General features: G+C 52.7%; 10 protein-coding genes and 4 long non-coding RNA genes across 15 annotated transcripts; 1 reads left to right on the top strand and 13 right to left on the bottom strand.

Moving 5' to 3' along the window:
* Positions 1–9,655: 9,655 nt before the first annotated feature.
* Positions 9,656–14,345, bottom strand: LOC139826558 (uncharacterized). The gene is made up of 11 exons (XM_071802691.1): positions 14,301–14,345; positions 13,878–14,046; positions 13,218–13,315; positions 12,629–12,778; positions 12,269–12,423; positions 11,790–11,934; positions 11,533–11,670; positions 11,155–11,331; positions 10,635–10,790; positions 10,357–10,458; positions 9,656–9,976 (listed from the first exon to the last, which is right to left on the bottom strand). Exons 1-11 carry the CDS (start codon positions 14,343–14,345, stop codon positions 9,656–9,658), a joined length of 1,656 nt encoding a protein of 551 aa, XP_071658792.1.
* Positions 14,346–15,090: 745 nt separating this feature from the next.
* Positions 15,091–15,692, bottom strand: LOC139826482 (uncharacterized). Its single transcript, XR_011736573.1, has 3 exons — positions 15,462–15,692; positions 15,240–15,319; positions 15,091–15,125 (listed from the first exon to the last, which is right to left on the bottom strand). It is a non-coding gene; the product is annotated as an uncharacterized lncRNA (long non-coding RNA).
* Positions 15,693–24,697: 9,005 nt separating this feature from the next.
* Positions 24,698–30,121, bottom strand: LOC139826557 (maestro heat-like repeat-containing protein family member 7). The gene is made up of 15 exons (XM_071802690.1): positions 30,013–30,121; positions 29,534–29,613; positions 29,208–29,486; positions 28,986–29,065; positions 28,751–28,871; positions 28,540–28,629; positions 28,047–28,151; positions 27,624–27,792; positions 26,964–27,061; positions 26,375–26,524; positions 26,015–26,169; positions 25,536–25,680; positions 25,279–25,416; positions 24,901–25,077; positions 24,698–24,802 (listed from the first exon to the last, which is right to left on the bottom strand). Exons 1-15 carry the CDS (start codon positions 30,119–30,121, stop codon positions 24,698–24,700), a joined length of 2,001 nt encoding a protein of 666 aa, XP_071658791.1.
* A 6,646-nt stretch (positions 30,122–36,767) lies between these two features.
* LOC139826478 (maestro heat-like repeat-containing protein family member 7) lies at positions 36,768–39,361 on the bottom strand. The gene is made up of 7 exons (XM_071802407.1): positions 39,225–39,361; positions 38,968–39,105; positions 38,590–38,766; positions 38,070–38,225; positions 37,792–37,893; positions 36,991–37,411; positions 36,768–36,903 (listed from the first exon to the last, which is right to left on the bottom strand). The coding sequence occupies exons 1-6, from the start codon at positions 39,342–39,344 to the stop codon at positions 37,091–37,093; spliced, it is 1,014 nt and encodes a 337-aa protein (XP_071658508.1). The 5' UTR covers positions 39,345–39,361; the 3' UTR covers positions 36,768–36,903; positions 36,991–37,090.
* A 7,969-nt stretch (positions 39,362–47,330) lies between these two features.
* LOC139826455 (uncharacterized) lies at positions 47,331–50,911 on the bottom strand. The gene is made up of 3 exons (XR_011736530.1): positions 50,394–50,911; positions 48,520–48,796; positions 47,331–48,021 (listed from the first exon to the last, which is right to left on the bottom strand). It is a non-coding gene; the product is annotated as an uncharacterized lncRNA (long non-coding RNA).
* Positions 50,912–50,977: 66 nt separating this feature from the next.
* On the bottom strand, positions 50,978–54,301 carry LOC139826446 (maestro heat-like repeat-containing protein family member 7). The gene is made up of 7 exons (XM_071802258.1): positions 54,165–54,301; positions 53,908–54,045; positions 53,530–53,706; positions 53,010–53,165; positions 52,732–52,833; positions 51,931–52,351; positions 50,978–51,843 (listed from the first exon to the last, which is right to left on the bottom strand). Exons 1-6 carry the CDS (start codon positions 54,282–54,284, stop codon positions 52,031–52,033), a joined length of 1,014 nt encoding a protein of 337 aa, XP_071658359.1. The 5' UTR covers positions 54,285–54,301; the 3' UTR covers positions 50,978–51,843; positions 51,931–52,030.
* A 66-nt stretch (positions 54,302–54,367) lies between these two features.
* Positions 54,368–58,750, bottom strand: LOC139826556 (maestro heat-like repeat-containing protein family member 7). The gene is made up of 12 exons (XM_071802689.1): positions 58,642–58,750; positions 58,163–58,242; positions 57,837–58,115; positions 57,615–57,694; positions 57,380–57,500; positions 57,169–57,258; positions 56,676–56,780; positions 56,253–56,421; positions 55,593–55,690; positions 55,004–55,153; positions 54,644–54,798; positions 54,368–54,434 (listed from the first exon to the last, which is right to left on the bottom strand). Exons 1-12 carry the CDS (start codon positions 58,748–58,750, stop codon positions 54,368–54,370), a joined length of 1,503 nt encoding a protein of 500 aa, XP_071658790.1.
* A 3,520-nt stretch (positions 58,751–62,270) lies between these two features.
* LOC139826522 (uncharacterized) lies at positions 62,271–65,620 on the bottom strand. The gene is made up of 3 exons (XR_011736633.1): positions 65,332–65,620; positions 63,458–63,734; positions 62,271–62,959 (listed from the first exon to the last, which is right to left on the bottom strand). It is a non-coding gene; the product is annotated as an uncharacterized lncRNA (long non-coding RNA).
* A 60-nt stretch (positions 65,621–65,680) lies between these two features.
* Positions 65,681–69,239, bottom strand: LOC139826520 (maestro heat-like repeat-containing protein family member 7). The gene is made up of 7 exons (XM_071802549.1): positions 69,103–69,239; positions 68,846–68,983; positions 68,468–68,644; positions 67,948–68,103; positions 67,670–67,771; positions 66,869–67,289; positions 65,681–66,781 (listed from the first exon to the last, which is right to left on the bottom strand). Exons 1-6 carry the CDS (start codon positions 69,220–69,222, stop codon positions 66,969–66,971), a joined length of 1,014 nt encoding a protein of 337 aa, XP_071658650.1. The 5' UTR covers positions 69,223–69,239; the 3' UTR covers positions 65,681–66,781; positions 66,869–66,968.
* A 170-nt stretch (positions 69,240–69,409) lies between these two features.
* LOC139826555 (maestro heat-like repeat-containing protein family member 7) lies at positions 69,410–73,688 on the bottom strand. The gene is made up of 11 exons (XM_071802688.1): positions 73,580–73,688; positions 73,101–73,180; positions 72,775–73,053; positions 72,553–72,632; positions 72,318–72,438; positions 72,107–72,196; positions 71,614–71,718; positions 71,191–71,359; positions 70,531–70,628; positions 69,942–70,091; positions 69,410–69,736 (listed from the first exon to the last, which is right to left on the bottom strand). Exons 1-11 carry the CDS (start codon positions 73,686–73,688, stop codon positions 69,410–69,412), a joined length of 1,608 nt encoding a protein of 535 aa, XP_071658789.1.
* Positions 73,689–76,025: 2,337 nt separating this feature from the next.
* LOC139826423 (uncharacterized) lies at positions 76,026–79,691 on the bottom strand. The gene is made up of 3 exons (XR_011736468.1): positions 79,079–79,691; positions 77,210–77,486; positions 76,026–76,711 (listed from the first exon to the last, which is right to left on the bottom strand). It is a non-coding gene; the product is annotated as an uncharacterized lncRNA (long non-coding RNA).
* Positions 79,692–80,400: 709 nt separating this feature from the next.
* On the bottom strand, positions 80,401–84,232 carry LOC139826554 (maestro heat-like repeat-containing protein family member 7). Its single transcript, XM_071802687.1, has 11 exons — positions 84,197–84,232; positions 83,695–83,844; positions 83,335–83,378; positions 82,856–83,000; positions 82,599–82,736; positions 82,221–82,397; positions 81,701–81,856; positions 81,423–81,524; positions 80,940–81,180; positions 80,622–80,681; positions 80,401–80,534 (listed from the first exon to the last, which is right to left on the bottom strand). Exons 1-11 carry the CDS (start codon positions 84,230–84,232, stop codon positions 80,401–80,403), a joined length of 1,383 nt encoding a protein of 460 aa, XP_071658788.1.
* LOC139826519 (uncharacterized) lies at positions 83,200–86,758 on the bottom strand. 2 transcript variants are annotated; one of them, XM_071802537.1, is made up of 7 exons: positions 86,528–86,758; positions 86,306–86,385; positions 86,071–86,191; positions 84,944–85,471; positions 84,284–84,381; positions 83,695–83,844; positions 83,200–83,489 (listed from the first exon to the last, which is right to left on the bottom strand). In XM_071802537.1, exons 1-5 carry the CDS (start codon positions 86,612–86,614, stop codon positions 84,370–84,372), a joined length of 828 nt encoding a protein of 275 aa, XP_071658638.1. In that variant the 5' UTR covers positions 86,615–86,758; the 3' UTR covers positions 83,200–83,489; positions 83,695–83,844; positions 84,284–84,369. The 2 variants fall into 2 exon arrangements, with proteins under 2 accessions (XP_071658638.1, XP_071658637.1); XM_071802536.1 differs by lacking the exons at positions 83,200–83,489; positions 83,695–83,844; positions 84,284–84,381 and having other exon boundaries at positions 84,761–85,471.
* A 7,092-nt stretch (positions 86,759–93,850) lies between these two features.
* On the top strand, positions 93,851–110,381 carry ALDH7A1 (aldehyde dehydrogenase 7 family member A1). The gene is made up of 18 exons (XM_065860694.2): positions 93,851–94,045; positions 94,214–94,267; positions 95,206–95,271; positions 96,939–97,019; positions 99,094–99,217; positions 100,003–100,135; positions 100,733–100,777; positions 101,775–101,852; positions 102,708–102,805; positions 103,693–103,734; positions 105,085–105,179; positions 106,053–106,137; positions 106,429–106,535; positions 107,150–107,266; positions 107,678–107,775; positions 107,937–108,010; positions 109,001–109,076; positions 109,871–110,381. The coding sequence occupies exons 1-18, from the start codon at positions 93,872–93,874 to the stop codon at positions 109,923–109,925; spliced, it is 1,602 nt and encodes a 533-aa protein (XP_065716766.1). The 5' UTR covers positions 93,851–93,871; the 3' UTR covers positions 109,926–110,381.
* The last annotated feature ends 12,914 nt before the right edge of the window (positions 110,382–123,295 follow it).

Below are 123,295 nucleotides of genomic sequence, written 5' to 3'. Positions count from 1 at the left end.
GTCGTACCTGAAGGATGCTCAGGCCAGCTTGCGAGAGGCGGCCGTGAGGTTCATCGGTGGGTCACAGCCCCATGGGTCCCTCTCTTGGCAGCCTGGCCCCAGTCCTCGCCGCTGCCCTGGCAGCAAGGAGCAGCCCTGTGGCTGCCAGAGCCCCAGCTGCCCCGTGCAGGGCGTTGGCTTCCCTCTCCCAGTCCTGCCCATGCAGGCGGCCATGGTTCCCGCCTTGCTCAGTCCCACCAGCTTGGCCCCTGCTCTTCCCTGGGGCCAGCCCTGATGAGGGGAGGGAGCAGGGGCTGACGGAACTCTGTGCCCAGGGCTCGCTGCACGGCACCTGACGAATCCAAGCCAGAGGAAGCTGGCGGAGATCTGCAGCGGTGAGTAGGGAGCATGGTCGAGAGGGAATGCCTGGGGGTCTCTGCAGACGTGGGAGGTCATCTCAACTCTGCTTCTTTCCCTTGCAGCCCTTCAGACCTTGGCAGAAGACAGCGAGCCCTCCATCCGCTCCCTGGTAGTGCAGACTGTCATCATCATCCTGAGCTCTCCGAGGGAGCAGCCAAGGCCGCGATGGACCCTGCAAGCCCTGTGCTGCCGCTGATGCTGAGGCGTGCGGAGGAGCAGCTCTTCTCAGGAGAGTGGCTGGATTTTAATAAAGAGCCCTTCGTGAAGCTGGGTTTGACATCTGCCTTTTCCGCGGACCCCAGAACGCCTCTGAGTGCACTGGCACTTTTGAGAGCACAGCCCAGAATCACAGGCAAGGGTGATGGAGCAGACAGAAGCACTGGCAATGAGCCTGTCCAAGGCAACGGAGATGAAGCTCACTGGGCCCACGGGGTTTGTTCCTCGAGGCACACCTGGAAATAGCAGGCTTCTCTCAGGTGTCCACACCTGAGCTGGCCTCACGGACTCCTTATGCACCCAGGGATGCTCAGAGACAGAGTCTGCCCCTTTTACACACAGAGGCAGGAGTCACAGTGTCTCTCTCACCTGCTGTTGCCACTCCCAGCCCTGCAGTGTGTCACCCTGCCCGCACTCATCTCCGATGTCCCACGTCACGAGGAATGAACACGGGGACCGCAGTCCAAGGAAGCACAACCCAGTACTGCGTTCAGGTGGTTTCCCCCTAACGTGAAGTGACCTCGAGACACTGTCTGTCCCACAGGCCTTCAGGGAACCCCAAGGAACAGCTGATGACATTTGTGGTCTCTCGGGTTCGGCTCATCCCACCTCCCGTACATGATGTGCAGGCTTGCATCTCATCTGTGCCATGCAAACATGGCCTGCTCGTGCTCATGCTCATGCTCATTCACCATCCTTCCTCGGAGGGACAAAGGGCCTCTCCAAGCTGCGCTGAGAGGCCGGGGCTGGAAACGGTGGTTGTGCGGGGCCAGCCCAGGATGATTGTCCTGGGGCAGCTTCCGCAGAGTGTCCAGTGCTCACGGGCACAGCCCAGACCCTGCTCGGCTGGTCCGTCAGGTGTCTGGCAGGAGGCCGGGCTGTGAGAGGACACTGCTGCGTGCCCTCATGCTTCACACTCGCAGTGTTTAGCTCTGTACTGGTGCGTACTGGTGTTTTGACCTGCTGGTCACGTTCTTGGCATGTGCTGGAGAGAAACCTTGGAAGAAGACCTAAACCTTCCGGCATTATCCTCAGGAGATCACCTTTCTTCATGGAAGGCTGTTCTGAGGCCAGCTCTGTCACTGAAGTGTCCACTGTATGTCCCTGCCTGCGGTCACAGCACTGCCACGCAGCAGGACAGTGACCAACCTGCCAGAGCACTTAGGCCTTGCACCAGCACAACGGATGAGAAGGAGAGTGTGGGAGCGGAAAGAGAACAGCTCTGGAAGACCAAGCGCTGCTGCTCCCTGTCAGTGCTGATGTGCTGGGATTGTTCCCCTTCACCCAATTATCCAGGTGAAACTTCAGCCTCCTTTACTATAATAAAAAGTGAGCTTCCGATGAAATTTAATGAGATTTCATTTATTAACTACTTGTTAACCTATGAACTAAGAGTACGCTCTTCTGCTTTGCAATAACAGTATTTTTAAAAGGCATTCTTTCCCAGCCAATTTGAGCTCTGACTGAAGGACAGGGATGTAAATGTTGGCCTTCGCAGCCACGATAACCATTGGGCTTTCCTTGTTCTCTCTTGTGTCTCTGTATCAATTGAAAAGTAGCACAAAATAATCTTCTCATTCCTTACTATTAGGCAAGCTTTGTTGCATGGGGAAGATTTGTTTATTTGTCAGTCTGGTGCAAGGCTGATAATGAAGTGCAGAGTTTGTTGGGTTTTTTTTAAAAAACAATCCCTGAGGTCCTGAGTAAATATCCAGCTGAGCTGACATTGATACTGTAAATTGGCTAATTGAAGAAAGAAACTTCTAAAACCAAAAAAATGCAAGGATGATGCCAAAGCTAATCTGGATTTCATATGTACAGGGGAGGGTGAGGGCAGCAAGATGAGCTGATGTTGTTTCCTTACAGTAAAAGAATAGACAGGGTGAACGACGGCCTGCTGCTGCGCTTTCTAAGATTAGAAGCAGACAGGACTGAGGTACTTTATGGCTCCTTTGCCTCCGTCTTCAGCACAAAGGTCTCCTGGGACACTGTTCCTGAAGGCAGGAGTCTGGAGACCACCTAGGAGTGGATGGGGCTCAGTTCAGGGGTTACCTGATCAAAATCAGACACCTTTACAGAATAGGAGATGGGTCATTTGACCGGCTCCCTGAACACAAGTATCGCTGTGCTGTGGCACCTGAGATTGCCAGGAACACCCACCTCTTGGTTCGGAGGAGTGTGATTGCTCTTGAGGTGTCCTGGACTGTCTCCTCACTCAGCTGGGGCTTCAAGCACCCCCTTTTCTGACATATTGTGTCTGCATCAGGGGATGCTCCAGATCCATAAGAATTGAAGGCTGCTGATATCACCTCTTCTGGAAAGGGGCAGAAGGGAGAGGGGGGAAGGAAACAGAAGAAATGCTGCTTTATTGCTATGTATTACTGAAATGCTCTCTGTTTGGCTGTTCCTGAAATCTCTCTAATCATTCACACCAGGCTTGAAGCCTTTAGGAAAATGCTGCAGAGAGCCTTGGCTTGTAAGGGCGTGTTGGATGTTAATGAGCCGTCTGCTGCCACATTCCCAAACCACAGATCCTGAAACAATGAACAAACCTCCAGCAAAGTAAAAGGCAGAAGCGAACTCAAGTTTCTGAAGGTGCTTGGGATCCCACAAAGCGGGGATCACTGACACAGCTCTGGAGGAAACAACCAGTCCGTGTCGCTAGAGGCTGGTGAAGCAAAAGCCTGCAGACACTGGTCACAGGTGGTAAAGGTGATGTGGAGGTGGTTCTGATGCCATGTCAGCCCTTCATGTGTGTTTATCATCAGAATGGCCGAGCTCTGACCCCCAGGGCCTGGCAAAGGAGACCTTTTCTCTCAAATGTTTCTCAAGGCTCTGCCTGTGGTCGCTGCGAGGGTATTTGTGTTTGCGATTGGGTTCGGTGCCAAGTGCTGTGGTTTTCTGAGGATTTGGCAATGCCTGTGAGGTCCCCAAAGCCCATCCAGCTTCTTTCATAGGCCTGGCAGTGGTCCTCAATCACCTAAGCTGTCCCAGTGCCAAACTTGTTTGAATCCTCAATTTGGATCTGTGCCCCAGCACTGAAATGCACACCTTCCCTCTTCTGCCACCCCAAAATAAAAAAGAGAAGACAATCTATTCCACATTAGCATGACCAGCCCATGCTCCTCAGGTGTTCTTCTTGCCTCTAACACACTTACTGCTACGCATAGACCACTCTCTTCCTGCACTCCCATGTCTCTCACTGATCTTTCACTCTTGTCTTCCAGTAACGGGCCAACACTCCAGGAGGTTCATGCTTCCTCCAGGCTCACGGATGTTTCCTGAGATCCATCCCAGCGTGGGGAGTGTAAGAGAGGAGCAGAGCAGGGTCACCTCATTGGGCATGACTGAGCACAGCCGCCTCCAGCAGCAGCCATTTTGCATCTCCCAGGTACAGCCATGCCCACAAAATGAAAATATCACTGCCATCTATGATTAGCCCAAGAGAGGCCTTTCTTCCTTCCGTATTCCCAAGAAAATCTTCCTCTTATTCCTCCTCTACTTGCGGACATCAACTGCTTTCCATTTCTGGGCTCAGACATTCACTAAATGGAAGGATTCACTAAAGCCATCAGCCATCCCATTACTTCTCCCTGACACGCCCCAACCCTCTCCCTGAGTGCTTGTCTTTTTATGACCATCTGTGCAGCAAGAGTAGTCACAGGAAAGCACCAAATACATAAAAACTGGTGCCGAGCAAAGTGCTGTACAGACCTGATGAGTCGCCTCTGTGGCTGTGTCCTTCCTGGAAGGTGTCTGTCCCGAGAAGGGGATCCAGCTTCTGCCAGGAGAGGCGCATGAGAGTGTCCATGCGCCTGGGCAGGAAAAGGGTGGCTTTTGCCAGACTACCCTTCATCTGAACCACTTAGATATCTACTTCTGGATGGAGACAGGGCAGCAGGGGTTTTTTAGTTTATTGGTGGGTTTGGTTTTTTGTTTTGGTTTTTGTTTGTTTGTTTGTTTGTTTTGGTTTTTTGCGTGTGTGTGGGGGTTCTGGTTTTGTTTTGTTTTGTTTTCTTTTGTATTGTTTTGTTTCGTTTTGTTTTTGTAGACGCAAAAATGTGTCTGTATCTGAGTAGCTGGCGAATGTTTTTCAAGAAGGACTCCTCGTAGACATTATTTGATTGAAATAATTGTATTTATTTTTCAGAGTAGACTAGATTCCCTTTTTAGGAAGCATTATTATTTTTTTTTTTTCTTCACATTACTTCCTTTGAGAGATGGTGTGAATTTTGGGGTTGTCCTGTGCAGGGCCAGGAGTTGGACTCGATGATCCATTTCCTCTTGTCCTATCACTTGCTATCACTTGGGAGAAGAGACCAACACCCTTCCTGCTACAACCTCCTTTCAGGCAGTTGCAAACAGCAATAAGGTCTCCCCTGAGCCTCCTGTTCTCCAGGCTGAACAGCCCCAGCTCCCTCAGCCGCTCCCATCACACTTGTGCTCCAGCCCCTCACCAGCTTCGTCGCCTCCTCTGCACTCTCTACTCCCTCAGTGTCCTTCTGATGAGGAGAGGCCCAAAACTGAACACAGGATTCAAGGTGGGGCCTCACCAGTGCCTGGTACAGAGACACAATCACTTCTCTAGTCCTGCTGGCCACACTATTCCTGATACAAGCCAGGATGCTGGTGGCCTTTTTGGCCACCCGGGCACACGCTGGCTCATGTTCAGCCACTGTCACCAACACAGCCAGGTCCTCTTCCTTTCCAGTCACTCTCCCCTGAGCCTGGAGTGTTCATGGGGTTGTTGTGACCCAAGTGCAGGGCCCGGCACTTGGCCTTGTTAAACCTCACACAGTTGGCCTCAGCCCAACCATCCAGCTGGTCCAGATCCCTCTGTATAGCCATCCAACCCTCCCGCAGATCAACATTCCCACCCAACTTGGTGTCATCTGCAGACTTACTGAGGGTGCACTCAATCCCCTCATCCAGATCATTGATAAAGAGATTAAACAGAGCCGGCCCCAGTACTGAGCCCTGGGGAACAAGGTGGATGGATGATGGCAGAGTGGTGGATGTGGTCTACCTTGACTTCAGTAAAGCCTTTGACACAGTCCCTCACAGCATCCTCACACCTAAATTGAGGAGGTGTGGTCTAGACAATAGAGTAGTGAGGTGGGTTGCAAACTGGCTTAAAGAGAGAAGCCAGAGAGTGGTGGTCAATGGTGCGGAGTCCAGTTGGAGGCCAGTATCTAGTGGAGTGCCTCAGGGGTCAGTACTGGGGCCAATATTATTCAATATATTCATTAATGATTTAGACGAGGGAATTGAGTGTACTATCAGCAAGTTTGCTGATGACACTAAGCTGGGAGGAGTGGCTGACACGCCAGAAGGCTGTGCTGCCATCCAGCGGGACCTGGACAGGCTGGAGAGTTGGGCGGGGGATAACCTGATGGAATTTAACAAGGGAAAGTGTAGAGTCCTGCATCTGGGCAGGAACAATTCCAAGTTCCAGTATAGGTTGGGGCATGACCTATTAGAGAGCAGTGGAGGGGAAAGGGACCTGGGGGTCCTGGTGGACAACAGGATGACCATGAGCCAGCACTGTGCCCTTGTGGCTAGGAAGACTAATGGCATCCTGGGGTATATTACAAGGGGGGTGGTCAGTAGATTGAGAGAGGTCCTCCTTCCCCTCTGCTCCGCCCTGGTGAGACCCCATCTGGAATATTGTGTCCAGTTCTGGGCCCCTCAGTTCAAGAAGGACAGGGAACTGCTGGAGAGGGTCCAGCGTAGGGCAACAAAGATGATTAAGGGAGTGGAGCATCTCCCTTATGAAGAAAGGCTGAGGGAGCTGGGGCTCTTTAGTTTGGAGAAGAGGAGACTGAGGGGTGACCTTATTAATGTTTATAAATATATAAAGGGTGAGTGCCACGAGGATGGAGTCAGGCTCTTCTCAGTGGCAAACAATGATAGGACAAGGGACAATGGGATCAAGCTGGAACACAAGAGGTTCCACTTAAATTTGAGAAAGAACTTCTTCTCAGTGAGGGTAACAGAGCACTGGAACAGGCTACCCAGGGAGGTTGTGGAGTCTCCTTCCCTGGAGAGATTCAAAGCCCGCCTGGACACATTCCTGTGCGACCTCACCTAGGTGTTCCTGCTCCAGCAGGGGGATTGGACTAGATGATCTTTTGAGGTCCCTTCCAATCCCAAACATACTGTGATACTGTGAACAGCCCCTCCTGACCAGCCACCAACTGGATTTGGCTCCGTTCACCACAACTCTTTGGGCCCAGCCCTCCAGCCAATTCTTTATCCATCGCAGAGTCTACCCACCCGGCCCATGAGCTGCAGCTTCTCCAGGAGAATGCTGTGCGTTATGGTGTCCTCATAGATGGCCTCGTTGTACCCTGCAACTGTGTGAACAGAGGAGAACACGACTTGTGCTCCTGGTCCCTTGACCATGTGTCCCAAGGCCCTGAAGTCTCTCTTGATTGTCTTTAGTTTCCCCTTTTCAGCTTCACCATTGCCTGCCTGAAAAATTGTTAGGGGCTAATAGTCCGAGGCCCTAGCCAGGGCAGGGAGATTCCTGTTTACAACTTTAACCCTGGCCCCAGGGAGACAGCAGACAGACTAAGAAGTGGGTCTAGCCTACATATAGGCCCTTCTGTTCCCTTGAGAAGGGAGTCTCCTACAACCACAACCAGCCTCTTTTTCTTTGTGGGGGCTGTGTTGATGTAGAGTGCAGGGTGACTGATTCTCTGCAGCACCTCCAACTCAGTGGAACCGCCTCCCTCAATGTTGTTGTTTGGTTCCACTTGCAAGGCAGTTTCTTCAGTCTCAAGACCCCTTTGTGTGTCTGTGTTTGGCTGTTTCTCTGGTAACTGGTGCACAGAAATTGGCTTCACTGGAGGTAATTGTTCAAAGAGGACGCGGAAGAGTAAAACAGAAAAAGGAAAAACTTATTTGAATAAATGAGGAGTCCCGACACATCTCCCTATTTATTCCAATCTTAGCGGCAGGAGGTCAGCCTCTCCTTTCCCATTGCCTGAGGCTCTTACAGGGTCCAAGCTTTCCAATCTCCCTTTTGTAACCCCAGCAACAACCCTTTTATGTCTGCCCACCGACACTCCTGTGAAATGACTGGATAGACCTCTAAGGCTGTTGCACTCCATTTTGTTAAGACATGGGAGAGCTGCTCCCATAAACTACAAGCCAATCAAGAGTGTGAATCATGACATCACATCTTTCAAAGATGTGATAGCCATTCCTCACCAGTATGGTCTTGGTGCTGGTGTTTTTGGTTGTGATGATGTTGTCATTCCTTTTCTAATTTACTGTCTGCTCTTCTGTCCAGACCACGTGGCTTTGTGAATGAGGAGCCCTGCTCTCTGTGGCTTTTAATGAAATACATGACCTTCTAAGCTTCTTCCTGCAAAACCTTTTGGAGCACCAGGGACAGATCCTGTGATAGGAGGAGGGGAAAAGAATCCATCATGGCAACACAGGCAGGGAGCAGCAGCGCTTGGTCTTCCAGAGCTGTTCTCTTTCCGCTCCCACACTCTCCTTCTCATCCGTTGTGCTGGTGCAAGGCCTAAGTGCTCTGGCAGGTTGGTCACTGTCCTGCTGCGTGGCAGTCCTGTGACCGCAGGCAGGGACATACAGTGGACACTTCAGTGACAGAGCTGGCCTCAGAACAGCCTTCCATGAAGAAAGGTGATCTCCTGAGGATAATGCCGGAAGGTTTAGGTCTTCTTCCAAGGTTTCTCTCCAGCACATGCCAAGAACGTGACCAGCAGGTCAAAACACCAGTACGCACCAGTACAGAGCTAAACACTGCGAGTGTGAAGCATGAGGGCACGCAGCAGTGTCCTCTCACAGCCCGGCCTCCTGCCAGACACCTGACGGACCAGCCGAGCAGGGTCTGGGCTGTGCCCGTGAGCACTGGACACTCTGCGGAAGCTGCCCCAGGACAATCATCCTGGGCTGGCCCCGCACAACCACCGTTTCCAGCCCCGGCCTCTCAGCGCAGCTTGGAGAGGCCCTTTGTCCCTCCGAGGAAGGATGGTGAATGAGCATGAGCATGAGCACGAGCAGGCCATGTTTGCATGGCACAGATGAGATGCAAGCCTGCACATCATGTACGGGAGGTGGGATGAGCCGAACCCGAGAGACCACAAATGTCATCAGCTGTTCCTTGGGGTTCCCTGAAGGCCTGTGGGACAGACGGTGTCTCGAGGTCACTTCACGTTAGGGGGAAACCACCTGAACGCAGTACTGGGTTGTGCTTCCTTGGACTGCGGTCCCCGTGTTCATTCCTCGTGACGTGGGACATCGGAGATGAGTGCGGGCAGGGTGACACACTGCAGGGCTGGGAGTGGCAACAGCAGGTGAGAGAGACACTGTGACTCCTGCCTCTGTGTGTAAAAGGGGCAGACTCTGTCTCTGAGCATCCCTGGGTGCATAAGGAGTCCGTGAGGCCAGCTCAGACGTGGACACCTGAGAGAAGCCTGCTATTTCCAGGTGTGCCTCGAGGAACAAACCCCGTGGGCCCAGTGAGCTTCATCTCTGCTGCCTTGGACAGGCTCATTGCCAGTGCTTCTGTCTGCTCCATCACCCTTGCCTGTGATTCTGGGTTGTGCTCTCAAAAGTGCCAGTGCACTCAGAGGCGTTCTGGGGTCCGCGGAAAAGGCAGATGTCAAACCCAGCTTCACGAAGGGCTCTTTATTAAAATCCGGCCACTCTCCTGAGAAGAGCTGCTCCTCCGCACGCCTCAGCATCAGCGGCAGCACAGGGCTCGCAGGGTCCATCGCGGCCTTGGCTGCTCCCTCGGAGAGCTCAGGATGATGATGACAGTCTGCACTACCAGGGAGCGGATGGAGGGCTCGCTGTCTTCTGCCAAGGTCTGAAGGGCTGCAAGGGAAAGAAGCAGAGTTGAGATGACCTCCCACGTCTGCAGAGACCCCCAGGCATTCCCTCTCGACCATGCTCCCTACTCACCGCTGCAGATCTCCGCCAGCTTCCTCTGGCTTGGATTCGTCAGGTGTCGTGCAGCGAGCCCTGGGCACAGAGTTCCGTCAGCCCCTGCTCCCTCCCCTCATCAGGGCTGGCCCCAGGGAAGAGCAGGGGCCAAGCTGGTGGGACTGAGCAAGGCGGGAACCATGGCCACCTGCATGGGCAGGACTGGGAGAGGGAAGCCAACGCCCTGCACGGGGCAGCTGGGGCTCTGGCAGCCACAGGGCTGCTCCTTGCTGCCAGGGCAGCGGCGAGGACTGGGGCCAGGCTGCCAAGAGAGGGACCCATGGGGCTGTGACCCACCGATGAACCTCACGGCCGCCTCTCGCAAGCTGGCCTGAGCATCCTTCAGGTACGACAGGCTCTGAATCAAGAATTCTTGAGCTCTGCTGCTGTCCTGCTTCAGCTGGAGAGAGCACAAGGGGATGGGCACATCACTGTCCATTCCCAGTTGGCTGGACCAGTCCCTGCTCCCAGACCCAGCCATTCCCCTTCCCGCCCCGGCCATTCCCATGTCCCAGCCAGGAGCCCTGTGGGGCTGAGGCTGAAAGAGAGACACAGGTCAAGGTGCCCAGGGTTGCTGAGAGCTCTCCCTCCCGCTGGGTATGGGGAGGGCAGCGGGGCAGAGAGAAGAGCCCTTGGGGGCTCTGCTCTTGAGGACAGGGCACAAGGGTGCAGGTCCAGGCTGCAGCAGGGCAGGCGAGGCACATGTGCAGAGCCTACAGCCCAGACGTGTAGGGTGGCCCTCGTCCCGCCTGGGCCCTGAGCCTTGGGGGTTGTCCTCACCAAGCTCTCTCCAATCTGCCATGTCTGCTGTGTCCGCACTAGGTGCTTGAGCGGTTTCCACTTGAGGAGCTCTGCGGCAGCAAGAAGGGCTTCCCCAGCAGCCTGCGGAACAGAGGAAGCTGGGAGATGGCACCACGGTCTGGAGCGGGAGACCTTGTGTCTCCCTCCTCTGGACTTTGGTCCTGGGCTGATTCTGCCCTTAGGGAGCTGGGACATGCCCTGGCCCAAACGTCCAGGGCTCTCTTCCCCGCATCAGTGCTGAGCTTTGAAACCTGTACCTTGGCCACGCTCTGCGTTTGGTCACTCATCCGGAAGAAGAGAGGGAGCAGGCCGAGTCGCACCACGTTCTTCATCTCCCTCTTGTCGTTCCCCACCGCCATCTTCATCAGGTCTCTGAAGAGGCTGATGGAGCTCTCTCTCAGCTGGCTCAGCTCCTGGGAGGGAGAAGCACAGTAGAGCTGGAGCACCAGCAGCTCTCTGCCCATGGTGAGCAGAAGCCCCAGCATGGCTGATGTGAGGGGAGATGCTCCAGGGCGGCATTCTGCACGCTGGAGATGTGGGCCAGATCTGCTGTCCTGGGTCCGTGAAAGGCCACTCAAGAGACTTGTTCTGGGAGTGCCTGTTCCTCCAAGTGCCCTCCCAGCCACCCAGCATCCCCCACCAGCTTCGGCAGCCATGGTGGGAAGAGCTCCGGGAGCAGATCTTGGGGAGGAGCTGTGCTGGGCTGCAGAACACGGAAGCCATCCCACAAGAGCCCAGGGCCCACCCGTGGGGCTCAGGCTTCCACATCAGCCTTACGTCATCCAAGAGGGGCAGGAGGAATTCTGCCATCTGCACAGCGACGTGGCTGGCCTCCTTCCTCTCCAGCTGAGCCATGACGGTTCTGAAGACCAGCAGAGCCTTCGTGGTGGTAGCCTTATAGCCAAACAGCAGAACCCTCATGAGGTCTGGCAGGATGATCTTCATTTTTCTTGCCTGTGTGAATAAAAGAGTTTCCCTTTTGGGACCAGGTCCACGCCTGGAAAGCGCCCCAGGCAGCCAGCAGGCCCCACCATGGAAGGGAGGGCCATTGGAGCAGTCACCCCGTTGCCTGACTGCCAGCCAAGGCCAAGCCCTCACCCCCTGCCCCGACCCTCGGCTGCCAACACGGTTCCCCTTGGCGACACCCTTACTCACCATCTCGACTGTCTCTGACAGTGTCATGATGCCCCTGAGCACCAGGGAGAGCATGGCTGGCCTTTCTTCCTTCAGGAACCTGAAGTCTAAGTAGGTTGCAGCAAACGTCCTGTCTCCCAGATCTCTGCTGGCCAGCATCTGAAAGCAGGGCGGCAGTGAGCGACCGGCAGAGCTGCTGGGGCTCCTGGCAGCGTGCAGCTCCTGGTTCCCAGCGCAGCCCAGGCACAGGGCAGCGGGGGCTTTTTCCGGTAACTCACAGCCAAGCGAACGAGGCAGTAGTCCTCCAGGTGTGTGCAGAAGAGCCTGCTCTTCAGGTCCCAGAGCTGGCTGAGCAGCTCCCTCAAAATGCTCCGCACAGTCTGGGGCACGGAGAACATCACCTCCCACAGCGCCAGGGCAGTGCTGCAAGCCAGAGCGCTCTGTCAGCAGGGCAGCCTTGGCCACAGCAGCGTGGCCGCGCTCAGCCCTGCAGGATGGTTGGGATGCCCTGGGCAGCAGCAGAGGGCTGAGCTGGTGCTCCCTGTGGGCTGGGCAGGAGCGCGGGGTGTGCTCAGGCTTGCTTGTTCAGCTTTGCCTGCTGTGGGCCTGGCTGACCCCCTGGGCTGGAACGCATGGTGGGATGGAGGGTCCTGCTCCTCGCGTGTGTCCTGCAGGATTCCTTGGCTCTGGCAGCCAGAGCGTCTCCAGGCCCCTCTCCCCACAGGGAACAAGCCCTCGTGGCGTGTGGGGACAGTACCTGTCTCCTCCTGGAGCGACCTGCAGCAGTGTTGTCACCACCTCCTGAGGGCATTTGTCAGCCATGGGGACCATTAGGGACTCCACGCTCTGCCGGGCTGGGACTGTCTTGATGCATCCCAGGGTTTTGTGGATGCAGCTCGTGATCTTTGGCACCTGGAGGGGACACAGGTGAGGATGGCGCAGCCACTGGAGTGCGGCCATTTCCTCAGCTGCCCTTGCCATCCCTCTGTGCCGCCTTGAGGTGGCTTCAGGTGCCCGAGACACCGGGGTTTGGGAGGAAGAGAGGGATGGAGGGAGGAACAAGGTCTGACAGGGCTGAAGGGCGGGGCAATCCAGCAACAGGCTGTAGGCCACTTACATCCACCAGCCACAAGTCCGGGTTTCCCTTGGCCATGTCCAGCACACTTCTGGCCGCCTCCTTGTCAAAGGTGCTGGAGTCGGTCGTTGCCTCGATGAACACCCGGACAAGGTCTGACCTCTCAGAAGGCTGGAGGTACTCCGCAAAGGACTAAGGGAGGAAGGGAGGCAGCGCAGCCATGTCACACTGAGGGCCCTGAAGCTGCTGCTTAGCTGGGCAGTGCCAGCAGCCCTGCAGAGGCACCCGGCAGTGCTGGCGGCAGTGCCCGCAGCAACGCTGGCAGCAGGGGCAGCAGTGACTGCTGGGGAGGATGAGAAGAGAGGGCCCAGGGTGAGGGAGGAGGGTTGGGGTCATGGGCACAAGGTGTGGACCCTGCTGCCAGCCAGGGCTTGCTGGTGGCCGGGAGGACGGGGGCTGCTGCTGGGACACTGGAGCGCAGCCCTCGCATCGTCCCTGCTCAGGGACAGCAGGAAGCCTCTCAGCAGGGACAGGGAGGCCACGCCAGCCCGCTGATTGTGGACGCCTTCGCTCTCACCATTCCCCTGCTGATGCCACGGCCAAGAGTGCCAGCAAGGGGGGAGCTCGTTACCTCGATAATGTGAGTGGCGCTGGGCGAAGTGCGCAAGGAGGTGGTCTCGGCTTCCAAGTCCCCTTGGAGCTGTGTATTCTCCTCTGTCAGTGTCGCCCCTAAAGAGCAGGGCAAACACAGAAGAGTCGACAAGATGCAGCAGCTTCCCCAATACTGGAAAAAGCTTTGATCTTGGAATGGCCGAGGAGGGAGGTTATGACCCGCCATCAGGGGAGGAGGTGGTGGAGAACGGTGCCACGGAAAGGCTGACCCGCCTCCAGTGTACGTGTGCGAGTGGTTCTGGCCCTGGAAACTCCAAGGTCCTAGAGCTCTGCATGCAGCCCCACAGTTCAGTCCCCGATGCCTGGAATAATGGTGACGTGGGGGACAGCTCGCCTGGCCGGAGTGCCGCGGGGCAGGGATACAGGCTAGCTGGGAGAGACGGGAAGATGCGGCGTGGGGCTGCCTCCCATGCTCCTGTGGAGCAGCTGAGCTACATGGCACCATCAACAGCCTGGGAGAGAGCGTGGGGGTTAGGAGCAGAGGAAGGGCAGTGCTGGTGACAAGGTGGTGCCTCCAGCAAGCAGCACAACTGTCTGTGGCAACCCGTCAGGAAGACGAGCAGAGCTACTGGGTGATGTTGGTGTGCAGGGGAACCCGTCCCACCACAGCTTCTCTTACAGCGTTGCTGATACTTGAATTGGAAGAGGAGACAAAGAGCGTCCAAAGCCAAGCGGCTGGTCTCTTCTTCCTTGAATGAGAGGAGTAGCAGGAGATGTCCCAGCAGCTGTCCAATGATTGGCATTTGCATCCCTGCACAGGAGGCGTGTCTGTCCTCATTGGGATCGGCCTGGGCGAGGGATGAGGAAGAGCAGAGGGCTTGAGGGCACCTGGGGCCAAAGCCCTGAACCCATGTGTGTGCCCAGGGCTGGATCCAGGTGGGTCAGAGGTTTGCATGGCCCTGCGGAACCCGTCTTGCCGAACAGCCCCATGCGGGGAAAGCTGCCAGGCCTGTGCTCCCTCCAGGCTCCTTGGGCAGCCCCAGCCGAAACAGGACTGGGGCAGAGCTGGCTCCTGGCAGAGCGGGGTGTGCCTGGTCGTTACCTTTAGTGAGGAGTAGCTGGCCAGCAGGAAGCTGAGCACCCTCATCCTGCCCACGGCCCTCTCCCGCACAGATGCCCTCTCCGAGGTGGTGAAGGTCAAGAGCATCTGGGGAGAGAGAAGCTGCTGGTGAGCCCTGGGAGCAGCCACCACTCCAGTGCTCAAGTCCTGGGCGGGACTCGCTCAGTCCGTTAAGGCTTCCTCTGATCTGGAGCAAAGCCTCTAGTGGTTTCGTGCCCTGGGGTCCACGGCAGGCTTGGGACAAATGCCCCCGGCCAGCCCTCTAGCCAGGCAGGAAGGCAGATGCCACCCTGTGTGGTCACTGTGCTATGGAAGAGCCTGGTGGGCAGCCCCTGGTTCCCCCAGGGAGGTGGGCACCACCCTGCAGTGCGCTCTCTGCATGGCACGGGGTGGGACTGTCCACTCAGCAGTGGGCACCCTGTCCCCCAGGGTGAAGAACAGCCCTTGTCAAGCCCACTCTTTGCACATGCCAGACCTGGAAGATACTCTGCATCGTCTCGATGACTCCGGAGGTGGGAGAGTTGAGCACCACTGCAACTAGCATGGTGTCCATGCCTTTCATGGTCTGCAAGGGAGACAACGAGTTGTGGCCGTGTTTCCCGCTGTCCCCCTCACCCCCGGGACACTGAGCTGAACTCCCAGCACCAAGGCAGGACTCGTGGGCTGCTTTGTCACCCAGCACTTACTGTGAAGTACAGGAAAGGTTTCAGGTCCTGCATTTCTTCTTTTGGAGGAAGCAGGAAGATGCTGGAGAAGCACGTCCGGAGGAGGCCTATCTCTTTCCCCTCCAGCACCGCCTCCACGAAGCTGCAAAGAGAGAGAGGCCGGTTGGACACTGGTGCGGGGAGCAGTGCCCGGAGGCCTCGTGCAGGTGGACACGGGGCTGTGGGGCAGGAGTCCCCGGGAGGGATGGGCAGGTACCTCATCTCGGCCATGGCAAACATGGCGCTCCGCCGCACCGCTGTGTGCAGCTGGTCCCTGGGCTCTTCTTCCAGCAGCACCTGCAGTGCACAGCCAGGATTGGAGCTGGCAGCTTGCCAGCACCCAGTGCCATCAGCCCCTTGCCCCGCCCAACGCTGTCCTTACAAGCGCTGGTGCTGGGGGCCTTGTCCCCTTCCCCGGAGCCAGCGCCTATCCCCTCACCTTGATATTCTCTGCCAGTTTGTATCTCTGGCAGAACAGATCTAGGCCCTGGGACAAACCGTTGTACGTTGCGGCTCTGAAGAGCATAGCCACGCTTTTAAGGAACTTCAGCTTCCGTTCCTCGTCCTGGCAGCCGGGGGACAGAGAGACAAACAGGGAGCATGAGATGGGGACACACGGCCAGTGGCACTGCAGCGCTGGGGGTGCAGCGCCGGATGGAGACCTGGCAGAAGCAGCTCTGCCCAGCCAGCGCCCTCCAGCAGCCCTGCAGCAGAGCCCCTGTCAGCAGACACCAGCTCAGCCGCCTTCCAAATGGCCACAGTTACCTTTTCCGGGCTGCTGACAAAGGCCGTGATGACATCCACATGTTCTGGTTCCAGGTGGTACACTGGTAACCAGCTGGCATCTAAGAAAGGAGGAGAGCAGGGAGGGCTACAGGGAGGGTGCGCAGGCAGGAAAGAGCAGAGGAAGGAGCTCTGCCCCCCATCCAGCCCTGTGCCGTTTGCCCTGGCACAGTCTTCCCCTGCGTGTCAGTGCTGGAGGGTGCCCGGCAGATGGGCTGCGATGCTGGAGCCAGGCAGGATGCGGGAAGCCCCCAGTGCAGCGGGTGAAGAACTCGCTTCAGCCCGCAGAGGATGAGCTGGGGCTGGCTCCCAGCTCGGAGCAGCCCTGCCATTCAGGCAGCATCACGCCCACCACCCGTGGGACGCCCCTGCCAGCGCGCAGGGAAACGTGATCCTGGCGTTGAACAGGGAGCTCTCACTGGCCCCCCGCTCTTTCCAGAAAATCAGGGCCCCTCACTCACCCATCTCCAGTTGCTGGGCCAGGCATAGCACATGGGACTCCACTGGAGAGCTGCTCTCCTGAGGAGCCCTGTCCTCCTTCAGGGCCATCCTGAGAAGTTTCTCCGCCATCTTTCGGGTTGGAGGAAAGAGGCTGGGCTGGTGAAGGGGGAAGCTTTGGCGCAACGCCACGAGTCTGCCGGGGGCAGTGGGGAAGGACGGGGGTTGTGCTCGAGGAGTCCTCGCCACGAGTCTGCCGGGGGCAGCGGGGAAGGACGTGGGTTGCGCTCGAGGAGTCCTCGCCACGAGTCTGCTGGGGGCAGAGGGGAGTCTGCCGGGGGCAGCTAGAATTGGGATACGGTTGGATTCGATGACCTCAGGGGTCGCTTCCAACCAAAAGAAGTCTCCGATTCTCCAGTTCTCTGAAAGAGGTGGGCTGCGCTCGGGGGCCAGTCGCCGTCTCCGTGCTCGCACACCCTCTCCTGTCACCGTCCTGCCGGACAGTGTGGGCTGGGGCCCGCAGCTGCGCTGAGCACATGCGGTGCAGTGGGCGTCACCAAGTGAGGTCACAACGGGCCCCACTGTGACCCTGCACTTGGGCAGGGAGGGGCAGGGTGTCCCGTTGGCAGGCACAGGCCAGCTTAGCCCTGGGCACCTGGGTGTCCTTGGGGTGCCTCCAGGCCCCCCTTTGCCCTCATTTCTCCTCGGGACCTCCCTGTTGCCCTCCGCTGTGTCCCAGAGCCTGGTGTTCAGCTGGCTGGCTGCTCAGAACAGCAGCGAAGCTGCTCCTTTGGTGGCTCTGTAGAGATTTCTAGGGATTTCTGAGGGTGGGTAGCACAGAGGATGGACTTTGTTTAAGGTGTCTGCTGTCTCACCGCTTACAGAAGCTCTCAGTGGCTTGAGGATAAACTAACCATGTAACCACATGACAAAGCGTTGGAGCTGGCCGAGCACGAAAGGAGAAATCCAGGTGGTGAGGGGGTGAAAAAGGTGGAAAGGCTGAGGTACTAGATGCCGCCTTTGCCTCAGTCTTTAATACTCAGAACAGCTGTGCTCCAGGTACCCAGATCTTGAGTAACATCACTCGCCGCTTACAAGAGAACTGTATCATCAGGCCTAGTCAATATGGGTTTATGAAAGGTTTGACCAACCTGATGTCGCTCTACAAGAAGATGACCCAAGTAGTAGCTGAGGGAAAGGCTGTGGATGTTGTGTACTTAGACTTCAGTAAGGCCTTTGACACCATAACGCACAGCATTCTCCTGGAGAAGCTGCAGCTCATGGGCTGGGTGGGTAGACTCTGCGATGGATAAAGAATTGGCTGGAGGGCTGGGCCCAAAGAGTTGTGGTGAACGGAGCCAAATCCAGTTGGTGGCCGGTCAGGAGGGGCTGTTCCCCAGGGCTCAGTACTTGGGCCGGTTCTGTTTAATCTCTTTATCAATGATCTGGATGAGGGGATTGAGTGCACCCTCAGTAAGTCTGCAGATGACACCAAGTTGGGTGGGAGTGTTGATCTGCGGGAGGGTTGGATGGCTATACAGAGGGATCTGGACCAGCTGGATGGTTGGGCTGAGGCCAACCATGTGAGGTTTAACAGGGCCAAGTGCCGGGCCCTGCACTTGGGTCACAACAACCCCATGAACGCTCCAGGCTCAGGGGAGAGTGGCTGGAAAGGAAGAGGACCTGGCTGTGTTGGTGACAGTGGCTGAACATGAGCCAGCGTGTGCCCAGGTGGCCAAAAAGGCCACCAGCATCCTGGCTTGTATCAGGAATAGTGTGGCCAGCAGGACTAGAGAAGTGATTGTGTCACTGTACCAGGCGCTGGTGAGGCCCCACCTTGAATCCTGTGTTCAGTTTTGGGCCTCTCCTCATCAGAAGGACACTGAGGGAGTAGAGAGTGCAGAGGAGGCGACGAAGCTGGTGAGGGGCTGGAGCACAAGTGTGATGGGAGCGGCTGAGGGAGCTGGGGCTGTTCAGCCTGGAGAACAGGAGGCTCAGGGGAGACCTTATTGCTGTTTGCAACTGCCTGAAAGGAGGTTGTAGCAGGAAGGGTGTTGGTCTCTTCTCCCAAGTGATAGCAAGTGATAGGACAAGAGGAAATGGATCATCGAGTCCAACTCCTGTCCCTGCACAGGACAACCCCAAAATTCACACCATCTCTCAAAGGAAGTAATGTGAAGAAAAAAAAAAAATAATAATGCTTCCTAAAAAGGGAATCTAGTCTACTCTGAAAAATAAATACAATTATTTCAATCAAATAATGTCTACGAGGAGTCCTTCTTGAAAAACATTCGCCAGCTACTCAGATACAGACACATTTTTGCGTCTACAAAAACAAAACGAAACAAAACAATACAAAAGAAAACAAAACAAAACCAGAACCCCCACACACGCACAAAAAACCAAAACAAACAAACAAACAAACAAACAAAAACCAAAACAAAAAACCAAACCCACCAATAAACTAAAAAACCCCTGCTGCCCTGTCTCCATCCAGAAGTAGATATCTAAGTGGTTCAGATGAAGGGTAGTCTGGCAAAAGCCACCCTTTGCCTGCCCAGGCGCATGGACACTCTCATGTGCCTCTCATGGCAGAAGCTGGATCCCCTTCTCGGGACAGACACCTTCCAGGAAGGACACAGCCACAGAGGCGACTCATCAGGTCTGTACAGCACTTTGCTCGGCACCAGTTTTTATGTATTTGGTGCTTTCCTGTGACTACTCTTGCTGCACAGATGGTCATAAAAAGACAAGCACTCAGGGAGAGGGTTGGGGCGTGTCAGGGAGAAGTAATGGGATGGCTGATGGCTTTAGTGAATCCTTCCATTTACTGAATGTCTGAGCCCAGAAATGGAAAGCAGTTGATGTCCGCAAGTAGAGGAGGAATAAGAGGAAGATTTTCTTGGGAATACGGAAGGAAGAAAGGCCTCTCTTGGGCTAATCATAGATGGCAGTGATATTTTCATTTTGTGGGCATGGCTGTACCTGGGAGATGCAAAATGGCTGCTGCTGGAGGCGGCTGTGCTCAGTCATGCCCAATGAGGTGACCCTGCTCTGCTCCTCTCTTACACTCCCCACGCTGGGATGGATCTCAGGAAACATCCGTGAGCCTGGAGGAAGCATGAACCTCCTGGAGTGTTGGCCCGTTACTGGAAGACAAGAGTGAAAGGTCAGTGAGAGACATGGGAGTGCAGGAAGAGAGTGGTCTATGCGTAGCAGTAAGTGTGTTAGAGGCAAGAAGAACACCTGAGGAGCATGGGCTGGTCATGCTAATGTGGAATAGATTGTCTTCTCTTTTTTATTTTGGGGTGTGCATTTCAGTGCTGGGGCACGGATCCAAATTGAGGATTCAAACAAGTTTGGCACTGGGACAGCTTAGGTGATTGAGGACCACTGCCAGGCCTATGAAAGAAGCTGGATGGGCTTTGGGGACCTCACAGGCATTGCCAAATCCTCAGAAAACCACAGCACTTGGCACCGAACCCAATCGCAAACACAAATACCCTCGCAGCGACCACAGGCAGAGCCTTGAGAAACATTTGAGAGAAAAGGTCTCCTTTGCCAGGCCCTGGGGGTCAGAGCTCGGCCATTCTGATGATAAACACACATGAAGGGCTGACATGGCATCAGAACCACCTGCACATCACCTTTACCACCTGTGACCAGTGTCTGCAGGCTTTTGCTTCACCAGCCTCCAGCGACACGGACTGGTTGTTTCCTCCAGAGCTGTGTCAGTGATCCCCGCTTTGTGGGATCCCAAGCACCTTCAGAAATTTGAGTTCGCTTCTGCCTTTTACTTTGCTGGAGGTTTGTTCATTGTTTCAGGATCTGCAGTTTGGGAACGTGGCAGCAGACGGCTCATTAACATCCAACACGCCCTTACAAGCCAAGGCTCTCTGCAGCATTTTCCTAAAGGCTTCAAGCCTGGTGTGAATTGTACTGGTAGTAAATTCGACGAATCCAGACGCCGGCATAAGCTCTTTGATCGAACGGGCGGGCCGGGCGAGAGTAAGGAGTCTAATTCAATGTGAATTTACCATCCGTACTCTTTAATGAACTCTTAAACAACACTGAATATCAATGTCCCCGAGACCACGTTTTTCCAAGCCTTATATACTCTATACCAAAAGGCCATGCGGCAAGTGCAGGCTACAATTGGTTACACTCACAGTCACTCATCCCCCCCCACTATGGTGATTGGCTGCAGGGCACTGTTCACAGACTGTTCATGCGCAGCGGCAACGCCCCTCCTGCAGCCTGGGTCGAGGGCAGAGCAGCTTCTGTTTACTTTCCTTTTGTCTCTGGTGTCTCAGGGAAATCCTTCCGTGTAGCACAGCCGCATCAAGCCCTGGCTTGTTCACAGCACACAGCCAGTAACTCTCCCCAGTGAATGATTAGAGAGATTTCAGGAAGAGCCAAACAGAGAGCATTTCAGTAATAAATAGCAATAAAGCAGCATTTCTTCTGTTTCCTTCCTCCCTCTCCCTTCTGCCCCTTTCCAGAAGAGGTGATATCAGCAGCCTTCAATTCTTATGGATCTGGAGCATCCCCTGATGCAGACACAATATGTCAGAAAAGGGGGTGCTTGAAGCCCCAGCTGAGTGAGGAGACAGTCCAGGACACCTCAAGAGCAATCACACTCCTCCGAACCAAGAGGTGGGTGTTCCTGGCAATCTCAGGTGCCACAGCACAGCGATACTTGTGTTCAGGGAGCCGGTCAAATGACCCATCTCCTATTCTGTAAAGGTGTCTGATTTTGATCAGGTAACCCCTGAACTGAGCCCCATCCACTCCTAGGTGGTCTCCAGACTCCTGCCTTCAGGAACAGTGTCCCAGGAGACCTTTGTGCTGAAGATGGAGGCAAAGGAGCCATAAAGTACCTCAGTCCTGTCTGCTTCTAATCTTAGAAAGCGCAGCAGCAGGCCCTCGTTCACCCTGTCTATTCTTTTACTGTAAGGAAACAACGTCAGCTCATCTTGCTGCCCTCACCCTCCCCTGTACATATGAAATCCAGATTAGCTTTGGCATCATCCTTGCATCTTTTTTTGGTTTTAGAAGTTTCTTTCTTCAATTAGCCAATTTACAGTATCAATGTCAGCTCAGCTGGATATTTACTCAGGACCTCAGGGATTGTTTTTTAAAAAACACCCAACAAACTCTGCACTTCATTATCAGCCTTGCACCAGACTGACAAATAAACAAATCTTCCCCATGCAACAAAGCTTGCTTAATAGTAAGGAATGAGAAGATTATTTTGTGCTATTTTCAATTGATACAGAGACACAAGAGAGAACAAGGAAAGCCCAATGGTTATCGTGGCTGCGAAGGCCAACATTTACATCCCTGTCCTTCAGTCAGAGCTCAAATTGGCTGGGAAAGAATGCCTTTTAAAAATACTGTTATTGCAAAGCAGCAGAGCGTACTCTTAGTTCATAGGTTAACAAGTAGTTAATAAATGAAATCTCATTAAATTTCATCGGAAGCTCACTTTTTATTATAGTAAAGGAGGCTGAAGTTTCACCTGGATAATTGGGTGAAGGGGAACAATCCCAGCACATCAGCACTGACAGGGAGCAGCAGCGCTTGGTCTTCCAGAGCTGTTCTCTTTCCGCTCCCACACTCTCCTTCTCATCCCTTGTGTTGGTGCAAGGCCTAAGTGCTCTGGCAGGTTGGTCACTGTCCTGCTGCGTGGCAGTGCTGTGACCGCAGGCAGGGACATACAGTGGACACTTCAGTGACAGAGCTGGCCTCAGAACAGCCTTCCATGAAGAAAGGTGATCTCCTGAGGATAATGCCGGAAGGTTTAGGTCTTCTTCCAAGGTTTCTCTCCAGCACACGCCAAGAACGTGACCAGCAGGTCAAAACACCAGTACGCACCAGTACAGAGCTAAACACCGCGAGTGTGAAGCATGAGGGCACGCAGCAGTGTCCTCTCACAGCCCGGCCTCCTGCCAGACACCTGACGGACCAGCCGAGCAGGGTCTGGGCTGTGCCCGTGAGCACTGGACACTCTGCGGAAGCTGCCCCAGGACAATCATCCTGGGCTGGCCCCGCACAACCACCGTTTCCAGCCCCGGCCTCTCAGCGCAGCTTGGAGAGGCCCTTTGTCCCTCCGAGGAAGGATGGTGAATGAGCATGAGCATGAGCACGAGCAGGCCATGTTTGCATGGCACAGATGAGATGCAAGCCTGCACATCATGTACGGGAGGTGGGATGAGCCGAACCCGAGAGACCACAAATGTCATCAGCTGTTCCTTGGGGTTCCCTGAAGGCCTGTGGGACAGACGGTGTCTCGAGGTCACTTCACGTTAGGGGGAAACCACCTGAACGCAGTACTGGGTTGTGCTTCCTTGGACTGCGGTCCCCGTGTTCATTCCTCGTGACGTGGGACATCGGAGATGAGTGCGGGCAGGGTGACACACTGCAGGGCTGGGAGTGGCAACAGCAGGTGAGAGAGACACTGTGACTCCTGCCTCTGTGTGTAAAAGGGGCAGACTCTGTCTCTGAGCATCCCTGGGTGCATAAGGAGTCCGTGAGGCCAGCTCAGACGTGGACACCTGAGAGAAGCCTGCTATTTCCAGGTGTGACTCGAGGAACAAACCCCGTGGGCCCAGTGAGCTTCATCTCCGCTGCCTTGGACAGGCTCATTGCCAGTGCTTCTGTCTGCTCCATCACCCTTGCCTGTGATTCTGGGTTGTGCTCTCAAAAGTGCCAGTGCACTCAGAGGCGTTCTGGGGTCCGCGGAAAAGGCAGATGTCAAACCCAGCTTCACGAAGGGCTCTTTATTAAAATCCAGCCACTCTCCTGAGAAGAGCTGCTCCTCCGCACGCCTCAGCATCAGCGGCAGCACAGGGCTCGCAGGGTCCATCGCGGCCTTGGCTGCTCCCTCGGAGAGCTCAGGATGATGATGACAGTCTGCGCTACCAGGGAGCGGATGGAGGGCTCGCTGTCTTCTGCCAAGGTCTGAAGGGCTGCAAGGGAAAGAAGCAGAGTTGAGATGACCTCCCACGTCTGCAGAGGCCCCCAGGCATTCCCTCTCGACCATGCTCCCTACTCACCGCTGCAGATCTCCGCCAGCTTCCTCTGGCTTGGATTCGTCAGGTGCCGTGCAGCGAGCCCTGGGCACAGAGTTCCGTCAGCCCCTGCTCCCTCCCCTCATCAGGGCTGGCCCCAGGGAAGAGCAGGGGCCAAGCTGGTGGGACTGAGCTAGGCGGGAACCATGGCCGCCTGCATGGGCAGGACTGGGAGAGGGAAGCCAACGCCCTGCACGGGGCAGCTGGGGCTCTGGCAGCCACAGGGCTGCTCCTTGCTGCCAGGGCAGCGGCGAGGACTGGGGCCAGGCTGCCAAGAGAGGGACCCATGGGGCTGTGACCCACCGATGAACCTCACGGCCGCCTCTCGCAAGCTGGCCTGAGCATCCTTCAGGTACGACAGGCTCTGAATCAAGAATTCTTGAGCTCTGCTGCTGTCCTGCTTCAGCTGGAGAGAGCACAAGGGGATGGGCACGTCACTGTCCATTCCCAGTTGGCTGGACCAGTCCCTGCTCCCAGACCCAGCCATTCCCCTTCCCGCCCCGGCCATTCCCGTGTCCCAGCCAGGAGCCCTGTGGGGCTGAGGCTGAAAGAGAGACACAGGTCAAGGTGCCCAGGGTTGCTGAGAGCTCTCCCTCCCGCTGGGTATGGGGAGGGCAGCGGGGCAGAGAGAAGAGCCCTTGGGGGCTCTGCTCTTGAGGACAGGGCACAAGGGTGCAGGTCCAGGCTGCAGCAGGGCAGGCGAGGCACATGTGCAGAGCCTACAGCCCAGACGTGTAGGGTGGCCCTCGTCCCGCCTGGGCCCTGAGCCTTGGGGTTTGTCCTCACCAGGCTCTCTCCAATCTGCCATGTCTGCTGTGTCCGCACTAGGTGCTTGAGCGGTTTCCACTTGAGGAGCTCTGCGGCAGCAAGAAGGGCTTCCCCAGCAGCCTGCGGAACAGAGGAAACTGGGAGATGGCACCACAGTCTGGAGCGGGAGACCTTGTGTCTCCCTCCTCTGGACTTTGGTCCTGGGCTGATTCTGCCCTTAGGGAGCTGGGACATGCCCTGGCCCAAACGTCCAGGGCTCTCTTCCCCGCATCAGTGCTGAGCTTTGAAACCTGTACCTTGGCCACGCTCTGCGTTTGGTCACTCATCCGGAAGAAGAGAGGGAGCAGGCCGAGTCGCACCACGTTCTTCATCTCCCTCTTGTCGTTCCCCACCGCCATCTTCATCAGGTCTCTGAAGAGGCTGATGGAGCTCTCTCTCAGCTGGCTCAGCTCCTGGGAGGGAGAAGCACAGTAGAGCTGGAGCACCAGCAGCTCTCTGCCCATGGTGAGCAGAAGCCCCAGCATGGCTGATGTGAGGGGAGATGCTCCAGGGCGGCATTCTGCACGCTGGAGATGTGGGCCAGATCTGCTGTCCTGGGTCCGTGAAAGGCCACTCAAGAGACTTGTTCTGGGAGTGCCTGTTCCTCCAAGTGCCCTCCCAGCCACCCAGCATCCCCCACCAGCTTCGGCAGCCATGGTGGGAAGAGCTGCGGGAGCAGCTGTCGGGGAGGAGCTGTGCTGGGCTGCAGAACACGGAAGCCATCCCACAAGAGCCCAGGGCCCACCCGTGGGGCTCGGGCTTCCACATCAGCCTTACATCATCCAAGAGGGGCAGGAGGAATTCTGCCATCTGCACAGCGACGTGGCTGGCCTCCTTCCTCTCCAGCTGAGCCATGACGGTTCTGAAGACCAGCAGAGCCTTCGTGGTGGCAGCCTTATAGCCAAACAGCAGAACCCTCATGAGGTCTGGCAGGATGATCTTCATTTTTCTTGCCTGTGTGAAGAAAAGTGTTTCCCTTTTGGGACCAGGTCCATGCCTGGAAAGCGCCCCAGGCAGCCAGCAGGCCCCACCATGGAAGGGAGGGCCTTTGGAGCAGTCACCCTGTTGCCTGACTGCCAGCCAAGGCCAAGCCCTCACCCCCTGCCCCGACCCTCGGCTGCCAACACGGTTCCCCTTGGCGACGCCCTTACTCACCATCTCGACTGTCTCTGACAGTGTCATGATGCCCCTGAGCACCAGGGAGAGCATGGCTGGCCTTTCTTCCTTCAGGAACCTGAAGTCTAGGTAGGTTGCAGCAAACGTCCTGTCTCCCAGATCTCTGCTGGCCAGCATCTGAAGGCAGGGCGGCAGTGAGCGACCGGCAGAGCTGCTGGGGCTCCTGGCAGCGTGCAGCTCCTGGTTCCCAGCGCAGCCCAGGCACAGGGCAGCGGGGGCTTTTTCCGGTAACTCACAGCCAAGCGAACGAGGCAGTAGTCCTCCAGGTGTGTGCAGAAGAGCCTGCTCTTCAGGTCCCAGAGCTGGCTGAGCAGCTCCCTCAAAATGCTCCGCACAGTCTGGGGCACGGAGAACATCACCTCCCACAGCGCCAGGGCAGTGCTGCAAGCCAGAGCGCTCTGTCAGCAGGGCAGCCTTGGCCACAGCAGCGTGGCCGCGCTCAGCCCTGCAGGATGGTTGGGATGCCCTGGGCAGCAGCAGAGGGCTGAGCTGGTGCTCCCTGTGGGCTGGGCAGGAGCGCGGGGTGTGCTCAGGCTTGCTTGTTCAGCTTTGCCTGCTGTGGGCCTGGCTGACCCCCTGGGCTGGAACGCATGGTGGGATGGAGGGTCCTGCTCCTCGCGTGTGTCCTGCAGGATTCCTTGGCTCTGGCAGCCAGAGCGTCTCCAGGCCCCTCTCCCCACAGGGAACAAGCCCTCGTGGCGTGTGGGGACAGTACCTGTCTCCTCCTGGAGCGACCTGCAGCAGTGTTGTCACCACCTCCTGAGGGCATTTGTCAGCCATGGGGACCATTAGGGACTCCACGCTCTGCCGGGCTGGGACTGTCTTGATGCATCCCAGGGTTTTGTGGATGCAGCTCGTGATCTTTGGCACCTGGAGGGGACACAGGTGAGGATGGCGCAGCCACTGGAGTGCGGCCATTTCCTCAGCTGCCCTTGCCATCCCTCTGTGCCGCCTTGAGGTGGCTTCAGGTGCCCGAGACACCGGGGTTTGGGCGGAAGAGAGGGATGGAGGGAGGAACAAGGTCTGACAGGGCTGAAGGGCGGGGCAATCCAGCAACAGGCTGTAGGCCACTTACATCCACCAGCCACAAGTCCGGGTTTCCCTTGGCCATGTCCAGCACACTTCTGGCCGCCTCCTTGTCAAAGGTGCTGGAGTCGGTCGTTGCCTCGATGAACACCCGGACAAGGTCTGACCTCTCAGAAGGCTGGAGGTACTCCGCAAAGGACTAAGGGAGGAAGGGAGGCAGCGCAGCCATGTCACACCGAGGGCCCTGAAGCTGCTGCTTAGCTGGGCAGTGCCAGCAGCCCTGCAGAGGCACCCGGCAGTGCTGGCGGCAGTGCCCGCAGCAACGCTGGCAGCAGGGGCAGCAGTGACTGCTGGGGAGGATGAGAAGAGAGGGCCCAGGGTGAGGGAGGAGGGTTGGGGTCATGGGCACAAGGTGTGGACCCTGCTGCCAGCCAGGGCTTGCTGGTGGCCGGGAGGACGGGGGCTGCTGCTGGGACACTGGAGCGCAGCCCTCGCATCGTCCCTGCTCAGGGACAGCAGGAAGCCTCTCAGCAGGGACAGGGAGGCCACGCCAGCCCGCTGATTGTGGACGCCTTCGCTCTCACCATTCCCCTGCTGATGCCACGGCCAAGAGTGCCAGCAAGGGGGGAGCTCGTTACCTCGATAATGTGAGTGGCGCTGGGCGAAGTGCGCAAGGAGGTGGTCTCGGCTTCCAAGTCCCCTTGGAGCTGTGTATTCTCCTCTGTCAGTGTCGCCCCTAAAGAGCAGGGCAAACACAGAAGAGTCGACAAGATGCAGCAGCTTCCCCAATACTGGAAAAAGCTTTGATCTTGGAATGGCCGAGGAGGGAGGTTATGACCCGCCATCAGGGGAGGAGGTGGTGGAGAACGGTGCCACGGAAAGGCTGACCCGCCTCCAGTGTACGTGTGCGAGTGGTTCTGGCCCTGGAAACTCCAAGGTCCTAGAGCTCTGCATGCAGCCCCACAGTTCAGTCCCCGATGCCTGGAATAATGGTGACGTGGGGGACAGCTCGCCTGGCCGGAGTGCCGCGGGGCAGGGATACAGGCTAGCTGGGAGAGACGGGAAGATGCGGCGTGGGGCTGCCTCCCATGCTCCTGTGGAGCAGCTGAGCTACATGGCACCATCAACAGCCTGGGAGAGAGCGTGGGGGTCAGGAGCAGAGGAAGGGCAGTGCTGGTGACAAGGTGGTGCCTCCGGCAAGCAGCACAACTGTCTGTGGCAACCCGTCAGGAAGACGAGCAGAGCTACTGGGTGATGTTGGTGTGCAGGGGAACCCGTCCCACCACAGCTTCTCTTACAGCGTTGCTGATACTTGAATTGGAAGAGGAGACAAAGAGCGTCCAAAGCCAAGCGGCTGGTCTCTTCTTCCTTGAATGAGAGGAGTAGCAGGAGATGTCCCAGCAGCTGTCCAATGATTGGCATTTGCATCCCTGCACAGGAGGCGTGTCTCTCCTCATTGGGATCGGCCTGGACGAGGGATGAGGAAGAGCAGAGGGCTTGAGGGCACCTGGGGCCAAAGCCCTGAACCCATGTGTGTGCCCAGGGCTGGATCCAGGTGGGTCAGAGGTTTGCATGGCCCTGCGGAACCCGTCTTGCCGAACAGCCCCATGCGGGGAAAGCTGCCAGGCCTGTGCTCCCTCCAGGCTCCTTGGGCAGCCCCAGCCGAAACAGGACTGGGGCAGAGCTGGCTCCTGGCAGAGCGGGGTGTGCCTGGTCGTTACCTTTAGTGAGGAGTAGTTGGCCAGCAGGAAGCTGAGCACCCTCATCCTGCCCACGGCCCTCTCCCGCACAGATGCCCTCTCCGAGGTGGTGAAGGTCAAGAGCATCTGGGGAGAGAGAAGCTGCTGGTGAGCCCTGGGAGCAGCCACCACTCCAGTGCTCAAGTCCTGGGCGGGACTCGCCCAGTCCATTAAAGCTTCCTCTGATCTGGAGCAAAGCCTCTAGTGGTTTCGTGCCCTGGGGTCCACGGCAGGCTTGGGACAAATGCCCCCGGCCAGCCCTCTAGCCAGGCAGGAAGGCAGATGCCACCCTGTGTGGCCACTGTGCTGTGGAAGAGCCTGGTGGGCAGCCCCTGGTTCCCCCAGGGAGGTGGGCACCACCCTGCAGTGCGCTCTCTGCATGGCACGGGGTGGGACTGTCCACTCAGCAGTGGGCACCCTGTCCCCCAGGGTGAAGAACAGCCCTTGTCAAGCCCACTCTTTGCACATGCCAGACCTGGAAGATACTCTGCATCGTCTCGATGACTCCGGAGGTGGGAGAGTTGAGCACCACTGCAACTAGCATGGTGTCCATGCCTTTCATGGTCTGCAAGGGAGACAACGAGTTGTGGCCGTGTTTCCCGCTGTCCCCCTCACCCCCGGGACACTGAGCTGAACTCCCAGCACCAAGGCAGGACTCGTGGGCTGCTTTGTCACCCAGCACTTACTGTGAAGTACAGGAAAGGTTTCAGGTCCTGCATTTCTTCTTTTGGAGGAAGCAGGAAGATGCTGGAGAAGCACGTGCGGAGGAGGCCTATCTCTTTCCCCTCCAGCACCGCCTCCACGAAGCTGCAAAGAGAGAGAGGCCGGTTGGACACTGGTGCGGGGAGCAGTGCCCGGAGGCCTCGTGCAGGTGGACACGGGGCTCTGGGGCAGGAGTCCCCGGGAGGGATGGGCAGGTACCTCATCTCGGCCATGGCAAACATGGCGCTCCGCCGCACCGCTGTGTGCAGCTGGTCCCTGGGCTCTTCTTCCAGCAGCACCTGCAGTGCACAGCCAGGATTGGAGCTGGCAGCTTGCCAGCACCCAGTGCCATCAGCCCCTTGCCCCGCCCAACGCTGTCCTTACAAGCGCTGGTGCTGGGGGCCTTGTCCCCTTCCCCGGAGCCAGCGCCTATCCCCTCACCTTGATATTCTCTGCCAGTTTGTATCTCTGGCAGAACAGATCTAGGCCCTGGGACAAACCGTTGTACGTTGCGGCTCTGAAGAGCATAGCCACGCTTTTAAGGAACTTCAGCTTCCGTTCCTCGTCCTGGCAGCCGGGGGACAGAGAGACAAACAGGGAGCATGAGATGGGGACACACGGCCAGTGGCACTGCAGCGCTGGGGGTGCAGCGCCGGATGGAGACCTGGCAGAAGCAGCTCTGCCCAGCCAGCGCCCTCCAGCAGCCCTGCAGCAGAGCCCCTGTCAGCAGACACCAGCTCAGCCGCCTTCCAAATGGCCACAGTTACCTTTTCCGGGCTGCTGACAAAGGCCGTGATGACATCCACATGTTCTGGTTCCAGGTGGTACACTGGTAACCAGCTGGCATCTAAGAAAGGAGGAGAGCAGGGAGGGCTACAGGGAGGGTGCGCAGGCAGGAAAGAGCAGAGGAAGGAGCTCTGCCCCCCATCCAGCCCTGTGCCGTTTGCCCTGGCACAGTCTTCCCCTGCGTGTCAGTGCTGGAGGGTGCCCGGCAGATGGGCTGCGATGCTGGAGCCAGGCAGGATGCGGGAAGCCCCCAGTGCAGCGGGTGAAGAACTCGCTTCAGCCCGCAGAGGATGAGCTGGGGCTGGCTCCCAGCTCGGAGCAGCCCTGCCATTCAGGCAGCATCACGCCCACCACCCGTGGGACGCCCCTGCCAGCGCGCAGGGAAACGTGATCCTGGCGTTGAACAGGGAGCTCTCACTGGCCCCCCGCTCTTTCCAGAAAATCAGGGCCCCTCACTCACCCATCTCCAGTTGCTGGGCCAGGCATAGCACATGGGACTCCACTGGAGAGCTGCTCTCCTGAGGAGCCCTGTCCTCCTTCAGGGCCATCCTGAGAAGTTTCTCCGCCATCTTTCGGGTTGGAGGAAAGAGGCTGGGCTGGTGAAGGGGGAAGCTTTGGCGCAACGCCACGAGTCTGCCGGGGGCAGTGGGGAAGGACGGGGGTTGTGCTCGAGGAGTCCTCGCCACGAGTCTGCCGGGGGCAGAGGGGAGTCTGCCGGGGGCAGCTAGAATTGGGATATGGTTGGATTCGATGACCTCAGGGGTCGCTTCCAACCAAAAGAAGTCTCCGATTCTCCAGTTCTCTGAAAGAGGTGGGCTGCGCTCGGGGGCCAGTCGCCGTCTCCGTGCTCGCACACCCTCTCCTGTCACCGTCCTGCTGGACAGTGTGGGCTGGGGCCCGCAGCTGCGCTGAGCACATGCGGTGCAGTGGGCGTCACCAAGTGAGGTCACAACGGGCCCCACTGTGACCCTGCACTTGGGCAGGGAGGGGCAGGGTGTCCCATTGGCAGGCACAGGCCAGCTTAGCCCTGCGCACCTGGGTGTCCTTGGGGTGCCTCCAGGCCCCCCTTTGCCCTCATTTCTCCTCGGGACCTCCCTGTTGCCCTCCGCTGTGTCCCAGAGCCTGGTGTTCCGCTGGCTGGCTGCTCAGAACAGCAGCGAAGCTGCTCCTTTGGTGGCTCTGTAGAGATTTCTAGGGATTTCTGAGGGTGGGTAGCACAGAGGATGGACTTTGTTTAAGGTGTCTGCTGTCTCACCGCTTACAGAAGCTCTCAGTGGCTTGAGGATAAACTAACCATGTAACCACGTGACAAAGCGTTGGAGCTGGCCGAGCACGAAAGGAGAAATCCAGGTGGTGAGGGGGTGAAAAAGGTGGAAAGGCTGAGGTACTAGATGCCGCCTTTGCCTCAGTCTTTAATACTCAGAACAGTTGTGCTCCAGGTACCCAGATCTTGAGTAACATCACTCGTCGCTTACAAGAGAACTGTATCATCAGGCCTAGTCAATATGGGTTTATGAAAGGTTTGACCAACCTGATGTCACTCTACAAGAAGATGACCCAAGTAGTAGCTGAGGGAAAGGCTGTGGATGTTGTGTACTTAGACTTCAGTAAGGCCTTTGACACCATAACGCACAGCATTCTCCTGGAGAAGCTGCAGCTCATGGGCTGGGTGGGTAGACTCTGCGATGGATAAAGAATTGGCTGGAGGGCTGGGCCCAAAGAGTTGTGGTGAACGGAGCCAAATCCAGTTGGTGGCCGGTCAGGAGGGGTTGTTCCCCAGGGCTCAGTACTGGGGCCGGTTCTGTTTAATCTCTTTATCAATGATCTGGATGAGGGGATTGAGTGCACCCTCAGTAGGTCTGCAGATGACACCAAGTTGGGTGGGAGTGTTGATCTGCGGGAGGGTTGGATGGCTATACAGAGGGATCTGGACCAGCTGGATGGTTGGGCTGAGGCCAACCGTGTGAGGTTTAACAAGGCCAAGTGCCGGGCCCTGCACTTGGGTCACAACAACCCCATGAACGCTCCAGGCTCAGGGGAGAGTGGCTGGAAATGAAGAGGACCTGGGTGTGTTGGTGACGGTGGCAGAACATGAGCCTGCGTGTGCCCGGGTGGCCAAAAAGGCCACCAGCATCCTGGCTTGTATCAGGAATAGTGTGGCCAGCAGGACTAGAGAAGTGATTGTGTCACTGTACCAGGCACTGGTGAGGCCCCACCTTGAATCCTGTGTTCAGTTTTGGGCCTCTCCTCATCAGAAGGACACTGAGGGAGTAGAGAGTGCAGAGGAGGCGACGAAGCTGGTGAGGGGCTGGAGCACAAGTGTGATGGGAGCGGCTGAGGGAGCTGGGGCTGTTCAGCCTGGAGAACAGGAGGCTCAGGGGAGACCTTATTGCTGTTTGCAACTGCCTGAAAGGAGGTTGTAGCAGGAAGGGTGTCGGTCTCTTCTCCCAAGTGATAGCAAGTGATAGGACAAGAGGAAATGGATCATCGAGTCCAACTCCTGTCCCTGCACAGGACAACCCCAAAATTCACACCATCTCTCAAAGGAAGTAATGTGAAGACAAAAAAAAAATAATAATGCTTCCTAAAAAGGGAATCTAGTCTACTCTGAAAAATAAATACAATTATTTCAATCAAATAATGTCTATGAGGAGTCCTTCTTGAAAAACATTCGCCAGCTACTCAGATACAGACACATTTTTGCGTCTACAAAAACAAAATGAAACAAAACAATACAAAAGAAAACAAAACAAAACCAGAACCCCCACACATGCACAAAAAACCAAAACAAACAAACAAACAAACAAACAAAAACCAAAACAAAAAACCAAACCCACCAATAAACTAAAAAACCCCTGCTGCCCTGTCTCCATCCAGAAGTAGATATCTAAGTGGTTCAGATGAAGGGTAGTCTGGCAAAAGCCACCCTTTTCCTGCCCAGGCGCATGGACACTCTCATGCGCCTCTCCTGGCAGAAGCTGGATCCCCTTCTCGGGACAGACACCTTCCAGGAAGGACACAGCCACAGAGGCGACTCATCAGGTCTGTACAGCACTTTGCTCGGCACCAGTTTTTATGTATTTGGTGCTTTCCTGTGACTACTCTTGCTGCACAGATGGTCATAAAAAGAGAAGCACTCAGGGAGAGGGTTGGGGCGTGTCAGGGAGAAGTAATGGGATGGCTGATGGCTTTAGTGAATCCTTCCATTTAGTGAATGTCTGAGCCCAGAAATGGAAAGCAGTTGATGTCCGCAAGTAGAGGAGGAATAAGAGGAAGATTTTCTTGGGAATACGGAAGGAAGAAAGGCCTCTCTTGGGCTAATCATAGATGGCAGTGATATTTTCATTTTGTGGGCATGGCTGTACCTGGGAGATGCAAAATGGCTGCTGCTGGAGGCGGCTGTGCTCAGTCATGCCCAATGAAGTGACCCTGCTCTGCTCCTCTCTTACACTCCCCACGCTGGGATGGATCTCAGGAAACATCCGTGAGCCTGGAGGAAGCATGAACCTCCTGGAGTGTTGGCCCGTTACTGGAAGACAAGAGTGAAAGGTCAGTGAGAGACATGGGAGTGCAGGAAGAGAGTGGTCTATGCGTAGCAGTAAGTGTGTTAGAGGCAAGAAGAACACCTGAGGAGCATGGGCTGGTCATGCTAATGTGGAATAGATTGTCTTCTCTTTTTTATTTTGGGGTGTGCATTTCAGTGCTGGGGCACGGATCCAAATTGAGGATTCAAACAAGTTTGGCACTGGGACAGCTTAGGTGATTGAGGACCACTGCCAGGCCTATGAAAGAAGCTGGATGGGCTTTGGGGACCTCACAGGCATTGCCAAATCCTCAGAAAACCACAGCACTTGGCACCGAACCCAATCGCAAACACAAATACCCACGCAGCGACCACAGGCAGAGCCTTGAGAAACATTTGAGAGAAAAGGTCTCCTTTGCCAGGCCCTGGGGGTCAGAGCTCGGCCATTCTGATGATAAACACACATGAAGGGCTGACATGGCATCAGAACCACCTCCACATCACCTTTACCACCTGTGACCAGTGTCTGCAGGCTTTTGCTTCACCAGCCTCCAGGGACACGGACTGGTTGTTTCCTCCAGAGCTGTGTCAGTGATCCCCGCTTTGTGGGATCCCAAGCACCTTCAGAAATTTGAGTTCGCTTCTGCCTTTTACTTTGCTGGAGGTTTGTTCATTGTTTCAGGATCTGCAGTTTGGGAACGTGGCAGCAGACGGCTCATTAACATCCAACACGCCCTTACAAGCCAAGGCTCTCTGCAGCATTTTCCTAAAGGCTTCAAGCCTGGTGTGAATTGTACTGGTAGTAAATTCGACGAATCCAGACGCCGGCATAAGCTCTTTGATCGAACGGGCGTGCCGGGCGAGAGTAAGGAGTCTAATTCAATGTGAATTTACCATCCGTACTCTTTAATGAACTCTTAAACAACACTGAATACCAATGTCCCCGAGACCACGTTTTTCCAAGCCTTATATACTCTATACCAAAAGGCCATGCGGCAAGTGCAGGCTACAATTGGTTACACTCACAGTCACTCATCCCCCCCCACTATGGTGATTGGCTGCAGGGCACTGTTCACAGACTGTTCATGCGCAGCGGCAACGCCCCTCCTGCAGCCTGGGTCGAGGGCAGAGCAGCTTCTGTTTACTTTCCTTTTGTCTCTGGTGTCTCAGGGAAATCCTTCCGTGTAGCACAGCCGCATCAAGCCCTGGCTTGTTCACAGCACACAGCCAGTAACTCTCCCCAGTGAATGATTAGAGAGATTTCAGGAAGAGCCAAACAGAGAGCATTTCAGTAATAAATAGCAATAAAGCAGCATTTCTTCTGTTTCCTTCCCCCCTCTCCCTTCTGCCCCTTTCCAGAAGAGGTGATATCAGCAGCCTTCAATTCTTATGGATCTGGAGCATCCCCTGATGCAGACACAATATGTCAGAAAAGGGGGTGCTTGAAGCCCCAGCTGAGTGAGGAGACAGTCCAGGACACCTCAAGAGCAATCACACTCCTCCGAACCAAGAGGTGGGTGTTCCTGGCAATCTCAGGTGCCACAGCACAGTGATACTTGTGTTCAGGGAGCCGGTCAAATGACCCATCTCCTATTCTGTAAAGGTGTCTGATTTTGATCAGGTAACCCCTGAACTGAGCCCCATCCACTCCTAGGTGGTCTCCAGACTCCTGCCTTCAGGAACAGTGTCCCAGGAGACCTTTGTGCTGAAGACGGAGGCAAAGGAGCCATAAAGTACCTCAGTCCTGTCTGCTTCTAATCTTAGAAAGCGCAGCAGCAGGCCCTCGTTCACCCTGTCTATTCTTTTACTGTAAGGAAACAACGTCAGCTCATCTTGCTGCCCTCACCCTCCCCTGTACATATGAAATCCAGATTAGCTTTGGCATCATCCTTGCATCTTTTTTTGGTTTTAGAAGTTTCTTTCTTCAATTAGCCAATTTACAGTATCAATGTCAGCTCAGCTGGATATTTACTCAGGACCTCAGGGATTGTTTTTTAAAAAACACCCAACAAACTCTGCACTTCATTATCAGCCTTGCACCAGACTGACAAATAAACAAATCTTCCCCATGCAACAAAGCTTGCCTAATAGTAAGGAATGAGAAGATTATTTTGTGCTATTTTCAATTGATACAGAGACACAAGAGAGAACAAGGAAAGCCCAATGGTTATCGTGGCTGCGAAGGCCAACATTTACATCCCTGTCCTTCAGTCAGAGCTCAAATTGGCTGGGAAAGAATGCCTTTTAAAAATACCGTTACTGCAAAGCAGAAGAGCGTACTCTTAGTTCATAGGTTAACAAGTAGTTAATAAATGAAATCTCATTAAATTTCATCGGAAGCTCACTTTTTATTATAGTAAAGGAGGCTGAAGTTTCACCTGGATAATTGGGTGAAGGGGAACAATCCCAGCACATCAGCACTGACAGGGAGCAGCAGCGCTTGGTCTTCCAGAGCTGTTCTCTTTCCGCTCCCACACTCTCCTTCTCATCCGTTGTGCTGGTGCAAGGCCTAAGTGCTCTGGCAGGTTGGTCACTGTCCTGCTGCGTGGCAGTGCTGTGACCGCAGGCAGGGACATACAGTGGACACTTCAGTGACAGAGCTGGCCTCAGAACAGCCTTCCATGAAGAAAGGTGATCTCCTGAGGATAATGCCGGAAGGTTTAGGTCTTCTTCCAAGGTTCCTCTCCAGCACACGCCAAGAAAGTGACCAGCAGGTCAAAACACGAGTACGCACCAGTACAGAGCTAAACACTGCGAGTGTGAAGCATGAGGGCACGCAGCAGTGTCCTCTCACAGCCCGGCCTCCTGCCAGACACCTGACGGACCAGCCGAGCAGGGTCTGGGCTGTGCCCGTGAGCACTGGACACTCTGCGGAAGCTGCCCCAGGACAATCATCCTGGGCTGGCCCCGCACAACCACCGTTTCCAGCCCCGGCCTCTCAGCGCAGCTTGGAGAGGCCCTTTGTCCCTCTGAGGAAGGATGGTGAATGAGCATGAGCATGAGCACGAGCAGGCCATGTTTGCATGGCACAGATGAGATGCAAGCCTGCACATCATGTACGGGAGGTGGGATGAGCCGAACCCGAGAGACCACAAATGTCATCAGCTGTTCCTTGGGGTTCCCTGAAGGCCTGTGGGACAGACGGTGTCTCGAGGTCACTTCACGTTAGGGGGAAACCACCTGAACGCAGTACGGGGTTGTGCTTCCTTGGACTGCGGTCCCCGTGTTCATTCCTCGTGACGTGGGACATCGGAGATGAGTGCGGGCAGGGTGACACACTGCAGGGCTGGGAGTGGCAACAGCAGGTGAGAGAGACACTGTGACTCCTGCCTCTGTGTGTAAAAGGGGCAGACTCTGTCTCTGAGCATCCCTGGGTGCATAAGGAGTCCGTGAGGCCAGCTCAGACGTGGACACCTGAGAGAAGCCTGCTATTTCCAGGTGTGACTCGAGGAACAAACCCCGTGGGCCCAGTGAGCTTCATCTCCGCTGCCTTGGACAGGCTCATTGCCAGTGCTTCTGTCTGCTCCATCACCCTTGCCTGTGATTCTGGGTTGTGCTCTCAAAAGTGCCAGTGCACTCAGAGGCGTTCTGGGGTCCGCGGAAAAGGCAGATGTCAAACCCAGCTTCACGAAGGGCGCTTTATTAAAATCCGGCCACTCTCCTGAGAAGAGCTGCTCCTCCGCACGCCTCAGCATCAGCGGCAGCACAGGGCTCGCAGGGTCCATCGCGGCCTTGGCTGCTCCCTCGGAGAGCTCAGGATGATGATGACAGTCTGCACTACCAGGGAGCGGATGGAGGGCTCGCTGTCTTCTGCCAAGGTCTGAAGGGCTGCAAGGGAAAGAAGCAGAGTTGAGATGACCTCCCACGTCTGCAGAGACCCCCAGGCATTCCCTCTCGACCATGCTCCCTACTCACCGCTGCAGATCTCCGCCAGCTTCCTCTGGCTTGGATTCGTCAGGTGCCGTGCAGCGAGCCCTGGGCACAGAGTTCCGTCAGCCCCTGCTCCCTCCCCTCATCAGGGCTGGCCCCAGGGAAGAGCAGGGGCCAAGCTGGTGGGACTGAGCAAGGCGGGAACCATGGCCACCTGCATGGGCAGGACTGGGAGAGGGAAGCCAACGCCCTGCACGGGGCAGCTGGGGCTCTGGCAGCCACAGGGCTGCTCCTTGCTGCCAGGGCAGCGGCGAGGACTGGGGCCAGGCTGCCAAGAGAGGGACCCATGGGGCTGTGACCCACCGATGAACCTCACGGCCGCCTCTCGCAAGCTGGCCTGAGCATCCTTCAGGTACGACAGGCTCTGAATCAAGAATTCTTGAGCTCTGCTGCTGTCCTGCTTCAGCTGGAGAGAGCACAAGGGGATGGGCACGTCACTGTCCATTCCCAGTTGGCTGGACCAGTCCCTGCTCCCAGACCCAGCCATTCCCCTTCCCGCCCCGGCCATTCCTATGTCCCAGCCAGGAGCCCTGTGGGGCTGAGGCTGAAAGAGAGACACAGGTCAAGGTGCCCAGGGTTGCTGAGAGCTCTCCCTCCCGCTGGGTATGGGGAGGGCAGCGGGGCAGAGACAAGAGCTCCTGGGGGCTCTGCTCTTGAGGACAGGGCACAAGGGTGCAGGTCCAGGCTGCAGCAGGGCAGGCGAGGCACATGTGCAGAGCCTACAGCCCAGACGTGTAGGGTGGCCCTCGTCCCGCCTGGGCCCTGAGCCTTGGGGGTTGTCCTCACCAAGCTCTCTCCAATCTGCCATGTCTGCTGTGTCCGCACTAGGTGCTTGAGCGGTTTCCACTTGAGGAGCTCTGCGGCAGCAAGAAGGGCTTCCCCAGCAGCCTGCGGAACAGCAGAAGCTGGGAGATGGCACCACGGTCTGGAGCAGGAGACCTTGTGTCTCCCTCCTCTGGACTTTGGTCCTGGGCTGATTCTGCCCTTAGGGAGCTGGGACATGCCCTGGCCCAAACGTCCAGGGCTCTCTTCCCCGCATCAGTGCTGAGCTTTGAAACCTGTACCTTGGCCACGCTCTGCGTTTGGTCACTCATCCGGAAGAAGAGAGGGAGCAGGCCGAGTCGCACCACGTTCTTCATCTCCCTCTTGTCGTTCCCCACCGCCATCTTCATCAGGTCTCTGAAGAGGCTGATGGAGCTCTCTCTCAGCTGGCTCAGCTCCTGGGAGGGAGAAGCACAGTAGAGCTGGAGCACCAGCAGCTCTCTGCCCATGGTGAGCAGAAGCCCCAGCATGGCTGATGTGAGGGGAGATGCTCCAGGGCGGCATTCTGCACGCTGGAGATGTGGGCCAGATCTGCTGCCCTGGGTCCGTGAAAGGCCACTCAAGAGACTTGTTCTGGGAGTGCCTGTTCCTCCAAGTGCCCTCCCAGCCACCCAGCATCCCCCACCAGCTTCGGCAGCCATGGTGGGAAGAGCTGCGGGAGCAGCTCTTGGGGAGGAGCTGTGCTGGGCTGCAGAACACGGAAGCCATCCCACAAGAGCCCAGGGCCCACCCGTGGGGCTCGGGCTTCCACATCAGCCTTACGTCATCCAAGAGGGGCAGGAGGAATTCTGCCATCTGCACAGCGACGTGGCTGGCCTCCTTCCTCTCCAGCTGAGCCATGACGGTTCTGAAGACCAGCAGAGCCTTCGTGGTGGCAGCCTTATAGCCAAACAGCAGAACCCTCATGAGGTCTGGCAGGATGATCTTCATTTTTCTTGCCTGTGTGAAGAAAAGTGTTTCCCTTTTGGGACCAGGTCCATGCCTGGAAAGCGCCCCAGGCAGCCAGCAGGCCCCACCATGGAAGGGAGGGCCTTTGGAGCAGTCACCCCGTTGCCTGACTGCCAGCCAAGGCCAAGCCCTCACCCCCTGCCCCGACCCTCGGCTGCCAACACGGTTCCCCTTGGCGACGCCCTTACTCACCATCTCGACTGTCTCTGACAGTGTCATGATGCCCCTGAGCACCAGGGAGAGCATGGCTGGCCTTTCTTCCTTCAGGAACCTGAAGTCTAGGTAGGTTGCAGCAAACGTCCTGTCTCCCAGATCTCTGCTGGCCAGCATCTGAAGGCAGGGCGGCAGTGAGCGACCGGCAGAGCTGCTGGGGCTCCTGGCAGCGTGCAGCTCCTGGTTCCCAGCGCAGCCCAGGCACAGGGCAGCGGGGGCTTTTTCCGGTAACTCACAGCCAAGCGAACGAGGCAGTAGTCCTCCAGGTGTGTGCAGAAGAGCCTGCTCTTCAGGTCCCAGAGCTGGCTGAGCAGCTCCCTCAAAATGCTCCGCACAGTCTGGGGCACGGAGAACATCACCTCCCACAGTGCCAGGGCAGTGCTGCAAGCCAGAGCGCTCTGTCAGCAGGGCAGCCTTGGCCACAGCAGCGTGGCCGCGCTCAGCCCTGCAGGATGGTTGGGATGCCCTGGGCAGCAGCAGAGGGCTGAGCTGGTGCTCCCTGTGGGCTGGGCAGGAGCATGGGGTGTGCTCAGGCTTGCTTGTTCAGCTTTGCCTGCTGTGGGCCTGGCTGACCCCCTGGGCTGGAACGCATGGTGGGATGGAGGGTCCTGCTCCTCGTGTGTGTTCTGCAGGATTCCTTGGCTCTGGCAGCCAGAGCGTCTCCAGGCCCCTCTCCCCACAGGGAACAAGCCCTCGTGGCGTTTGGGGACAGTACCTGTCTCCTCCTGGAGCGACCTGCAGCAGTGTTGTCACCACCTCCTGAGGGCATTTGTCAGCCATGGGGACCATTAGGGACTCCACGCTCTGCCGGGCTGGGACTGTCTTGATGCATCCCAGGGTTTTGTGGATGCAGCTCGTGATCTTTGGCACCTGGAGGGGACACAGGTGAGGATGGCGCAGCCACTGGAGTGCGGCCATTTCCTCAGCTGCCCTTGCCATCCCTCTGTGCCGCCTTGAGGTGGCTTCAGGTGCCCGAGACACCGGGGTTTGGGAGGAAGAGAGGGATGGAGGGAGGAACAAGGTCTGACAGGGCTGAAGGGCGGGGCAATCCAGCAACAGGCTGTAGGCCACTTACATCCACCAGCCACAAGTCCGGGTTTCCCTTGGCCATGTCCAGCACACTTCTGGCCGCCTCCTTGTCAAAGGTGCTGGAGTCGGTCGTTGCCTCGATGAACACCCGGACAAGGTCTGACCTCTCAGAAGGCTGGAGGTACTCCGCAAAGGACTAAGGGAGGAAGGCAGGCAGCGCAGCCATGTCACACTGAGGGCCCTGAAGCTGCTGCTTAGCTGGGCAGTGCCAGCAGCCCTGCAGAGGCACCCGGCAGTGCTGGCGGCAGTGCCCGCAGCAACGCTGGCAGCAGGGGCAGCAGTGACTGCTGGGGAGGATGAGAAGAGAGGGCCCAGGGTGAGGGAGGAGGGTTGGGGTCATGGGCACAAGGTGTGGACCCTGCTGCCAGCCAGGGCTTGCTGGTGGCCGGGAGGACGGGGGCTGCTGCTGGGACACTGGAGCGCAGCCCTCGCATCGTCCCTGCTCAGGGACAGCAGGAAGCCTCTCAGCAGGGACAGGGAGGCCACGCCAGCCCGCTGATTGTGGACGCCTTCGCTCTCACCATTCCCCTGCTGATGCCACGGCCAAGAGTGCCAGCAAGGGGGGAGCTCGTTACCTCGATAATGTGAGTGGCGCTGGGCGAAGTGCGCAAGGAGGTGGTCTCGGCTTCCAAGTCCCCTTGGAGCTGTGTATTCTCCTCTGTCAGTGTCGCCCCTAAAGAGCAGGGCAAACACAGAAGAGTCGACAAGATGCAGCAGCTTCCCCAATACTGGAAAAAGCTTTGATCTTGGAATGGCCGAGGAGGGAGGTTATGACCCGCCATCAGGGGAGGAGGTGGTGGAGAACGGTGCCACGGAAAGGCTGATCCGCCTCCAGTGTACGTGTGCGAGTGGTTCTGGCCCTGGAAACTCCAAGGTCCTAGAGCTCTGCATGCAGCCCCACAGTTCAGTCCCCGATGCCTGGAATAATGGTGACGTGGGGGACAGCTCGCCTGGCCGGAGTGCCGCGGGGCAGGGATACAGGCTAGCTGGGAGAGACGGGAAGATGCGGCGTGGGGCTGCCTCCCATGCTCCTGTGGAGCAGCTGAGCTACATGGCACCATCAACAGCCTGGGAGAGAGCGTGGGGGTCAGGAGCAGAGGAAGGGCAGTGCTGGTGACAAGGTGGTGCCTCCGGCAAGCAGCACAACTGTCTGTGGCAACCCGTCAGGAAGACGAGCAGAGCTACTGGGTGATGTTGGTGTGCAGGGGAACCCGTCCCACCACAGCTTCTCTTACAGCGTTGCTGATACTTGAATTGGAAGAGGAGACAAAGAGCGTCCAAAGCCAAGCGGCTGGTCTCTTCTTCCTTGAATGAGAGGAGTAGCAGGAGATGTCCCAGCAGCTGTCCAATGATTGGCATTTGCATCCCTGCACAGGAGGCGTGTCTGTCCTCATTGGGATCGGCCTGGGCGAGGGATGAGGAAGAGCAGAGGGCTTGAGGGCACCTGGGGCCAAAGCCCTGAACCCATGTGTGTGCCCAGGGCTGGATCCAGGTGGGTCAGAGGTTTGCATGGCCCTGCGGAACCCGTCTTGCCGAACAGCCCCATGCGGGGAAAGCTGCCAGGCCTGTGCTCCCTCCAGGCTCCTTGGGCAGCCCCAGCCGAAACAGGACTGGGGCAGAGCTGGCTCCTGGCAGAGCGGGGTGTGCCTGGTCGTTACCTTTAGTGAGGAGTAGTTGGCCAGCAGGAAGCTGAGCACCCTCATCCTGCCCACGGCCCTCTCCCGCACAGATGCCCTCTCCGAGGTGGTGAAGGTCAAGAGCATCTGGGGAGAGAGAAGCTGCTGGTGAGCCCTGGGAGCAGCCACCACTCCAGTGCTCAAGTCCTGGGCGGGACTCGCCCAGTCCATTAAAGCTTCCTCTGATCTGGAGCAAAGCCTCTAGTGGTTTCGTGCCCTGGGGTCCACGGCAGGCTTGGGACAAATGCCCCCGGCCAGCCCTCTAGCCAGGCAGGAAGGCAGATGCCACCCTGTGTGGCCACTGTGCTGTGGAAGAGCCTGGTGGGCAGCCCCTGGTTCCCCCAGGGAGGTGGGCACCACCCTGCAGTGCGCTCTCTGCATGGCACGGGGTGGGACTGTCCACTCAGCAGTGGGCACCCTGTCCCCCAGGGTGAAGAACAGCCCTTGTCAAGCCCACTCTTTGCACATGCCAGACCTGGAAGATACTCTGCATCGTCTCGATGACTCCGGAGGTGGGAGAGTTGAGCACCACTGCAACTAGCATGGTGTCCATGCCTTTCATGGTCTGCAAGGGAGACAACGAGTTGTGGCCGTGTTTCCCGCTGTCCCCCTCACCCCCGGGACACTGAGCTGAACTCCCAGCACCAAGGCAGGACTCGTGGGCTGCTTTGTCACCCAGCACTTACTGTGAAGTACAGGAAAGGTTTCAGGTCCTGCATTTCTTCTTTTGGAGGAAGCAGGAAGATGCTGGAGAAGCACGTGCGGAGGAGGCCTATCTCTTTCCCCTCCAGCACCGCCTCCACGAAGCTGCAAAGAGAGAGAGGCCGGTTGGACACTGGTGCGGGGAGCAGTGCCCGGAGGCCTCGTGCAGGTGGACACGGGGCTCTGGGGCAGGAGTCCCCGGGAGGGATGGGCAGGTACCTCATCTCGGCCATGGCAAACATGGCGCTCCGCCGCACCGCTGTGTGCAGCTGGTCCCTGGGCTCTTCTTCCAGCAGCACCTGCAGTGCACAGCCAGGATTGGAGCTGGCAGCTTGCCAGCACCCAGTGCCATCAGCCCCTTGCCCCGCCCAACGCTGTCCTTACAAGCGCTGGTGCTGGGGGCCTTGTCCCCTTCCCCGGAGCCAGCGCCTATCCCCTCACCTTGATATTCTCTGCCAGTTTGTATCTCTGGCAGAACAGATCTAGGCCCTGGGACAAACCGTTGTACGTTGCGGCTCTGAAGAGCATAGCCACGCTTTTAAGGAACTTCAGCTTCCGTTCCTCGTCCTGGCAGCCGGGGGACAGAGAGACAAACAGGGAGCATGAGATGGGGACACACGGCCAGTGGCACTGCAGCGCTGGGGGTGCAGCGCCGGATGGAGACCTGGCAGAAGCAGCTCTGCCCAGCCAGAGCCCTCCAGCAGCCCTGCAGCAGAGCCCCTGTCAGCAGACACCAGCTCAGCCGCCTTCCAAATGGCCACAGTTACCTTTTCCGGGCTGCTGACAAAGGCCGTGATGACATCCACATGTTCTGGTTCCAGGTGGTACACTGGTAACCAGCTGGCATCTAAGAAAGGAGGAGAGCAGGGAGGGCTACAGGGAGGGTGCGCAGGCAGGAAAGAGCAGAGGAAGGAGCTCTGCCCCCCATCCAGCCCTGTGCCGTTTGCCCTGGCACAGTCTTCCCCTGCGTGTCAGTGCTGGAGGGTGCCCGGCAGATGGGCTGCGATGCTGGAGCCAGGCAGGATGCGGGAAGCCCCCAGTGCAGCGGGTGAAGAACTCGCTTCAGCCCGCAGAGGATGAGCTGGGGCTGGCTCCCAGCTCGGAGCAGCCCTGCCATTCAGGCAGCATCACGCCCACCACCCGTGGGACGCCCCTGCCAGCGCGCAGGGAAACGTGATCCTGGCGTTGAACAGGGAACTCTCACTGGCCCCCCGCTCTTTCCAGAAAATCAGGGCCCCTCACTCACCCATCTCCAGTTGCTGGGCCAGGCATAGCACATGGGACTCCACTGGAGAGCTGCTCTCCTGAGGAGCCCTGTCCTCCTTCAGGGCCATCCTGAGAAGTTTCTCCGCCATCTTTCGGGTTGGAGGAAAGAGGCTGGGCTGGTGAAGGGGGAAGCTTTGGCGCAACGCCACGAGTCTGCCGGGGGCAGTGGGGAAGGACGGGGGTTGTGCTCGAGGAGTCCTCGCCACGAGTCTGCCGGGGGCAGCGGGGAAGGACGTGGGTTGCGCTCGAGGAGTCCTCGCCACGAGTCTGCCGGGGGCAGAGGGGAGTCTGCCGGGGGCAGCTAGAATTGGGATATGGTTGGATTCGATGACCTCAGGGGTCGCTTCCAACCAAAAGAAGTCTCCGATTCTGCAGTTCTCTGAAAGAGGTGGGCTGCGCTCGGGGGCCAGTCGCCGTCTCCGTGCTCGCACACCCTCTCCTGTCACCGTCCTGCCGGACAGTGTGGGCTGGGGCCCGCAGCTGCGCTGAGCACATGCGGTGCAGTGGGCGTCACCAAGTGAGGTCACAACGGGCCCCACTGTGACCCTGCACTTGGGCAGGGAGGGGCAGGGTGTCCCATTGGCAGGCACAGGCCAGCTTAGCCCTGCGCACCTGGGTGTCCTTGGGGTGCCTCCAGGCCCCCCTTTGCCCTCATTTCTCCTCGGGACCTCCCTGTTGCCCTCCGCTGTGTCCCAGAGCCTGGTGTTCAGCTGGCTGGCTGCTCAGAACAGCAGCGAAGCTGCTCCTTTGGTGGCTCTGTAGAGATTTCTAGGGATTTCCGAGGGTGGGTAGCACAGAGGATGGACTTTGTTTAAGGTGTCTGCTGTCTCACCGCTTACAGAAGCTCTCAGTGGCTTGAGGATAAACTAACCATGTAACCACATGACAAAGCGTTGGAGCTGGCCGAGCACGAAAGGAGAAATCCAGGTGGTGAGGGGGTGAAAAAGGTGGAAAGGCTGAGGTACTAGATGCCGCCTTTGCCTCAGTCTTTAATACTCAGAACAGTTGTGCTCCAGGTACCCAGATCTTGAGTAACATCACTCGTCGCTTACGAGAGAACTGTATCATCAGGCCTAGTCAATATGGGTTTATGAAAGGTTTGACCAACCTGATGTCGCTCTACAAGAAGATGACCCAAGTAGTAGCTGAGGGAAAGGCTGTGGATGTTGTGTACTTAGACTTCAGTAAGGCCTTTGACACCATAACGCACAGCATTCTCCTGGAGAAGCTGCAGCTCATGGGCTGGGTGGGTAGACTCTGCGATGGATAAAGAATTGGCTGGAGGGCTGGGCCCAAAGAGTTGTGGTGAACGGAGCCAAATCCAGTTGGTGGCCGGTCACCGAGGGGCTGTTCACAGTATCACAGTATGTTTGGGATTGGAAGTGACCTCAAAAGATCATCTAGTCCAATCCCCCTGCTGGAGCAGGAACGCCTAGGTGAGGTCACACAGGAATGTGTCCAGGCGGGCTTTGAATGTCTCCAGGGAAGGAGACTCCACAACCTCCCTGGGTAGCCTGTTCCAGTGCTCTGTTACCCTCACTGAGAAGAAGTTCTTTCTCAAATTTAAGTGGAACCTCTTGTGTTCCAGCTTGATCCCATTGCCCCTTGTCCTATCATTGTTTGCCACTGAGAAGAGCCTGACTCCATCCTCGTGGCACTCACCCTTTATATATTTATAAACATTAATAAGGTCACCCCTCAGTCTCCTCTTCTCCAAACTAAAGAGCCCCAGCTCCCTCAGCCTTTCTTCATAAGGGAGATGCTCCACTCGCTTAATCATCTTTGTTGCCCTACGCTGGACCCTCTCCCGCAGTTCCCTGTCCTTCTTGAACTGAGGGGCCCAGAACTGGACACAATATTCCAGATGGGGTCTCACCAGGGCGGAGTAGAGGGGAAGGAGGACCTCTCTCGATCTACTGACCACCCCCCTTGTAATACACCCCAGGATGCCATTAGCCTTCCTGGCCACAAGGGCACAGTGCTGGCTCATGGTCATCCTGTTGTCCACCAGGACCCCCAGGTCCCTTTCCCCTCCACTGCTCTCTAATAGGTCATGCCCCAACCTATACTGGAACTTGGGATTGTTCCTGCCCAGATGCAGGACTCTACACTTTCCCTTGTTAAATTCCATCAGGTTATCCCCCGCCCAACTCTCCAGCCTGTCCAGGTCCTGCTGGATGGCAGCACAGCCTTCTGGCGTGTCAGCCACTCCTCCCAGCTTAGTGTCATCAGCAAACTTGCCGATAGTACACTCAATTCCTTCGTCTAAATCATTAATGAATATATTGAATAATATTGGCCCCAGTACTGACCCCTGAGGCACTCCACTAGATACTGGCCTCCAACTGGACTCCGCACCATTGACCACCACTCCCTGGCTTCTCTCTTTAAGCCAGTTTGCAACCCACCTCACTACTCTATTGTCTAGACCACACCTCCTCAATTTAGGTGTGAGGATGCTGTGAGGGACTGTGTCAAAGGCTTTACTGAAGTCAAGGTAGACCACATCCACCGCTCTGCCATCATCCATCCACCTTGTTCCCCAGGGCTCAGTACTGGGGCCGGCTCTGTTTAATCTCTTTATCAATGATCTGGATGAGGGGATTGAGTGCACCCTCAGTAAGTCTGCAGATGACACCAAGTTGGGTGGGAGTGTTGATCTGCGGGAGGGTTGGATGGCTATACAGAGGGATCTGGACCAGCTGGATGGTTGGGCTGAGGCCAACCGTGTGAGGTTTAACAAGGCCAAATTGCCGGGCCCTGCACTTGGGTCACAACAACCCCATGAACGCTCCAGGCTCAGGGGAGAGTGGCTGGAAAGGAAGAGGACCTGGCTGTGTTGGTGACAGTGGCTGAACATGAGCCAGCGTGTGCCCAGGTGGCCAAAAAGGCCACCAGCATCCTGGCTTGTATCAGGAATAGTGTGGCCAGCAGGACTAGAGAAGTGATTGTGTCTCTGTACCAGGCACTGGTGAGGCCCCACCTTGAATCCTGTGTTCAGTTTTGGGCCTCTCCTCATCAGAAGGACACTGAGGGAGTAGAGAGTGCAGAGGAGGCGACGAAGCTGGTGAGGGGCTGGAGCACAAGTGTGATGGGAGCGGCTGAGGGAGCTGGGGCTGTTCAGCCTGGAGAACAGGAGGCTCAGGGGAGACCTTATTGCTGTTTGCAACTGCCTGAAAGGAGGTTGTAGCAGGAAGGGTGTCGGTCTCTTCTCCCAAGTGATAGCAAGTGATAGGACAAGAGGAAATGGATCATCGAGTCCAACTCCTGTCCCTGCACAGGACAACCCAAAATTCACACCATCTCTCAAAGGAAGTAATGTGAAGAAAAAAAAAAAATAATAATGCTTCCTAAAAAGGGAATCTAGTCTACTCTGAAAAATAAATACAATTATTTCAATCAAATAATGTCTACGAGGAGTCCTTCTTGAAAAACATTCGCCAGCTACTCAGATACAGACACATTTTTGCGTCTACAAAAACAAAACGAAACAAAACAATACAAAAGAAAACAAAACAAAACAAAACCAGAACCCCCACACACACACAAAAAACCAAACCAAACAAACAAACAAACAAACAAAAACCAAAACAAAAAACCAAACCCACCAATAAACTAAAAAACCCCTGCTGCCCTGTCTCCATCCAGAAGTAGATATCTAAGTGGTTCAGATGAAGGGTAGTCTGGCAAAAGCCACCCTTTTCCTGCCCAGGCGCATGGACACTCTCATGTGCCTCTCATGGCAGAAGCTGGATCCCCTTCTCGGGACAGACACCTTCCAGGAAGGACACAGCCACAGAGGCGACTCATCAGGTCTGTACAGCACTTTGCTCGGCACCAGTTTTTATGTATTTGGTGCTTTCCTGTGACTACTCTTGCTGCACAGATGGTCATAAAAAGACAAGCACTCAGGGAGAGGGTTGGGGCGTGTCAGGGAGAAGTAATGGGATGGCTGATGGCTTTAGTGAATCCTTCCATTTAGTGAATGTCTGAGCCCAGAAATGGAAAGCAGTTGATGTCCGCAAGTAGAGGAGGAATAAGAGGAAGATTTTCTTGGGAATACGGAAGGAAGAAAGGCCTCTCTTGGGCTAATCATAGATGGCAGTGATATTTTCATTTTGTGGGCATGGCTGTACCTGGGAGATGCAAAATGGCTGCTGCTGGAGGCGGCTGTGCTCAGTCATGCCCAATGAGGTGACCCTGCTCTGCTCCTCTCTTACACTCCCCACGCTGGGATGGATCTCAGGAAACATCCGTGAGCCTGGAGGAAGCATGAACCTCCTGGAGTGTTGGCCCGTTACTGGAAGACAAGAGTGAAAGGTCAGTGAGAGACATGGGAGTGCAGGAAGAGAGTGGTCTATGCGTAGCAGTAAGTGTGTTAGAGGCAAGAAGAACACCTGAGGAGCATGGGCTGGTCATGCTAATGTGGAATAGATTGTCTTCTCTTTTTTATTTTGGGGTGTGCATTTCAGTGCTGGGGCACGGATCCAAATTGAGGATTCAAACAAGTTTGGCACTGGGACAGCTTAGGTGATTGAGGACCACTGCCAGGCCTATGAAAGAAGCTGGATGGGCTTTGGGGACCTCACAGGCATTGCCAAATCCTCAGAAAACCACAGCACTTGGCACCGAACCCAATCGCAAACACAAATACCCTCGCAGCGACCACAGGCAGAGTCTTGAGAAACATTTGAGAGAAAAGGTCTCCTTTGCCAGGCCCTGGGGGTCAGAGCTCGGCCATCCTGATGATAAACACACATGAAGGGCTGACATGGCATCAGAACCACCTCCACATCACCTTTACCACCTGTGACCAGTGTCTGCAGGCTTTTGCTTCACCAGCCTCCAGGGACACGGACTGGTTGTTTCCTCCAGAGCTGTGTCAGTGATCCCCGCTTTGTGGGATCCCAAGCACCTTCAGAAATTTGAGTTCGCTTCTGCCTTTTACTTTGCTGGAGGTTTGTTCATTGTTTCAGGATCTGCAGTTTGGGAACGTGGCAGCAGACGGCTCATTAACATCCAACACGCCCTTACAAGCCAAGGCTCTCTGCAGCATTTTCCTAAAGGCTTCAAGCCTGGTGTGAATTGTACTGGTAGTAAATTCGACAAATCCAGACGCCGGCATAAGCTCTTTGATCGAACGGGCGGGCCGGGCGAGAGTAAGGAGTCTAATTCAATGTGAATTTACCATCCGTACTCTTTAATGAACTCTTAAACAACACTGAATATCAATGTCCCCGAGACCACGTTTTTCCAAGCCTTATATACTCTATACCAAAAGGCCATGCGGCAAGTGCAGGCTACAATTGGTTACACTCACAGTCACTCATCCCCCCCCACTATGGTGATTGGCTGCAGGGCACTGTTCACAGACTGTTCATGCGCAGCGGCAACGCCCCTCCTGCAGCCTGGGTCGAGGGCAGAGCAGCTTCTGTTTACTTTCCTTTTGTCTCTGGTGTCTCAGGGAAATCCTTCCGTGCAGCACAGCCGCATCAAGCCCTGGCTTGTTCACAGCACACAGCCAGTAACTCTCCCCAGTGAATGATTAGAGAGATTTCAGGAAGAGCCAAACAGAGAGCATTTCAGTAATAAATAGCAATAAAGCAGCATTTCTTCTGTTTCCTTCCCCCCTCTCCCTTCTGCCCCTTTCCAGAAGAGGTGATATCAGCAGCCTTCAATTCTTATGGATCTGGAGCATCCCCTGATGCAGACACAATATGTCAGAAAAGGGGGTGCTTGAAGCCCCAGCTGAGTGAGGAGACAGTCCAGGACACCTCAAGAGCAATCACACTCCTCCGAACCAAGAGGTGGGTGTTCCTGGCAATCTCAGGTGCCACAGCACAGCGATACTTGTGTTCAGGGAGCCGGTCAAATGACCCATCTCCTATTCTGTAAAGGTGTCTGATTTTGATCAGGTAACCCCTGAACTGAGCCCCATCCACTCCTAGGTGGTCTCCAGACTCCTGCCTTCAGGAACAGTGTCCCAGGAGACCTTTGTGCTGAAGATGGAGGCAAAGGAGCCATAAAGTACCTCAGTCCTGTCTGCTTCTAATCTTAGAAAGCGCAGCAGCAGGCCCTCGTTCACCCTGTCTATTCTTTTACTGTAAGGAAACAACGTCAGCTCATCTTGCTGCCCTCACCCTCCCCTGTACATATGAAATCCAGATTAGCTTTGGCATCATCCTTGCATCTTTTTTTGGTTTTAGAAGTTTCTTTCTTCAATTAGCCAATTTACAGTATCAATGTCAGCTCAGCTGGATATTTACTCAGGACCTCAGGGATTGTTTTTTAAAAAACACCCAACAAACTCTGCACTTCATTATCAGCCTTGCACCAGACTGACAAATAAACAAATCTTCCCCATGCAACAAAGCTTGCTTAATAGTAAGGAATGAGAAGATTATTTTGTGCTATTTTCAATTGATACAGAGACACAAGAGAGAACAAGGAAAGCCCAATGGTTATCGTGGCTGCGAAGGCCAACATTTACATCCCTGTCCTTCAGTCAGAGCTCAAATTGGCTGGGAAAGAATGCCTTTTAAAAATACCGTTACTGTAAAGCAGAAGAGCGTACTCTTAGTTCATAGGTTAACAAGTAGTTAATAAATGAAATCTCATTAAATTTCATCGGAAGCTCACTTTTTATTATAGTAAAGGAGGCTGAAGTTTCACCTGGATAATTGGGTGAAGGGGAACAATCCCAGCACATCAGCACTGACAGGGAGCAGCAGCGCTTGGTCTTCCAGAGCTGTTCTCTTTCCGCTCCCACACTCTCCTTCTCATCCGTTGTGCTGGTGCAAGGCCTAAGTGCTCTGGCAGGTTGGTCACTGTCCTGCTGCGTGGCAGTCCTGTGACCGCAGGCAGGGACATACAGTGGACACTTCAGTGACAGAGCTGGCCTCAGAACAGCCTTCCATGAAGAAAGGTGATCTCCTGAGGATAATGCCGGAAGGTTTAGGTCTTCTTCCAAGGTTTCTCTCCAGCACACGCCAAGAACGTGACCAGCAGGTCAAAACACCAGTACGCACCAGTACAGAGCTAAACACTGCGAGTGTGAAGCATGAGGGCACGCAGCAGTGTCCTCTCACAGCCCGGCCTCCTGCCAGACACCTGACGGACCAGCCGAGCAGGGTCTGGGCTGTGCCCGTGAGCACTGGACACTCTGCGGAAGCTGCCCCAGGACAATCATCCTGGGCTGGCCCCGCACAACCACCGTTTCCCGCCCCGGCCTCTCAGCGCAGCTTGGAGAGGCCCTTTGTCCCTCCGAGGAAGGATGGTGAATGAGCATGAGCATGAGCACGAGCAGGCCATGTTTGCATGGCACAGATGAGATGCAAGCCTGCACATCATGTACGGGAGGTGGGATGAGCCGAACCCGAGAGACCACAAACGTCATCAGCTGTTCCTTGGGGTTCCCTGAAGGCCTGTGGGACAGACAGTGTCTCGAGGTCACTTCACGTTAGGGGGTAACCACCTGAACGCAGTACGGGGTTGTGCTTCCTTGGACTGCGGTCCCCGTGTTCATTCCTCGTGACGTGGGACATCGGAGATGAGTGCGGGCAGGGTGACACACTGCAGGGCTGGGAGTGGCAACAGCAGGTGAGAGAGACACTGTGACTCCTGCCTCTGTGTGTAAAAGGGGCAGACTCTGTCTCTGAGCATCCCTGGGTGCATAAGGAGTCCGTGAGGCCAGCTCAGACGTGGACACCTGAGAGAAGCCTGCTATTTCCAGGTGTGACTCGAGGAACAAACCCCGTGGGCCCAGTGAGCTTCATCTCCGCTGCCTTGGACAGGCTCATTGCCAGTGCTTCTGTCTGCTCCATCACCCTTGCCTGTGATTCTGGGTTGTGCTCTCAAAAGTGCCAGTGCACTCAGAGGCGTTCTGGGGTCCGCGGAAAAGGCAGATGTCAAACCCAGCTTCACGAAGGGCACTTTATTAAAATCCAGCCACTCTCCTGAGAAGAGCTGCTCCTCCGCACGCCTCAGCATCAGCGGCAGCACAGGGCTCGCAGGGTCCATCGCGGCCTTGGCTGCTCCCTCGGAGAGCTCAGGATGATGATGACAGTCTGCACTACCAGGGAGCGGATGGAGGGCTCGCTGTCTTCTGCCAAGGTCTGAAGGGCTGCAAGGGAAAGAAGCAGAGTTGAGATGACCTCCCACGTCTGCAGAGACCCCCAGGCATTCCCTCTCGACCATGCTCCCTACTCACCGCTGCAGATCTCCGCCAGCTTCCTCTGGCTTGGATTCGTCAGGTGCCGTGCAGCGAGCCCTGGGCACAGAGTTCCGTCAGCCCCTGCTCCCTCCCCTCATCAGGGCTGGCCCCAGGGAAGAGCAGGGGCCAAGCTGGTGGGACTGAGCAAGGCGGGAACCATGGCCACCTGCATGGGCAGGACTGGGAGAGGGAAGCCAACGCCCTGCACGGGGCAGCTGGGGCTCTGGCAGCCACAGGGCTGCTCCTTGCTGCCAGGGCAGCGGCGAGGACTGGGGCCAGGCTGCCAAGAGAGGGACCCATGGGGCTGTGACCCACCGATGAACCTCACGGCCGCCTCTCGCAAGCTGGCCTGAGCATCCTTCAGGTACGACAGGCTCTGAATCAAGAATTCTTGAGCTCTGCTGCTGTCCTGCTTCAGCTGGAGAGAGCACAAGGGGATGGGCACGTCACTGTCCATTCCCAGTTGGCTGGACCAGTCCCTGCTCCCAGACCCAGCCATTCCCCTTCCCGCCCCGGCCATTCCCATGTCCCAGCCAGGAGCCCTGTGGGGCTGAGGCTGAAAGAGAGACACAGGTCAAGGTGCCCAGGGTTGCTGAGAGCTCTCCCTCCCGCTGGGTATGGGGAGGGCAGCGGGGCAGAGACAAGAGCCCCTGGGGGCTCTGCTCTTGAGGACAGGGCACAAGGGTGCAGGTCCAGGCTGCAGCAGGGCAGGCGAGGCACATGTGCAGAGCCTACAGCCCAGACGTGTAGGGTGGCCCTCGTCCCGCCTGGGCCCTGAGCCTTGGGGGTTGTCCTCACCAAGCTCTCTCCAATCTGCCATGTCTGCTGTGTCCGCACTAGGTGCTTGAGCGGTTTCCACTTGAGGAGCTCTGCGGCAGCAAGAAGGGCTTCCCCAGCAGCCTGCGGAACAGCAGAAGCTGGGAGATGGCACCACGGTCTGGAGCAGGAGACCTTGTGTCTCCCTCCTCTGGACTTTGGTCCTGGGCTGATTCTGCCCTTAGGGAGCTGGGACATGCCCTGGCCCAAACGTCCAGGGCTCTCTTCCCCGCATCAGTGCTGAGCTTTGAAACCTGTACCTTGGCCACGCTCTGCGTTTGGTCACTCATCCGGAAGAAGAGAGGGAGCAGGCCGAGTCGCACCACGTTCTTCATCTCCCTCTTGTCGTTCCCCACCGCCATCTTCATCAGGTCTCTGAAGAGGCTGATGGAGCTCTCTCTCAGCTGGCTCAGCTCCTGGGAGGGAGAAGCACAGTAGAGCTGGAGCACCAGCAGCTCTCTGCCCATGGTGAGCAGAAGCCCCAGCATGGCTGATGTGAGGGGAGATGCTCCAGGGCGGCATTCTGCACGCTGGAGATGTGGGCCAGATCTGCTGCCCTGGGTCCGTGAAAGGCCACTCAAGAGACTTGTTCTGGGAGTGCCTGTTCCTCCAAGTGCCCTCCCAGCCACCCAGCATCCCCCACCAGCTTCGGCAGCCATGGTGGGAAGAGCTGCGGGAGCAGCTCTTGGGGAGGAGCTGTGCTGGGCTGCAGAACACGGAAGCCATCCCACAAGAGCCCAGGGCCCACCCGTGGGGCTCGGGCTTCCACATCAGCCTTACGTCATCCAAGAGGGGCAGGAGGAATTCTGCCATCTGCACAGCGACGTGGCTGGCCTCCTTCCTCTCCAGCTGAGCCATGACGGTTCTGAAGACCAGCAGAGCCTTCGTGGTGGCAGCCTTATAGCCAAACAGCAGAACCCTCATGAGGTCTGGCAGGATGATCTTCATTTTTCTTGCCTGTGTGAAGAAAAGTGTTTCCCTTTTGGGACCAGGTCCATGCCTGGAAAGCGCCCCAGGCAGCCAGCAGGCCCCACCATGGAAGGGAGGGCCTTTGGAGCAGTCACCCCGTTGCCTGACTGCCAGCCAAGGCCAAGCCCTCACCCCCTGCCCCGACCCTCGGCTGCCAACACGGTTCCCCTTGGCGACGCCCTTACTCACCATCTCGACTGTCTCTGACAGTGTCATGATGCCCCTGAGCACCAGGGAGAGCATGGCTGGCCTTTCTTCCTTCAGGAACCTGAAGTCTAGGTAGGTTGCAGCAAACGTCCTGTCTCCCAGATCTCTGCTGGCCAGCATCTGAAGGCAGGGCGGCAGTGAGCGACCGGCAGAGCTGCTGGGGCTCCTGGCAGCGTGCAGCTCCTGGTTCCCAGCGCAGCCCAGGCACAGGGCAGCGGGGGCTTTTTCCGGTAACTCACAGCCAAGCGAACGAGGCAGTAGTCCTCCAGGTGTGTGCAGAAGAGCCTGCTCTTCAGGTCCCAGAGCTGGCTGAGCAGCTCCCTCAAAATGCTCCGCACAGTCTGGGGCACGGAGAACATCACCTCCCACAGTGCCAGGGCAGTGCTGCAAGCCAGAGCGCTCTGTCAGCAGGGCAGCCTTGGCCACAGCAGCGTGGCCGCGCTCAGCCCTGCAGGATGGTTGGGATGCCCTGGGCAGCAGCAGAGGGCTGAGCTGGTGCTCCCTGTGGGCTGGGCAGGAGCATGGGGTGTGCTCAGGCTTGCTTGTTCAGCTTTGCCTGCTGTGGGCCTGGCTGACCCCCTGGGCTGGAACGCATGGTGGGATGGAGGGTCCTGCTCCTCGTGTGTGTTCTGCAGGATTCCTTGGCTCTGGCAGCCAGAGCGTCTCCAGGCCCCTCTCCCCACAGGGAACAAGCCCTCGTGGCGTTTGGGGACAGTACCTGTCTCCTCCTGGAGCGACCTGCAGCAGTGTTGTCACCACCTCCTGAGGGCATTTGTCAGCCATGGGGACCATTAGGGACTCCACGCTCTGCCGGGCTGGGACTGTCTTGATGCATCCCAGGGTTTTGTGGATGCAGCTCGTGATCTTTGGCACCTGGAGGGGACACAGGTGAGGATGGCGCAGCCACTGGAGTGCGGCCATTTCCTCAGCTGCCCTTGCCATCCCTCTGTGCCGCCTTGAGGTGGCTTCAGGTGCCCGAGACACCGGGGTTTGGGAGGAAGAGAGGGATGGAGGGAGGAACAAGGTCTGACAGGGCTGAAGGGCGGGGCAATCCAGCAACAGGCTGTAGGCCACTTACATCCACCAGCCACAAGTCCGGGTTTCCCTTGGCCATGTCCAGCACACTTCTGGCCGCCTCCTTGTCAAAGGTGCTGGAGTCGGTCGTTGCCTCGATGAACACCCGGACAAGGTCTGACCTCTCAGAAGGCTGGAGGTACTCCGCAAAGGACTAAGGGAGGAAGGCAGGCAGCGCAGCCATGTCACACTGAGGGCCCTGAAGCTGCTGCTTAGCTGGGCAGTGCCAGCAGCCCTGCAGAGGCACCCGGCAGTGCTGGCGGCAGTGCCCGCAGCAACGCTGGCAGCAGGGGCAGCAGTGACTGCTGGGGAGGATGAGAAGAGAGGGCCCAGGGTGAGGGAGGAGGGTTGGGGTCATGGGCACAAGGTGTGGACCCTGCTGCCAGCCAGGGCTTGCTGGTGGCCGGGAGGACGGGGGCTGCTGCTGGGACACTGGAGCGCAGCCCTCGCATCGTCCCTGCTCAGGGACAGCAGGAAGCCTCTCAGCAGGGACAGGGAGGCCACGCCAGCCCGCTGATTGTGGACGCCTTCGCTCTCACCATTCCCCTGCTGATGCCACGGCCAAGAGTGCCAGCAAGGGGGGAGCTCGTTACCTCGATAATGTGAGTGGCGCTGGGCGAAGTGCGCAAGGAGGTGGTCTCGGCTTCCAAGTCCCCTTGGAGCTGTGTATTCTCCTCTGTCAGTGTCGCCCCTAAAGAGCAGGGCAAACACAGAAGAGTCGACAAGATGCAGCAGCTTCCCCAATACTGGAAAAAGCTTTGATCTTGGAATGGCCGAGGAGGGAGGTTATGACCCGCCATCAGGGGAGGAGGTGGTGGAGAACGGTGCCACGGAAAGGCTGATCCGCCTCCAGTGTACGTGTGCGAGTGGTTCTGGCCCTGGAAACTCCAAGGTCCTAGAGCTCTGCATGCAGCCCCACAGTTCAGTCCCCGATGCCTGGAATAATGGTGACGTGGGGGACAGCTCGCCTGGCCGGAGTGCCGCGGGGCAGGGATACAGGCTAGCTGGGAGAGACGGGAAGATGCGGCGTGGGGCTGCCTCCCATGCTCCTGTGGAGCAGCTGAGCTACATGGCACCATCAACAGCCTGGGAGAGAGCGTGGGGGTCAGGAGCAGAGGAAGGGCAGTGCTGGTGACAAGGTGGTGCCTCCGGCAAGCAGCACAACTGTCTGTGGCAACCCGTCAGGAAGACGAGCAGAGCTACTGGGTGATGTTGGTGTGCAGGGGAACCCGTCCCACCACAGCTTCTCTTACAGCGTTGCTGATACTTGAATTGGAAGAGGAGACAAAGAGCGTCCAAAGCCAAGCGGCTGGTCTCTTCTTCCTTGAATGAGAGGAGTAGCAGGAGATGTCCCAGCAGCTGTCCAATGATTGGCATTTGCATCCCTGCACAGGAGGCGTGTCTCTCCTCATTGGGATCGGCCTGGGCGAGGGATGAGGAAGAGCAGAGGGCTTGAGGGCACCTGGGGCCAAAGCCCTGAACCCATGTGTGTGCCCAGGGCTGGATCCAGGTGGGTCAGAGGTTTGCATGGCCCTGCGGAACCCGTCTTGCCGAACAGCCCCATGCGGGGAAAGCTGCCAGGCCTGTGCTCCCTCCAGGCTCCTTGGGCAGCCCCAGCCGAAACAGGACTGGGGCAGAGCTGGCTCCTGGCAGAGCGGGGTGTGCCTGGTCGTTACCTTTAGTGAGGAGTAGTTGGCCAGCAGGAAGCTGAGCACCCTCATCCTGCCCACGGCCCTCTCCCGCACAGATGCCCTCTCCGAGGTGGTGAAGGTCAAGAGCATCTGGGGAGAGAGAAGCTGCTGGTGAGCCCTGGGAGCAGCCACCACTCCAGTGCTCAAGTCCTGGGCGGGACTCGCCCAGTCCATTAAAGCTTCCTCTGATCTGGAGCAAAGCCTCTAGTGGTTTCGTGCCCTGGGGTCCACGGCAGGCTTGGGACAAATGCCCCCGGCCAGCCCTCTAGCCAGGCAGGAAGGCAGATGCCACCCTGTGTGGCCACTGTGCTGTGGAAGAGCCTGGTGGGCAGCCCCTGGTTCCCCCAGGGAGGTGGGCACCACCCTGCAGTGCGCTCTCTGCATGGCACGGGGTGGGACTGTCCACTCAGCAGTGGGCACCCTGTCCCCCAGGGTGAAGAACAGCCCTTGTCAAGCCCACTCTTTGCACATGCCAGACCTGGAAGATACTCTGCATCGTCTCGATGACTCCGGAGGTGGGAGAGTTGAGCACCACTGCAACTAGCATGGTGTCCATGCCTTTCATGGTCTGCAAGGGAGACAACGAGTTGTGGCCGTGTTTCCCGCTGTCCCCCTCACCCCCGGGACACTGAGCTGAACTCCCAGCACCAAGGCAGGACTCGTGGGCTGCTTTGTCACCCAGCACTTACTGTGAAGTACAGGAAAGGTTTCAGGTCCTGCATTTCTTCTTTTGGAGGAAGCAGGAAGATGCTGGAGAAGCACGTGCGGAGGAGGCCTATCTCTTTCCCCTCCAGCACCGCCTCCACGAAGCTGCAAAGAGAGAGAGGCCGGTTGGACACTGGTGCGGGGAGCAGTGCCCGGAGGCCTCGTGCAGGTGGACACGGGGCTCTGGGGCAGGAGTCCCCGGGAGGGATGGGCAGGTACCTCATCTCGGCCATGGCAAACATGGCGCTCCGCCGCACCGCTGTGTGCAGCTGGTCCCTGGGCTCTTCTTCCAGCAGCACCTGCAGTGCACAGCCAGGATTGGAGCTGGCAGCTTGCCAGCACCCAGTGCCATCAGCCCCTTGCCCCGCCCAACGCTGTCCTTACAAGCGCTGGTGCTGGGGGCCTTGTCCCCTTCCCCGGAGCCAGCGCCTATCCCCTCACCTTGATATTCTCTGCCAGTTTGTATCTCTGGCAGAACAGATCTAGGCCCTGGGACAAACCGTTGTACGTTGCGGCTCTGAAGAGCATAGCCACGCTTTTAAGGAACTTCAGCTTCCGTTCCTCGTCCTGGCAGCCGGGGGACAGAGAGACAAACAGGGAGCATGAGATGGGGACACACGGCCAGTGGCACTGCAGCGCTGGGGGTGCAGCGCCGGATGGAGACCTGGCAGAAGCAGCTCTGCCCAGCCAGCGCCCTCCAGCAGCCCTGCAGCAGAGCCCCTGTCAGCAGACACCAGCTCAGCCGCCTTCCAAATGGCCACAGTTACCTTTTCCGGGCTGCTGACAAAGGCCGTGATGACATCCACATGTTCTGGTTCCAGGTGGTACACTGGTAACCAGCTGGCATCTAAGAAAGGAGGAGAGCAGGGAGGGCTACAGGGAGGGTGCGCAGGCAGGAAAGAGCAGAGGAAGGAGCTCTGCCCCCCATCCAGCCCTGTGCCGTTTGCCCTGGCACAGTCTTCCCCTGCGTGTCAGTGCTGGAGGGTGCCCGGCAGATGGGCTGCGATGCTGGAGCCAGGCAGGATGCGGGAAGCCCCCAGTGCAGCGGGTGAAGAACTCGCTTCAGCCCGCAGAGGATGAGCTGGGGCTGGCTCCCAGCTCGGAGCAGCCCTGCCATTCAGGCAGCATCACGCCCACCACCCGTGGGACGCCCCTGCCAGCGCGCAGGGAAACGTGATCCTGGCGTTGAACAGGGAGCTCTCACTGGCCCCCCGCTCTTTCCAGAAAATCAGGGCCCCTCACTCACCCATCTCCAGTTGCTGGGCCAGGCATAGCACATGGGACTCCACTGGAGAGCTGCTCTCCTGAGGAGCCCTGTCCTCCTTCAGGGCCATCCTGAGAAGTTTCTCCGCCATCTTTCGGGTTGGAGGAAAGAGGCTGGGCTGGTGAAGGGGGAAGCTTTGGCGCAACGCCACGAGTCTGCCGGGGGCAGTGGGGAAGGACGGGGGTTGTGCTCGAGGAGTCCTCGCCACGAGTCTGCCGGGGGCAGCGGGGAAGGACGTGGGTTGCGCTCGAGGAGTCCTCGCCACGAGTCTGCCGGGGGCAGAGGGGAGTCTGCCGGGGGCAGCTAGAATTGGGATATGGTTGGATTCGATGACCTCAGGGGTCGCTTCCAACCAAAAGAAGTCTCCGATTCTCCAGTTCTCTGAAAGAGGTGGGCTGCGCTCGGGGGCCAGTCGCCGTCTCCGTGCTCGCACACCCTCTCCTGTCACCGTCCTGCCGGACAGTGTGGGCTGGGGCCCGCAGCTGCGCTGAGCACATGCGGTGCAGTGGGCGTCACCAAGTGAGGTCACAACGGGCCCCACTGTGACCCTGCACTTGGGCAGGGAGGGGCAGGGTGTCCCATTGGCAGGCACAGGCCAGCTTAGCCCTGCGCACCTGGGTGTCCTTGGGGTGCCTCCAGGCCCCCCTTTGCCCTCATTTCTCCTCGGGACCTCCCTGTTGCCCTCCGCTGTGTCCCAGAGCCTGGTGTTCAGCTGGCTGGCTGCTCAGAACAGCAGCGAAGCTGCTCCTTTGGTGGCTCTGTAGAGATTTCTAGGGATTTCCGAGGGTGGGTAGCACAGAGGATGGACTTTGTTTAAGGTGTCTGCTGTCTCACCGCTTACAGAAGCTCTCAGTGGCTTGAGGATAAACTAACCATGTAACCACATGACAAAGCGTTGGAGCTGGCCGAGCACGAAAGGAGAAATCCAGGTGGTGAGGGGGTGAAAAAGGTGGAAAGGCTGAGGTACTAGATGCCGCCTTTGCCTCAGTCTTTAATACTCAGAACAGTTGTGCTCCAGGTACCCAGATCTTGAGTAACATCACTCGTCGCTTACGAGAGAACTGTATCATCAGGCCTAGTCAATATGGGTTTATGAAAGGTTTGACCAACCTGATGTCGCTCTACAAGAAGATGACCCAAGTAGTAGCTGAGGGAAAGGCTGTGGATGTTGTGTACTTAGACTTCAGTAAGGCCTTTGACACCATAACGCACAGCATTCTCCTGGAGAAGCTGCAGCTCATGGGCTGGGTGGGTAGACTCTGCGATGGATAAAGAATTGGCTGGAGGGCTGGGCCCAAAGAGTTGTGGTGAACGGAGCCAAATCCAGTTGGTGGCCGGTCAGGAGGGGCTGTTCACAGTATCACAGTATGTTTGGGATTGGAAGGGACCTCAAAAGATCATCTAGTCCAATCCCCCTGCTGGAGCAGGAACGCCTAGGTGAGGTCACACAGGAATGTGTCCAGGCGGGCTTTGAATGTCTCCAGGGAAGGAGACTCCACAACCTCCCTGGGTAGCCTGTTCCAGTGCTCTGTTACCCTCACTGAGAAGAAGTTCTTTCTCAAATTTAAGTGGAACCTCTTGTGTTCCAGCTTGATCCCATTGCCCCTTGTCCTATCATTGTTTGCCACTGAGAAGAGCCTGACTCCATCCTCGTGGCACTCACCCTTTATATATTTATAAACATTAATAAGGTCACCCCTCAGTCTCCTCTTCTCCAAACTAAAGAGCCCCAGCTCCCTCAGCCTTTCTTCATAAGGGAGGTGCTCCACTCCCTTAATCATCTTTGTTGCCCTACGCTGGACCCTCTCCCGCAGTTCCCTGTCCTTCTTGAACTGAGGGGCCCAGAACTGGACACAATATTCCAGATGGGGTCTCACCAGGGCGGAGTAGAGGGGAAGGAGGACCTCTCTCGATCTACTGACCACCCCCCTTGTAATACACCCCAGGATGCCATTGGCCTTCCTGGCCACAAGGGCACAGTGCTGGCTCATGGTCATCCTGTTGTCCACCAGGACCCCCAGGTCCCTTTCCCCTCCACTGCTCTCTAATAGGTCATGCCCCAACCTATACTGGAACTTGGGATTGTTCCTGCCCAGATGCAGGACTCTACACTTTCTCTTGTTAAATTCCATCAGGTTATCCCCCGCCCAACTCTCCAGCCTGTCCAGGTCCCGCTGGATGGCAGCACAGCCTTCTGGCGTGTCAGCCACTCCTCCCAGCTTAGTGTCATCAGCAAACTTGCCGATAGTACACTCAATTCCCTCGTCTAAATCATTAATGAATATATTGAATAATATTGGCCCCAGTACTGACCCCTGAGGCACTCCACTAGATACTGGCCTCCAACTGGACTCCGCACCATTGACCACCACTCTCTGGCTTCTCTCTTTAAGCCAGTTTGCAACCCACCTCACTACTCTATTGTCTAGACCACACCTCCTCAATTTAGCTGTGAGGATGCTGTGAGGGACTGTGTCAAAGGCTTTACTGAAGTCAAGGTAGACCACATCAACCGCTCTGCCATCATCCATCCACCTTGTTCCCCAGGGCTCAGTACTGGGGCCGGCTCTGTTTAATCTCTTTATCAATGATCTGGATGAGGGGATTGAGTGCACCCTCAGTAAGTCTGCAGATGACACCAAGTTGGGTGGGAGTGTTGATCTGCGGGAGGGTTGGATGGCTATACAGAGGGATCTGGACCAGCTGGATGGTTGGGCTGAGGCCAACCGTGTGAGGTTTAACAAGGCCAAAGTGCCGGGCCCTGCACTTGGGTCACAACAACCCCATGAACGCTCCAGGCTCAGGGGAGAGTGGCTGGAAAGGAAGAGGACCTGGCTGTGTTGGTGACAGTGGCTGAACATGAGCCAGCGTGTGCCCGGGTGGCCAAAAAGGCCACCAGCATCCTGGCTTGTATCAGGAATAGTGTGGCCAGCAGGACTAGAGAAGTGATTGTGTCTCTGTACCAGGCACTGGTGAGGCCCCACCTTGAATCCTGTGTTCAGTTTTGGGCCTCTCCTCATCAGAAGGACACTGAGGGAGTAGAGAGTGCAGAGGAGGCGACGAAGCTGGTGAGGGGCTGGAGCACAAGTGTGATGGGAGCGGCTGAGGGAGCTGGGGCTGTTCAGCCTGGAGAACAGGAGGCTCAGGGGAGACCTTATTGCTGTTTGCAACTGCCTGAAAGGAGGTTGTAGCAGGAAGGGTGTCGGTCTCTTCTCCCAAGTGATAGCAAGTGATAGGACAAGAGGAAATGGATCATCGAGTCCAACTGCTGTCCCTGCACAGGACAACCCAAAATTCACACCATCTCTCAAAGGAAGTAATGTGAAGAAAAAAAAAAATAATAATGCTTCCTAAAAAGGGAATCTAGTCTACTCTGAAAAATAAATACAATTATTTCAATCAAATAATGTCTACGAGGAGTCCTCCTTGAAAAACATTCGCCAGCTACTCAGATACAGACACATTTTTGCGTCTACAAAAACAAAACGAAACAAAACAATACAAAAGAAAACAAAACAAAACAAAACCAGAACCCCCCCACACACACAAAAAACCAAACCAAACAAACAAACAAACAAACAAAAACCAAAACAAAAAACCAAACCCACCAATAAACTAAAAAACCCCTGCTGCCCTGTCTCCATCCAGAAGTAGATATCTAAGTGGTTCAGATGAAGGGTAGTCTGGCAAAAGCCACCCTTTTCCTGCCCAGGCGCATGGACACTCTCATGTGCCTCTCATGGCAGAAGCTGGATCCCCTTCTCGGGACAGACACCTTCCAGGAAGGACACAGCCACAGAGGCGACTCATCAGGTCTGTACAGCACTTTGCTCGGCACCAGTTTTTATGTATTTGGTGCTTTCCTGTGACTACTCTTGCTGCACAGATGGTCATAAAAAGACAAGCACTCAGGGAGAGGGTTGGGGCGTGTCAGGGAGAAGTAATGGGATGGCTGATGGCTTTAGTGAATCCTTCCATTTAGTGAATGTCTGAGCCCAGAAATGGAAAGCAGTTGATGTCCGCAAGTAGAGGAGGAATAAGAGGAAGATTTTCTTGGGAATACGGAAGGAAGAAAGGCCTCTCTTGGGCTAATCATAGATGGCAGTGATATTTTCATTTTGTGGGCATGGCTGTACCTGGGAGATGCAAAATGGCTGCTGCTGGAGGCGGCTGTGCTCAGTCATGCCCAATGAGGTGACCCTGCTCTGCTCCTCTCTTACACTCCCCACGCTGGGATGGATCTCAGGAAACATCCGTGAGCCTGGAGGAAGCATGAACCTCCTGGAGTGTTGGCCCGTTACTGGAAGACAAGAGTGAAAGGTCAGTGAGAGACATGGGAGTGCAGGAAGAGAGTGGTCTATGCGTAGCAGTAAGTGTGTTAGAGGCAAGAAGAACACCTGAGGAGCATGGGCTGGTCATGCTAATGTGGAATAGATTGTCTTCTCTTTTTTATTTTGGGGTGTGCATTTCAGTGCTGGGGCACGGATCCAAATTGAGGATTCAAACAAGTTTGGCACTGGGACAGCTTAGGTGATTGAGGACCACTGCCAGGCCTATGAAAGAAGCTGGATGGGCTTTGGGGACCTCACAGGCATTGCCAAATCCTCAGAAAACCACAGCACTTGGCACCGAACCCAATCGCAAACACAAATACCCTCGCAGCGACCACAGGCAGAGTCTTGAGAAACATTTGAGAGAAAAGGTCTCCTTTGCCAGGCCCTGGGGGTCAGAGCTCGGCCATTCTGATGATAAACACACATGAAGGGCTGACATGGCATCAGAACCACCTCCACATCACCTTTACCACCTGTGACCAGTGTCTGCAGGCTTTTGCTTCACCAGCCTCCAGGGACACGGACTGGTTGTTTCCTCCAGAGCTGTGTCAGTGATCCCCGCTTTGTGGGATCCCAAGCACCTTCAGAAATTTGAGTTCGCTTCTGCCTTTTACTTTGCTGGAGGTTTGTTCATTGTTTCAGGATCTGCAGTTTGGGAACGTGGCAGCAGACGGCTCATTAACATCCAACACGCCCTTACAAGCCAAGGCTCTCTGCAGCATTTTCCTAAAGGCTTCAAGCCTGGTGTGAATTGTACTGGTAGTAAATTCGACGAATCCAGACGCCGGCATAAGCTCTTTGATCGAACGGGCGGGCCGGGCGAGAGTAAGGAGTCTAATTCAATGTGAATTTACCATCCGTACTCTTTAATGAACTCTTAAACAACACTGAATATCAATGTCCCCGAGACCACGTTTTTCCAAGCCTTATATACTCTATACCAAAAGGCCATGCGGCAAGTGCAGGCTACAATTGGTTACACTCACAGTCACTCATCCCCCCCCACTATGGTGATTGGCTGCAGGGCACTGTTCACAGACTGTTCATGCGCAGCGGCAACGCCCCTCCTGCAGCCTGGGTCGAGGGCAGAGCAGCTTCTGTTTACTTTCCTTTTGTCTCTGGTGTCTCAGGAAAATCCTTCCGTGTAGCACAGCCGCATCAAGCCCTGGCTTGTTCACAGCACACAGCCAGTAACTCTCCACAGTGAATGATTAGAGAGATTTCAGGAAGAGCCAAACAGAGAGCATTTCAGTAATAAATAGCAATAAAGCAGCATTTCTTCTGTTTCCTTCCCCCCTCTCCCTTCTGCCCCTTTCCAGAAGAGGTGATATCAGCAGCCTTCAATTCTTATGGATCTGGAGCATCCCCTGATGCAGACACAATATGTCAGAAAAGGGGGTGCTTGAAGCCCCAGCTGAGTGAGGAGACAGTCCAGGACACCTCAAGAGCAATCACACTCCTCCAAACCAAGAGGTGGGTGTTCCTGGCAATCTCAGGTGCCACAGCACAGCGATACTTGTGTTCAGGGAGCCGGTCAAATGACCCATCTCCTATTCTGTAAAGGTGTCTGATTTTGATCAGGTAACCCCTGAACTGAGCCCCATCCACTCCTAGGTGGTCTCCAGACTCCTGCCTTCAGGAACAGTGTCCCAGGAGACCTTTGTGCTGAAGACGGAGGCAAAGGAGCCATAAAGTACCTCAGTCCTGTCTGCTTCTAATCTTAGAAAGCGCAGCAGCAGGCCCTCGTTCACCCTGTCTATTCTTTTACTGTAAGGAAACAACGTCAGCTCATCTTGCTGCCCTCACCCTCCCCTGTACATATGAAATCCAGATTAGCTTTGGCATCATCCTTGCATCTTTTTTTGGTTTTAGAAGTTTCTTTCTTCAATTAGCCAATTTACAGTATCAATGTCAGCTCAGCTGGATATTTACTCAGGACCTCAGGGATTGTTTTTTAAAAAACACCCAACAAACTCTGCACTTCATTATCAGCCTTGCACCAGACTGACAAATAAACAAATCTTCCCCATGCAACAAAGCTTGCCTAATAGTAAGGAATGAGAAGATTATTTTGTGCTATTTTCAATTGATACAGAGACACAAGAGAGAACAAGGAAAGCCCAATGGTTATCGTGGCTGCGAAGGCCAACATTTACATCCCTGTCCTTCAGTCAGAGCTCAAATTGGCTGGGAAAGAATGCCTTTTAAAAATACCGTTACTGCAAAGCAGAAGAGCGTACTCTTAGTTCATAGGTTAACAAGTAGTTAATAAATGAAATCTCATTAAATTTCATCGGAAGCTCACTTTTTATTATAGTAAAGGAGGCTGAAGTTTCACCTGGATAATTGGGTGAAGGGGAACAATCCCAGCACATCAGCACTGACAGGGAGCAGCAGCGCTTGGTCTTCCAGAGCTGTTCTCTTTCCGCTCCCACACTCTCCTTCTCATCCGTTGTGCTGGTGCAAGGCCTAAGTGCTCTGGCAGGTTGGTCACTGTCCTGCTGCGTGGCAGTCCTGTGACCGCAGGCAGGGACATACAGTGGACACTTCAGTGACAGAGCTGGCCTCAGAACAGCCTTCCATGAAGAAAGGTGATCTCCTGAGGATAATGCCGGAAGGTTTAGGTCTTCTTCCAAGGTTTCTCTCCAGCACACGCCAAGAATGTGACCAGCAGGTCAAAACACCAGTACGCACCAGTACAGAGCTAAACACTGCGAGTGTGAAGCATGAGGGCACGCAGCAGTGTCCTCTCACAGCCCGGCCTCCTGCCAGACACCTGACGGACCAGCCGAGCAGGGTCTGGGCTGTGCCCGTGAGCACTGGACACTCTGCGGAAGCTGCCCCAGGACAATCATCCTGGGCTGGCCCCGCACAACCACCGTTTCCAGCCCCGGCCTCTCAGCGCAGCTTGGAGAGGCCCTTTGTCCCTCCGAGGAAGGATGGTGAATGAGCATGAGCATGAGCACGAGCAGGCCATGTTTGCATGGCACAGATGAGATGCAAGCCTGCACATCATGTACGGGAGGTGGGATGAGCCGAACCCGAGAGACCACAAACGTCATCAGCTGTTCCTTGGGGTTCCCTGAAGGCCTGTGGGACAGACAGTGTCTCGAGGTCACTTCACGTTAGGGGGTAACCACCTGAACGCAGTACGGGGTTGTGCTTCCTTGGACTGCGGTCCCCGTGTTCATTCCTCGTGACGTGGGACATCGGAGATGAGTGCGGGCAGGGTGACACACTGCAGGGCTGGGAGTGGCAACAGCAGGTGAGAGAGACACTGTGACTCCTGCCTCTGTGTGTAAAAGGGGCAGACTCTGTCTCTGAGCATCCCTGGGTGCATAAGGAGTCCGTGAGGCCAGCTCAGACGTGGACACCTGAGAGAAGCCTGCTATTTCCAGGTGTGACTCGAGGAACAAACCCCGTGGGCCCAGTGAGCTTCATCTCCGCTGCCTTGGACAGGCTCATTGCCAGTGCTTCTGTCTGCTCCATCACCCTTGCCTGTGATTCTGGGTTGTGCTCTCAAAAGTGCCAGTGCACTCAGAGGCGTTCTGGGGTCCGCGGAAAAGGCAGATGTCAAACCCAGCTTCACGAAGGGCACTTTATTAAAATCCAGCCACTCTCCTGAGAAGAGCTGCTCCTCCGCACGCCTCAGCATCAGCGGCAGCACAGGGCTCGCAGGGTCCATCGCGGCCTTGGCTGCTCCCTCGGAGAGCTCAGGATGATGATGACAGTCTGCACTACCAGGGAGCGGATGGAGGGCTCGCTGTCTTCTGCCAAGGTCTGAAGGGCTGCAAGGGAAAGAAGCAGAGTTGAGATGACCTCCCACGTCTGCAGAGACCCCCAGGCATTCCCTCTCGACCATGCTCCCTACTCACCGCTGCAGATCTCCGCCAGCTTCCTCTGGCTTGGATTCGTCAGGTGCCGTGCAGCGAGCCCTGGGCACAGAGTTCCGTCAGCCCCTGCTCCCTCCCCTCATCAGGGCTGGCCCCAGGGAAGAGCAGGGGCCAAGCTGGTGGGACTGAGCAAGGCGGGAACCATGGCCACCTGCATGGGCAGGACTGGGAGAGGGAAGCCAACGCCCTGCACGGGGCAGCTGGGGCTCTGGCAGCCACAGGGCTGCTCCTTGCTGCCAGGGCAGCGGCGAGGACTGGGGCCAGGCTGCCAAGAGAGGGACCCATGGGGCTGTGACCCACCGATGAACCTCACGGCCGCCTCTCGCAAGCTGGCCTGAGCATCCTTCAGGTACGACAGGCTCTGAATCAAGAATTCTTGAGCTCTGCTGCTGTCCTGCTTCAGCTGGAGAGAGCACAAGGGGATGGGCACGTCACTGTCCATTCCCAGTTGGCTGGACCAGTCCCTGCTCCCAGACCCAGCCATTCCCCTTCCCGCCCCGGCCATTCCCATGTCCCAGCCAGGAGCCCTGTGGGGCTGAGGCTGAAAGAGAGACACAGGTCAAGGTGCCCAGGGTTGCTGAGAGCTCTCCCTCCCGCTGGGTATGGGGAGGGCAGCGGGGCAGAGACAAGAGCCCCTGGGGGCTCTGCTCTTGAGGACAGGGCACAAGGGTGCAGGTCCAGGCTGCAGCAGGGCAGGCGAGGCACATGTGCAGAGCCTACAGCCCAGACGTGTAGGGTGGCCCTCGTCCCGCCTGGGCCCTGAGCCTTGGGGGTTGTCCTCACCAAGCTCTCTCCAATCTGCCATGTCTGCTGTGTCCGCACTAGGTGCTTGAGCGGTTTCCACTTGAGGAGCTCTGCGGCAGCAAGAAGGGCTTCCCCAGCAGCCTGCGGAACAGCAGAAGCTGGGAGATGGCACCACGGTCTGGAGCAGGAGACCTTGTGTCTCCCTCCTCTGGACTTTGGTCCTGGGCTGATTCTGCCCTTAGGGAGCTGGGACATGCCCTGGCCCAAACGTCCAGGGCTCTCTTCCCCGCATCAGTGCTGAGCTTTGAAACCTGTACCTTGGCCACGCTCTGCGTTTGGTCACTCATCCGGAAGAAGAGAGGGAGCAGGCCGAGTCGCACCACGTTCTTCATCTCCCTCTTGTCGTTCCCCACCGCCATCTTCATCAGGTCTCTGAAGAGGCTGATGGAGCTCTCTCTCAGCTGGCTCAGCTCCTGGGAGGGAGAAGCACAGTAGAGCTGGAGCACCAGCAGCTCTCTGCCCATGGTGAGCAGAAGCCCCAGCATGGCTGATGTGAGGGGAGATGCTCCAGGGCGGCATTCTGCACGCTGGAGATGTGGGCCAGATCTGCTGCCCTGGGTCCGTGAAAGGCCACTCAAGAGACTTGTTCTGGGAGTGCCTGTTCCTCCAAGTGCCCTCCCAGCCACCCAGCATCCCCCACCAGCTTCGGCAGCCATGGTGGGAAGAGCTGCGGGAGCAGCTGTCGGGGAGGAGCTGTGCTGGGCTGCAGAACACGGAAGCCATCCCACAAGAGCCCAGGGCCCACCCGTGGGGCTCGGGCTTCCACATCAGCCTTACGTCATCCAAGAGGGGCAGGAGGAATTCTGCCATCTGCACAGCGACGTGGCTGGCCTCCTTCCTCTCCAGCTGAGCCATGACGGTTCTGAAGACCAGCAGAGCCTTCGTGGTGGCAGCCTTATAGCCAAACAGCAGAACCCTCATGAGGTCTGGCAGGATGATCTTCATTTTTCTTGCCTGTGTGAAGAAAAGAGTTTCCCTTTTGGGACCAGGTCCATGCCTGGAAAGCGCCCCAGGCAGCCAGCAGGCCCCACCATGGAAGGGAGGGCCTTTGGAGCAGTCACCCCGTTGCCTGACTGCCAGCCAAGGCCAAGCCCTCACCCCCTGCCCCGACCCTCGGCTGCCAACACGGTTCCCCTTGGCGACGCCCTTACTCACCATCTCGACTGTCTCTGACAGTGTCATGATGCCCCTGAGCACCAGGGAGAGCATGGCTGGCCTTTCTTCCTTCAGGAACCTGAAGTCTAGGTAGGTTGCAGCAAACGTCCTGTCTCCCAGATCTCTGCTGGCCAGCATCTGAAGGCAGGGCGGCAGTGAGCGACCGGCAGAGCTGCTGGGGCTCCTGGCAGCGTGCAGCTCCTGGTTCCCAGCGCAGCCCAGGCACAGGGCAGCGGGGGCTTTTTCCGGTAACTCACAGCCAAGCGAACGAGGCAGTAGTCCTCCAGGTGTGTGCAGAAGAGCCTGCTCTTCAGGTCCCAGAGCTGGCTGAGCAGCTCCCTCAAAATGCTCCGCACAGTCTGGGGCACGGAGAACATCACCTCCCACAGTGCCAGGGCAGTGCTGCAAGCCAGAGCGCTCTGTCAGCAGGGCAGCCTTGGCCACAGCAGCGTGGCCGCGCTCAGCCCTGCAGGATGGTTGGGATGCCCTGGGCAGCAGCAGAGGGCTGAGCTGGTGCTCCCTGTGGGCTGGGCAGGAGCGCGGGGTGTGCTCAGGCTTGCTTGTTCAGCTTTGCCTGCTGTGGGCCTGGCTGACCCCCTGGGCTGGAACGCATGGTGGGATGGAGGGTCCTGCTCCTCGCGTGTGTCCTGCAGGATTCCTTGGCTCTGGCAGCCAGAGCGTCTCCAGGCCCCTCTCCCCACAGGGAACAAGCCCTCGTGGCGTGTGGGGACAGTACCTGTCTCCTCCTGGAGCGACCTGCAGCAGTGTTGTCACCACCTCCTGAGGGCATTTGTCAGCCATGGGGACCATTAGGGACTCCACGCTCTGCCGGGCTGGGACTGTCTTGATGCATCCCAGGGTTTTGTGGATGCAGCTCGTGATCTTTGGCACCTGGAGGGGACACAGGTGAGGATGGCGCAGCCACTGGAGTGCGGCCATTTCCTCAGCTGCCCTTGCCATCCCTCTGTGCCGCCTTGAGGTGGCTTCAGGTGCCCGAGACACCGGGGTTTGGGAGGAAGAGAGGGATGGAGGGAGGAACAAGGTCTGACAGGGCTGAAGGGCGGGGCAATCCAGCAACAGGCTGTAGGCCACTTACATCCACCAGCCACAAGTCCGGGTTTCCCTTGGCCATGTCCAGCACACTTCTGGCCGCCTCCTTGTCAAAGGTGCTGGAGTCGGTCGTTGCCTCGATGAACACCCGGACAAGGTCTGACCTCTCAGAAGGCTGGAGGTACTCCGCAAAGGACTAAGGGAGGAAGGCAGGCAGCGCAGCCATGTCACACTGAGGGCCCTGAAGCTGCTGCTTAGCTGGGCAGTGCCAGCAGCCCTGCAGAGGCACCCGGCAGTGCTGGCGGCAGTGCCCGCAGCAACGCTGGCAGCAGGGGCAGCAGTGACTGCTGGGGAGGATGAGAAGAGAGGGCCCAGGGTGAGGGAGGAGGGTTGGGGTCATGGGCACAAGGTGTGGACCCTGCTGCCAGCCAGGGCTTGCTGGTGGCCGGGAGGACGGGGGCTGCTGCTGGGACACTGGAGCGCAGCCCTCGCATCGTCCCTGCTCAGGGACAGCAGGAAGCCTCTCAGCAGGGACAGGGAGGCCACGCCAGCCCGCTGATTGTGGACGCCTTCGCTCTCACCATTCCCCTGCTGATGCCACGGCCAAGAGTGCCAGCAAGGGGGGAGCTCGTTACCTCGATAATGTGAGTGGCGCTGGGCGAAGTGCGCAAGGAGGTGGTCTCGGCTTCCAAGTCCCCTTGGAGCTGTGTATTCTCCTCTGTCAGTGTCGCCCCTAAAGAGCAGGGCAAACACAGAAGAGTCGACAAGATGCAGCAGCTTCCCCAATACTGGAAAAAGCTTTGATCTTGGAATGGCCGAGGAGGGAGGTTATGACCCGCCATCAGGGGAGGAGGTGGTGGAGAACGGTGCCACGGAAAGGCTGACCCGCCTCCAGTGTACGTGTGCGAGTGGTTCTGGCCCTGGAAACTCCAAGGTCCTAGAGCTCTGCATGCAGCCCCACAGTTCAGTCCCCGATGCCTGGAATAATGGTGACGTGGGGGACAGCTCGCCTGGCCGGAGTGCCGCGGGGCAGGGATACAGGCTAGCTGGGAGAGACGGGAAGATGCGGCGTGGGGCTGCCTCCCATGCTCCTGTGGAGCAGCTGAGCTACATGGCACCATCAACAGCCTGGGAGAGAGCGTGGGGGTCAGGAGCAGAGGAAGGGCAGTGCTGGTGACAAGGTGGTGCCTCCGGCAAGCAGCACAACTGTCTGTGGCAACCCGTCAGGAAGACGAGCAGAGCTACTGGGTGATGTTGGTGTGCAGGGGAACCCGTCCCACCACAGCTTCTCTTACAGCGTTGCTGATACTTGAATTGGAAGAGGAGACAAAGAGCGTCCAAAGCCAAGCGGCTGGTCTCTTCTTCCTTGAATGAGAGGAGTAGCAGGAGATGTCCCAGCAGCTGTCCAATGATTGGCATTTGCATCCCTGCACAGGAGGCGTGTCTCTCCTCATTGGGATCGGCCTGGGCGAGGGATGAGGAAGAGCAGAGGGCTTGAGGGCACCTGGGGCCAAAGCCCTGAACCCATGTGTGTGCCCAGGGCTGGATCCAGGTGGGTCAGAGGTTTGCATGGCCCTGCGGAACCCGTCTTGCCGAACAGCCCCATGCGGGGAAAGCTGCCAGGCCTGTGCTCCCTCCAGGCTCCTTGGGCAGCCCCAGCCGAAACAGGACTGGGGCAGAGCTGGCTCCTGGCAGAGCGGGGTGTGCCTGGTCGTTACCTTTAGTGAGGAGTAGTTGGCCAGCAGGAAGCTGAGCACCCTCATCCTGCCCACGGCCCTCTCCCGCACAGATGCCCTCTCCGAGGTGGTGAAGGTCAAGAGCATCTGGGGAGAGAGAAGCTGCTGGTGAGCCCTGGGAGCAGCCACCACTCCAGTGCTCAAGTCCTGGGCGGGACTCGCCCAGTCCATTAAAGCTTCCTCTGATCTGGAGCAAAGCCTCTAGTGGTTTCGTGCCCTGGGGTCCACGGCAGGCTTGGGACAAATGCCCCCGGCCAGCCCTCTAGCCAGGCAGGAAGGCAGATGCCACCCTGTGTGGCCACTGTGCTGTGGAAGAGCCTGGTGGGCAGCCCCTGGTTCCCCCAGGGAGGTGGGCACCACCCTGCAGTGCGCTCTCTGCATGGCACGGGGTGGGACTGTCCACTCAGCAGTGGGCACCCTGTCCCCCAGGGTGAAGAACAGCCCTTGTCAAGCCCACTCTTTGCACATGCCAGACCTGGAAGATACTCTGCATCGTCTCGATGACTCCGGAGGTGGGAGAGTTGAGCACCACTGCAACTAGCATGGTGTCCATGCCTTTCATGGTCTGCAAGGGAGACAACGAGTTGTGGCCGTGTTTCCCGCTGTCCCCCTCACCCCCGGGACACTGAGCTGAACTCCCAGCACCAAGGCAGGACTCGTGGGCTGCTTTGTCACCCAGCACTTACTGTGAAGTACAGGAAAGGTTTCAGGTCCTGCATTTCTTCTTTTGGAGGAAGCAGGAAGATGCTGGAGAAGCACGTGCGGAGGAGGCCTATCTCTTTCCCCTCCAGCACCGCCTCCACGAAGCTGCAAAGAGAGAGAGGCCGGTTGGACACTGGTGCGGGGAGCAGTGCCCGGAGGCCTCGTGCAGGTGGACACGGGGCTCTGGGGCAGGAGTCCCCGGGAGGGATGGGCAGGTACCTCATCTCGGCCATGGCAAACATGGCGCTCCGCCGCACCGCTGTGTGCAGCTGGTCCCTGGGCTCTTCTTCCAGCAGCACCTGCAGTGCACAGCCAGGATTGGAGCTGGCAGCTTGCCAGCACCCAGTGCCATCAGCCCCTTGCCCCGCCCAACGCTGTCCTTACAAGCGCTGGTGCTGGGGGCCTTGTCCCCTTCCCCGGAGCCAGCGCCTATCCCCTCACCTTGATATTCTCTGCCAGTTTGTATCTCTGGCAGAACAGATCTAGGCCCTGGGACAAACCGTTGTACGTTGCGGCTCTGAAGAGCATAGCCACGCTTTTAAGGAACTTCAGCTTCCGTTCCTCGTCCTGGCAGCCGGGGGACAGAGAGACAAACAGGGAGCATGAGATGGGGACACACGGCCAGTGGCACTGCAGCGCTGGGGGTGCAGCGCCGGATGGAGACCTGGCAGAAGCAGCTCTGCCCAGCCAGCGCCCTCCAGCAGCCCTGCAGCAGAGCCCCTGTCAGCAGACACCAGCTCAGCCGCCTTCCAAATGGCCACAGTTACCTTTTCCGGGCTGCTGACAAAGGCCGTGATGACATCCACATGTTCTGGTTCCAGGTGGTACACTGGTAACCAGCTGGCATCTAAGAAAGGAGGAGAGCAGGGAGGGCTACAGGGAGGGTGCGCAGGCAGGAAAGAGCAGAGGAAGGAGCTCTGCCCCCCATCCAGCCCTGTGCCGTTTGCCCTGGCACAGTCTTCCCCTGCGTGTCAGTGCTGGAGGGTGCCCGGCAGATGGGCTGCGATGCTGGAGCCAGGCAGGATGCGGGAAGCCCCCAGTGCAGCGGGTGAAGAACTCGCTTCAGCCCGCAGAGGATGAGCTGGGGCTGGCTCCCAGCTCGGAGCAGCCCTGCCATTCAGGCAGCATCACGCCCACCACCCGTGGGACGCCCCTGCCAGCGCGCAGGGAAACGTGATCCTGGCGTTGAACAGGGAGCTCTCACTGGCCCCCCGCTCTTTCCAGAAAATCAGGGCCCCTCACTCACCCATCTCCAGTTGCTGGGCCAGGCATAGCACATGGGACTCCACTGGAGAGCTGCTCTCCTGAGGAGCCCTGTCCTCCTTCAGGGCCATCCTGAGAAGTTTCTCCGCCATCTTTCGGGTTGGAGGAAAGAGGCTGGGCTGGTGAAGGGGGAAGCTTTGGCGCAACGCCACGAGTCTGCCGGGGGCAGTGGGGAAGGACGGGGGTTGTGCTCGAGGAGTCCTCGCCACGAGTCTGCCGGGGGCAGCGGGGAAGGACGTGGGTTGCGCTCGAGGAGTCCTCGCCACGAGTCTGCCGGGGGCAGAGGGGAGTCTGCCGGGGGCAGCTAGAATTCGGATATGGTTGGATTCGATGACCTCAGGGGTCGCTTCCAACCAAAAGAAGTCTCCGATTCTCCAGTTCTCTGAAAGAGGTGGGCTCCGCTCGGGGGCCAGTCGCCGTCTCCGTGCTCGCACACCCTCTCCTGTCACCGTCCTGCCGGACAGTGTGGGCTGGGGCCCGCAGCTGCGCTGAGCACATGCGGTGCAGTGGGCGTCACCAAGTGAGGTCACAACGGGCCCCACTGTGACCCTGCACTTGGGCAGGGAGGGGCAGGGTGTCCCATTGGCAGGCACAGGCCAGCTTAGCCCTGGGCACCTGGGTGTCCTTGGGGTGCCTCCAGGCCCCCCTTTGCCCTCATTTCTCCTCGGGACCTCCCTGTTGCCCTCCGCTGTGTCCCAGAGCCTGGTGTTCCGCTGGCTGGCTGCTCAGAACAGCAGCGAAGCTGCTCCTTTGGTGGCTCTGTAGAGATTTCTAGGGATTTCTGAGGGTGGGTAGCACAGAGGATGGACTTTGTTTAAGGTGTCTGCTGTCTCACCGCTTACAGAAGCTCTCAGTGGCTTGAGGATAAACTAACCATGTAACCACGTGACAAAGCGTTGGAGCTGGCCGAGCACGAAAGGAGAAATCCAGGTGGTGAGGGGGTGAAAAAGGTGGAAAGGCTGAGGTACTAGATGCCGCCTTTGCCTCAGTCTTTAATACTCAGAACAGTTGTGCTCCAGGTACCCAGATCTTGAGTAACATCACTCGTCGCTTACAAGAGAACTGTATCATCAGGCCTAGTCAATATGGGTTTATGAAAGGTTTGACCAACCTGATGTCGCTCTACAAGAAGATGACCCAAGTAGTAGCTGAGGGAAAGGCTGTGGATGTTGTGTACTTAGACTTCAGTAAGGCCTTTGACACCATAACGCACAGCATTCTCCTGGAGAAGCTGCAGCTCATGGGCTGGGTGGGTAGACTCTGCGATGGATAAAGAATTGGCTGGAGGGCTGGGCCCAAAGAGTTGTGGTGAACGGAGCCAAATCCAGTTGGTGGCCGGTCAGGAGGGGCTGTTCCCCAGGGCTCAGTACTGGGGCCGGTTCTGTTTAATCTCTTTATCAATGATCTGGATGAGGGGATTGAGTGCACCCTCAGTAAGTCTGCAGATGACACCAAGTTGGGTGGGAGTGTTGATCTGCGGGAGGGTTGGATGGCTATACAGAGGGATCTGGACCAGCTGGATGGTTGGGCTGAGGCCAACCATGTGAGGTTTAACAAGGCCAAGTGCCGGGCCCTGCACTTGGGTCACAACAACCCCATGAACGCTCCAGGCTCAGGGGAGAGTGGCTGGAAAGGAAGAGGACCTGGGTGTGTTGGTGACGGTGGCAGAACATGAGCCTGCGTGTGCCCGGGTGGCCAAAAAGGCCACCAGCATCCTGGCTTGTATCAGGAATAGTGTGGCCAGCAGGACTAGAGAAGTGATTGTGTCACTGTACCAGGCACTGGTGAGGCCCCACCTTGAATCCTGTGTTCAGTTTTGGGCCTCTCCTCATCAGAAGGACACTGAGGGAGTAGAGAGTGCAGAGGAGGCGACGAAGCTGGTGAGGGGCTGGAGCACAGGTGTGATGGGAGCGGCTGAGGGAGCTGGGGCTGTTCAGCCTGGAGAACAGGAGGCTCAGGGGAGACCTTATTGCTGTTTGCAACTGCCTGAAAGGAGGTTGTAGCAGGAAGGGTGTTGGTCTCTTCTCCCAAGTGATAGCAAGTGATAGGACAAGAGGAAATGGATCATCGAGTCCAACTGCTGTCCCTGCACAGGACAACCCCAAAATTCACACCATCTCTCAAAGGAAGTAATGTGAAGAAAAAAAAAAAAATAATAATGCTTCCTAAAAAGGGAATCTAGTCTACTCTGAAAAATAAATACAATTATTTCAATCAAATAATGTCTATGAGGAGTCCTTCTTGAAAAACATTCGCCAGCTACTCAGATACAGACACATTTTTGCGTCTACAAAAACAAAACGAAACAAAACAATACAAAAGAAAACAAAACAAAACAAAACCAGAACCCCCCCACACACACAAAAAACCAAACCAACCAAACAAACAAACAAACAAAAACCAAAACAAAAAACCAAACCCACCAATAAACTAAAAAACCCCTGCTGCCCTGTCTCCATCCAGAAGTAGATATCTAAGTGGTTCAGATGAAGGGTAGTCTGGCAAAAGCCACCCTTTTCCTGCCCAGGCGCATGGACACTCTCATGTGCCTCTCATGGCAGAAGCTGGATCCCCTTCTCGGGACAGACACCTTCCAGGAAGGACACAGCCACAGAGGCGACTCATCAGGTCTGTACAGCACTTTGCTCGGCACCAGTTTTTATGTATTTGGTGCTTTCCTGTGACTACTCTTGCTGCACAGATGGTCATAAAAAGACAAGCACTCAGGGAGAGGGTTGGGGCGTGTCAGGGAGAAGTAATGGGATGGCTGATGGCTTTAGTGAATCCTTCCATTTAGTGAATGTCTGAGCCCAGAAATGGAAAGCAGTTGATGTCCGCAAGTAGAGGAGGAATAAGAGGAAGATTTTCTTGGGAATACGGAAGGAAGAAAGGCCTCTCTTGGGCTAATCATAGATGGCAGTGATATTTTCATTTTGTGGGCATGGCTGTACCTGGGAGATGCAAAATGGCTGCTGCTGGAGGCGGCTGTGCTCAGTCATGCCCAATGAGGTGACCCTGCTCTGCTCCTCTCTTACACTCCCCACGCTGGGATGGATCTCAGGAAACATCCGTGAGCCTGGAGGAAGCATGAACCTCCTGGAGTGTTGGCCCGTTACTGGAAGACAAGAGTGAAAGGTCAGTGAGAGACATGGGAGTGCAGGAAGAGAGTGGTCTATGCGTAGCAGTAAGTGTGTTAGAGGCAAGAAGAACACCTGAGGAGCATGGGCTGGTCATGCTAATGTGGAATAGATTGTCTTCTCTTTTTTATTTTGGGGTGTGCATTTCAGTGCTGGGGCACGGATCCAAATTGAGGATTCAAACAAGTTTGGCACTGGGACAGCTTAGGTGATTGAGGACCACTGCCAGGCCTATGAAAGAAGCTGGATGGGCTTTGGGGACCTCACAGGCATTGCCAAATCCTCAGAAAACCACAGCACTTGGCACCGAACCCAATCACAAACACAAATACCCTCGCAGCGACCACAGGCAGAGTCTTGAGAAACATTTGAGAGAAAAGGTCTCCTTTGCCAGGCCCTGGGGGTCAGAGCTCGGCCATCCTGATGATAAACACACATGAAGGGCTGACATGGCATCAGAACCACCTCCACATCACCTTTACCACCTGTGACCAGTGTCTGCAGGCTTTTGCTTCACCAGCCTCCAGGGACACGGACTGGTTGTTTCCTCCAGAGCTGTGTCAGTGATCCCCGCTTTGTGGGATCCCAAGCACCTTCAGAAATTTGAGTTCGCTTCTGCCTTTTACTTTGCTGGAGGTTTGTTCATTGTTTCAGGATCTGCAGTTTGGGAACGTGGCAGCAGACGGCTCATTAACATCCAACACGCCCTTACAAGCCAAGGCTCTCTGCAGCATTTTCCTAAAGGCTTCAAGCCTGGTGTGAATTGTACTGGTAGTAAATTCGACGAATCCAGACACCGGCATAAGCTCTTTGATCGAACGGGCGGGCCGGGCGAGAGTAAGGAGTCTAATTCAATGTGAATTTACCATCCGTACTCTTTAATGAACTCTTAAACAACACTGAATATCAATGTCCCCGAGACCACGTTTTTCCAAGCCTTATATACTCTATACCAAAAGGCCATGCGGCAAGTGCAGGCTACAATTGGTTACACTCACAGTCACTCATCCCCCCCCACTATGGTGATTGGCTGCAGGGCACTGTTCACAGACTGTTCATGCGCAGCGGCAACGCCCCTCCTGCAGCCTGGGTCGAGGGCAGAGCAGCTTCTGTTTCCTTTTGTCTCTGGTGTCTCAGGGAAATCCTTCCGTGTAGCACAGCCGCATCAAGCCCTGGCTTGTTCACAGCACACAGCCAGTAACTCTCCACAGTGAATGATTAGAGAGATTTCAGGAAGAGCCAAACAGAGAGCATTTCAGTAATAAATAGCAATAAAGCAGCATTTCTTCTGTTTCCTTCCCCCCTCTCCCTTCTGCCCCTTTCCAGAAGAGGTGATATCAGCAGCCTTCAATTCTTATGGATCTGGAGCATCCCCTGATGCAGACACAATATGTCAGAAAAGGGGGTGCTTGAAGCCCCAGCTGAGTGAGGAGACAGTCCAGGACACCTCAAGAGCAATCACACTCCTCCGAACCAAGAGGTGGGTGTTCCTGGCAATCTCAGGTGCCACAGCACAGCGATACTTGTGTTCAGGGAGCCGGTCAAATGACCCATCTCCTATTCTGTAAAGGTGTCTGATTTTGATCAGGTAACCCCTGAACTGAGCCCCATCCACTCCTAGGTGGTCTCCAGACTCCTGCCTTCAGGAACAGTGTCCCAGGAGACCTTTGTGCTGAAGATGGAGGCAAAGGAGCCATAAAGTACCTCAGTCCTGTCTGCTTCTAATCTTAGAAAGCGCAGCAGCAGGCCCTCGTTCACCCTGTCTATTCTTTTACTGTAAGGAAACAACGTCAGCTCATCTTGCTGCCCTCACCCTCCCCTGTACATATGAAATCCAGATTAGCTTTGGCATCATCCTTGCATCTTTTTTTGGTTTTAGAAGTTTCTTTCTTCAATTAGCCAATTTACAGTATCAATGTCAGCTCAGCTGGATATTTACTCAGGACCTCAGGGATTGTTTTTTAAAAAACACCCAACAAACTCTGCACTTCATTATCAGCCTTGCACCAGACTGACAAATAAACAAATCTTCCCCATGCAACAAAGCTTGCCTAATAGTAAGGAATGAGAAGATTATTTTGTGCTATTTTCAATTGATACAGAGACACAAGAGAGAACAAGGAAAGCCCAATGGTTATCGTGGCTGCGAAGGCCAACATTTACATCCCTGTCCTTCAGTCAGAGCTCAAATTGGCTGGGAAAGAATGCCTTTTAAAAATACCGTTACTGCAAAGCAGAAGAGCGTACTCTTAGTTCATAGGTTAACAAGTAGTTAATAAATGAAATCTCATTAAATTTCATCGGAAGCTCACTTTTTATTATAGTAAAGGAGGCTGAAGTTTCACCTGGATAATTGGGTGAAGGGGAACAATCCCAGCACATCAGCACTGACAGGGAGCAGCAGCGCTTGGTCTTCCAGAGCTGTTCTCTTTCCGCTCCCACACTCTCCTTCTCATCCGTTGTGCTGGTGCAAGGCCTAAGTGCTCTGGCAGGTTGGTCACTGTCCTGCTGCGTGGCAGTCCTGTGACCGCAGGCAGGGACATACAGTGGACACTTCAGTGACAGAGCTGGCCTCAGAACAGCCTTCCATGAAGAAAGGTGATCTCCTGAGGATAATGCCGGAAGGTTTAGGTCTTCTTCCAAGGTTTCTCTCCAGCACACGCCAAGAACGTGACCAGCAGGTCAAAACACCAGTACGCACCAGTACAGAGCTAAACACTGCGAGTGTGAAGCATGAGGGCACGCAGCAGTGTCCTCTCACAGCCCGGCCTCCTGCCAGACACCTGACGGACCAGCCGAGCAGGGTCTGGGCTGTGCCCGTGAGCACTGGACACTCTGCGGAAGCTGCCCCAGGACAATCATCCTGGGCTGGCCCCGCACAACCACCGTTTCCAGCCCCGGCCTCTCAGCGCAGCTTGGAGAGGCCCTTTGTCCCTCCGAGGAAGGATGGTGAATGAGCATGAGCATGAGCATGAGCACGAGCAGGGCATGTTTGCATGGCACAGATGAGATGCAAGCCTGCACATCATGTACGGGAGGTGGGATGAGCCGAACCCGAGAGACCACAAACGTCATCAGCTGTTCCTTGGGGTTCCCTGAAGGCCTGTGGGACAGACAGTGTCTCGAGGTCACTTCACGTTAGGGGGTAACCACCTGAACGCAGTACGGGGTTGTGCTTCCTTGGACTGCGGTCCCCGTGTTCATTCCTCGTGACGTGGGACATCGGAGATGAGTGCGGGCAGGGTGACACACTGCAGGGCTGGGAGTGGCAACAGCAGGTGAGAGAGACACTGTGACTCCTGCCTCTGTGTGTAAAAGGGGCAGACTCTGTCTCTGAGCATCCCTGGGTGCATAAGGAGTCCGTGAGGCCAGCTCAGACGTGGACACCTGAGAGAAGCCTGCTATTTCCAGGTGTGACTCGAGGAACAAACCCCGTGGGCCCAGTGAGCTTCATCTCCGCTGCCTTGGACAGGCTCATTGCCAGTGCTTCTGTCTGCTCCATCACCCTTGCCTGTGATTCTGGGTTGTGCTCTCAAAAGTGCCAGTGCACTCAGAGGCGTTCTGGGGTCCGCGGAAAAGGCAGATGTCAAACCCAGCTTCACGAAGGGCACTTTATTAAAATCCAGCCACTCTCCTGAGAAGAGCTGCTCCTCCGCACGCCTCAGCATCAGCGGCAGCACAGGGCTCGCAGGGTCCATCGCGGCCTTGGCTGCTCCCTCGGAGAGCTCAGGATGATGATGACAGTCTGCACTACCAGGGAGCGGATGGAGGGCTCGCTGTCTTCTGCCAAGGTCTGAAGGGCTGCAAGGGAAAGAAGCAGAGTTGAGATGACCTCCCACGTCTGCAGAGACCCCCAGGCATTCCCTCTCGACCATGCTCCCTACTCACCGCTGCAGATCTCCGCCAGCTTCCTCTGGCTTGGATTCGTCAGGTGCCGTGCAGCGAGCCCTGGGCACAGAGTTCCGTCAGCCCCTGCTCCCTCCCCTCATCAGGGCTGGCCCCAGGGAAGAGCAGGGGCCAAGCTGGTGGGACTGAGCAAGGCGGGAACCATGGCCACCTGCATGGGCAGGACTGGGAGAGGGAAGCCAACGCCCTGCACGGGGCAGCTGGGGCTCTGGCAGCCACAGGGCTGCTCCTTGCTGCCAGGGCAGCGGCGAGGACTGGGGCCAGGCTGCCAAGAGAGGGACCCATGGGGCTGTGACCCACCGATGAACCTCACGGCCGCCTCTCGCAAGCTGGCCTGAGCATCCTTCAGGTACGACAGGCTCTGAATCAAGAATTCTTGAGCTCTGCTGCTGTCCTGCTTGAGCTGGAGAGAGCACAAGGGGATGGGCACGTCACTGTCCATTCCCAGTTGGCTGGACCAGTCCCTGCTCCCAGACCCAGCCATTCCCCTTCCCGCCCCGGCCATTCCCATGTCCCAGCCAGGAGCCCTGTGGGGCTGAGGCTGAAAGAGAGACACAGGTCAAGGTGCCCAGGGTTGCTGAGAGCTCTCCCTCCCGCTGGGTATGGGGAGGGCAGCGGGGCAGAGACAAGAGCCCCTGGGGGCTCTGCTCTTGAGGACAGGGCACAAGGGTGCAGGTCCAGGCTGCAGCAGGGCAGGCGAGGCACATGTGCAGAGCCTACAGCCCAGACGTGTAGGGTGGCCCTCGTCCCGCCTGGGCCCTGAGCCTTGGGGGTTGTCCTCACCAAGCTCTCTCCAATCTGCCATGTCTGCTGTGTCCGCACTAGGTGCTTGAGCGGTTTCCACTTGAGGAGCTCTGCGGCAGCAAGAAGGGCTTCCCCAGCAGCCTGCGGAACAGCAGAAGCTGGGAGATGGCACCACGGTCTGGAGCAGGAGACCTTGTGTCTCCCTCCTCTGGACTTTGGTCCTGGGCTGATTCTGCCCTTAGGGAGCTGGGACATGCCCTGGCCCAAACGTCCAGGGCTCTCTTCCCCGCATCAGTGCTGAGCTTTGAAACCTGTACCTTGGCCACGCTCTGCGTTTGGTCACTCATCCGGAAGAAGAGAGGGAGCAGGCCGAGTCGCACCACGTTCTTCATCTCCCTCTTGTCGTTCCCCACCGCCATCTTCATCAGGTCTCTGAAGAGGCTGATGGAGCTCTCTCTCAGCTGGCTCAGCTCCTGGGAGGGAGAAGCACAGTAGAGCTGGAGCACCAGCAGCTCTCTGCCCATGGTGAGCAGAAGCCCCAGCATGGCTGATGTGAGGGGAGATGCTCCAGGGCGGCATTCTGCACGCTGGAGATGTGGGCCAGATCTGCTGCCCTGGGTCCGTGAAAGGCCACTCAAGAGACTTGTTCTGGGAGTGCCTGTTCCTCCAAGTGCCCTCCCAGCCACCCAGCATCCCCCACCAGCTTCGGCAGCCATGGTGGGAAGAGCTCCGGGAGCAGCTGTCGGGGAGGAGCTGTGCTGGGCTGCAGAACACGGAAGCCATCCCACAAGAGCCCAGGGCCCACCCGTGGGGCTCGGGCTTCCACATCAGCCTTACGTCATCCAAGAGGGGCAGGAGGAATTCTGCCATCTGCACAGCGACGTGGCTGGCCTCCTTCCTCTCCAGCTGAGCCATGACGGTTCTGAAGACCAGCAGAGCCTTCGTGGTGGCAGCCTTATAGCCAAACAGCAGAACCCTCATGAGGTCTGGCAGGATGATCTTCATTTTTCTTGCCTGTGTGAAGAAAAGAGTTTCCCTTTTGGGACCAGGTCCATGCCTGGAAAGCGCCCCAGGCAGCCAGCAGGCCCCACCATGGAAGGGAGGGCCTTTGGAGCAGTCACCCCGTTGCCTGACTGCCAGCCAAGGCCAAGCCCTCACCCCCTGCCCCGACCCTCGGCTGCCAACACGGTTCCCCTTGGCGACGCCCTTACTCACCATCTCGACTGTCTCTGACAGTGTCATGATGCCCCTGAGCACCAGGGAGAGCATGGCTGGCCTTTCTTCCTTCAGGAACCTGAAGTCTAGGTAGGTTGCAGCAAACGTCCTGTCTCCCAGATCTCTGCTGGCCAGCATCTGAAGGCAGGGCGGCAGTGAGCGACCGGCAGAGCTGCTGGGGCTCCTGGCAGCGTGCAGCTCCTGGTTCCCAGCGCAGCCCAGGCACAGGGCAGCGGGGGCTTTTTCCGGTAACTCACAGCCAAGCGAACGAGGCAGTAGTCCTCCAGGTGTGTGCAGAAGAGCCTGCTCTTCAGGTCCCAGAGCTGGCTGAGCAGCTCCCTCAAAATGCTCCGCACAGTCTGGGGCACGGAGAACATCACCTCCCACAGTGCCAGGGCAGTGCTGCAAGCCAGAGCGCTCTGTCAGCAGGGCAGCCTTGGCCACAGCAGCGTGGCCGCGCTCAGCCCTGCAGGATGGTTGGGATGCCCTGGGCAGCAGCAGAGGGCTGAGCTGGTGCTCCCTGTGGGCTGGGCAGGAGCGCGGGGTGTGCTCAGGCTTGCTTGTTCAGCTTTGCCTGCTGTGGGCCTGGCTGACCCCCTGGGCTGGAACGCATGGTGGGATGGAGGGTCCTGCTCCTCGCGTGTGTCCTGCAGGATTCCTTGGCTCTGGCAGCCAGAGCGTCTCCAGGCCCCTCTCCCCACAGGGAACAAGCCCTCGTGGCGTGTGGGGACAGTACCTGTCTCCTCCTGGAGCGACCTGCAGCAGTGTTGTCACCACCTCCTGAGGGCATTTGTCAGCCATGGGGACCATTAGGGACTCCACGCTCTGCCGGGCTGGGACTGTCTTGATGCATCCCAGGGTTTTGTGGATGCAGCTCGTGATCTTTGGCACCTGGAGGGGACACAGGTGAGGATGGCGCAGCCACTGGAGTGCGGCCATTTCCTCAGCTGCCCTTGCCATCCCTCTGTGCCGCCTTGAGGTGGCTTCAGGTGCCCGAGACACCGGGGTTTGGGAGGAAGAGAGGGATGGAGGGAGGAACAAGGTCTGACAGGGCTGAAGGGCGGGGCAATCCAGCAACAGGCTGTAGGCCACTTACATCCACCAGCCACAAGTCCGGGTTTCCCTTGGCCATGTCCAGCACACTTCTGGCCGCCTCCTTGTCAAAGGTGCTGGAGTCGGTCGTTGCCTCGATGAACACCCGGACAAGGTCTGACCTCTCAGAAGGCTGGAGGTACTCCGCAAAGCACTAAGGGAGGAAGGGAGGCAGCGCAGCCATGTCACACTGAGGGCCCTGAAGCTGCTGCTTAGCTGGGCAGTGCCAGCAGCCCTGCAGAGGCACCCGGCAGTGCTGGCGGCAGTGCCCGCAGCAACGCTGGCAGCAGGGGCAGCAGTGACTGCTGGGGAGGATGAGAAGAGAGGGCCCAGGGTGAGGGAGGAGGGTTGGGGTCATGGGCACAAGGTGTGGACCCTGCTGCCAGCCAGGGCTTGCTGGTGGCCGGGAGGACGGGGGCTGCTGCTGGGACACTGGAGCGCAGCCCTCGCATCGTCCCTGCTCAGGGACAGCAGGAAGCCTCTCAGCAGGGACAGGGAGGCCACGCCAGCCCGCTGATTGTGGACGCCTTCGCTCTCACCATTCCCCTGCTGATGCCACGGCCAAGAGTGCCAGCAAGGGGGGAGCTCGTTACCTTGATAATGTGAGTGGCGCTGGGCGAAGTGCGCAAGGAGGTGGTCTCGGCTTCCAAGTCCCCTTGGAGCTGTGTATTCTCCTCTGTCAGTGTCGCCCCTAAAGAGCAGGGCAAACACAGAAGAGTCGACAAGATGCAGCAGCTTCCCCAATACTGGAAAAAGCTTTGATCTTGGAATGGCCGAGGAGGGAGGTTATGACCCGCCATCAGGGGAGGAGGTGGTGGAGAACGGTGCCACGGAAAGGCTGACCCGCCTCCAGTGTACGTGTGCGAGTGGTTCTGGCCCTGGAAACTCCAAGGTCCTAGAGCTCTGCATGCAGCCCCACAGTTCAGTCCCCGATGCCTGGAATAATGGTGACGTGGGGGACAGCTCGCCTGGCCGGAGTGCCGCGGGGCAGGGATACAGGCTAGCTGGGAGAGACAGGAAGATGCGGCGTGGGGCTGCCTCCCATGCTCCTGTGGAGCAGCTGAGCTACATGGCACCATCAACAGCCTGGGAGAGAGCGTGGGGGTCAGGAGCAGAGGAAGGGCAGTGCTGGTGACAAGGTGGTGCCTCCGGCAAGCAGCACAACTGTCTGTGGCAACCCGTCAGGAAGACGAGCAGAGCTACTGGGTGATGTTGGTGTGCAGGGGAACCCGTCCCACCACAGCTTCTCTTACAGCGTTGCTGATACTTGAATTGGAAGAGGAGACAAAGAGCGTCCAAAGCCAAGCGGCTGGTCTCTTCTTCCTTGAATGAGAGGAGTAGCAGGAGATGTCCCAGCAGCTGTCCAATGATTGGCATTTGCATCCCTGCACAGGAGGCGTGTCTGTCCTCATTGGGATCGGCCTGGGCGAGGGATGAGGAAGAGCAGAGGGCTTGAGGGCACCTGGGGCCAAAGCCCTGAACCCATGTGTGTGCCCAGGGCTGGATCCAGGTGGGTCAGAGGTTTGCATGGCCCTGCGGAACCCGTCTTGCCGAACAGCCCCATGCGGGGAAAGCTGCCAGGCCTGTGCTCCCTCCAGGCTCCTTGGGCAGCCCCAGCCGAAACAGGACTGGGGCAGAGCTGGCTCCTGGCAGAGCGGGGTGTGCCTGGTCGTTACCTTTAGTGAGGAGTAGTTGGCCAGCAGGAAGCTGAGCACCCTCATCCTGCCCACGGCCCTCTCCCGCACAGATGCCCTCTCCGAGGTGGTGAAGGTCAAGAGCATCTGGGGAGAGAGAAGCTGCTGGTGAGCCCTGGGAGCAGCCACCACTCCAGTGCTCAAGTCCTGGGCGGGACTCGCCCAGTCCATTAAAGCTTCCTCTGATCTGGAGCAAAGCCTCTAGTGGTTTCGTGCCCTGGGGTCCACGGCAGGCTTGGGACAAATGCCCCCGGCCAGCCCTCTAGCCAGGCAGGAAGGCAGATGCCACCCTGTGTGGCCACTGTACTGTGGAAGAGCCTGGTGGGCAGCCCCTGGTTCCCCCAGGGAGGTGGGCACCACCCTGCAGTGCGCTCTCTGCATGGCACGGGGTGGGACTGTCCACTCAGCAGTGGGCACCCTGTCCCCCAGGGTGAAGAACAGCCCTTGTCAAGCCCACTCTTTGCACATGCCAGACCTGGAAGATACTCTGCATCTTCTCGATGACTCCGGAGGTGGGAGAGTTGAGCACCACTGCAACTAGCATGGTGTCCATGCCTTTCATGGTCTGCAAGGGAGACAACGAGTTGTGGCCGTGTTTCCCGCTGTCCCCCTCACCCCCGGGACACTGAGCTGAACTCCCAGCACCAAGGCAGGACTCGTGGGCTGCTTTGTCACCCAGCACTTACTGTGAAGTACAGGAAAGGTTTCAGGTCCTGCATTTCTTCTTTTGGAGGAAGCAGGAAGATGCTGGAGAAGCACGTGCGGAGGAGGCCTATCTCTTTCCCCTCCAGCACCGCCTCCACGAAGCTGCAAAGAGAGAGAGGCCGGTTGGACACTGGTGCGGGGAGCAGTGCCCGGAGGCCTCGTGCAGGTGGACACGGGGCTCTGGGGCAGGAGTCCCCGGGAGGGATGGGCAGGTACCTCATCTCGGCCATGGCAAACATGGCGCTCCGCCGCACCGCTGTGTGCAGCTGGTCCCTGGGCTCTTCTTCCAGCAGCACCTGCAGTGCACAGCCAGGATTGGAGCTGGCAGCTTGCCAGCACCCAGTGCCATCAGCCCCTTGCCCCGCCCAACGCTGTCCTTACAAGCGCTGGTGCTGGGGGCCTTGTCCCCTTCCCCGGAGCCAGCGCCTATCCCCTCACCTTGATATTCTCTGCCAGTTTGTATCTCTGGCAGAACAGATCTAGGCCCTGGGACAAACCGTTGTACGTTGCGGCTCTGAAGAGCATAGCCACGCTTTTAAGGAACTTCAGCTTCCGTTCCTCGTCCTGGCAGCCGGGGGACAGAGAGACAAACAGGGAGCATGAGATGGGGACACACGGCCAGTGGCACTGCAGCGCTGGGGGTGCAGCGCCGGATGGAGACCTGGCAGAAGCAGCTCTGCCCAGCCAGCGCCCTCCAGCAGCCCTGCAGCAGAGCCCCTGTCAGCAGACACCAGCTCAGCCGCCTTCCAAATGGCCACAGTTACCTTTTCCGGGCTGCTGACAAAGGCCGTGATGACATCCACATGTTCTGGTTCCAGGTGGTACACTGGTAACCAGCTGGCATCTAAGAAAGGAGGAGAGCAGGGAGGGCTACAGGGAGGGTGCGCAGGCAGGAAAGAGCAGAGGAAGGAGCTCTGCCCCCCATCCAGCCCTGTGCCGTTTGCCCTGGCACAGTCTTCCCCTGCGTGTCAGTGCTGGAGGGTGCCCGGCAGATGGGCTGCGATGCTGGAGCCAGGCAGGATGCGGGAAGCCCCCAGTGCAGCGGGTGAAGAACTCGCTTCAGCCCGCAGAGGATGAGCTGGGGCTGGCTCCCAGCTCGGAGCAGCCCTGCCATTCAGGCAGCATCACGCCCACCACCCGTGGGACGCCCCTGCCAGCGCGCAGGGAAACGTGATCCTGGCGTTGAACAGGGAGCTCTCACTGGCCCCCCGCTCTTTCCAGAAAATCAGGGCCCCTCACTCACCCATCTCCAGTTGCTGGGCCAGGCATAGCACATGGGACTCCACTGGAGAGCTGCTCTCCTGAGGAGCCCTGTCCTCCTTCAGGGCCATCCTGAGAAGTTTCTCCGCCATCTTTCGGGTTGGAGGAAAGAGGCTGGGCTGGTGAAGGGGGAAGCTTTGGCGCAACGCCACGAGTCTGCCGGGGGCAGTGGGGAAGGACGGGGGTTGTGCTCGAGGAGTCCTCGCCACGAGTCTGCCGGGGGCAGCGGGGAAGGACGTGGGTTGCGCTCGAGGAGTCCTCGCCACGAGTCTGCCGGGGGCAGAGGGGAGTCTGCCGGGGGCAGCTAGAATTGGGATATGGTTGGATTCGATGACCTCAGGGGTCGCTTCCAAACAAAAGAAGTCTCCGATTCTCCAGTTCTCTGAAAGAGGTGGGCTGCGCTCGGGGGCCAGTCGCCGTCTCCGTGCTCGCACACCCTCTCCTGTCACCGTCCTGCCGGACAGTGTGGGCTGGGGCCCGCAGCTGCGCTGAGCACATGCGGTGCAGTGGGCGTCACCAAGTGAGGTCACAACGGGCCCCACTGTGACCCTGCACTTGGGCAGGGAGGGGCAGGGTGTCCCATTGGCAGGCACAGGCCAGCTTAGCCCTGGGCACCTGGGTGTCCTTGGGGTGCCTCCAGGCCCCCCTTTGCCCTCATTTCTCCTCGGGACCTCCCTGTTGCCCTCCGCTGTGTCCCAGCGCCTGGTGTTCAGCTGGCTGGCTGCTCAGAACAGCAGCGAAGCTGCTCCTTTGGTGGCTCTGTAGAGATTTCTAGGGATTTCTGAGGGTGGGTAGCACAGAGGATGGACTTTGTTTAAGGTGTCTGCTGTCTCACCGCTTACAGAAGCTCTCAGTGGCTTGAGGATAAACTAACCATGTAACCACGTGACAAAGCGTTGGAGCTGGCCGAGCACGAAAGGAGAAATCCAGGTGGTGAGGGGGTGAAAAAGGTGGAAAGGCTGAGGTACTAGATGCCGCCTTTGCCTCAGTCTTTAATACTCAGAACAGTTGTGCTCCAGGTACCCAGATCTTGAGTAACATCACTCGTCGCTTACAAGAGAACTGTATCATCAGGCCTAGTCAATATGGGTTTATGAAAGGTTTGACCAACCTGATGTCGCTCTACAAGAAGATGACCCAAGTAGTAGCTGAGGGAAAGGCTGTGGATGTTGTGTACTTAGACTTCAGTAAGGCCTTTGACACCATAACGCACAGCATTCTCCTGGAGAAGCTGCAGCTCATGGGCTGGGTGGGTAGACTCTGCGATGGATAAAGAATTGGCTGGAGGGCTGGGCCCAAAGAGTTGTGGTGAACGGAGCCAAATCCAGTTGGTGGCCGGTCAGGAGGGGCTGTTCCCCAGGGCTCAGTACTGGGGCCGGTTCTGTTTAATCTCTTTATCAATGATCTGGATGAGGGGATTGAGTGCACCCTCAGTAAGTCTGCAGATGACACCAAGTTGGGTGGGAGTGTTGATCTGCGGGAGGGTTGGATGGCTATACAGAGGGATCTGGACCAGCTGGATGGTTGGGCTGAGGCCAACCATGTGAGGTTTAACAAGGCCAAGTGCCGGGCCCTGCACTTGGGTCACAACAACCCCATGAACGCTCCAGGCTCAGGGGAGAGTGGCTGGAAAGGAAGAGGACCTGGGTGTGTTGGTGACGGTGGCAGAACATGAGCCTGCGTGTGCCCGGGTGGCCAAAAAGGCCACCAGCATCCTGGCTTGTATCAGGAATAGTGTGGCCAGCAGGACTAGAGAAGTGATTGTGTCACTGTACCAGGCACTGGTGAGGCCCCACCTTGAATCCTGTGTTCAGTTTTGGGCCTCTCCTCATCAGAAGGACACTGAGGGAGTAGAGAGTGCAGAGGAGGCGACGAAGCTGGTGAGGGGCTGGAGCACAAGTGTGATGGGAGCGGCTGAGGGAGCTGGGGCTGTTCAGCCTGGAGAACAGGAGGCTCAGGGGAGACCTTATTGCTGTTTGCAACTGCCTGAAAGGAGGTTGTAGCAGGAAGGGTGTTGGTCTCTTCTCCCAAGTGATAGCAAGTGATAGGACAAGAGGAAATGGATCATCGAGTCCAACTGCTGTCCCTGCACAGGACAACCCCAAAATTCACACCATCTCTCAAAGGAAGTAATGTGAAGAAAAAAAAAATAATAATAATGCTTCCTAAAAAGGGAATCTAGTCTACTCTGAAAAATAAATACAATTATTTCAATCAAATAATGTCTATGAGGAGTCCTTCTTGAAAAACATTCGCCAGCTACTCAGATACAGACACATTTTTGTGTCTACAAAAACAAAACGAAACAAAACAATACAAAAGAAAAGAAAACAAAACAAAACCAGAACCCACACACACACACAAAAAACCAAAACAAACAAACAAACAAACAAAAACCAAAACAAAAAACCAAACCCACCAATAAACTAAAAAACCCCTGCTGCCCTGTCTCCATCCAGAAGTAGATATCTAAGTGGTTCAGATGAAGGGTAGTCTGGCAAAAGCCACCCTTTTCCTGCCCAGGCGCATGGACACTCTCATGTGCCTCTCATGGCAGAAGCTGGATCCCCTTCTCGGGACAGACACCTTCCAGGAAGGACACAGCCACAGAGGCGACTCATCAGGTCTGTACAGCACTTTGCTCGGCACCAGTTTTTATGTATTTGGTGCTTTCCTGTGACTACTCTTGCTGCACAGATGGTCATAAAAAGACAAGCACTCAGGGAGAGGGTTGGGGCGTGTCAGGGAGAAGTAATGGGATGGCTGATGGCTTTAGTGAATCCTTCCATTTAGTGAATGTCTGAGCCCAGAAATGGAAAGCAGTTGATGTCCGCAAGTAGAGGGGGAATAAGAGGAAGATTTTCTTGGGAATACGGAAGGAAGAAAGGCCTCTCTTGGGCTAATCGTAGATGGCAGTGATATTTTCATTTTGTGGGCATGGCTGTACCTGGGAGATGCAAAATGGCTGCTGCTGGAGGCGGCTGTGCTCAGTCATGCCCAATGAGGTGACCCTGCTCTGCTCCTCTCTTACACTCCCCACGCTGGGATGGATCTCAGGAAACATCCGTGAGCCTGGAGGAAGCATGAACCTCCTGGAGTGTTGGCCCGTTACTGGAAGACAAGAGTGAAAGGTCAGTGAGAGACATGGGAGTGCAGGAAGAGAGTGGTCTATGCGTAGCAGTAAGTGTGTTAGAGGCAAGAAGAACACCTGAGGAGCATGGGCTGGTCATGCTAATGTGGAATAGATTGTCTTCTCTTTTTTATTTTGGGGTGGCAGAAGAGGGAATGTGTGCATTTCAGTGCTGGGGCACGGATCCAAATTGAGGATTCAAACAAGTTTGGCACTGGGACAGCTTAGGTGATTGAGGACCACTGCCAGGCCTATGAAAGAAGCTGGATGGGCTTTGGGGACCTCACAGGCATTGCCAAATCCTCAGAAAACCACAGCACTTGGCACCGAACCCAATCGCAAACACAAATACCCTCGCAGCGACCACAGGCAGAGCCTTGAGAAACATTTGAGAGAAAAGGTCTCCTTTGCCAGGCCCTGGGGGTCAGAGCTCGGCCATTCTGATGATAAACACACATGAAGGGCTGACATGGCATCAGAACCACCTCCACATCACCTTTACCACCTGTGACCAGTGTCTGCAGGCTTTTGCTTCACCAGCCTCCAGGGACACGGACTGGTTGTTTCCTCCAGAGCTGTGTCAGTGATCCCCGCTTTGTGGGATCCCAAGCACCTTCAGAAACTTGAGTTCGCTTCTGCCTTTTACTTTGCTGGAGGTTTGTTCATTGTTTCAGGATCTGCAGTTTGGGAACGTGGCAGCAGACGGCTCATTAACATCCAACACGCCCTTACAAGCCAAGGCTCTCTGCAGCATTTTCCTAAAGGCTTCAAGCCTGGTGTGAATGATTAGAGAGATTTCAGGAAGAGCCAAACAGAGAGCATTTCAGTAATAAATAGCAATAAAGCAGCATTTCTTCTGTTTCCTTCCCCCCTCTCCCTTCTGCCCCTTTCCAGAAGAGGTGATATCAGCAGCCTTCAATTCTTATGGATCTGGAGCATCCCCTGATGCAGACACAATATGTCAGAAAAGGGGGTGCTTGAAGCCCCAGTTGAGTGAGGAGACAGTCCAGGACACCTCAAGAGCAATCACACTCCTCCGAACCAAGAGGTGGGTGTTCCTGGCAATCTCAGGTGCCACAGCACAGCAATACAGTTTATGTACTCATGCTGAAGCATATCCTTCCAGTCCTGGGAAGTGTCAGGGCCAGACTTTGTGAGGAAGACCTTTGTGAAGGTTCACTAGGGTCGATGGCGGTCATGATCTCCAACATGTGTTTGGATGATTTCAACACAAAGCTGTGGGCTTCTGTTCCCCCAGTGGTTTATTGTGCTGGTGAATGCTATGCAAGGACATCTATGGCCACAGAGGCCTCTCAGTTAAGTGGATCAGGTACTCTGATCCCTGAGGCACATGTGGAACCACTGCAGCTCTATCTTCACCAGGTACAGCATCCTGTGCAGCCAGCTGGAGCCTGTTTAATCTGTGTATTTGATCTATATACAAAATTAACCTTCCAAGAAGAAGGCTTGCATTACCAGTAAGAGTTATCAGGAGACAGAATAGCTCAAGGGGTGTGTCATGCCTCTGGGTCACTAGATCTAAACAAGCTCACTGCAGGTCAGGTATGACGGAAACCTATCTCACAGGGTTTTTGGTAGGCTCTGCCAGCCAGCCATTGAACAGCCAGCTCTGGGGACTGATCTACCATACTGTCTGTAGGATAGCTTCTTGAGGTCAAGGTTGTAAAAGCATGATGTCAAAGAAAGAAGGCCTATGCTGCTGTTCTCTTGTCAATGTTTGTTCTCCAGGTGGATGTAAGGTTTCATCCACCACTTAAAAGAAAAGACTTTTATCCTTCAGATGTACTTATTTCCCATTTTGAGTTGATTTTGCTCGAGATTCTTTATATATTCGTCTCAAAGGGGAATGGATTGCAGCCTTTTTGAGTTTTATAGTATCCAAACCCAGCTTTCCCGTACAAGTGACAATGGTAACTTCAGCTCTTGAACTTCATTATACTAACCTAGTGACATTATCCAAAGATACTTTTCGTTCAACAAAATTACTTGAACAACCATTTCTTAAAGAGTAAATTATTTATTGTTAATGCAATTCGCAGGAAGAAAAAGTGCATAGTTGTGGAATCCAAAATTTAATTATGACGTTCTTGAGATCAGTGGCATTTTAGTTCTCTCCTTTAAGTATGCACCAAGGCATTTAAAGCTTAGTATCAGGCTTTATTCCTAATTTGTTTGGTCATTCAGAAAATACTGCATTCCTGAAAATGTTTCATCATCAAAATAAGTCATCTAAATTTTGAAAGCTTCTCAATGGGAACAACAATTTAAAAACATGGGATAAAAATCACTTGCAGTTTTGCAAGATGAGTACACATCAGCTGAGGTAAGCATGTTAGTCCCATATCCAGGAGAGGAGAAATAAAAGTATCGTAAAATCACAAACGCCATAGTATGTTTAAGTGGCTGGCCTAGAAGCTGAAGCTACTTCATTGAGATTCAAGCATGATATTAAAGAATGAAAATGATCATGCATACTATTACTTCCTAGTATTATTACTTCTTCATTGAACAACAATAGCTATGGGGTTTTTTTCCATGTTTTGATGCCTGTGATTCTGTGATTTTCTGCTGCAATTAGAAATTACTCACCTACCCTGCACTGCACTCCCTGTCATGTGCCCTGGCCCTTGAGGGGAACCCATAACAGGGGAGGATTTTGGACTCCACTGGCTTAGGCTCTATCCCTTTTGTCCCCATCCAAGGTAGGCAGGGGGCAGGAAGGGAAGAGGGCAGCAGGCAGATAGGGAACCGGCAGGGGACTGGTAGTGGGCAGGCAGGAGACAGGGCAGCAGGCAGGCAAGGGAAAGGGCAGTGGGCAGGCAGAGGACAGGCAGGAGGAGGGCAGTGGGCAGGCAGGTAGGGGGCAGGCGGGGGGCAGGCGGGGGGCAGTGGGCAGGCAGTGGGCACGCAGGAGGCAGGCAGGGAGGCAGGCAGTGGGCAGGGAGGCAGGCAGTGGGCAGGGAGGGGGCAGGCGGGGGGCAGGGAGGGGGCAGAGAGGGGGCAGGCGGGGGGCAGGCAGGGAGGCAGGCAGGGGGGCAAGCGGGGGCAGGTAGGGAGGCAGGCAGGCAGGGAAGCAGGCAGTGGGCAGGCACAGAGGGGACAGGCAGGAGGCAGGAGGAGGCAGGAGGAGGCAGGAAGGGGCAGGAAGGGGGCAGGGAGGGGGCAGGGAGGGGGCAGGGAGGGGGCAGGGAGGGGGCAGGCAGAGGCATGCAGGCGGGGCGGGGCCCGGCAAAGGGGCGCACTCACCAATCGGCGCTGGCTGCAGGGGGTCGGGGCGGGGTGCGGCCATTGCGCGCGCCCCTGCCCCGCCCACTTGCTCCGCCCACTCGCGCACTCTGCCCCCCCCCCCCCCGCCGCGGGCGGTCGCGGTGATGCTGGCGGTGCGGGTCGCTGCAGCTGCGCTGCTGGGGGTGCGGTGCGGGGCCAGGGCAGCCGCCATGTCCACCCTGCTGGTCAGCCAGCCGCGCTACGCCTGGCTGCGGGAACTGGGCCTGCAGGAGGAGAATCCGGGCGTGTACAACGGGCGCTGGGGCGGCAGCGGCCAGGTGCGGGCGACGGAGCGGTGTGAGGAGGGGAGCGGGAGCCGGGTCCTGATGGGTGGGGGGCGGTGCCGCGTCGCGGGGACCTCGGCGGGGCCCTTGGGCGTTGCGTCCCCTCCGTGGGGCAGAGAGACGACCGCGGCCCTCCTGCTCATGCCCCCCTTCCTGCCGTAGGTGGTGACGACGTTCTGCCCCGCCAACAACCAGCCCATCGCCAGCGTCCAGCAGGTGAGCAGGCCCGGCCCGGCCCGGGCGAGGGCCCCGGGGGCAGGGAAGGGCCGGAGGCCGGAGTGGGGGTTGTTCGGGGCTTGGTTGGAGAGCTTCTCCTCCTTCCCATAGGGTTCGCGGGGAGCACGAGGCCGCCAGGGTGGGAGGCGGTGGGAGTGGGAACCCCGCGGCGGTTGTTGGAGCTCAGCCCAGCTCGGGCCCGCTGCTGGAGACGGGCCTGTGGCTGTGCGGGGAGAAAACCGGCTGTGCCTCCCTACATCCCGCCCCCCGCCCGCTCTCACAAGGGGTGTTGGGTAGAGCCTTTGCTGCCTGTGTTCGGGCGGTACAGAACGGGTCGATCGTGGCTGTTCGGTGGAGCCGACTCGCCGGGGGCGTATGAGGGAGAGCAACGTGGCGTTCACGTGGTAAATTTGTGCAAGTTTTTAGTGTAAGAATAGTGCTGTGGCGCTAACTGCCTGCTTCTAAGTGTTCTTATTTCCCATCTCATTGGCCTATTATGTGAGGCTGATGGAGTACGAGAGTCCTGATAGCCTCTGTTTAGTAGTATCTAAGATAAAAGACTTGACCATGCCAGATTAACAGTTTGACTCTGTGATCTTAAAGGTCTTTTCCAACCGAAACAATTCTATGAATCTATATATGATGAATGCTTCCCTTATAACTATTCTTTATGGAGCACCCTTTGTGATATGAAGGAAAATTTCTGCTAACTTTTTGTTCTTGTTGCTTAGGCAGCATACTTTTTCTCAACAGTAGCTTCAAGCAAATTGACATGCCATATTGGGACCAAACTATATTAACGTCCTGTGAAAGTGGTATTCTGTACTGCAGCACTGTCCACTAGAAATGTCTTGCTTGGGATGCAGAAGCTTTTCTGTGGTGTTTGTTGTGGGATTTTGGTTTTCCGAACTTTTCCTTTTGCATGCTTCTTCCCGTAGGCTAATTTGGAGGATTATGAAGAAACAGTGAAGAAGGCTAAAGAGGCATGGAAGGTCTGGGCTGATGTAAGTTAACAGAGACTTATCTTTTATAAGCATACCTCTGGCAGGTAAAGGCCATTCAATTTCCCTGTCAGGTGCAGTTGTAAAAACATGTTCATATTGTATATGTTGCGTTAAAGCAAAAATCTGTAATGAGGACCTTTAGAAACAAATCCACACAAGTTGCACACATTACCATTGAGGTACAAAGATGAGGGCATTGACTTGTGGAAAATGTTTGTTTTGAAAAGCTGGGCAAATTTGCACAGGTTTGTGCCTATAAGCCATTGCCAAGAGATCTGCTGAAGTTCAGAAACCTTGTAGTGAGCAAATTCTCCCTGGGGGTGTGTTTAACTTCCTGTTACAGCATGCTTTCTCCTGTGAGAACTCTGCAGAATATTTGGGTACCTAACTTGTGGTGATAATCTTGTTCTCATGGGGTGAGGAAGACTGCTGGTTTTGAGTTTGCTTTTTTTTTGTTCACCAGCTGTCCTTGTGTTTCATGAAACTGCTACATTTTTCCAAAACTTTAGTGTTACGTTTCTGTCTCAGGCAGTAGCTCGACTGTTTTTCCTTAGCAAGCTGTAGTTCTCAGTGCACCTGTACAAACTGTGTCCAGCCAGCATACATTCTCTTGCTGACCGTGCCAGGCTTGGTTTTTATAGCTCCCTGGTGTTTGTTTGATACAAGCTGAAACCTGAATTTCATAAGGGGTTGGCCATTCTGTATTTTATCCAGCAAATCCTTCACCTTGTCTGAAGAGAATAAAGTTTAGGACAAATGCAGTAGCTTCCTCAGGATATGTTAGTATGTGTTCTTTTGTTACAATTTGGGAATACAACGTTGGTGAGTGTATACCAGCTCCTAATGTGCTTGGAAATAATTTGAAAGCAATCTAACAACCAGCAGATCTAATGCTTTCAAGTCTCAAGGCTGTTTGTTTTTATTTTGTGAATTTCGTTGCTTGTAATGAGCTTATCTGAAAGATTTGGCCTGTAAAGAGATGTGCTTGCATTGATATGTATTCCTCACCTCCCTCTTTCCAGAGAACTGTTCCTCAGCAGTTTCTGACCCTGTAAATCGAGTTGCATGTGTATGGTTTATTATTGAGCGTGGCTATTGATTGTTATGTAGCATACTGATAACACATTAAAAAAAATCTATTAATACTTGGTATAGGGATTTAATTTTTCCATAATTGAGGCTTCTGTCCATCTCAGCATCTGCTAACAAAATAAATGCCAGCAGCTGTTGCCATACAGAAAAAAAAATTTGAAAATGTGATGTTAAGTACACTTCAGAAGCTCAGAAACTGGTAATTGTGCTTTTATAAAAAACTTGTCTCCTGGGGTGCAGCTGATTGTTTGGGGGCATTGTGAGTGGTGTAGCTCAACAGGAGCAGCATAACTAATAATCTGAATTATTCTGTCAATATTCAGTGGAACTGAAGTTTTGAACAGACATAAATTTGTGTAGTGTTATCAGTCTCACTGAGGATGGAAACAGTTTCTGGTAAAGTGGTGTGCATGATAAAAATGACCAAGTAACAATGTCTTGGGAAGATGGGGGAAAAGCAGAGCAATTAGTGATTTCTTACTGTAGAAGTAGAAAACTAGCCATATATATGCAGCAGAATTCACAGATTTTCAGTCTCAAATAGATTCTTTTGGTTTTTTTTTTGTTTTGACTAGATCCCTGCACCTAAGCGTGGAGAAATAGTGCGGCAGATTGGTGATGCCCTGAGACAAAAAATCAAAGTTTTGGGAAGTTTGGTAAGGTGTTTGAAGAAGCAGCTTAACTTGGTGTTGGGGGAAGGAGTATGTCAAGACCATTTTTAGCGTACTAGTCAGGAATACTAACCTTAATAATTGTTAAAATGTCATTAGTTCTGTTAGCCTGCCTAAAGAAACTTCAGGTTTTTTTTTTTTTTTAAATGGAAAAATAGAAACATGTAAGATTGCATTCTGGCATCCTAAACTGAAAATGATAGTATAAAATAGGAAAAGAAAGCATGATTCATTCTGAACCTGTGCATCTGGCTGGGAGGAGCGTTACAACTGTCGCCCTGCTGTTTTCCCACTGGTCTGTGAGACAGGGCACTGTCTGATTCTAAAAGTGTCCTGAAAGAGACCTTCCTGTAATACAGAGCTTTTAACCTTGAAGTCTTTCTGGTGATCTGTAGGATTTTGCAAACTGACATGTGAAGGTATAAGACTTCAGAAGGTGAGATAATCTTACTGAGATCTTGCATTGCTGTGCAAGACATAAAGGCTGAAGGACCGCTCCTTTAAAACACTTGCTAGTTGCTAGGGAAGAAAAGGAGACAAGTGGGGAACTTGCTACTTTCCTTTTACAGGGCTTGCCTGCATTGCTGCTATTCAGACAGAGCTGTCAGTGAATAACTCCATGTGTAGTCAGGCCCATATTGTTAACCTACAAAACTTTGTTCTGCTGTTTCCCTTGATGTTGTCTCCACAGCAGAGTTTCCATGGTGGAATTAAGAGTGCTAACATACTTTTATATTCAAAAATTGTACAGCTTCCCTGGTGAGTGTGGGCAGACAGAACTTTGCTGTATGTTCCTTGGACAAAACTTGTTGCTTATTACCAGAGCATTTTTCTAGTTTTCTCAAACAGATAAGAAGTCTGTTCAGCTCTTCCAGGGTAGGAGGTGAGCTCTAGGGTGAAAGCTGTGTGGTAGGTTTTAGGACTTTTCCTGACTTTAGAATATGTAAAAGGGAAAGGTATGGCAACTCACCTTTCCATATGCTGTTGGAAATTTCCAGCCTCGCCTCAATATGTCTTTGTCAAGTATCCAGATGTATTCCTACTGCACTTACAGACTCACTGCTCTTAGTAGATATGTCTCATGCCCCTCCATTTCTGGACACAGACAGGGGCTGTTCCTTCTCTCTCAAGATGACCACAAGCATCATATGAATACCTAGAAATATGTTTAGTCATTTTTATTTTGACCTTTATAAGGGCAGTAAAATCTTGTGGCAATCCTTCAAACCTGATTCCTCACTTAACAGCTTATTCAAAGTACAGTCATCTGTCTAAATTGGTGGATGACATCTCTGTGAAAGTCACACCTAGATATTAGAGCATGACTGTAAAATCAAGTGGGGGTAAATGAATGACTTCTCAATTCCTAAGTTAGTGAATTTTCTCACTTTTGAAGGAAAATGTCTTCAAATACTAGCTTATTCTTGTTGATAGTCTATGTCTGTTGTGCACATCTAACATGCTTTTGACAGAAGGGCATAGTTTAGGATTGACTTCAGCTAGAAAAAAAAAGAAAAAGCAATCCTAAACATCCTGGGTTACAAAACTAGTGAAGATGAGTAGACATTTTCAGCGGTGTCTGAAAATGGAATCTCTCAAACTCACTTTAAAGTGTTGTGAAATGAGTATTTTGCTTATGAAAAATGTAAATGACCATTTCCTTTTCCTGGAGAAGAGTCAGCCCTCTTTTCCAATTTATTCCATACTTGGTCCACAATGTATGCAAATGTCCTGATGGAAATTCAGAGTATCATTGATCTAAACCTATGAACCTGATTACTGTTCGATACTCCTTTCAGCAGATTATTTTTGATTTCCTCCGTTCATTAATTTCTTCTTCTAATTTCCTGCTATCACATGGGAATTTGAGTCCTTTCTAGTTGCCTATTGCATTCTTTCTTTAAGATGAGAATAACTGAGGAAGAAGTTAATCTCCTCTGATAAAAATAAGTGTATTAAATCTTACTTGGTGTACAGATATGCCTGACATTAGTGGGAGACAAAATGTGTTTTGGATGCAAGGGAATTTTTTTTTTTTTCTTCCTCTTAATTTTTTCAGGTCTCTTTGGAAATGGGAAAGATTTTTGTGGAAGGTGTTGGGGAAGTGCAGGAGTATGTTGATGTGTGCGACTATGCTCTAGGTTTATCCCGAATGATTGGTGGACCTGTCTTGCCTTCAGAAAGTTAGTATATGTGCATACATGTTGTTTTCTGTTGTGGTGTGGTTTTTTGTGGTTTTTGTTTGTTTGTTTTTGTTTGGTTTTTGTTTGGTTTTTGTGTGTGTGGTGTGTGTGGTATGTGTGGTGTGTGTTGTGTGTGTGGTGTGTGTGTGTGGTGTTTGTGTGTGTGTTTTGTGTGTGTTTGTTTTGTTTTTTTTTTTGGGGGGGTGGTGGTGTTTTTTGTGTTTCATTTGTTTCTAACGAATGAAGAGATGGAGATGTAGCTTAAATTTACAGTGATGTAGTGCAGCAAAATTTCTGTTCTATGAGTTATTTAGGGAGCATGTTGTCTAGGAATAGATGTGCTGGTAGGCAGTAGTGCCACCTAAAGAACTATCTAGCCTGTGTCATGTAGCAAGAGAGGATATAGATTTTTCTCTCCACTCTTTGAAGCATTAGATCCTCTTGGATTTATTTGTTAATTAACGTGCTAGAGGAAAGTTGGTAAAAAGTCCAGCAGCCACTAAGAAATGAGAGACCTTTTTGTCAGTTATTGTTTAACAAGCAATTACCATTCTGTTAACTGAATTGTTAAAATAGCAAAACTTCATGTTGTCCTGTTATTATATTTTTTCCACAACCTAGCTAATGTTGTTCCCAGTGAGCTGCAGAGGACATGTCATACAGGTCTCCACAAGCCAGTGCTGTGATGGACAGAGGAGTGATGCCGTGCCCCTTGCTCGCACAGTTTCCTTTTTAAAGAAACATTAAATGGTGCAAAATAAATTACACTGTGTCTTTGCTTTCAGGACCTGGCCATGCCCTTATAGAGCAGTGGAATCCCCTCGGGTTAGTAGGAATCATCACTGCCTTTAACTTCCCGGTAGCAGTTTATGGATGGAACAGCGCAATTGCAATGATCTGTGGAAATGCTTGCATCTGGTAAGATATAGCTCTCCAGTGTACTAACTGTTTTAAAATTAGAGAGTTGTTATCTCAGGCATGAAATAGTTATCAAATGTCTGGTGTTTCTGTCTCATGTAGGCTTAATTTCTATTTACTTTTAGGTTCACTGTAGTCAAAGAGCTTGCTTTTACTTTATGGTAACCTGTTTTATGAGACAGACTGAGGCTTGTCCAGAACTTAGCCAAATGGCCTGTTAAAAAAGAAGCAGGTGGAGGTCTTGTGGCAGTTGTAGAGAACAGTTAATATTTTCAGAATTGCTACACCTAAAATTAAGACTCTAAGTAAAAAAAAAGTAGCTTTACTTCCTCTCCCAGCCCCTGCTTCGCTTTCATCTACCTGCTTCACTGTAGTGTCTAGCATAGTTCTTGTTCATGTGGATTTTGGCAGAAGCTCTGAATGGTAAGCTGTGGAGAGAAACACTTGAGTTCCTGTCTTGACATGCATCTGAAAACCGGCCTAACCAAAATGTGCTGTATTTCAGATAACATAAAAATTGCATGCTTGAATTATTTCTAATCCTCGAAGAACTGAAAATAAAATAATTTCATTCTTTCTATTTTTTTTTCTTTTTAGGAAGGGTGCTCCTACAACATCACTCATTAGTGTTGCTGTTACAAAGTAAGTTCTGGTTTCTTTGCTTTCTGGTTTACTTTTTAAACAACTTTTCTGTTTGACGTAGTGCTTGTGATCAGAAGAACTACTTCCCCTTGTAACCTTAGAAATCACAGTATACATAGGATGTTACCTATACTGTTGGACAGTTTTTTCTGGGAGCAGGACTGTGCTTCTGGTGTAGTAGGGCTAGCTATGCAATTTGGTTCCTTGTAGGAGATGAACTGCTTGTGAAATTCAGCTTTTCTTGATCACTTACTTGTGTTTCTTAATAATCCCTTTTTTGGGACTCTCAGCCCAACTTTGTCAGTTTCTTTGCAAATTCTTCTGGCTGGCCATGTAGACCTATGTCCTGAAGATGCTTTCCCACAGTCTTTATCCAACCCTAGTAACTCTTCAGCATGAGTTTCCAGGCTTCAAAAGTTAATAAAAAAAGAGAAGAACTCCAAAGAATAAATGTCATAGTGATAATGACTCTAGGTTTATTGCTATTTTGCTTACTATATCAACATTTTAAAAACGTATCTATTGTTTGCTAAAAATAACATACATTTTTAAATGCTACATAGAAATATGCCCCTTCAAAATAACTGATTATTAAATCTTGTAGCTTTAACATTAACTTTGGAGAACAGTGGCCCCAAACTACTTATGGGTATTTTGTGTAGCTCCATAAAGTTATATAAATGTCTCTTTCTAATGGTGAAAGACTATACAGCCAAGGTTTTTACACACTGATCTAATGCTTGTCTGTGCCAATTGTGTGAACACATAGTGGATATATTTTGGAGTCTTACTTCTGTGTGACCTGTGGCTGTAACTCCAAAGTCTTTAAGAGAGAAATGTGTTATGTATAGTACAAACTACATGTCATTTAACTGCCAGACTGCTGATTTTTAAAAATCTGTACCTTCTTCATGTGCATGGTCAGACAGTTTTAATGGTTCGTTCCATGTTACAGGCACCTGTCAGAAACCTCTGAAATTTTTGTCTCTGATTCTAGGATAATTGCCAGAGTCCTGGAGGATAACAAAGTGCCTGGAGCAATCTGTTCTCTGGTTTGTGGTGGAGCGGATATTGGGTAGGTAACATTTATTGTGTCTTGTGAAGATGTGTAGGGATGAATAATATTCTTTGAGGTATTTCTCAAAGTTTTTCTGATCTCCAGGAGTTCCCAGCACATGCACGTACTTGTTGCCATCATTTTAATCAACTGGTCTGAAACTCTGGCCCTGCTGTAAACAGAACGCATATTTCTACTTGCTGTTGTGAGATCATATATTTAATGGAGAGACATGGCTAAGTTTATATTCTACTTCTGCGTATACTTACACCCAAAGAATACAGCTAATGTTAAATTCCACTCATCATGTTCTTAAGAGTTTTCATTTTCTAGTCCGTTGGTCTTTAGGACCTCTTGTGGGGGAGAATACTTCCCCATTTTCCATGCTCAGATAGGGCTCTGCACTTGCTCATAGATGCATACCCGTGCTTGGAAGCTATACAAATCAAATTATTTTGTTTGAGTATTAAAATGAGGAAGTTCCAAGTACAAATGTATATCCAGATTATTCTTTTGAGCATTCAAGAGAAGACAAAACAGATGGTAAGCATTAAAAAAAGCCACAGGTATGCATATTTTCTTAGGGAACGTAACAATTTCAGCCAATGTCACTACTCACTTTAGATTGAATTTCAAAATTAGTACAGGTGGTGCTCTTATAGTCTGAAAAGGGGGAGGGAAACAACCTTGTTCCTCTTTTCTGACTAAGCAGCAGCTTTCTTGCCATCTGCTCAATCACCTGATGTTTCCAAAGAAGTGGCTCTGACTTTGAAATATCTCCGTGGTTGAAGTTGGTTTATCTGGAAGGTGCAGGCAATTTTTTCAGTAGTCTGCTCTTCCGTTGGACATGGTGGTATGTCTCCTGTTGTGCAGAACAGCAATGGCGAGAGATGAGAGAATGAACCTAGTGTCTTTCACTGGCAGCACGAAAGTGGGCAAGCAAGTGGCACTTATGGTTCAGGAGAGATTTGGTGAGTGTGTGGGTTCTCCTCTATTTCTTTCCATGGTTGAGAAAGGCAGGGGAGTGCTATAGGATTTTAAAATAACTCAACATTTTTTCCAGGGCTTCCACAAATCCATGGCCCTACAGGTAATTTGTGGAGGTCCATGAATATAGTTGTGTTGACATTGTCAAGATGAACAGCCAAGGTCTATGGTCTTTCGGCAATATGTTCATGGATAAAAGCCCCCTCACCTTTTACTTAGAAATACAGGAGAAAAGTTAGGATTTTTTTAGGTGCTGTTTTTGTTGCAAATATTTAAATGTGTACAGGCGTGAGTCCCTGCACAGCTGCTGGATTCTAACTTTTTACTTTTAAGTGGAAAACCTTGTAAATAGGATTTTCTCTTTTTACACATTTGAAGTTCATAGGAGTGTAGAAAAAACAACCAACCAACCAACAAACAGATTGCAAATGTTCACCCAGAAGTAGATGGTAATTTTTTCTCTCAGTTTTGAAATAGAACAGTTGGCAGAAAAATAAATAAACCTATTTAAATTTTATGTTTGATCTCTGTAGCACTTCTTCCTCTTCTTTGTCGGTATTATACTGTTTATGCTGCAACTTTTCTTGTTTTCCTATTTTTCTTTCCAGTGCTACTTTTGTGTATTTTTTAAGCTTCTTTCTGTCGTAACTGCTTTCCAAATATCTTTCTTCGCAATATGTGATAGATGTTGCATTTGGTGTAATTTTCTGCTTTGCTTAGAGCTTTTAGTTGACTGTAATGCCTAAAACATTTTGTCTATTGAGAAAAATATGTTTAATGAAACCTAGCTCTAGTTAGAGGTGAGCTAACTGAATGAGGTGCAGTGAATACATGTGTGCATGACAACTTGTTTTTTTTTCATTTTTATTAGGTCGAAGTCTGCTGGAACTGGGAGGAAATAATGCCATTATTGGTAACATGCACTGTAGAAATTTAGTCCCATAGGTGATATTTGGAAGTTAGTATGCAAATGTTTGTAGTAAATTGTCCCTTTTTTCTTCCCTCCCCACCCCGGGAGGTTTAAAAAGTCTAGTAGAATGTCATGGGGTTTTTCTTCAGTCTTCAGTGTTGTGGAGGGGTAGTATTTAAAATAAAAAATGAAAGTTCAAGTTCTCGTATGTATTCACCATTGAAGTGAAGAAGGGAGTGGGAGAAGCAGGGAGCTTCAGTATTGGGACGTGGACAATGCTAAATAAATTTATTTTAGGGTAGTTCTTATCTTGTGAACACCACATTTTTACATTTTAGAAAACAGGTACACATTATATAAAGTCTAACACACTTACGATACTTGAAATCAAAGCATGCAGGTATTTGTTTCAGTAGCACGTATTACAGGCTTAAGTAGCTTAAGGTATGATCCATTTCCCAGAAAAACATAGCATAAACCCTGTGAAGCTGAGCAAAGTGATGCAAAGAAAATACAAGCTAGATAAATGCTTAAATTGCTGTCCTGTTTTGTTAAGGCCTTCTTTTTCACCTTTTTCATACCATGAACAAATGTAATTGCCTATCTAGAATATTAAGCTCTTTTGAAAACCACATTTGAGCAGGTCTTTTTTTTTTTTCCTGTGCTGCTTCACAGCCAGTACCACAAACTTAATACTTAGAAAATTGTTTCCTTTTTCTTATGAAAGTCCTGTGTTTTCTGGAATTGGTTTAGAATGATGGCATAAACATTTTTTGATTGGACTTTGTCCCAAGTTTAATAATAATTTTGGATACTTAGAGAATTCTGTGGGACTGGCTAAGCTGAGGGATCCTTTGAGGCTTTTATGTACTAGCTTTGCTTTAAACAGCCCGCTGTTTTCTAGCCAGATGAATTTGTTCAGCTCAGTTATATTTTACATTATTGTGTACTTGTGTGTTTCAGCTACCTTTTTGCATGCTGTCTGGATACACTTTGCTGTTGTTTCTTTATGCTTCTCAACATCTCAGTGATAGGACAAGGTGATGAAACGGCAAGAAAATGCTTGTAGTTTCTTGAATTAAAATGAAACTCAGGTTCTTTGCAAGCTTTATTGCAAAAGGCTATGTTTAGTTGTTCAGACCTATGTTTGTGTTCAGTTGCAAATGTTTAATTCCAGGTGTAAAAGTAGTAGAAGTTTGGAGATGTTTCTGTATATCTTAGTGTTCTATGCTCGTGCTGCTATTCCTAATGCTTCTTGACCAACCTGTCAGTTTATTATATTGTTTTGTGTCTTAAGTCTTGTGAACTACCTGTTTACTTCATTAACATGCTGATGTTTTTATTTTTGTTAAGTGTTTGAAGATGCAGATCTGAACCTCGTCATCCCATCTGCTCTGTTTGCTGCTGTGGGAACAGCAGGTCAGAGGTGCACAACTGTTAGACGGCTGGTGAGTAAATGTATGTTGTCTGATTTGGGCAGCTCCAAGTTGAAAATTAATTCCAAATTAGCTCAGAAAATGCATGACAATTCCTAATATTATGAAGAGCAAGAAATAATCTATGAAACGCATTTTTGCTTTGTCAAAAATTGGTATGATGGGAAAATAAGATGGTCATTTGTCATACTACTGTACTTCTAGCTCTGAAGAGTTTTTTTGTATGTGTTTCTAAATGTACCTGGTGCTAGAACTCAGGAAAATAAAACTTATCATAATTCCGGTATTTCTCTCTGTTTTCATTGTCAGTGCTGCTTTACTTGTGCCTGCTACAAATTTTGGTGCAGGATTTAGATTTCAGGAAAGCAAGAGTGTGTGTTGCTTACTTTATTATTAATTTTAACCCGTAATTTTCAAAAAGTTTAAAGGTGTTATAATGTCAGCCTGTGTCTGTATAGTCTTTTCAGGGTTGGGTTGATGGGGTAAATATTCACCAAAATTGATGTGGGTTAACTTTGGGTGTATAAGAAGAACAGTGATTACTCAAATTATAGCAATAAAAAACACTTCAGTATTTGTCCTGAAGCGCTTAACCGAAACATTTACAGAACATGTAGATACTATTAATCTGAGAAGGTATAAGTGAAACCTAAACAGGTTTTTGTTTGTTGACTTCTTTTAAATCTTCATGTTGAAGATTTTAGATCTTCATTCCATAGTGTTGGTGCTGTTTTGATGTCCTGCTCGTGGGTTTAATTTTAGGATTTGCTGAATATGAGCAACACTATCTCCACTCTTCAGTCAGCCATGTTCAAAGTGTAGTTGTACTTCAGGAAGTTACATAAGCTGAGCTATCTTACAGCCTTCTTACCGTGTTTTGTTTAGTTCCTCCATGAAAGCATCCATGATGAGGTGGTGGCAAAGCTTGCTAAGGCGTATGCCCAGATCCGCATTGGTGATCCGTGGGATTGTAAGTAGCTGTTTGCCAACTCATGGGTTTAGGAGACAAGTTTCTGTTTGTTTCTTTGTGTTTAAATTTCAAAGAGTTTATAGATCAAAACCATCCAGTTTTAGCAGTTTACCAGGGAGTGGGTATAGCTGATTTCATTTAGAATACAAACTCTGAAAGGAAGATAAAGAATCCATCTACTACTGCTCATCTTGGACAGGTGAAATGATTACTTCCCAAATGTCATTCTAAGGATATTTTGAAATGTATACAGTTTTGCTGAAAGTATGTCTTTGGATCTTTGGTTTTTAGCTGACACTCTCTATGGGCCTCTTCATACCAAAGAAGCTGTGAAAATGTTCCTTGATGCAGTAGAACAAGCAAAACAACAGGGTGGCTCTGTCGTCTGCGGTGGAAAGGTGACTTACTTGTATTCTCCCTGCTACATTTAGCGCTCTAGGAAAAAGAATTCAGTGACATGGTGGCTTCAGCCAAGATTGTACCTCAATTTGTCCCATCAGCCGTTACAGGATGTTAAGCTAGTCAGTCTCAGAATGTTTGAATTATGATCCTGTCTTCAGGGTAAAGATGGGTCTATTTAGGAGCTGTGTTCTTCTCCAATAAATGACTAAGAGCTTTTGGCTGTTCCCTAGTCACAGGTGATGGTAAAAATGCAAACAGAAACATAAATGAGTATCAAACACATAACAAAGAATTGCTGTTTTGTGCCTGGATTCATAATATCAAACTTCAGGAAATTCTGAAGATTCAAGGGAGCCACTTGCGTATCTTCATCATATGGGATGTTTAATTCTCATGGACCTATCACTCTGGCAATTCTGGCACCTTCTTTATTCCTAATACCTTTGAAGTTCTAATCAAAGTTACCTACTCAATTGACCTGACCTTCTATTTCTGATTGCTAGGCACAACTATAACAGTCAGACCATGAAGGATTCCCGTCCTACACTTGTGCTAAGCAGGATGCTGGTTTGAGCTTCCTCACTTGTTTCTGCTTTTATGTGTTTTGAAGGTTATAAATCGCCCTGGAAACTATGTTGAACCAACCATTGTGACTGGCCTTCCTCATGATGCACCCATTGTCCACACTGAGACATTTGCCCCCATACTATATGTGCTGAAATTTAAGGTAAAATAACAATGGGGAGTTAGTCAGGTGTCAAGGATGCCAACAGAAGAGAAGGGAGATTTCAGATGTATGTCGTGTTCATGTAATTGTCCTGGCACTTTAAGAAGTGGCAACTGTTGTTCTGCACTGTGAGATATCCCCTGTAATAGCTTACCTCACTGTGTAGCTACATTTATGAATTTTCTGTGAAAAGCACTGCAATTAAGATGACAGTCTGTACAGGAATAGATTTTTTTATTGCTCATGTATGTTTTGAGCAGTGGTGGAGGTGTCCTGTCCCAAATTTGGTGCATGTATATTTTTCAGGTAGCATACAGTGTATTTGCATTATGTCTGGTGCATTGGATTTTTTTCTCACAGTGCTTATTTGTAACTGCTGTGCTTTGAATGGTCATTTTATGTTCATTTTAGGAAGAAGAGGAGGCTTTTGCCTGGAATAATGAAGTAAAACAAGGTCTTTCCAGCAGTATCTTTACTAAAGATTTGGGAAGGATTTTCCGCTGGCTTGGGTATAATTTAAGTTATTTTTCTACCTTCCTGAAGCATATGATTAGAGTCTTTCATTTATTTTGTAAACCTATGCACAATGCTAGCTGAGCATTTTATAGCCCTCATTTTAGGAAAGGAGCTTTTCCTGATCCTGAGGAGTAATTGTGTCTTACCTTTGTAGGCCAAGGGGATCTGACTGTGGAATTGTGAATGTCAATATCCCAACTAGTGGGGCTGAGATTGGAGGAGCTTTTGGTATGTTACTTATGCTTTTTTCTTTATCCTTTAAATGTTGAAATCCTCTAGTATCACGTCTAGAGACTTGGTATTTTTCCTCAAGCTTCGTTTTTCTTAAAGCCGGGTGGACATTTTTATTTTTTTTCCTGGTGACTCTGGATGAGAATAAAGCATTACCAGTGTAAGACTAGTATAAAATAGGTCTCCCCATCTTATTTTTCAAGGTTTAAATCAGTTCATTTAAATGGCTGACTCTGAAAAAATATTAAGTTAATTTTGAATGATACTGCTTTAGCAGAAAACAGATGTTGACTAGATGTATCACAGAATCACAGAATGTTAGGGATTGGAAGGGACCTTGAAAGATCGTTGGATTTCAGCTTTTAAAAGTCTGTGTGTTTGATTTTTAAATATTCTGTGCGTAATTTTCCTCCTCCCACCAAGGGAACGCAACTCAGAAGTATGTTCTGAATGTGTTTAGAGATGTGGCTGAGTGGAAAACTGTTTAAAAAACCAGTTTAAATTAAAACAATCACGAGCATTTTTGTTGTGTATGCTTACATGTGTATATAAAAATGACAGCATAGAGCATTTTTGTGAGAAATTCTTTAAATATATTTTTGTCTTTATTTCTCTTTTTTGTGTATACTGAAGGAAGTGAGGGGAGGCAAGAAGAAATATTCACTTTACGATTTAAATAATACAAGAACTAGTGCATTCTTGTACTCTTGTCTCATATTAAAACAAAATACCTTCAAAACAAGGTCCCCTGGTGCCAGCATAATGAGACTTTCACATCACAGATGTTTTTTGGATCAAGCATGAGGAGAGAGCTAGCTGTGTGAGTTGTATGTGATGGTTTCTGTTAATTTATTTCAGATATAGAACAAGGGAAAGGGAATATTTTTCTCCATGAGCTTTTATAAAAGTTATCACCTCCTGGAGGTAGTCCAGATTCCCATGCTCCAAAAACATTTCAAGTTTTCATTTATAACATCTTTCTTACAGGTGGGGAAAAGCACACTGGTGGGGGAAGAGAATCTGGAAGTGATTCATGGAAACTTTATATGAGACGGTCTACTTGGTAAGACAGACTTCTGGAATTCCTAATAATATAAATTACAGATAAACTTGCAAATGTTCAAAGTTTATAAATCCTGACTGTGGGAGGTTACCTTTGCTAAATGCAAGATAATGATGAATAAGTGTAATTGCCTTCATGCAAGAACTTACATCTGTGTTACTAGTAAAAGATGATTTAAAGGGTCTAGATAAAGACCTTCCTATACTCACTGTCCCTCAAGAGGGGAAAGAAAAAAAAAAGTCTTTTTTTTTTCCCTCTTGCCTGATTTTGACCTTGGCAAAAAATTGGACTACTGAAATACATGGAGGAAATACATGAAGTGGCAACCACAGTGAGGCGGCACTATTGCCAGTGGTGGATGATTTAGCTAGGTTTTGGATATCTAGCCATATATCTCCTGACAGCCTGTAGTGGCTGGCTGTTCCCACTCTCTGCTACCTTCCTGTAGCTTTTACCTGTGCTAACATGCACAGGTGAAGGCTACAGGCTTATGAACATAAGTAATCCCACCTCGATTCTTCTGTATGGACATTCTCCTAGTGAGAGACTGAGATGATACTTTACTTTCTCTTTGATCTGTCAAGGAAGAGATAATGGGCAATATGGTTTTTCCCCACACATGATTACCATATTGAAAACCGGAGTAAAGTCAGTTCATAGCTTTAAATGGGCAAACTGCTTACAGAAGTCTTGTGTATGTGTGACAGAAATCAGAAGCCTTGTACATAGGAAACGGATGGTATAACCTGCCTCAGTGGTCAAGCCTGATCTCTAAATGCTTGTTTCTCTTCCAGTACGATCAACTACAGCAAGGATTTACCTTTGGCTCAAGGAATTAAGTTTCAGTAACAGCCTTATGAACAGACGTGCCATGAACTCTCCTAACATTTCAGAACCAAGCACCTTCTTTCATGGTGAAGAAAATTAGTTATCTGGAATTTATCCGCAGCAAGGATACTAATTATGCCAAACAATTAGATACTCTAAAATTGCTTCACTTTCAATCTATAAAGTTACTACTTTACTCTTCAAATAAAAGTACGTGGCCTTTGAGAAGAAGACAGGGTGACTGAAACTAACAAAATTGGATTCAGGTGGCTTGCGTAATTTTCTATTGCCTTATCACTATAGTTCAGTATCAAAACTGTCTGTATCCCCTTCCTCCCCACCATTTCCTGATATTTCCAGCTAGCAGGTCTATACTTCAAGTATGTGCTGGGTTTCCAACAGATAATTGGTGCTCTGGGAGGTGGGCAGTACAGGGCAATTTTTTAGTATATAAATAAACGTAAATTTTGTGAGATACGTTGGGCTTCTAGTTTTTTGTTTGGTTGGTTTTGTTTGTGGTTTTTTTTGTTCATTGTTTTGGAGCAGGAATATTAAGCCAACTATCCATTTTCACACACTGAGCTGCTAGCTGGGAGAAGTATCACTGGGCTGAAAGGACCACTTTCATTTTCCTGCCTCATTCAGAAAGGAGACTTTGACCCTGTGTGTTGGAAAGTAAGGGGTAAGAGCGGGGGCTTCCGAAGTCTCCTGGAATATCCTTCTGACACTAGAAGGAGTCACAGCCAGTTCAGGTTGTCACAGCCCTTGTCACACTGTGCCGCCAAAGCAGCTGAAGAACTGAAGATGCAACCAGGAGAGAATAGTCTACCAGAGGGAGTTTGCAAGGAAAAGGCAAATTGTTTATTAGCTTTTCACCTTACGTGAGGGTTCCACGTGGCAAGTGAAGATCGCAGCGATCAGTAGCTCCTTTAGGAGCCTTACTTGGAGTCCAGGATGAGAAAAGACAGAGTGCTACTAGGCTGATTTAGCTTTCCACTGAGCTTAGCTTTCCTTCTGAGCTTTTCAATCTACTGTTTTTGGAGGAGACTTCTTTTCCTTTCAATCTTATGTACCAAATTTCCACAATCATCTCTGAACATGGCACAGCTGTTCATTCTGGGTGCAGATTCTTGGACTCTGATTTGGCTTCTGTTTTATTTTGTTGCTAAGATGTTATAATGGCAATGTCATCCAAATTGTGTTAAAGGTCCAACATACTGCAGTGCTAGCTGGTCTTTCACTGTAACATTTAGCTTTAAAATACCTTGTGTTTATAAGTTTACATCTATGTTATAGAAGGTATTTCAGGTTTGACTTTCTATAGAACAAACAGTAGGCAGTCGAAGTTTTTTCCTGCTGAGTCTCTTACAGCCAGGTGAACTCTCTCCTGTAGCTCTTTGTGCTTGGCCATTTAACTAGGAAACAGATTTCATGAAAGAATGGTGCATATTTGCACATAGAAAGAACTGAAATCACCTAAACAGAGATGGCAAAGAATCCAATTTCAAGATGTAATTATTCTGAAAATAGCCCAAACTACAGAAACAGTATTCTTTACCGCTGTTCTTTTGCACTGAATGTCACTATGAAACTCTCAACGATTAAAAAATAAGTTAAAGAGCTCCTGCCTTCCACCTTCTTGCTGCTTACTAGTTGTTCTGTTGTTTTTTTTTAATAGCGTCATTGCATAGTATCTGTTGTTCTAGAAAATGAAAACCTTTATACACTTCTTGGATAACATAATTTCACAAGTCCACTGGTTTAATTTACAGGAATAATGTTAGGTCTGCTGTCTGGCTTTAGATATGTGAACTCAGGCCATGGAATAGAACAAAAATGAGTGATGTTTGACTGGTCTTCAAATATTCTGAAAATGAGTGTGAATGGAAAAATGTAGGAATCATTTTTTAAGGATCAACTTCACCTTTTGATTTTATTTCAATACAAATTTGTGAGTAATCTTGCAGAGGATTCAGCTTGAAATACGTGTGCAACTACCTCTGTGTATTTTGAGTAAGCACATTAGGGCCACCTTATGTAGGCAAATAACAGGCTCTCTCTGTAAGCAGATTACAAATTCATCCTGACTTTTGCTGAGTATGTGAATTACTGTTCCGAAGGTCTTGTTATCTGCATTGTCATTGGACTGCTAGTATGGCATTACAGCAGGTGATCATTGTAGTTTAGCCCCACCTGGCAACTCAGACCACGCGCTGCTCACTCACCCATCTCATCCCCTCCTCCTGGTGGGATGGGAAGGGGAATCAGGTAAGAAAAGGTAAAACTCATGTGTTGGGATAAAAACAGTTTCACAGAACAGCAAAGGAAGAGATAAGCAATCAGAATAATGACAATGAAAGAATATAAAACGTGAGGGATACATGATGCAATTTCTCACCATCTGGAAACACTGATATCCGGCCCGCTCCTGCACAGGGACCATGAACACCAGTCCTGTACAGCTGATCTCAGAAGTGCGGGCACCCGGACCACACTTCATGTTCAGAGACAATTACACCACATCACTGGTCCCAGAAATAAAAGGCCCAGATGGTGGTGATTCCCCAAGCAGTAAGTCCCTCCCCTGGCCAGCTCCCCCAGCTTTATAGTGAGCATGATTTGGTGCAGAATACAAATGGTGGGGAATATCCCTTTAGCTAGCTGGGGTCTGCTGTTCTGGCTGCAACCCCTCCTAGCTTCCTGTGAAAGTAAACTGTACCCCAGCCAAACCAGCACAGTAATCACAACGCTTAATTTGCTTCCCAGATAGCTGGGTGTTCCTTAGGTAACTTCTGCAATTTGCTTCTCTCCACCCTTATATCTATTTAGTTACCTGTTGTTGAATCCTACCTGAACTGACTAGCTGGAAGAATTCCAGTGAAGTGGCTCTGGGCAGAGTACCTTTTAAAGACAGCTACAGATTGTAACAGGTTTTGGCAGTGATTTACATGCCCATAAGCAGTTATGGTTGTGATGAAGTAGTAAAACTAAACAGGTTTAAAGAAACTGTAAGCACCATGTTTCTCAATTTCTGCTTGAATTTGGGAAGTCAACTTGGGAGACTGTAAACTGCATTATCTGTCATTGGAGTATCTCACCCATGGAAAGCAATTTGAGAATTCATAAAGTGTGTCTTGGAACTGTTGGTATGTGCAACATGGTGGAACTTGCAATTTTAATACAAATTCTGTCAGTGGCTTCCACTGTTGCATAAACTTAATTACTAACACCAGTGAATAACAAGTGTTAAATGACATGTGATCAATAATTCATTTGTTAGCACAGCATTGCTTACTGTGAAATGACCTTGATGGGAACAGTATTGCAAGTATCCTCCTTTCTTTTTGCCTTATTAACTGAAGAAAAATGCAAATTCTGCTAGTGTCATTTTTACTCATAAACAAACAAAGCAATTGCTTTTTTAATGAATAGTGAAAAATCAGACCAGGAGGCTGTGTAGTTGTAGACTGCCTCTCTTACATTCTATTACATCCTATCACAGCTTCTAACAGATCTAAAAGCAGGTTGTTGGTACAGGAGCTGTTTTCAGGAATCAGGTAATACTACTTGCCAGTAGTAGGTCTCAACTTGGGGTTTTGTGAATAGCTGCTCTGCAGTGCTGAATTTAAAACAACTGGGAAAGTGCTCACTGGTGTCTTTCAATATTAAGAGACCAACACATTCATACTATAACATGTTGTTTTCTTGTGGAATTTCTGGCATTCGGTTCCATGTGTTGTTGCTGGATGGGTTCAAAATCACGTAGCTGCCGGAACTATTAATTTGTGACAGTTGTATTTCTCTATGAGATACTGTATATATAGCTGCTGCATACAAGACTCGTTAGCCTCTACTAATCCATCCAAGTCTCTGCATTATTTTCAACAGGAGCTGTGTAAAAAAGTGAAAGTGTAAATTACAGGAGACTTCTTTGCCTGGATTGTCTTTTGAATCTTTTACTGCATTGATGCTGCACTGATGTATTGGGCATATATTGCACAAGTGGAAACTAATTTTCCTATGTGGAAGTGGGCAGAAAGATAACTTAAGATGAATTAATTACACAGTATTAAATTCTTGAGTAATAACAATGGCTTGGCAGGGACATTTTTAGTGTATTCAGTATTCTGAAATGTGTCTTCCTTGGTGGGCAAAACTTACTGTCATTCCGCATGCCTGGTGTTTGAAAGTAATGGATTAATCACATTCAGTTGTTTGCAAACTTCTGCTGCTACTGAAGTGCTTCTTGCAGCAAAAAGCATCTTGTCTAGACTTGCATCTGAACACGGTTGCCTGCAGGTACCTAGTACAAAGGTACATACTTGATCACTATCTCTCTTTCTTCTGCTAAATTATTAGCATTGGGTTTCCATGCAGTTCGTTGCTCTCCTCCAGATAACTGGGGAATGCACGTTGGGACAGGGACTGGCACAGGAAGGTGCAGTGAAGGTGTATCAGCCGTGGTCTTCCTCCCGGTGTCGCTGTCGCTCAGGCCAAAGCCTGCGAAGGGCAGCCCAGCAGCAATCCCTCCTGCAAGCCAGCTGTTGTTACGGCTGAGTAATTTAGGGTTCTGCTTACTGCAGAACAGTGTTTAGAATTCTCAAAGAGCAGTGCGACTTAAAAGAGTTCGGTGGCCGGTTCACACTGTTATTTACTGCATGGGGGAAACATGCCAAGCCGAATGCTGCTGACCTGCTCTCCAGGTGCCTGTACCTGTTCACAAAGCAAACTTTCAGGCATCTTCCCTCCCTGATAACCATTCACTCCAGAGTCTGTATTTTAAAGCTCCAAAGGCAAACTTTCAGAGAACACCTGTACCCGTTGCAGTGCAAACTTTCAGGCATTCCCTCCCTGATAACTGTTTGCTCTGGAGTCTGTATTTTAGAACTCCAGAGACAAACTTTCAGCTGAGGCCTGATAACTGTATGCAGAGCGGACTTTCAGGAAACAAAATTCTCAGAATAAAATAAATAATAATAATGTAGAATAGCAGGAGGGCTGGCTCAAGCTGTGTGCCTGTGCAGAGGTCCAACCCGACCGTAGAAAACCATAGACTTTTATATCTTTACAGACCATTCATACCATGAGTCAGTCCAATAGCAATATTTCACTTTGGGGTCTTCTTGCTTTTCATTGGATCCTTTTCACTGATCTCATATGTGCCTTTGTTTTGTTTTGTTGTAGATATTGTTTATAATCCTTAGCCTTGCAGGTGCTGTTTTGTCTGAATAAATCCTTTCTTCTCAGCAAAGTGCAAAACAATCTTGCAAGTGTTCAGTGTAGTTTGTAATTGCTTTTGGTAAATAAAAGCAGAACTTTACAGCTTAAGATTTCAGCAAATCCAACTGACTAAGTAACATGAAACAGAGAGTATATTAAAAATCACACAACTTTATAGTTCTAGGTGATTCATTATATTCAGTATACATTTACTTAAGCTAGATGATTGATATAAAACCTAAATGGGGCTTGTCCACTGACCTGTCAATAATGAAACCATCTCTATGCAGCCAGTTTATTTAGCAGAGAGAGCTCAATGTGGGCTCACCCAGACTGTTGTATTTATAGAATGAAGTGGTTGACTCATGGTCAAATCGTATATTGGTGTTCAGTTGCCGTTCTGCTTCCTTGGGGGTTTCCCAAAAGGAGCTTTTGTCCCGGCTACGGATGAGGCCTTCGCCTCCTCTGGAGCCTGGACCAAACTGCTGCGGGTTTGGCAGCACAGCTGTGTAAAACACAAACCTCTTTGCCTGGGTGTCTTTTATATTCTGGCACATCTGGGAACACTATTTCTGAGCCTGTAATTAAATATATTTTATTCTGCAAAAGCCTCAGTTGATCAGTGTGGTTTTTATATAAAACATTAACTCCAAAAGACAAAAGGTAAAAATAATACTGTTTCAGCTGGTACTCATCTCAAGGGAAGACCAAAATGTTTAATACATACTTTACTGTTCTCCAGCATTATGGCTCTGTTTTCCTGCAGCCTGGTTTCAAGGTGGGGTTAAGGGGAACAAATGATGCAAGCTGGATATCTCAGCGTCAGAGGAAGGCATATCCCTCTGTTACATTGAAGTCTGGAAAGATGGAAATAGTGGTAATTGCGTTTCATGCTTAGCTGGCACTATCCTGACAGGTGTCCCAAGCCTGCTTAGATGCAGTAGTGAAATTAGTGTCACCCATTCCCTTATTCAGGGGAGTGTTATGAAGGTGATGAAATGACAGCATGCAAGTTTAAGAATGAGAGACTGAGGAAGAACAGAGCATAAATACCATCCCTCTTGCTCCTAAGGCTTTTATTCAATCCTTAACCTATTAGTGAGTGCTTATTGTCTCCTGACTTTTGTGGATTTTAAGAGTCTATTCACTCATTGGCCTGTGATTTAGACTGACATAGAATGATTTAAACCTCTCAGTCTGATGTGGCAGCTGCATTTGAGAAGTATCTAAAAAGTGCAGCACATACTTCTTCTTTGAGTTGTATTTCTTCTAACTACAATTTTTACCACAATTGTTTGTAATTTTTATATTTTTAACACATTTATCATCAGACATATGCAGAATACTCCTATAACCCCAGAATATAAACCTCTTTCCAGCTCCTATGCGACTGTATTCACTTACAACTGTACATGCTCACAATTATGTGTTTGAGAAACGAGGGTATCTTTTTGTCCTGTAAAAAGCAAAAGCACTCATCTTTCTTTGAATTTGACCCAGACAGTATTTGATTTATGCTCTTCATTTAAGGCAGAACACATAGCAGAGTGAGGTAATGGTAATGTTTCATGATACAGTGCAAGCTGAACTATCCTCCTAAGCTTTGCTATGGTATTAAATCCTTGTAGGTTGAAAGAACAATGTGAGGATCTCAGCTGAAGGAGAGTGTATGTAGGATCATGAAGTGACAGAAACTTCCGGCAATAAGAAAAACGTCAGGAATAGAGCACAAGGTAGGAAATCTAAAAATGGTGAGGGCAGCATCGCTGTTCTGAAACAGGCTTAACCAGTGCTGGCTGCTGAGACCGTGTCTTGCCTGCCAATTTCCTTCCCGTATTTTTTGGTTAGCTGTGTTACTGACTTTTTTTTTCTTTTTTCCTGGCAATTTAATGTTGAAGTGACTCCCTGCAAAGTCTGGCAAGCACCAGGGAACCTGTAGGAAGGCAGCAACTGATCACTGGCTGCAGAAAAATAAGGGGCCTTGAAACTGAGGAGGAGTAATTCAAAACCACCAGCAAAGGACGTGGCGGAGCCAGGGTGAAAGACACAGATAGCACTGCGGAGGAGCTTTCAGGTGCTGGTTATTACACTGGAAACACTGGGGAAGATGAAGTTGGACTATGGCACATGGGAGGTGGGGCAGAGTGCATAAAATAGGGTAGACTAAAAGAGTATGTTTTTGAATATTCTATAAAGGAACAAAAGGATAATTACTGGATCAGGAGAACAGGGAACGGTGCTAGATGTAGTTTAAGCTAACAGGCAAGGCTGCAATTAGGGCAGATAAAACATAGACAGACATATCCACTGGACAAACATCATCCAAAACCTTCAAATCTATTAAGAGTTGATTGACTGGAGCATGAATCTAGCAGTAGAACAGGCTGTCAAAACTACCTATTGTGATTCAGGACAAAACCACCACACAAAGGTTGTTTTGATGGTTGTGATTCTCTTAATCCTTTCTTTACTGTAAAAATTGTCCCAATGTGATTTAGCATGTTTTGTGTAAAAAAAAAAAATCTATATATATATAAACCCCACACCAACCTCTTTGTTCTGTGTTTTTTTTAAATCAACTCTGATATATTAATCCATTAAAATCTCTATATTTGCTAGATTTATATTAACCAATATTTGTCTAAGTACTCTGTCTTTGTATGGGAATATAGCGGAAGATTTGGCGAGGAGGTTAGTTAAATGTAAATACGCTCAAGTGACTTGCACCTGTCTGTAGAAAAAGCACATAATTGTTTTACTGACCTTGTGTGCTTGATGAGTAGAACCTCTGTGTTAGAGAACATAGGCCTGGGAGAAACTCTAGGCACCTTATCACTGTGCCTGAGATTCCTGCTTTGTTGTGAGAAAGAGCGGGAGGCTGTGCCTGCCTGAAGCCTTGAAATACAGGCGAGCTCAGCAGGCCCAGTGATCTTCCAGCAGGGCTGAACTGACCAGCGCCTGCGTCCCCGTTTGTGTCACCTCTGCCTGGGAGCTCAGGTGCTACTTCAGAGATCCCCCAGTAGAGAGGTAGCTAAAATAAAACTTGCTCTTTGCAATGCATTTGTGGCCTCTGGCTCTTCTTGCGACGTGCCTGTGTATGAGTACACAGTCTTGTGTGCTGATCATATCATTTACTCTTCTTGTTGTTCACTGCCTTCTTCCTTCTGAACAATAAATACTGAAAGTTCACAGAAAGGCTAATCCTTACCGGTATTTAGCCTGTGTTATTCCATCTTGTGTTGTTCTACAGGAAACAGAAACATGAAGCATACTTTGCACAACTATTTTTAATGAGTTCTTCAAATCACTATTTTCCTTCTGGGATGGCCCAGGACACCACACAAAAATAGCAGAGCTGTTACACGTCCACTCAAACATGCTTGGGATATATTGTAACAAGTTTTTACTTGTGAAAGAAAGAATGGATCAATTCAGACCAGTGTAAATACCCACACTTTCCAAATCATACGAACTTAAAGATCTCTCAACCTGAGAGTTCAGGAAAAAAAAATAAGGTTGGATTCAGAACTGCAGGAAAAAAGCTTTTGAAAAGAACACTGCATAGAATACTGCACAGTTGTTAGTGTTTGTGTCCAACATGAAAAGAACCACATTTTTTCACCAAAGGCAGAAATATAAATGAAATTTCTAATATTAGCTTATAGACCTTATTATAAACATTAAAACAGACCCAGTATTTGCTGGCTCTGCTGCTTATAGCTGAGTAGAGCTGATTCATTAAGAAGAAATGAATGGGAAAACCAGTAAGCAGAGAAAGTTAGAGACGAGGGAGTTTGTTTCTGTTTGATGTTAGTGTCTGGAGCCTGATTTCACTATTCAAAACAAGGAGGAAAAAATCCAGTGAAGTGTGTCGGCATGTAACCTTGCAGGAGCCAAACATTGCACTTAGTTTACAGTCCATCTTATCCTGAGGCACATTTGCTCTGACAGACATTCTTCTAACTTTAATATTAAAGGCTCTCCCAACTTAAAAAAAAATCTGACTTCCATAGGTTGGACATAGTAATCCAGGTCTGATTGCATTAGGTGACTCCATTTGCTTCCTGAGGGAAAACAAACCAACCAACAAACAAAAAAACCCACAGGACAATTACATTATTCTTTTGTAATCCCCTATTGTCATTTATATAAGAGGAATTTTTTCTGATGCTGACAGCTGAGGAGGGCAAATAGAGTTCCGCAGAAGCCGAAGTTATTGCTGCTGACACATTTGGTTCACCTCACTTTTCTGTGTCTCATTGGGGATGCTTGGAGGTACAGGTCAGATGTACAGAGAAATGGCCTCAATGTTCTTGCGGTTTCCAAGAGTGTTTCACTTTGCATGGAATAAAATTACTGAAAATAATTGAGGGGAAAAGTAATAATGTCAGCAAAACTCCTAAAATATTATTGCAGGCATTGCTTACAGGCCTGTCTTTGATATAGGGTATAGAGATGATTACTATTTAGCAGATCAGCTTCTGGATCTGGGTTACATCTGGTAGCACAAGAAGGCAGAGGATGGGCTATAAACAGAAGGAAGAAGCAATTAAGTATGGGATCTCTCAACAGTCAGCTCTGAGCACCCTTGTTTCTTTAGTCCTAACACTAATCAAAGTTTTTTCCTTTCATTCATTCAGTTAGACCCCAAACCACAAATGGTTTTCATGGGAGGGGTTACTGTGATGGTTTAAACATTATTTCAGAACCAGAAGTGTAAGAAGGGACTTGGAACAGGAGTGTGGTAGGCGTGCTCCCACAATCAAGAAGCTTAAGCCTTTCAGTTCAACAACCACCTTCCTTACAGCCATCACTGTTGATCAGATTATTCGGAAGGCATTTCCCAATCAGACAACGCAGATTTTGTATTTTTTTAATGTGTGCCGTTAGTGGCATTGTGTTATAGACAATCACGATAAATAGCACGGACTCATCAGAATAAATTGCTTAGAATTTATTGTAGCAAGTGGCAAGCGGGCAAAACAGTGCTGGGCGACCGGGGAGTCTGCGCTCCACCATGGCGCGCCTTTCCAGTAGCAGCAAGCTTGGTTAAATGTGGTAAAGGATTACATATTCATGGTTATTCCAGAAACGCCTATACATATTCATAACCTTTCCTTGAAAAGGCTATTCTTATTAAAATGAGTTCCAAGGAATTATATCTATAGTCTTCAGCTTTGGCTCTTTCCTGTTGTGCCTGCGCAGTGTCTCCGGGCGGTCACAGGTGGGGGTCTTTTGAATGAAGGCTGCCGTCTATTTTGTTGTGCATTTCTTATCTTTGGCCTAGCATGCTGGGTTTGGCCAAGGCTCCAAGGGCTTGAGCTGGTTTTCCTTCCGCTTTGTGCTGAAGACCCCCGTTATCCCATTCACACAAGGATGCAACTGTGCCCTTATCTCTGTCAGTCTCTTCCTGAATGTTCTGCAGGGTACACTAAATTAGGCTTTTACACATATCTGTGGAAAAAGTGTTTTTTTTACAAAGACTACATACAGGTTGCATTGTTTAATGGCAGCATGTACTAATATTATATGCTCAGGTTTTACAGCCACCGATAACATATCCATTTAGACCAGTTTGATTAACAAATATATCGTTAAGTCTATTACAATTGCTAAGAACTGTTTTTAGGGAAAACAGAAGGACATCTCTTCAATGCTAGTATCATAACCCAGTGCCATAAAGCATTTATTTGCCAAGCGATTCATCTGTGAAAGAAGGTTCATGGTTCATTACATACGCTGTGGGAACAGCTGTCGGTACAAGCCAACTTTCCTCCCATCTTGCCCCTGCCCCAGAATGCAGCCACGTGTGCATATTTCCACGATAAAGAGCTGTAAGTGTGGGAAGGATTTACAGCTGTATTTTACCCTGTGTGCCATGTCCAGCATATAAGGTTATAATTAAGTTACTCATTAGCTTTTTTTCTTGAAAGCATCCTTTATCTATCTGTAGACAGTGAGAACAGCTATTTTAATTTTGTACTTGACAGCACATTGCAATGGTTTTCCTTTAATCTCCTGCTAAGCACTGCTAAAATGCCTACTTAGTGGAAAAATACCTTATCAATACTGTTAAGTGAGAACAACAGTTGAAAAGGTCTTTATTGTACAGTCCAAATCACCTGCATTGCCAAAGACTAGCAAGTCCTCATTATGAAGCTTAGTATAGAATTCCACACCTCCAGAATAGGATGCACTTACTACATCATCATGACATGAGCTTGCTGTTATGTAAAACCTGGCAAAAGATATCTTTTCAACTTCAAGTACATAATGAACTTTTAAGGAGTATACAAATGAACGTAGTACAGAAGTTGGCAAGGCAGGAAGGTCACATACACGATAAAATACATTGGCACAGGCTCCACACACAATGGATAAAAGGAAAAAAAAAAAAAGAGGGGGGGAGAGGAAAAAAGATATCTAGACTGAATTCACTGAGGCTGGCAGTGAGCCTAGCCAGTATTAAATGTATATGGAGGGCAATAATTCCTAGGACACTCTCTTTGAGGAGCTATTTTCCAAGTTTTTTGGCACAGATGTCTACTTAGTAAACAGACATCCAACTCAGGGTGGTTCCCCCATTCACCAACAGCTGGAAAGGTGCTTGGACCTTCCAGGAGAGGGAAGATTTTTGGTGCAAACACTGCCCATTGTGGGGATTCATGAAAAGCATTTGTAACTTCATTAGGGGACAGCTGGAATATTCTTATACTCTTTGTATTAGAAACATGAGCTTGGGAAGGCTTTGCCAACACATGATTTCCTTGAATTCCTCCTCTAGGTCTGCTTGCTAGGATGTGGCAGCCTGAACACTTGTTTGTGAATTATGATACCAGGTGTGGAAGAAAGACAAAAGCTGCTGATTTATTATGCCAGTCCTGCTGGTATCTTGTCAAAGCACTTTCCTAATCAGTTTCTTCTTGGGATCATCCCCTTCGAGGGTCCTACCAGCTGTGGGTGTAGACGAGGGCTCCTAACCATGCTGCTGTAAGGATGTACACTTAATCACACAAATAATTTTAAATTTAATCTGAGTCGGCACAGTATTGCTGGACAGTTTGACTACATGGAATCATGAGGATCAGTAGAACACATCAGGACGAAAAACAGAAGGTCTAATAAACAACTACGTATGTAGCAGTGAAATGCCTATATTTTGGACAGGAATAGTTAAAAGCATCATAACACTGGGTGAAGCTCAAGGAATAAACTTGCCATAAATGCTGTTTAGTGCATGTGGTGTAGATTGTTTTATTGTATGTATTTGACTGTTTTTGTTAAAATCTAGGAAGGCTTCTGATAAACAGGAAATAAGAGAACTTTAAATGAAACTTACTGGTATGTATGTTGTTGCAACTGTTGGCTGAACAACAGGTTATCATTAAGCTCTATGTCTACAAAACTGTATTACACTGATTTTGCAACCTAAGAAAGTAAAAGACCTCATCCCTTCTGTAAAGTCTCATTACATGTAATTACGTTTAACAGGAAGCTCCACGGTGTTCAAAACATAAACCTGGAAATGTCATATGAGATTAGTCAATTTTCCCACTTGAGCAAATTTGCATGTTAGGCTCAGATAGTCTCACCAGGCAAAGTGAAAGCAAGGGCTGGCAAAATCCTTTCAAACAACATTATTCCTCTGCTGTTTGCAGAAGCGCACACACAGGCACTGCGCACAAAAGAAACTGTTTGTTCAGTTTTCTGTTTAAATAGTCAGCTTTTTCGTGATCTTTATTACATGTGACACTTGCTCTGTAAATGCAAAGTCTCCTATGTTCTTGGGAGTATCACCTCACCAGCAGCTGCTGCTGAATCAGCTGAGGAATAGCGCACAAAGGCCTGGTTAGCAGAAACCAGGAGATTTATTTAACATTTGTCAGCTGACTATGAGCTGGAAACTTATTTATGCTTATAAATATCTCAATGGTGAGTGTCAAGAGGATGGGACCAGGCTCTTTTCAGTGGTGTCCAACAATAGAATGAGGGGCAACAGGCACAGACTGAAGCACAGGAGGTTCCATCTGAATATTAGGAGAAACATCTTCACTTTGACGGTGCCAGAGCACTGGAACAGGCTGCCCAGAGAGGTTGTGGAGTCTCCTTCTCTGGAGACGTTCAAAACCTGCCTGGATGGATTCCTGTGTGATTTCTCCATGTGAATCTGC

This window comes from Patagioenas fasciata, chromosome Z (assembly GCF_037038585.1).
Source record: "Patagioenas fasciata isolate bPatFas1 chromosome Z, bPatFas1.hap1, whole genome shotgun sequence".
Taxonomy (NCBI): Eukaryota; Metazoa; Chordata; class Aves; order Columbiformes; family Columbidae; genus Patagioenas; species Patagioenas fasciata.
This window is presented reverse-complemented; position numbering and strand designations above follow the sequence as displayed.

Excerpts from the sequence above, each read along its gene's own strand:
- LOC139826519 (XM_071802536.1), bottom strand. The coding sequence starts at position 86,614 with ATGCTCTTCAGAGCCGCAACGTACAACGGTTTGTCCCAGGGCCTAGAT. Across the intron at positions 86,192-86,305 it reads TTTGCCATGGCCGAGATGAG|CTTCGTGGAGGCGGTGCTGG; the intron begins GTACCTGCCCAT and ends CTCTCTTTGCAG. Across the intron at positions 85,472-86,070 it reads AACCTTTCCTGTACTTCACA|ATGCTCTTGACCTTCACCAC; the intron begins GTAAGTGCTGGG and ends CTCTCTCCCCAG.
- LOC139826556 (XM_071802689.1), bottom strand. The coding sequence starts at position 58,750 with ATGGCGGAGAAACTTCTCAGGATGGCCCTGAAGGAGGACAGGGCTCCT. Across the intron at positions 57,501-57,614 it reads TTTGCCATGGCCGAGATGAG|CTTCGTGGAGGCGGTGCTGG; the intron begins GTACCTGCCCAT and ends CTCTCTTTGCAG. Across the intron at positions 56,781-57,168 it reads CGATGCAGAGTATCTTCCAG|ATGCTCTTGACCTTCACCAC; the intron begins GTCTGGCATGTG and ends CTCTCTCCCCAG.
- LOC139826558 (XM_071802691.1), bottom strand. The coding sequence starts at position 14,345 with ATGAGGGTGCTCAGCTTCCTGCTGGCCAGCTACTCCTCACTAAAG. Across the intron at positions 11,935-12,268 it reads GTCGCTCCAGGAGGAGACAG|CACTGCCCTGGCGCTGTGGG; the intron begins GTACTGTCCCCA and ends TCTGGCTTGCAG. Across the intron at positions 11,671-11,789 it reads ACTGCCTCGTTCGCTTGGCT|ATGCTGGCCAGCAGAGATCT; the intron begins GTGAGTTACCGG and ends CCCTGCTTTCAG.
- LOC139826478 (XM_071802407.1), bottom strand. The coding sequence starts at position 39,344 with ATGTTCTCCGTGCCCCAGACTGTGCGGAGCATTTTGAGGGAGCTGCTC. Across the intron at positions 38,767-38,967 it reads TGTCAGAGACAGTCGAGATG|GCAAGAAAAATGAAGATCAT; the intron begins GTGAGTAAGGGC and ends TTCTTCACACAG. Across the intron at positions 37,412-37,791 it reads GGCAGATTGGAGAGAGCTTG|CTGAAGCAGGACAGCAGCAG; the intron begins GTGAGGACAACC and ends TGCTCTCTCCAG.
- LOC139826520 (XM_071802549.1), bottom strand. The coding sequence starts at position 69,222 with ATGTTCTCCGTGCCCCAGACTGTGCGGAGCATTTTGAGGGAGCTGCTC. Across the intron at positions 67,772-67,947 it reads AAACGCAGAGCGTGGCCAAG|GCTGCTGGGGAAGCCCTTCT; the intron begins GTACAGGTTTCA and ends GCTGTTCCGCAG. Across the intron at positions 67,290-67,669 it reads GGCAGATTGGAGAGAGCTTG|CTGAAGCAGGACAGCAGCAG; the intron begins GTGAGGACAACC and ends TGCTCTCTCCAG.
- LOC139826446 (XM_071802258.1), bottom strand. The coding sequence starts at position 54,284 with ATGTTCTCCGTGCCCCAGACTGTGCGGAGCATTTTGAGGGAGCTGCTC. Across the intron at positions 54,046-54,164 it reads ACTGCCTCGTTCGCTTGGCT|ATGCTGGCCAGCAGAGATCT; the intron begins GTGAGTTACCGG and ends CCCTGCCTTCAG. Across the intron at positions 52,352-52,731 it reads GGCAGATTGGAGAGAGCTTG|CTGAAGCAGGACAGCAGCAG; the intron begins GTGAGGACAACC and ends TGCTCTCTCCAG.
- LOC139826557 (XM_071802690.1), bottom strand. The coding sequence starts at position 30,121 with ATGGCGGAGAAACTTCTCAGGATGGCCCTGAAGGAGGACAGGGCTCCT. Across the intron at positions 29,487-29,533 it reads TTGTCAGCAGCCCGGAAAAG|GGGCTCTGCTGCAGGGCTGC; the intron begins GTAACTGTGGCC and ends GTCTGCTGACAG. Across the intron at positions 25,417-25,535 it reads ACTGCCTCGTTCGCTTGGCT|ATGCTGGCCAGCAGAGATCT; the intron begins GTGAGTTACCGG and ends CCCTGCCTTCAG.
- ALDH7A1 (XM_065860694.2), top strand. The coding sequence starts at position 93,872 with ATGCTGGCGGTGCGGGTCGCTGCAGCTGCGCTGCTGGGGGTGCGGTGC. Across the intron at positions 108,011-109,000 it reads TGAGATTGGAGGAGCTTTTG|GTGGGGAAAAGCACACTGGT; the intron begins GTATGTTACTTA and ends TCTTTCTTACAG. Across the intron at positions 109,077-109,870 it reads TATATGAGACGGTCTACTTG|TACGATCAACTACAGCAAGG; the intron begins GTAAGACAGACT and ends TTTCTCTTCCAG.
- LOC139826555 (XM_071802688.1), bottom strand. The coding sequence starts at position 73,688 with ATGGCGGAGAAACTTCTCAGGATGGCCCTGAAGGAGGACAGGGCTCCT. Across the intron at positions 72,197-72,317 it reads AACCTTTCCTGTACTTCACA|ACCATGAAAGGCATGGACAC; the intron begins GTAAGTGCTGGG and ends TCTCCCTTGCAG. Across the intron at positions 70,092-70,530 it reads GCGCCACTCACATTATCGAG|TCCTTTGCGGAGTACCTCCA; the intron begins GTAACGAGCTCC and ends TTCCTCCCTTAG.
- LOC139826554 (XM_071802687.1), bottom strand. The coding sequence starts at position 84,232 with ATGGTGAGAGCGAAGGCGTCCACAATCAGCGGGCTG. Across the intron at positions 82,398-82,598 it reads TGTCAGAGACAGTCGAGATG|GCAAGAAAAATGAAGATCAT; the intron begins GTGAGTAAGGGC and ends TTCTTCACACAG. Across the intron at positions 81,181-81,422 it reads GGCAGATTGGAGAGAGCTTG|CCTCAGCCCCACAGGGCTCC; the intron begins GTGAGGACAACC and ends TCTCTCTTTCAG.